Source organism: Saccoglossus kowalevskii, chromosome 3, assembly GCF_978046115.1.
Source record: "Saccoglossus kowalevskii chromosome 3, keSacKowa6.1, whole genome shotgun sequence".
Taxonomy (NCBI): domain Eukaryota; kingdom Metazoa; phylum Hemichordata; class Enteropneusta; family Harrimaniidae; genus Saccoglossus; species Saccoglossus kowalevskii.
Window position 1 is genome coordinate 42,647,995 of NC_140643.1, and position 144,179 is coordinate 42,792,173.

The 144,179-nt window shown below is 36.1% G+C and overlaps 2 protein-coding genes and 1 pseudogene across 2 annotated transcripts; 2 read left to right on the top strand and 1 right to left on the bottom strand.

The window, feature by feature from the left end:
* The first annotated feature begins 10,226 nt into the window (after window positions 1-10,226).
* LOC100373508 (glutamate receptor-interacting protein 1-like) lies at window positions 10,227-73,727 on the top strand. Its single transcript, XM_006814777.2, has 18 exons — window positions 10,227-10,409; window positions 44,127-44,216; window positions 48,272-48,343; window positions 48,782-48,991; window positions 49,385-49,547; window positions 49,657-49,802; window positions 56,436-56,583; window positions 57,847-58,019; window positions 58,987-59,121; window positions 59,381-59,567; window positions 60,500-60,639; window positions 67,898-67,975; window positions 69,282-69,351; window positions 69,506-69,651; window positions 70,371-70,512; window positions 71,266-71,434; window positions 71,854-72,678; window positions 73,194-73,727. The coding sequence occupies exons 1-18, from the start codon at window positions 10,361-10,363 to the stop codon at window positions 73,392-73,394; spliced, it is 3,144 nt and encodes a 1,047-aa protein (XP_006814840.1). The 5' UTR covers window positions 10,227-10,360; the 3' UTR covers window positions 73,395-73,727.
* Window positions 73,728-82,045: 8,318 nt separating this feature from the next.
* On the bottom strand, window positions 82,046-87,677 carry LOC144349552 (sodium-coupled monocarboxylate transporter 1-like; annotated as a pseudogene).
* A 10,326-nt stretch (window positions 87,678-98,003) lies between these two features.
* LOC100373354 (uncharacterized) lies at window positions 98,004-116,220 on the top strand. Its single transcript, XM_006814779.3, has 3 exons — window positions 98,004-98,247; window positions 105,388-105,642; window positions 110,454-116,220. Exons 2-3 carry the CDS (start codon window positions 105,402-105,404, stop codon window positions 114,545-114,547), a joined length of 4,335 nt encoding a protein of 1,444 aa, XP_006814842.2. The 5' UTR covers window positions 98,004-98,247; window positions 105,388-105,401; the 3' UTR covers window positions 114,548-116,220.
* The last annotated feature ends 27,959 nt before the right edge of the window (window positions 116,221-144,179 follow it).

Genomic DNA, 144,179 nt, shown 5'->3' on the forward strand with positions numbered 1-144,179 from the left:
TAGTACGTTGCGTGTACGGCGTATTTGTGTTTATTAACTATTAACTAATAACTCGTACGTTGCAAATACGGCGTATGTGTATTTATTAACTAATAACTAGTACGTTGCGTGTACGGCGTATTTGTATTTATTAACTATTAACTAGTACGTTGCGTGTACGGCGTATTTGTATTTATTAACTAATAACTAGTACGTTGCAAGTACGGCGTATTTATATTTATTAACTAATACTAGTACGTTGCGTATTTGTATTTATTAACTATTAACTAGTACGTTGCAAGTACGGCGTATTTATATTTATTAACTAATAACTTGTACGTTGCGTGTATGGTGTATTTATATTTATTAACTAATAACTCTACGTTGCGTGTACGATGTATTTGCATTTATTAACTAATAACGCTACGTTGCGTGTACGATGTATTTGCATTTATTAACTAATACTAGTACGTTGCAAGTACGGCGTATTTATATTTATTAACTAATAACTTGTACGTTGCGTGTACGATGTATTTGCATTTATTAACTAATACTAGTACGTTGCAAGTACGGCGTATTTATATTTATTAACTTGTACGTTGCGTGTATGGTGTATTTATATTTATTAACTAATACTAGTACGTTGCAAGTACGGCGCATTTATATTTATTAACTAATAACTAGTACGTTGCGTGTACGGCGTATTTGTATTTATTAACTAATAACTCGTACGTTGCAAGTACGGCGTATGTGTTTTTATTAACTAATAACTCGTACGTTGCAAGTACGGCGTATGTGTTTTTATTAACTAATAACTAGTACGTTGCGTGTACGGCGTATTTGCGTTTATTAACTATTAACTAATAACTCGTACGTTGCAAGTACGGCGTATGTGTATTTATTAACTAATAACTAGTACGTTGCGTGTACGGCGTATTTGTATTTATTAACTATTAACTATTAACTAGTACGTTGCGTGTACGGCGTATTTGTATTTATTAACTAATAACTAGTACGTTGCAAGTACGGCGTATTTATATTTATTAACTAATACTAGTACGTTGCGTGTACGGCGTATTTGTATTTATTAACTATTAACTAGTACGTTGCAAGTACGGCGTATTTATATTTATTAACTAATAACTTGTACGTTGCGTGTATGGTGTATTTATATTTATTAACTAATAACTCTACGTTGCGTGTACGATGTATTTGCATTTATTAACTAATAACGCTACGTTGCGTGTACGATGTATTTGCATTTATTAACTAATACTAGTACGTTGCAAGTACGGCGTATTTATATTTATTAACTAATAACTTGTACGTTGCGTGTATGGTGTATTTATATTTATTAACTAACACTAGTACGTTGCAAGTACGGCGCATTTATATTTATTAACTAATAACTAGTACGTTGCGTGTACGGCGTATTTGTATTTATTAACTAATAACTCGTACGTTGCAAGTACGGCGTATGTGTATTTATTAACTAATAACTCGTACGTTGCAAGTACGGCGTATGTGTTTTTATTAACTAATAACTAGTACGTTGCGTGTACGGCGTATTTGTGTTTATTAACTATTAACTAATAACTCGTACGTTGCAAGTACGGCGTATGTGTATTTATTAACTAATAACTAGTACGTTGCGTGTACGGCGTATTTGTATTTATTAACTATTAACTAGTACGTTGCGTGTACGGCGTATTTGTATTTATTAACTAATAACTAGTACGTTGCAAGTACGGCGTATTTATATTTATTAACTAATATTAGTACGTTGCATGTACGATGTATTTGCATTTATTAACTAATACTAGTACGTTGAAAGTACGGCGTATTTATATTTATTAACTAATAACTTGTACGTTGCGTGTATGGTGTATTTATATTTATTAACTAATAACTCTACGTTGCGTGTACGATGTATTTGCATTTATTAACTAATAACTCTACGTTGCGTGTACGATGTATTTGCATTTATTAACTAATACGAGTACGTTGCAAGTACGGCGTATTTATATTTATTAACTAATAACTTGTACGTTGCGTGTACGATGTATTTGCATTTATTCACTATTACTCGTACGTTGCAAGTACGGCGTATTTATATTTATTAACTAATAACTTGTACGTTGCGTGTATGGTGTATTTATATTTATTAACTAATACTAGTACGTTGCAAGTACGGCGTATTTATATTTATTAACTAATAACTAGTACGTTGCGTGTACGGCGTATTTTTATTTATTAACTAATAACTCGTACGTTGCAAGTACGGCGTATGTGTATTTATTAACTAATAACTCGTACGTTGCGTATACGGCGTATGTGTATTTATTAGTTGTGTTGTAAGTACGGCATATTTCTATTTATAACTAATAACTCGTACGTTGTAGGTATGGCGTATTTATATTTATTAAGTAATAATTCGTGTGTTGTAAGTACGGCATATTTCTATTTATTAACTAATAACTAGTACGTTGCAAGTACGGCATATTTCTATTTATTAACTAATAACTCGTACGTTGCAGGTATGGCGTATTTATATTTATTAAGTAATAATTCGTGTGTTGTAAGTACGGCATATTTCTATTTATTAACCAATAACTCGTACGTTGCAAGTACGGCATATTTCTATTTATTAACTATTAACTCGTACGTTGCAGGTATGGCGTATTTATATTTATTAAGTAATAATTCGTGTGTTGTAAGTACGGCATATTTCTATTTATTAACGAATAACTCGTACGTTGCAGGTATGGCGTATTTATATTTATTAAGTAATAATTCGTGTGTTGTAAGTACGGCATATTTCTATTTATTAACCAATAACTAGTACGTTGCAGGTATGGCGTATTTATATTTATTAAGTAATAATTCGTGTGTTGTAAGTACGGCATATTTCTATTTATTAACCAATAACTAGTACGTTGCAGGTATGGCGTATTTATATTTATTAAGTAATAATTCGTGTGTTGTAAGTACGGCATATTTCTATTTATTAACCAATAACTCGTACGTTCCAGGTATGGCGTATTTATATTTATTAAGTAATAATTCGTGTGTTGTAAGTACGGCATATTTCTATTTATTAACCAATAACTAGTACGTTGCAGGTATGGCGTATCTATATTTATTAAGTAATAACTCGTGTGTTGCAAGTACGCCTTATGTGTATTTATTAACTAATAACTCGCACGTTGCAAGTACGGCATATTTGTATTTATTTATTTATTTATTTATTGATTTATTTATTTATTGATTTATTTATTTATTGATTTATTTATTTATTTATTTATTTATTTATTTATTTATTTATTTATTTATTTATTTATTAACTGATAACTCGTACGTTGCAAGTATGTTGTATTTGTATTTATTAACTAATAACTCGTACGTTGCAAGTATGTCGTATTTGTATTAATTAACTAATACCTCGTAAGTTGCAAGTATTTTGTATTTGTATTATTAACTAATAACTCGTAAGTTGCAAGTGTGTCGTATTTGTATTAATTAACTAATAACTCTCAGTTGTTTGTACGGCGTATTGTATTTACTAACTAATAACTCGTACGTTGCAGGTATGGCGTATTTATATTTATTAAGTAATAATTCGTGTGTTGTAAGTACGGCATATTTCTATTTATTAACTAATAACTCGTGCGTTGCAGGTATGGCGTATTTATATTTATTAAGTAATAATTCGTGTGTTGTAAGTACGGCATATTTCTATTTATACCTAATAACTCGTACGTTGTAGGTATGGCGTATTTATATTTATTAAGTAATAATTCGTGTGTTGTAAGTACGGCATATTTCTATTTATTAACTAATAACTAGTACGTTGCAAGTACGGCATATTTCTATTTATTAACTAATAACTCGTACGTTGCAGGTATGGCGTATTTATATTTATTAAGTAATAATTCGTGTGTTGTAAGTACGGAATATTTCTATTAACTAATAACTCGTGCGTTGCAGGTATGGCGTATTTATATTTATTAAGTAATAATTCGTGTGTTGTAAGTACGGCATATTTCTATTAACTAATAACTCGTACGTTGCAGGTATGGCGTATTTATATTTATTAAGTAATAGTTCGTGTGTTGTAAGTACGGCATATTTCTATTTATTAACCAATAACTAGTACGTTGCAGGTATCGCGTATTTATATTTATTAAGTAATAATTCGTGTGTTGTAAGTACGGCGTATTTGTATTTATTTATTAACTAATAACTAGTACGTTGCAAGTACGGCGTATTTATATTTATTAACTAATACTAGTACGTTGCAAGTACGGCGTATGTGTATTTATTAACTAATACTAGTACGTTGCGTGTACGACGTATTTATATTTATTAACTAATAACTAGTACGTTGCAAGTACTGCATGCGTATTTATATTTATTAACTAATACTAGTACGTTGCAAGTACGGCGTATGTGTATTTGTAACTAATAACTAGTACGTTGCAAGTATGGCGTATTTGTATTTATTAACTAATAACTCGTATATATTTGCAAGTATGGCGTATTTGTATTTACTAACTAATACTAGAACGTTGCAAGTACGGCGTATGTGTATTTGTTAACTAATAACTAGTACGTTGCAAGTATGGCGTATTTGTATTTATTAAGTAATAACTCGTGTGTTGCAATTACGACGTATTTCTATTTATTAACTAATAACTCGTACGTTGCAAGTACGGCATATTTCTATTTATTAACTAATAACTGGTACGTTGCAGGTATGGCGTATTTATATTTATTAAGTAATAATTCGTGTGTTGTAAGTACGGCATATTTCTATTTATAACTAATAACTCGTACGTTGTAGGTATGGCGTATTTATATTTATTAAGTAATAATTCGTGTGTTGTAAGTAAGGCATATTTCTATTTATTAACTAATAACTAGTACGTTGCAAGTACGGCATATTTCTATTTATTAACTAATAACTCGTACGTTGCAGGTATGGCGTATTTATATTTATTAAGTAATAATTCGTGTGTTGTAAGTACGGCATATTTCTATTTATTAACTAATAACTCGTGCGTTGCAGGTATGGCGTATTTATATTTATTAAGTAATAATTCGTGTGTTGTAAGTACGGCATATTTCTATTAACTAATAACTCGTACGTTGCAGGTATGGCTTATTTATATTTATTAAGTAATAATTCGTGTGTTGTAAGTACGGCATATTTCTATTTATTAACCAATAACTAGTACGTTGCAGGTATGGCGTATTTATATTTATTAAGTAATAATTCGTGTGTTGTAAGTACGGAATATTTCTATTTATTAACCAATAACTAGTACGTTGCAGGTATGGCGTATTTATATTTATTAAGTAATAATTCGTGTGTTGTAAGTACGGCATATTTCTATTTATTAACCAATAACTCGTACGTTCCAGGTATGGCGTATTTATATTTATTAAGTAATAATTCGTGTGTTGTAAGTACGGCATATTTCTATTTATTAACCAATAACTAGTACGTTGCAGGTATGGCGTATCTATATTTATTAAGTAATAACTCGTGTGTTGCAAGTACGCCTTATGTGTATTTATTAACTAATAACTCGCACGTTGCAAGTACGGCATATTTGTATTTATTTATTTATTTATTGATTGATTGATTGATTTATTTATTTATTTATTTATTTATTTATTTATTTATTTATTTATTTATTTATTTATTTATTTATTTATTTATTTATTTATTTATTTATTAACTGATAACTCGTACGTTGCAAGTATGTTGTATTTGTATTTATTAACTAATAACTCGTACGTTGCAAGTATGTCGTATTTGTATTAATTAACTAATACCTCGTAAGTTGCAAGTATTTTGTATTTGTATTATTAACTAATAACTCGTACGTTGCAAGTGTGTCGTATTTGTATTAATTAACTAATAACTCTCAGTTGTTTGTACGGCGTATTGTATTTACTAACTAATAACTCGTACGTTGCAGGTATGGCGTATTTATATTTATTAAGTAATAATTCGTGTGTTGTAAGTACGGCATATTTCTATTTATTAACTAATAACTCGTGCGTTGCAGGTATGGCGTATTTATATTTATTAAGTAATAATTCGTGTGTTGTAAGTACGGCATATTTCTATTTATACCTAATAACTCGTACGTTGTAGGTATGGCGTATTTATATTTATTAAGTAATAATTCGTGTGTTGTAAGTACGGCATATTTCTATTTATTAACTAATAACTAGTACGTTGCAAGTACGGCATATTTCTATTTATTAACTAATAACTCGTACGTTGCAGGTATGGCGTATTTATATTTATTAAGTAATAATTCGTGTGTTGTAAGTACGGAATATTTCTATTAACTAATAACTCGTGCGTTGCAGGTATGGCGTATTTATATTTATTAAGTAATAATTCGTGTGTTGTAAGTACGGCATATTTCTATTAACTAATAACTCGTACGTTGCAGGTATGGCGTATTTATATTTATTAAGTAATAGTTCGTGTGTTGTAAGTACGGCATATTTCTATTTATTAACCAATAACTAGTACGTTGCAGGTATCGCGTATTTATATTTATTAAGTAATAATTCGTGTGTTGTAAGTACGGCGTATTTGTATTTATTTATTAACTAATAACTAGTACGTTGCAAGTACGGCGTATTTATATTTATTAACTAATACTAGTACGTTGCAAGTACGGCGTATGTGTATTTATTAACTAATACTAGTACGTTGCGTGTACGACGTATTTATATTTATTAACTAATAACTAGTACGTTGCAAGTACTGCATGCGTATTTATATTTATTAACTAATACTAGTACGTTGCAAGTACGGCGTATGTGTATTTGTAACTAATAACTAGTACGTTGCAAGTATGGCGTATTTGTATTTATTAACTAATAACTCGTATTTGCAAGTATGGCGTATTTGTATTTACTAACTAATACTAGAACGTTGCAAGTACGGCGTATGTGTATTTGTTAACTAATAACTAGTACGTTGCAAGTATGGCGTATTTGTATTTATTAAGTAATAACTCGTGTGTTGCAATTACGACGTATTTCTATTTATTAACTAATAACTCGTACGTTGCAAGTACGGCATATTTCTATTTATTAACTAATAACTGGTACGTTGCAGGTATGGCGTATTTATATTTATTAAGTAATAATTCGTGTGTTGTAAGTACGGCATATTTCTATTTATAACTAATAACTCGTACGTTGTAGGAATGGCGTATTTATATTTATTAAGTAATAATTCGTGTGTTGTAAGTAAGGCATATTTCTATTTATTAACTAATAACTAGTACGTTGCAAGTACGGCATATTTCTATTTATTAACTAATAACTCGTACGTTGCAGGTATGGCGTATTTATATTTATTAAGTAATAATTCGTGTGTTGTAAGTACGGCATATTTCTATTTATTAACTAATAACTCGTGCGTTGCAGGTATGGCGTATTTATATTTATTAAGTAATAATTCGTGTGTTGTAAGTACGGCATATTTCTATTAACTAATAACTCGTACGTTGCAGGTATGGCTTATTTATATTTATTAAGTAATAATTCGTGTGTTGTAAGTACGGCATATTTCTATTTATTAACCAATAACTAGTACGTTGCAGGTATGGCGTATTTATATTTATTAAGTAATAATTCGTGTGTTGTAAGTACGGCATATTTCTATTTATTAACCAATAACTAGTACGTTGCAGGTATGGCGTATTTATATTTATTAAGTAATAACTCGTGTGTTGCAAGTACGGCGTATGTGTATTTATTAACTAATAACTAGTACGTTGCAAGTACGGCATATTTGTATTTATTAACTAATAACTCGTATTTGCAGGTATGGCGTATTTGTATTTATTTATTAACTAATAACTAGTACGTTGCAAGTACTACATGCGTATTTATATTTATTAACTAATAACTCGTACGTTGCAGGTATGGCGTTTTTATATTTATTATGTAATAACTCGTGTGTTGCAAGTAAGGCGTATGCGTATTTATTAACTAATAACTAGTACGTTGCAAGTACGGCGTATTTGCAATTATTAACTAATAACTCGTATTTGCAAGTACGGCGTATGTGTATTTATTAACTAATAACTAGTACGTTGCAAGTACGGCGTATTTGCATTTATTAACTAATAACTCGTATTTGCAAGTATGGCGTATTTGTATTTACTAACTAATACTAGTACGTTGCAAGTACGGCGAATGTGTATCTGTTAACTAATAACTAGTACGTTGCAAGTATGGCGTATTTGTATTTATTAAGTAATAACTCGTGTGTTGCAATTACGGCGTATTTCTATTTATTAACTAATAACTCGTACGTTGCAAGTACGGCATATTTCTATTTATTAACTAATATATCGTACGTTGCAGGTATGGCGTATTTATATTTATTAAGTAATAATTCGTGTGTTGTAAGTACGGCATAATTCTATTTATTAACCAATAACTCGTACGTTGCAAGTACGGCATATTTCTATTTATTAACTAATAACTCGTACGTCGCAGGTATGGCGTATTTCTATTTATTAACTAATAACTCGTACGTTGCAGGTATGGCGTATTTATATTTATTAAGTAATAATTCGTGTGTTGTAAGTACGGCACATTTCTATTTATTAACTAATAACTCGTACGTTGCAGGTATGGCGTATTTATATTTATTAAGTAATAATTCGTGTGTTGTAAGTACGGCATATTTCTATTAACTAATAACTCGTACGTTGCAGGTATGGCGTATTTATATTTATTAAGTAATAATTCTTGTGTTGTAAGTACGGCATATTTCTATTTATTAACCAATAACTCGTACGTTGCAAGTACGGCATATTTCTATTTATTAACTATTAACTCGTACGTTGCAGGTATGGCGTATTTATATTTATTAAGTAATAATTCGTGTGTTGTAAGTACGGCATATTTCTATTTATTAACTAATAACTCGTACGTTGCAGGTATGGCGTATTTATATTTATTAAGTAATAATTCGTGTGTTGTAAGTACGGCATATTTCTATTTATTAACCAATAACTAGTACGTTGCAGGTATGGCGTATTTATATTTATTAAGTAATAATTCGTGTGTTGTAAGTACGGCATATTTCTATTTATTAACTAATAACTCGTATGTTGCAGGTATGGCGTATTTATATTTATTAAGTAATAATTCGTGTGTTGTAAGTACGGCATATTTCTATTTATTAACCAATAACTAGTACGTTGCAGGTATGGCGTATTTATATTTATTAAGTAATAATTCGTGTGTTGTAAGTACGGCATATTTCTATTTATTAACCAATAACTAGTACGTTGCAGGTATGGCGTATTTATATTTATTAAGTAATAATTCGTGTGTTGTAAGTACGGCATATTTCTATTTATTAACCAATAACTAGTACGTTGCAGGTATGGCGTATCTATATTTATTAAGTAATAACTCGTGTGTTGTAAGTACGGCGTATGTGTATTTATTAACTAATAACTCGTACGTTGCAAGTACGGCATATTTGTATTTATTTATTTATTTATTTATTTATTTATTTATTTATTTATTTATTTATTTATTTATTTATTTATTTATTTATTTATTTATTTATTTATTTATTTATTAACTGATAACTCGTACGTTGCAAGTATGTTGTATTTGTATTTATTAACCAATAACTCGTAAGTTGCAAGTATGTCGTATTTGTATTAATTAACTAATAACTCTCAGTTGTGTGTACGGCGTATTGTATTATTAACTAATAAGTTGCAAGTATTGTGTATTTGTATTAATTAACTAATAACTCTCAGTTGTGTGTATGGCGTATTGTATTTACTAACTAATAACTCGTACGTTGCAAGTACGGCGTATTTGTATTAACTAATAACTCGTACAACTGCTGTTGTCTCTGTAGTATATCTGTAAAAGACAAGGAAAAGATTGCAGTATTATAAATCTTAATTTTCCCCGTTTCCCCATGCCAAAGACCACAATAACCCAACCTCGACAAAATCTAAATTTTATATTAATCAGAGAACCCTTTTTTTATTTTAGTGGTAGAGAGTTTAATGCCCCGCGCTCATTCTTCATGCTATACCGCCTGAATTTTTTTTTCATCTGAAAAGTTCTCATTAAAGTAAATATACAGTAGGTCATTTCCGGATATCCCATCATGATGCACGTGATATGACTGACCAATCAACGATGGGAATTTTACCCTACTGGGAACGAGGCCGAGGCACTACTATTGAAAACTTTCAACTTAGTCTAGTAAAGTTCCTGTTGCCTTTAATTTTACTCATATACACATCTGCCAGAAACAATCAAGCTTCGGAAAAGATTGGAGACGTGGCAAAGGAGGATGCCCGTCTGGAAACCATCATGCCTCCGACAGGGTGCCGACGAGTCAGGTATGTAGAGTGTTTTAGCCTTCAGGTTACCGATTCGCTGGAAATGTTGACCCTGAATGACTGTCAGTGTCTGGTCAGAGATGGTCTCATCGTTTATAGACAGATACTCTCGTCGTGTAAACATGAGTAATATAATATATTAGTACGTGATTAGAATGCAAAGACATGGGCGATCAGTATAGCGAGCGAGACTCGTCAAATGGACTTGACATAATTGAGTGGCCACAGACTTCGAAGGGCACATCGCCATATTTTTATCGGTGAATGGTCGCACTGTATACATCTGCAGTGACACACAGTCTGCTCGTCAACATTCCACGAGTTTCATTCACATAGTGCTCAGTGTATTGATATTGACTGAATGGCCTGTCTACCTAAACGCTTCCGTTTAACTAGTAGAAAAAGAACGGACGGATCAGGTCAGGTGCCTTTTTGGCATGTTTGGAATGTTGTGTGTATCAGTCTTTCTACGTTCATGGCCAGAGAAGTGTAATGTGTGAAGTTCTCTTACAACATGGAGCTAAAAAAGATCTATTTAGCTCCATGATTACACTGACACTGAGTGTTGATGCATTGCGTTGCATATACACAAGTAAAAACAATCAAAACTGTTTACTACTAATAATAATAATATGAATAATAATACATAGTGTATAATGCTTGACTCATCAATCACACCAAACCAATTTTGAAATTGTATGATATACAAATTAAAAGAGATTTAAATATATCTGAAATACACGAATTATGTCACAAATTGGTTTATCTTAGGCCACAACAAATTGTGCACTTCTAAAGCTAAACCAGGTAGCCCCCCACCAAATATTGGATATATCAGTGTTCCTTATTTCAGTTTGAATTGTAACATTTTTAAATATTTATAAAGATGAAGGGAATGGGTTTGTTGTGCTGGGAGTAAAAGACAGTTTTAAGTGCCATGTCTAAGTTCCCAGTGGTGGTGTTTGAATACAGCAATCTAAGCGTTGTCATATATGGTAGAATATCACATAAACTTCACATATTATTTCCAAACCAGTCAAAGTTGAATACATATTGTTCATCGTTCATGTTAATTGACAGTTGCTGCACCTATTCAATATGAGCCCATTAGTGATGTACGCAACTTGTGTCATTTACATTGTTTGTTTACACAAAATTCAAACACATGTTGCATGACCACCTTCTAATTTGTTTTAATTTAGTGCTAATTCATACAGACATGAAGTTTCAAATAATTATTATATAGGTCAGTATACTTGAAATGGCATTCAACATGTTATATTCAGGTTGTACTGCAAATAAAACTCAACAAATGTTTGTCAAACCTGTACTTTAAAACTTCTTGTCAAGAAAATATATTGATATGCCTTTGACCTATATACTTTTAACTACCTTGTACTATAATACACGTACCCTGTTTGGCCCTTAAATCACATAGCTTTAAGAGTGTGTTTATTGTAGACTAGAATGCATCTTGGTTGTACCACTAATCGGACACCAATATACCTCAATTAACCTCAAATACCAAATAGCTACTGAGTGCCAAAAACCCACAACACTCACTTAGTGATCACTTCTTGTGTCATTGTGTTTACTTACTCAAATGCAATGGTTATATCAATCGAGGGAACAGTTGATGCAATAACAGGAATGAATCGTGTCTTGTGACGTTCTTGCACCTAACCAGATCTTGGCAACCATTTTCAGCTAAGATAGCTACATAATGGAGCAGCTGATGCAACATACCACTGGTCTACAGGGATGTGTGCCCCAATAATTAAGTTAGCCATAATGAATGCATACATTGTACCTATAAATTGACTGGTTTTATTTGACCTAACCCTGATTTGAAAAGAAAAAAATTCAACATGACCATTGTTTATATTTGTTTCAATGTAAAAAACAAACACTGATAAACAATATCAAAACTTATTATCAAAGTATGTGTGAAAGGACTAATTTTACAATCAAAATAGTCTAATGTTGCTATTTTTATTATATATTTTTTACTTAATACATTACTATGTTTTCTATTTACATTTAAATTTTTACATTACAATTTTTCATTTCAATTTTTCAACTTCATTGATGTACATAACCAAAAAACAAATGTAATATTTTCTTTACAGTGTCAATAAAGCACTATTCTATTCTATTCTATTCTATTCTATTCTATTCTATTCTATTCTATTCTATTCTATTTTATTCTCTAGAATTGTTGAATCTTCCGACCATTAAAAGAAAAGGTTGCACACTCTTTTGATATTATGTCTGCCTCAGGGTTAATTTTGATTGAATCACTGGGATATGGCAATATTGGTCTGTCATGAATTTAAAAAATGTTGTGATCAGTATGTTTGTATCACAAAGTGGACTAATTAGTGCAATGTATGGAACACTACACGATGTGTTACTCATGCTAATAGACATTGGTCAAACATCTGAATCTTTAATCTATATAATGCTATGAAATCAACTTAGTTAAATTTTTATTTTTTGCAATCATAGGTGTTTTGATCATAACATTAATTAATGAACATTCTGTTTGCATTGCAACACATATATAATTGATGATCAAAAATGAATGAGTAAAAAGTAGCCTTAAATTTTAAAGTTTACTGAGCACTTAACCAGTACTTTATATGTAGAATGTCAAATCATTTCCATACACACAAAAAAGACAAACTTTATCCCCAGTTGAGCAACTAATTTTTGCACCTGATGATCATTTTAAAAGTAAACCTCTGAATTTTGCAAACATTCTGTTCAGACTTTCCTCTTGTTACTGACTACCGGGTAGATTACATTCCACAGTGTTAATATATGGCAGCAAACATATACTGTATTTTCATTTGCTCCATCCCATGGTTCTGTCGCATTTTCAAGAGAGATGCTATTTCTTTCAAAAAAAATGAAGTAAGGAATTCTGGAATAAATTTACATCTCAATAAATGTTTGAAAACAAATTTGCATAATTGTAATTCAGTTTTCATCCGATGCACTGATTAGTGTCTCAAAGTCATCAATCTTAACTGGGCAAGAGTATGGTATACTCCTGATCCTACATGTACAACATTATATTAATTATAAATCAAGAAGACGTGTACATGCAGTGAAGTTTATGAATTACTGGTATACATGTATCTAAAAAATAAAGAGCAATGCTAATTTATCTGAAGAGATTTTCTGTATTTACAGAGCAAAACACAACAAAGACATAGTTTGCATCATTGGAATGGTATCTTAAATACTAGTAGTCCTGGAGATATCGCAACTAAATTGATTCGTGGGTGGCGGGAAGTGTGAGGACGAATAAACAATTTGATTTGGAATATGGTTTGTTTGGAAACTCAGTGACAGTGGCAAGATTTGACACTAAAACAAAACAATAATTCATGGTAGACACAACTAGTTTTTATGACTTTCTTTTTCGACCATTACAATTATTGTCAGTCAACTATCAATCGCTTTAAAACCCACCCACAAAAGTCTCAAATTTCTTTTCACTTTTGTTGCTATTTTTTCCATTTCAGTATCTCCTAATTGAGCTGCTGTCTTTGCAGGTCTTTCATGTTAAATTTGGTCATCCATCCATATAACAATCAACGATTTTATTTTCTCTGCAGTAAATTTAAGTCTAAAACTTGGAGCAGTCTAAGGCCGGCCTAATTTTCTGATGTGAAACCACCTAATTCGCAGTGCATGATGTGAAGGATTTCGGCACTATATAAATTATCATTATTTATATCATTTGTACATATTTGAAATTCTTAATGTGCAACTTAATGGTCTACAACTAATTAGCTAGGAATTGGTGTTTCACATTTTATGTTTCCCAAGTGCATGTCTTGTACTGTCTTCTTGTTTTCAGTGAATGATGGTGAGGCACATCATTTTGTATTCATTTATATAGTGGTTTGAGTCCTTCCATAGATCACTTTAGTATGGGTGGGTATGGGTATGGGTGTAAAATGGCCAGCTGTGTTATGTTGTAAAACAACTTCCTGCCCTCCAGTGAAAGATATGACACAATAAATCACATCCTTTCAACAAATCTAAACAAGGGTAGTGATAAATGGTATGCAGACATACTTGAGTAGTTTTCAATTGGGGTCAAGAATTGAAATGCTGATCACTATAAAATGTAGGCCTCAATTTCATTTTGGTTGTAAATACATGTACATATCTGTAAGATTGTAATAGTGTTTAATTGTATGAGGCCAGTTACAGCAAGAGATTATTTGCTCAGATAAAATAAATAATGTTGTATACAGACTTTAATTATTAGCTTGATTTTATTTTGGTTTACTATAAAATATTTTTTTAGCCTGAATTATTTTTGGCTGAAAAGACTTGTTGGGTGTTTTGTATGGAGTTTATTTTCATTTACTTTTGACGAGTTGAATGTAAAATATAGGAAAAAGGGTACATTCACTGGATTTTATTTTCACTGAAATTGATAACTGTCTGGATAATTAAAATAATATAATTATAATGATATACAGGAGTTCACTTTGATTATGAGCAGTGTGAATAAAAGCTGACAGATTGATAATATGCTAGGTTAGGGTGTCACTGTTGATAATATGCTAGGTTAGGGTGTCACTGTTGATAATATGCTAGGTTAGGGTGTCACTGTTGATAATATGCTAGTTTTTGGTGTCACTGTTGATAATATGCTAGATATGGGTGTCACTATTGATAATATGCTAGGTTAGGGTGTCACTGTTGATAATATGCTAGGTTAGGGTGTCACTGTTGATAATATGCTAGGTTAGGGTGTCACTGTTGATAATATGCTAGGTTAGGGTGTCACTGTTGATAATATGCTAGGTTAGGATGTCACTGTTGATAATATGCTAGGTTAGGGTGTCACTGTTGATAATATGCTAGGTTAGGGTGTCACTGTTGATAATATGCTAGGTTAGGGTGTCACTGTTGATAATATGCTAGTTTTTGGTGTCACTGTTGATAATATGCTAGGTTAGGGTGTCACTGTTGATAAATATGCTAGGTTAGGGTGTCACTGTTGATAATATGCTAGGTTAGGGTGTCACTGTTGATAATATGCTAGGTTAGGGTGTCACTGTTGATAATATGCTAGGTTAGGGTGTCACTGTTGATAATATGCTAGGGTAGGGTGTCACTGTTGATAATTTGCTAGGTTAGGGTGTCACTGTTGATAATATGCTAGGTTAGGGTGTCATTGTTGATAATATGCTAGGTTAGGATATCACTGTTGATAATATGCTAGGTTAGGGTGTCACTGTTGATAATATGCTAGGTTAGGGTGTCACTGTTGATAATATGGTAGGTTAGGGTGTCACTGTTGATAATATGCTAGGTTAGGGTGTCACTGTTGATAATATGCTAGGTTAGGGTGTCACTGTTGATAACATGCTAGGTTAGGGTGTCACTGTTGATAATATGCTAGGTTAGGGTGTCACTGTTGATAATATGCTAGGTTAGGATGTCACTGTTGATAATATGCTAGGTTAGGGTGTCACTGTTGATAATATGCTAGGTTAGGGTGTCACTGTTGATAATATGCTAGGTTAGGGTGTCACTGTTGATAATATGCTAGGTTAGGGTGTCACTGTTGATAATATGCTAGGTTAGGGTGTCACTGTTGATAATATGCTAGGTTAGGGTGTCACTGTTGATAATATGCTAGGTTAGGATATCACTGTTGATAATATGCTAGGTTAGGGTGTCACTGTTGATAATATGCCAGGTTAGGATGTCACTGTTGATAATATGCTAGGTAAAGGTGTCACTGTTGATAATATGCTAGGTTAGGGTGTAACTGTTGATAATATGCTAGGTTAGGGTGTCACTGTTGATAATATGCTAGGTTAGGGTGTCACTGTTGATAATATGCTAGGTTAGGGTGTCACTGTTGATAAAATGCTAGGTTAGGGTGTCACTGTTGATAATATGCTAGTTTTTGGTGTCACTTGATAATATGCTCGGTTAGGGTGTCACTGTTGATAATATGCTAGGTTAGGGTGTCACTGTTGATAATATGCTAGTTTTTGGTGTCACTGTTGATAATATGCTAGATATGGGTGTCACTATTGATAATATGCTAGGTTAGGGTGTCACTGTTGATAATATGCTAGGTTAGGGTGTCACTGTTGATAATATGCTAGGTTAGGGTGTCACTGTTGATAATATGCTAGGTTAGGGTGTCACTGTTGATAATATGCTAGGTTAGGATGTCACTGTTGATAATATGCTAGGTTAGGGTGTCACTGTTGATAATATGCTAGGTTAGGGTGTCACTGTTGATAATATGCTAGGTTAGGGTGTCACTGTTGATAATATGCTAGGTTAGGGTGTCACTGTTGATAATATGCTAGTTTTTGGTGTCACTGTTGATAATATGCTAGGTTAGGGTGTCACTGTTGATAATATGCTAGGTTAGGGTGTCACTGTTGATAATATGCTAGGTTAGGGTGTCACTGTTGATAATATGCTAGGTTAGGGTGTCACTGTTGATAATATGCTAGTTTTTGGTGTCACTGTTGATAATATGCTAGGTTAGGGTGTCACTGTTGATAATATGCTAGGTTAGGGTGTCACTGTTGATAATATGCTAGGTTAGGGTGTCACTGTTGATAATATGCTAGGTTAGGGTGTCACTGTTGATAATATGCTAGGTTAGGGTGTCACTGTTGATAATATGCTAGGTTAGGGTGTCACTGTTGATAATTTGCTAGGTTAGGGTGTCACTGTTGATAATATGCTAGGTTAGGGTGTCACTGTTGATAATATGCTAGGTTAGGGTGTCACTGTTGATAATATGCTAGGTTAGGGTGTCACTGTTGATAATATGCTAGGTTAGGGTGTCACTGTTGATAAAATGCTAGGTTAGGGTGTCACTGTTGATAATATGCTAGTTTTTGGTGTCACTTGATAATATGCTCGGTTAGGGTGTCACTGTTGATAATATGCAAGGTTAGGGTGTCACTGTTGATAATATGCTAGGTTAGGGTGTCACTGTTGATAATATGCTAGTTTTTGGTGTCACTGTTGATAATATGCTAGATATGGGTGTCACTATTGATAATATGCTAGGTTAGGGTGTCACTGTTGATAATATGCTAGGTTAGGGTGTCACTGTTGATAATATGCTAGGTTAGGGTGTCACTGTTGATAATATGCTAGGTTAGGGTGTCACTGTTGATAATATGCTAGGTTAGGATGTCACTGTTGATAATATGCTAGGTTAGGGTGTCACTGTTGATAATATGCTAGGTTAGGGTGTCACTGTTGATAATATGCTAGGTTAGGGTGTCACTGTTGATAATATGCTAGTTTTTGGTGTCACTGTTGATAATATGCTAGGTTAGGGTGTCACTGTTGATAATATGCTAGGTTAGGGTGTCACTGTTGATAATATGCTAGGTTAGGGTGTCACTGTTGATAATATGCTAGGTTAGGGTGTCACTGTTGATAATATGCTAGGTTAGGGTGTCACTGTTGATAATATGCTAGGTTAGGGTGTCACTGTTGATAATTTGCTAGGTTAGGGTGTCACTGTTGATAATATGCTAGGTTAGGGTGTCACTGTTGATAATATGCTAGGTTAGGATATCACTGTTGATAATATGCTAGGTTAGGGTGTCACTGTTGATAATATGCTAGGTTAGGGTGTCACTGTTGATAATATGCTAGGTTAGGGTGTCACTGTTGATAATATGCTAGGTTAGGGTGTCACTGTTGATAACATGCTAGGTTAGGGTGTCACTGTTGATAATATGCTAGGTTAGGGTGTCACTGTTGATAATATGCTAGGTTAGGATGTCACTGTTGATAATATGCTAGGTTAGGGTGTCACTGTTGATAATATGCTAGGTTAGGGTGTCACTGTTGATAATATGCTAGGTTAGGGTGTCACTGTTGACAATATGCTAGGTTAGGGTGTCACTGTTGATAATATGCTAGGTTAGGGTGTCACTGTTGATAGTATGCTAGGTTAGAGTGCCACTGTTGATAATATGCTAGGTTAGGATATCACTGTTGATAATATGCTAGGTTAGGATGTCACTGTTGATAATATGCTAGGTTAGGGTGTCACTGTTGATAATATGCTAGGTTAGGGTGTCACTGTTGATAGTATGCTAGGTTAGGGTGTCACTGTTGATAATATGCTAGGTTAGGGTGTCACTGTTGATAATATGCTAGGTTAGGATGTCACTGTTGATAATATGCTAGGTTAGGGTGTCACTGTTGATAATATGCTAGGTTAGGGTGTCACTGTTGATAATATGCTAGGTTAGGGTGTAACTGTTGATAATATGCTAGGTTAGGGTGTCACTGTTGATAATATGCTAGGTTAGGGTGTCACTGTTGATAATATGCTAGGTTAGGATGTCACTGTTGATAATATGCTAGGTTAGGGTGTCACTGTTGATAATATGCTAGGTTAGGGTGTCACTGTTGATAATATGCTAGGTTAGGGTGTCACTGTTGATAATATGCTAGGTTAGGGTGTCACTGTTGATAATATGCTAGTTTTTGGTGTCACTGTTGATAATATGCTAGGTGAGGGTGTCACTGTTGATAAAATGCTAGGTTAGGGTGTCACTGTTGATAATATGCTAGGTTAGGGTGTCACTGTTGATAATATGCTAGGTTAGGATGTCACTGTTGATAATATGTTAGGTTAAAGTGTCACTGTTGATAATATGCTAGGTTAGGGTGTCACTGTTGATAATACATTTGTATGCTAGGTTAGGGTGTCACTGTTGATAATATGCTAGGTTAGGGTGTCACTGTTGATAATATGCTAGGTTAGGGTGTAACTGTTGATAATATGCTAGGTTAGGGTGTCACTGTTGATAATATGCTAGGTTAGGGTGTCACTGTTGATAATATGCTACATGTAGGTTAGGGTGTCACTGTTGATAATATGCTAGGTTAGAGTGTCACTGTTGATAATATGCTAGGTTAGGGTGTCACTGTTGATAATATGCTAGGTTAGGGTGTCACTGTTGATAATATGCTAGGTTAGGGTGTCACTGTTGATAATATGCTAGGTTAGGGTGTCACTGTTGATAATATGCTACATGTAGGGTGTCACTGTTGATAATATGCTAGGTAAAGGTGTCACTGTTGATAATATGCTAGGTTAGGATGTCACTGTTGATAATATGCTATGTTAGGGTGTCACTGTTGATAATATGCTAGGTTAGGGAGTCACTGTTGATAATATGCTAGGTTAGGGTGTCACTGTTGATAATATGCTAGTTTTTGGTGTCACTGTTGATAATATGCTAGGTTAGGGTGTCACTGTTGATAAATATGCTAGGTTAGGGTGTCACTGTTGATAATATGCTAGGTTAGGGTGTCACTGTTGATAATATGCTAGGTTAGGGTGTCACTGTTGATAATATGCTTGGTTAGGGTGTCACTGTTGATAATATGCTAGGTTAGGGTGTCACTGTTGATAATTTGCTAGGTTAGGGTGTCACTGTTGATAATATGCTAGGTTAGGGTGTCACTGTTGATAATATGCTAGGTTAGGATATCACTGTTGATAGTATGCTAGGTTAGGGTGTCACTGTTGATAATATGCTAGGTTAGGGTGTCACTGTTGATAATATGCTAGGTTAGGGTGTCACTGTTGATAATATGCTAGGTTAGGGTGTCACTGTTGATAACATGCTAGGTTAGGGTGTCACTGTTGATAATATGCTAGGTTAGGGTGTCACTGTTGATAATATGCTAGGTTAGGATGTCACTGTTGATAATATGCTAGGTTAGGGTGTCACTGTTGATAATATGCTAGGTTAGGGTGTCACTGTTGATAATATGCTAGGTTAGGGTGTCACTGTTGATAATATGCTAGGTTAGGGTGTCACTGTTGATAATATGCTAGGTTAGGGTGTCACTGTTGATAATATGCTAGGTTAGGGTGTCACTGTTGATAATATGCTAGGTTAGGATATCACTGTTGATAATATGCTAGGTTAGGGTGTCACTGTTGATAATATGCCAGGTTAGGATGTCACTGTTGATAATATGCTAGGTAAAGGTGTCACTGTTGATAATATGCTAGGTTAGGGTGTAACTGTTGATAATATGCTAGGTTAGGGTGTCACTGTTGATAATATGCTAGGTTAGGGTGTCACTGTTGATAATATGCTAGGTTAGGGTGTCACTGTTGATAAAATGCTAGGTTAGGGTGTCACTGTTGATAATATGCTAGTTTTTGGTGTCACTTGATAATATGCTCGGTTAGGGTGTCACTGTTGATAATATGCTAGGTTAGGGTGTCACTGTTGATAATATGCTAGGTTAGGGTGTCACTGTTGATAATATGCTAGTTTTTGGTGTCACTGTTGATAATATGCTAGATATGGGTGTCACTATTGATAATATGCTAGGTTAGGGTGTCACTGTTGATAATATGCTAGGTTAGGGTGTCACTGTTGATAATATGCTAGGTTAGGGTGTCACTGTTGATAATATGCTAGGTTAGGGTGTCACTGTTGATAATATGCTAGGTTAGGATGTCACTGTTGATAATATGCTAGGTTAGGGTGTCACTGTTGATAATATGCTAGGTTAGGGTGTCACTGTTGATAATATGCTAGGTTAGGGTGTCACTGTTGATAATATGCTAGTTTTTGGTGTCACTGTTGATAATATGCTAGGTTAGGGTGTCACTGTTGATACTATGCTAGGTTAGGGTGTCACTGTTGATAATATGCTAGGTTAGGGTGTCACTGTTGATAATATGCTAGGTTAGGGTGTCACTGTTGATAATATGCTAGGTTAGGGTGTCACTGTTGATAATTTGCTAGGTTAGGGTGTCACTGTTGATAATATGCTAGGTTAGGGTGTCACTGTTGATAATATGCTAGGTTAGGATATCACTGTTGATAATATGCTAGGTTAGGGTGTCACTGTTGATAATATGCTAGATTAGGGTGTCACTGTTGATAATATGCTAGGTTAGGGTGTCACTGTTGATAATATGCTAGGTTAGGGTGTCACTGTTGATAACATGCTAGGTTAGGGTGTCACTGTTGATAATATGCTAGGTTAGGGTGTCACTGTTGATAATATGCTAGGTTAGGATGTCACTGTTGATAATATGCTAGGTTAGGGTGTCACTGTTGATAGTATGCTAGGTTAGGGTGTCACTGTTGATAATATGCTAGGTTAGGGTGTCACTGTTGATAATATGCTAGGTTAGGATGTCACTGTTGATAATATGCTAGGTTAGGGTGTCACTGTTGATAATATGCTAGGTTAGGGTGTAACTGTTGATAATATGCTAGGTTAGGGTGTCACTGTTGATAATATGCTAGGTTAGGGTGTCACTGTTGATAATATGCTAGGTTAGGATGTCACTGTTGATAATATGCTAGGTTAGGGTGTCACTGTTGATAATATGCTAGGTTAGGGTGTCACTGTTGATAATATGCTAGGTTAGGGTGTCACTGTTGATAATATGCTAGGTTAGGGTGTCACTGTTGATAATATGCTAGTTTTTGGTGTCACTGTTGATAATATGCTAGGTGAGGGTGTCACTGTTGATAAAATGCTAGGTTAGGGTGTCACTGTTGATAATATGCTAGGTTAGGATGTCACTGTTGATAATATGCTAGGTTAGGGTGTCACTGTTGATAATATGCTAGGTTAGGATGTCACTGTTGATAATATGTTAGGTTAAAGTGTCACTGTTGATAATATGCTAGGTTAGGGTGTCACTGTTGATAATATGTTAGGTTAAAGTGTCACTGTTGATAATATGCTAGGTTAGGATATCACTGTTGATAATATGCTAGGTTAGGATATCACTGTTGATAATATGCTAGGTTAGGGTGTCACTGTTGATAATATGCTAGGTTAGGGTGTCACTGTTGATAATATGCTACATGTAGGTTAGGGTGTCACTGTTGATAATATGCTAGGTTAGAGTGTCACTGTTGATAATATGCTAGGTTAGGGTGTCACTGTTGATAATATGCTAGGTTAGGGTGTCACTGTTGATAATATGCTAGGTTAGGGTGTCACTGTTGATAATATGCTAGGTTAGGGTGTCACTGTTGATAATATGCTACATGTAGGGTGTCACTGTTGATAATATGCTAGGTAAAGGTGTCACTGTTGATAATATGCTAGGTTAGGATGTCACTGTTGATAATATGCTAGGTTAGGGTGTCACTGTTGATAATATGCTAGGTTAGGGTGTCACTGTTGATAATATGCTAGGTTAGGGTGTCACTTTTGATAATATGCTAGGTTAGGGTGTCACTGTTGATAATATGCTAGGTTAGGGTGTCACTGTTGATAATATGCTAGGCTATGTCACTGTTGATAATATGCTAGGTTAGGGTGTCACTGTTGATAATATGCTAGGTTAGGATGTCACTGTTGATAATATGCTAGGCTATGTCACTGTATCACGTTTTTCCTATTCTTTACATTCAACTCGCCAAAAATCAGTGAAAATAAATTCTGTACAAAACACCTAAAAGGTTTTTTTCAGCGAAAAATTAATTCCAGCTAAAATAAAGTATTTAAATACAGTTCACATCATTTATGAATAAGTGGATAACAAATTTCACTAGTCCCTGTACATTAGTTTCAAAATATTCTTGAGGTTTTGCTATATTTTGTTTATTTTTAAGATAAAAATATGATGATATACAAAAATAATCAAAGCCACGCATTTAATTTATATCTTAGATAGGACGTACATTTTTGACTCCCATGTGCGAAGCACAAAATGGGAGTCTTTGCGGTTAGTGTGTCTGTATGTGTGTGTGTGTGTGTGTGTGTGTGTGTGTGTGTGTATGTGTGTCCGTCTGTTCCACTGATATCTCAAGAACCATACATCAGTTTTTGATGAAACTTGGTGCATAGATGCTCTGGGGTAATGCGCAGATTTGATTAGGTTTTGGTAAAATTTCATGCATATTAATTACCTAATTTGCATGATAAGCTAATTTTTAGCTGTTCCATTGATATCTAAAGAACTACTTATTGGATTTTGATGAAACTTGGTACATGGATGCTATGAACTAATGCTTGGAACTAATGATTAGTTTTTGGTAAAAATTACCGAATGACTAATTACCTAATTTGCATAATGATTAGTCAATTTTCAATTTTTCCACTATCTCAAGTACTAATCATCACATTTCAATGAAACTTGGTACATAGATGTCATATGACACTGCACAGACCTGATAGTTTTTAAGGTAATGTCAGTGCATATTAATTACCTAATTTGCATAATTAATTAATTTTCAGCTTTTGATGTTTCAAGTAGTAAGCATTACATTTCAATGAAACTTGGTACATAGATACTCAAGGACTATGCAGAGATTGATTGTTTTGGGATAAATATTTGTGCATATTAATTACCTAATTTGCATAATTAATTAATTTTCAGCTTTTGATGTTTCAAGTAGTAAGCATTACATTTCAATGAAATTTGGTACACAGATACTCAAGGACTATGCAGAGATTGATTGTTCTGGGATAAATATTTGTGCATATTAATTACCTAATTTGCATAATTAATTAATTTTCAGCTTTTGATGTTTCAAGTAGTAAGCATTACATTTCAATGAAACTTGGCACATAGATACTCAAGGACTATGCAGAGATTGATTGTTTTGGGATAAATATTTGTGCATATTAATTACCTAATTTGCATAATTAATTAATTTTCAGCTTTTGATGTTTCAAGTAGTAAGCATTACATTTCAATGAAACTTGGTACATAGATACTCAAGGACTATGCAGAGATTGATTGTTTTGGGATAAATAATTGTGTATATTAATTACCTAATTTGCATAATTAATTAATTTTCACTCTGGTTTCTCAAGTACTAATCATCACATTTCAATGAAACTTTTTACATGGATGCTGTAGGACAATAGACAATTGTGGGTTAAAATCTGTACATATTAATTACTAATTTACATAATTAACCACTTTTAAGCTATCACACTGATATCTAAAGTACTAATTATTCCATTTCAATGAAACTCAGTGCAAAGATGCTCTAGGACAATGTACAAACCTGATTAGTTTGGGGTTAAAATCTGTTTATATTAATTCCCTAATTAGCATAATAATTTATAATTTGTTTTGGTTCCAATCACATTTCAATAAAACTTGGTACATAGATGGTTTGTTACTTTGTGCAGACCTCATTAGTTTTCCATTAAAATCTGTTCATATTAATTTTCTGATTTGCATTATTAGTTTTCGGCTTTTCTATCACTATCGCTATCTCTGACAAGTAATTTTGAATTCTATTTAATGTGTCTCCAATACTCTCAGCACATGGGAGTTCTTTCTAAGCTTTCTTTGATTATCATTAGCACAGCTGGGAAATGTGTGCCTTACGCTGTATAACTTTCATCCATGTCCAGAACTATTTAATTGATAATGCCCCTAGCAATGGTCATTGCCATGGTAACACGATATAATCTCAGTAAGCTGATATGTTTTGTTGGAACCTAATTAAAGACAGTTTCACTTTTACTTCACGCAGTGTTCAGTTTTTCTAATCCTTACATAGTTGTCGACCTTACCTTTCTACAGTAACTGCAATAGCTGTCTTAACATTGATATTCTCCATTCGTTTGGCAACCCTGGATCTTCAGTAATAGACAGAATTTATCAGTTTTTCCATCATTTTCACTAACTTCACCTCATTAGGTAGCAGCCATCGCGCAGAAATATCCAGTATGATTTTAACCAACAGTCTAAAAGTCATACATTCAAGTTATAGTATTCAACGAACTTGGACAAAAGACAGAAATACAAATTTCACTTATTTCCAGTGCTTCAACTTCAGAATTGAGTCTGCACTCAATTTTGAGGTCCCAAGGCAGTTAGGTAGGGCATCTACATATAAGCTTTTGTGGCTTCCTTCATGTTCTGAATAGGTGTCATATTTGATACAAATATCTAGACCGTATTTATCTGAAAAATTTGCTGCAAAAACAAATAAATACCAGAAAAATTAACATGATAGTAAAAATAATTGGCATCAACAGGTTTAGGGAGAATGATAGTATGTGTATCGTCTGTTTTGAGATTTGTAGAAAGTATGCAATTCTACCAAAAAATGTCCCTCTGACAACCGAGTTACACCTAAGATAGACATAATTTAGATGCAAAAATTCAAAATTACACAACACAACACAAGAATCTATTATTATTACCCAGTATATACAATATTGAATTGATGCATGCCTCACTAATGGCATGAACTTTTAACCTTTTAAAAACTTGCAGACGACAACGACCAAAAATCTAACTTTTGCTGTCACGCACGCTAACAGTAGGTGAACAAATGACTAAAAAATATTTATTTTTAATAATACAAGTTTCAACTTTCCTTGTCCAATCGGCCTCGTGCACATAAGAAAATGTACAATGGTTGGCATAGAGCAGTTTTATTTTGCGTTACATTTGGCTGTGGTGGGTCATCAGGTTTTTTCACACACAGTGATGCATTGTCTCAAATTTATTATTTTTACTATTGCCACATATCAGTAGCGAGTGAAAGTGAAATTTTTTTTAAATTGTTGACCGTAGCAAGCTTGACAGTATCCTAAGCATACAATGTACGTGCATAACATTTGTCTCTTAGTGATAATCTTTCTAGCTGTAACTTTGTTGATCTTTGTTATAATTCTTGCTTTCTTATCGGTAGGGAGAAAAGCAGTCTTGTCCTTTGAATTTAACTCCCTGTAATACCCAAGTTCAGATCATTTGACTGTATGAACCCTGATATATGTAACAACGCATTGGTGCAAATAAACAACCAATCAGATTATTTGTACCAAAAAAGAACACAAATACTAGTAAATTTACTTCCTCTACTTAAGATGTGAGCTGAAAGCATGATCATTTTATCAGGGTTTTTAATCATGACTGAAAGTAAATTTAAACTTTAAATAGTAACATTCATCAAAATATAAACATTTACGTGTTTTAGCAAGCATCAGCATGGACTTCTTGGTGATCAGTATCGTACTCGACTGGGTTAGCGCCCAGGGTCCTCATCATATATTCGGGATTTTTTAGGGGTGGCCGCTTACCCAAGCACCCCCTCGGAAAAGAGTGCATCTGACAATTTTAATTCACTGTGTGACAGATTGAGGGGAATATTACGTCTTTGAAAGTTTGAGGGGAAATAAGATTATGAAATTAGGTGCATCGTTATTGACTCTTACACCATGGAGCTCCATGCTTACACTAAAGAATCAGAAATGGTCAAATATGCACATTTTATTACAATATTAATTACGTACCACCCGAATTTACGAGATTACAAATATTTGAGTCTGTTGGAACAGTCAAAATCTTCATCATTATCGCCACTGACGAATGTGTCGGATCGTACACAAACTCTCGATAAAAGGCACTTTCCGCCGTGATGTATTTGCATTTGACCTGCATCAACGTTCTTTGACCTAATGGGTCAAGTCTGTTAAAAACAGTTATTATCCAATCAAAATGCTGTGTGGTACCGATGCTATTCTTCGGAAATTCCCGAAGACTCAGGTAACGCAATGCGGAAGTAAATTATCGATGTTGGAATTGATTTCGGCGAATAAACGACATGGTTTTTTTTTTTAAAAATGGTAACAAGCAATTTTTATCTGTAAACTGAATACGGCATGAAATATTTACTGCATTTTACTTTTATTAACAGGTCATTGTAGAAGCGTAGTTTATGCACAGTTACTGTGGTCTATGTATTCACAACATAAATGTCACTGATTTCCTGTTTTACAACATTTTTTTTTAAATCTTGATAATAATGATTTCCTTGCTATGCCTTGATAAAAGTTGGAGCGCAAATTAATGATAATGATAAAAATTTAAACCTTTGTTTGAACACATTGAATAGAATACATTTAAATAAATATACCAACAATGACTGGTGGAAAAATGTGTTAAAGCTACAGAAAACACTAATGAATCCTGAAGTAATACCAGTACAGAAAAATGCTACCTAACATCTTAACAAAGACAAGAATGGACAGATTACCACAAAGAGGGAGAAAGGGATGGAGAGTGAAGAGAGAGTATTTACAAATTTTGATACCATTTTGGTTTGCAATAATTTGTACTACATTTTGGTTTTTATCATACTATAATATCCATCAGCTCCTAGTTCTGCTATGAAATGTGATGTTCAACAGGGATCTGTCTTAGAGTCAATATTATTTTATTTTGTACACATAATATTCATGCCCTTGATTACAATAGAATATCAGGTTCTGCTAGAGTGTATAGCGCCCCCAAGAGCCTATTGGGAATAAATAGTGAGTGTGTCAGTAGAGGGCGTACTAATAAAACCAACAGACCCATGTCAAGCACCACAGCTAGTTTGCATAACAATGCATATAATTTGCATAATTATACAGTCAGTTTCAGTACCATTCTCACTGTTGGGCAAACATTTTTGACTCCTGTGTGCGGAGCACATAATGTGAGTCTTTGCAGTTAGTGTGAACGTTTGTGGTGTCAGCGTTATGATGACTTTCATTTAACTTTACACCCACCAGTGGCGAACTGACCTACCAAGTCATTATTTTCATAATTAGTTCCCAAATTATATATCGATATCTTAAACTTGATAACTAACTGGGACCATGCTTGGCTTGCTTGCATAATAATTTATTTTGGGTAATCAACAGACATGATTAGTTTAATGTTGAAAAACATGATCATCTATTATTAGTCCATTTCTGATATTTCAAAAAATCAGATTTAAATTGAATTTGTGGTAAACCACATATTATACATGTAAATGTTGATAATGTGGATTGTTGCATCACATCACATTGTGTTTCATCTTGTTTAAAAGGCTAAACTTCTTTGATTTTATAGCTATTTTGTAGCAGTTGAGCTCCATGAGTTGTGGAAAGTGTGTTTTTTTCTGGCCAGAATGTTATTACATACATGTACACACATGTGGTTTCAACAAATTAAAACAATTATTTCATCTTTGTAACCTGTTTTTAAATTCACCGAAATGCTAACATTGTCATCTATGGAGCGCCTTTAACTACAGCTATTGCCAGAAATGCTAGTCACATTATTACTTTGATTCAATGCCTAGGCAGGTTTCACTGTAAATCATGTTGGAAGTTTCAGTGTTTAGACTTGTATATTGCTGATGACCCTGGATAAGGGCATTTTTTTCCAGTGAGTATTGGCTGTACTTAAGTTAATCTTGTTGGCATGGCAACAGTGTTGTAACTGACTGGTAGTAGTAATAATGGAGATTGCAGGAGTTTGTACTGTATATTTAATCTAGGCCACACAGAAGATAACTTCTATGCCACTATTCACATTAAATGACATGTTTTCATGCAGATACAACAAATTTTTCCTTGTACAAGTTTTGACAAAATTGACAAGATTTTAACAGACTTACTAAGTCTCTCTAGCAAATGATATTAAGTTAGCATCCAGCTGCAGTGCATCTTTGCAGTTATCTAAATTATATTTAATCATACAAAAACACAATTATTTCCCATATATTTTTTCTGAAAAATCTTAAATGTGAATAAAAACATGCCAGAATGTACCTGACAATACACAATCATAAAATACATCACCAATGTAAGAAATGTATGATTAGTAGACCAGTGACTATATCCAAGTTTGTCAACTCCTACTGGGTATGTACATTATATTTTCCACTTCAAAACAATAACCTCCCTTTTAAACCTCTACTATTTCTAATTGAAATATCGTAGAATACTTTATTTTAGCTGGAATTAATTTTGCTGAAAAGACATTTTGGGTATTTGCAAAGATTTTTGACAAGTTGAATGTAAAATATAGGAAAAAAGGTATATTCGCTGGATTTTATTTTCAATGACTCGTATTCCTTCAGCAAAAATAAATTCCAAATGAAAATAAAGTATTTTACAGTAGATAACTAAATTTATTTCTCAATTTCAACACTGCTTATAAAATCTAAAAGTTAATGATAATTACCTGTAGATGTTTTAAACATTCCCATGTACATTTATACATGTAGTAGTTGAGACATTAAGAACTCTTGAGTGCTGTCACAGTTCGTGGAAATATTCCATTAGCGTCTTTCGAAAACCTTCAAAGTTGTAGTGAATGCGCCTTTTGTTTTAGCTCCCAACATGGTTTTATGGTCCACTACCATTAGTGCGCAGGGTGTGTTCAAACAAACACATTCATACACATATAACCATGATTCCACAATCATATCAGGTGTACCTACCATGGATATTTGTTTTTGACAATTTCAGACTTATAGATTGTACATTTGTGTGGCTGAATTTTTGTGAAATTGTTTGTGTCTGTTTTCCGCTACTTACCCACTTTACAATGGTCAAACCCAGAGGAAGTTCTCAGTCTGAGGAGAGTACTGGGTTATCTGCTCTGTAATGTGTTAGTACAACTGTTCCCACAGGCACAAATTTCTCAAAAACGATATACACATGTACTTTTATAAGCTTTAAGCTAAATGGTTGACCTTCCAGTTCTGATGTCAGATTACATCCGTCTGTACAAGTCTGTCTTCTCAGTGGTATCAGTTGATTCTCTACCCCTTGCCAGATTAATTTACTTCCAGTGTTACTCGGTTTAATTAGAGCCTATCATGTCATCCTGTTTCTCTGCTCAAGAGCAGGAAAAAGGTAAGCCATTTGCATGTACAGTAATTTAACAAAACTTGTTTGTGTGGTGCCCTTATTGTCATTTGTACTCTGGTCTTACAGTATTGAATGAACAGTTGTACATGTGATCTGTCTGATGAAATATACACTGTACATGGATCACATGTCTGCATATCTAGATGGAATTATAGCATTGCTTTTGAATTCTATTTGATATCTGGTACAATGTCTTTATTTGTGTTTATATTACTGGAAATATTTGCACATTTTTTAAAAAATTTGAAATTGATTTTTAGCTCTGCTGTCGACTTTGTCGAGTGGAGCTTATCATTATGAGTAATTGTCCGTCGTCCGTGTCAACTTTTTACTTGTTCGACTTCTTCTTGAAAACTACAAATCTGAAGGCTTTGATACTTGGTTTATATGTACCTTGGGTAGACGTCTCTTACATTTGTTCATTTCATGACGATATCTTTAATTGTCTAATTTTGATGAATATTTTTGTAATTTTTGGTAAAAAGTGATATTTTCAACTTCTTGTTGAAAACCACAAGTCTGATTGCTTGATACTATATATATAGGTACTACACATGTACAGGTAGACCTCTCTTAGATTTGTTCATTTTGTGATGATATCTTTTGTTCTTTGATTGAAATGTGCATTGCTAACAGCAGAGCTACAATGTACATGTATCTCAGCCGACAGGCTCCTTGTTTTTATTTCACTAGTACGTGTAGCTTTGCGATGAGTGTCTTTAGTGTTAAATTGCTGTCGCAGTTAGTAGGGCTTTGTCGCTGTAACTGGTTCTTTCATCGGAGTTGAGAATTAATATTTTATGTCTCATTAAGGTAGCAAGAAGAGAAAGGGGACTAATAGTTTCATTGTGATTAGGACTTTGCCTGCCCTGTTATTAAGCTTGCAGTTATGTCAATGTGTATGATTTCAGAAAGCTGAGATACAGGAAAATACATACGATCGTTTATTTTTCGTGTTAGTATATCTCAGAGGATTAAGTTACAAACATTCCCAGGAACCTAAAAAAAGGGTTTTTACACAGAATGGATTGTTTCTCATTTTCTTTGACATTGCCACACCTTGATACGTATTAATATAAGTGTCAACGTCAATATGATATATTACAATTAATGAAAGGAGGACATGTTTACCCTCAACCAGGTTCATGAAAATAAATTCAAAATGATATTATGCACTAAATGCATCCCACACAGTAAATTTTGACCAACGATTTAGAAAGTATACGATATAATATTTAATATTCTGACATTTTTGAAAAATGTTTTTCCTCTATCGCTACCTTAATAAGATATTGCCCTCTTGTTTCTTGCTTTGACGAAAAAACATTTAAGGTGCCTGTGAAATGCTCACCCATTTGTGTTTCCCTAAAAATTATAATTATTGATTTTTTGGCAGAAAATTATTACTCGTATCTGAGTAAATTTGAGATACCGGTATTCATGTATTGTAGACACGCCCACCTATCCTGAAATAGTCAACTGTTTCTGGCTTTCAGACTTGAGCCTAATGTGAGAAAAAGCCATACTCTGACACAATACTTTTATAATACTGCGTCAATAAACCAAACTATTAACGATATATTTGTCAGTCTGTGTTATCTTTTTTTTTTAAACATATTTTGGGCAGAATGGTATGAGAATTTACGCGTTTCCAAACGATCCAAAGGTGTAACTTCAGTAAACGAAAGCCATAAAATCATGACCATACTACTATATTTCCAAGGCTTTATGGACCATTTTCATTCAATCTACTGGCGAACATTTTGCTTTTTGACACTACTACTTTATCTCCAAGGATTTTGAACCATTTATTTTGGATACTGTAAAATACTTTATTTTTGCTTGGAATTAATTTTCGCTATTTTCGCTGAAGGAATGATTCAGTGAAAATAAAATCCAGCGGATATACTTTTTTCCTATACTTTACATTCAACTTGTCAAAAATCAGTGAAAATATATTCCATACAAAACACCAATAAAGTCTTTTCAGCAAAAATTAATTCCAGCTGAAATAAGTATTTCACAGTACAAAAAATGTATGAATAGCATGTCCTATTTAATTTCTGACCATTTATTTCGATTTTGGAAGAGTCATTTGATCTAATTCTTGTTGGTACTAGACCAGCCAGTTATTCACTAATAATTTATTTTGGTTCGTAACTTTATTTTTGGCATGAATAAATTTTGTCAATTTCTTGCACCATGGAGCTTGCACAAAACAACTCATCATCATAAATAATTGTGTTTTATTTGAGTGATCTAAACATTGATGGTGCTGAACGTTACGTTGCAGGAACGTAAACTGCAATTGATCTCACGACAATGATGCATACATTGTGGAATATGGAAAATAAGTCTGAAGCAAGTGCTAATCACCTTTAATAAGGTTATGACGCAAGTAAATATATTTCATGAATATTATTTGAAAGTGAAATTATTAATAGAAAGCATTTAGTATTAAACACTGGAAATGTGTCTTGACCCCCACTCTGTCTATTGTAGTTATTTGAAAACTTTCTATCATACTAAACTGGTCACCAAATTTAACAACTGGTTCTGTGTTTTACACTCAATCTAAATGTGGCTAGTATCCATATCTTGGATCCTCTTTTCATCAACAATGGTGTTCCACTTTTTGTAACTGAATTCTCCATTTTCACCTCTGTGGAAAAATAAAAATCGAGCAAGTTTACAAGTCGTGTAACCGTGAATGCCATTCTTTGTCATACTAATACATGTGTTAATATACAGTTTGGTTCAACATCAACACATGTATAACTTTTATAACTATTATTATTCTTGTGCATTGAGGCCAATTTGTCTCTATTTCAACATTTGTCACTAAGTGCAGGGCTGGACTTTTTTTTTCGACCAAATATTTCCCCCTTTCATGCACACCCCCAAATTGTGCCATCATGGAGTGTCAACATCACCCTGTAGTAGTAGGACAAACAGCACACAACATATCATTTCTTATTAGCTTCATGATATCACTTCATCAACTCCATGATTACATAAGCATACCTAGAGATTGAACAAAGAAACAAAAAAAGCAGTCAAGACAACTGTTTGAATCATGCTTTCCTGTCACTTTCACATGAAAATTACACTGACATTGCTCTAATAATGCATCACAGAGTGATTTTGCGAAAGACCCGAGGAGATGTTTCATGCTTCGGTGTTATTTGCATACTGAAAACTGGTGGTCATCTTTTCTGTTTTACACCCGGAAATGTGATTTAAATACAAAATGATGATTAGGAATAATTAATGCAGTCTTTCTCAATTATATATTATTGAGTATTAATTCTCCCCTGAAAATAACACTAGTATAGTATTACCATCCAGACAATACAAAATGTAGTTCTTTGTCTTTATATTAAGGTCTCATGCCACTAATTAACCAATGGCTGCTCGTAGCCAAGCAAGAACCAATGAAATTTTTTAAATGTTTTTTTTCTCAGGTGCTCCCTGTTTGAGGGCGTAATCACCTGGGTCAGAGGTGAGACCAACATGTGGTCTTTTGTTTACTACTTAGTGGCTGTGTACCTGTGGGTTTATTCTGTGTGTATTTGGATGTTCTAATCTTGGTGTTTTTCCAGTGATTTCTCTTGGTGCAATCCAAATACAATAGGTGTGTCTTGTTTACCTGAGATTTGCAAGAGTTTGAGCTGGCCAACATGTTAGTTTTTTTCATATGGTTGATTACTGGCATGTTGATTTCCCATTTTTGAGCCATATTTTCAACTTTCCTCGTCATTTTCATATAGCAATCTCGTCATATGTTAACATTGTCGTCTATGGAAATTCAATTAGTGGTATGAACCCTTTATAGCCTGGCTTGGTATACTTGACAGTGTAGATTTCAACATGGTGGATGTGTTTCCATCAGCTAGTATCATATCTTTGTTTTGTAGCTAGTTATTCCAGCAATGTATGTGTGTTATCAGTGGATGCTGTGTAGTGCCATATGACACATATGGGTGGCATTAGTAAACTCAATGTAAAGAGTTTAGTTTATGTCTACGCTCAGTTAAGTCATAATTTGCTTCAATAATAATAATAATAATAATAATTTTATTAACACTTACACATTCCTCGAAGTGTTTGGCAATGGTTACAAATGTTTAAGAAAGAATAAATTTTGGAAAAAAAGAATAAAAAAAATAAAAAAAAAGGACTAAGCTAATACAATAAACATACTTTTTAAAAGCTGAGAAAACTGTATTGACATTTTAAGGTCGCTATACGGTATTTCTATTGGCCCTTTGGTTCCAAATAGAAAAAATATAGTATGCCATTGAATACCAGTACCAGTATTTATGCATGTATGTGACATGCACACTGTACTGTTAACTAACTTTAATATAATTAAACAGTAGACTAACATAAATCAATTATTTAATTTAAAGTTTATAAATTTTAGTGGCTTCTTTCCAGCTTCATATTTTACAATCCTGAAATAACTGTATTGCTTGCATTGATGACAGTCATTCATGTTTGTGTTCCAACCACTTACTACTGTTTGCTGCCATCATATTATGATCTCTGACCTCTCTATAATTAATGGGCTTACAGAAAAGAGACCAAAGGAGATGTCTGAAAGCACTAACAATTTATTTTTAGATTTTGTTTATCTTTTATGTGTGTGAATTGTTCAATGCTACAATTTTGCAGTCTTCTCTAACCTCTAGCCAAATTCATAAAAGTTCTCTAAAAATTCAAATGATGTGTAGCTTAAAAGTAACCAATGCAGTTATTGGTCAGTGAACTCAAAACTATGTATATACTGGAGATGTTTCCATGTAATGAGTTTATCATTTAGGGTAGTGACAAAACAGTAAATGAGGAATGTTTCCATGTAATGAGTTTGAAGTATTTTGATGGGAAAAACCTGCCTGCTAATGGACTGTGTAGGAGACTGTTAGTGTATACACAAACCACTGTCACTTATGATGGAAATCGTTTGGTTGTCATGGTGACTGGTTTTTATTGATTCCAATCTGATTAAGAGACTTGACAGAAGTGCACGTTTTCAGTGTGTGGGATCTCACTGATATTGGAGCTAAACAAAGTTGTATTGTAATAGTATCAATATCCGGTTGCTTTGAGGGGAAGCAGGCCTTGGTATTTGAGTTTATCACCATAGCTCAGCCCTTACTATTAGAGTTGCAAATCTTAGGATGTAATCTATCTGAAGATGTCCCGCTTCTGATTACTATGACTCCCGGACCCAGAGTGTATGAAATTGGTTTCTCTTTTGTCCCATTGTGAAGCACTTAGGATTATTTTCTTCCTCTTCAAATTGAGTCTGTCTGCACTGTGAGCTGTTGCATTCATGTCTGATAGAATGAGTTCATGTCCACCTGGAAGTCACCATTACCATGGAAACCAAGATTCTTGGTCTTGGGATAAATGGTTTGCTCAGTCAGAGAAGCTGTATAGTTACCAGCAACATACTGGTTAGTTCACACATTCATGTACTTGTGTATACATGCACTGACCTTGATCATGTTTAAGTTTTGTGATAATACTCTTATCATATCAAGCCCATAGCTCTAGGCTGTGCTTTGAGAAGTGACATGAATAATTTCAGTCTTGTTAAATCATGATTATTGTATTACATGTACTGGTACTAAGCTTCTGATGTACTATTCTTTCGTAACAGGATGTGTAGTTATTTAGAGTGTACAATTTCTCTGGCTGTTTCTGTAGGTTTTTGTGGCATTACTGCAGTACTGCTCGCTGAAATACAAGTTTGTCAATTGAAGGTGTTGCTAATGTGGGCAAATATTTTATCTGCAAATTTGTATTTATACAAATTTTATTGCACTTTAACTGTGTTGAATCTAGTACACATGTAAATCTATGTGCAATAGTCAAGTAACTTTGTCACTGAAAATATTTGATGTTTTTTACTCAAATAAGGCACAAAAACAAGTCTTTCTCATCACAATTTATACACTTATTGTCAGATATATTGTCAGTAATCTTATAACTCCCAATTCTATTAGTAATGTTTGGGCACTTATTCTGCTATCTATGATCTGTGGTATACATGTGTTTTAACTGTGTGTTTAGATAAGTTCTTCATATACCGGTAGTTTAAACATACAGTGATCACTTCTAAAGGTGCAGTCACACCATGACGTTCTGGCTAGCGTTCTCTGGCATTTGAGGAAACGTTCGTAGTCGCCTTAAGTCGCTGGGACAGCGCCTCGAGAACGCTAGTGAATGTCGGTAATCGTTCCTGATTGTCGGGAATCGGCGGAGAACGCTGTTCCCAAAGAAAAGTACAAATGTTCTTATTTGAGACCAGGGTTCTACAACGTTTATTTTTAAACGCTGGTAAACGTTAAATAACGTTCTTCGTTCGTTTTGCTAACGTTCGACGCATTCGACAATTGTTCGTCAGTCGTTGCTCTAGCATTACTTAGTTGTTACCAATCGCTCGCTTTGCAGTGAACAACTCACTAGCGACCTGTCAACGACTGCTGAACGTACCCCTAGCGCACATAAAGCATGCGACTAACGTCAAATTAACGACCTAACGTTAGATACACGCTCAACACGCTCACTTAGCGTTTAAAAGTCGTTCGACGCGCTCTAGTGACACATTAGCACACGTCAATGATTTCCAGGGGTATCTTACTTGGTTGCTCATTAAGCGCTCCTCGTGCGTTAGGAACACGCTAGTCATACGTTAGGGGCACTCGTTAATCGAACGCTGGATGTGTCTACCTTGTTCCAGAATGCTCGGAAATTGGACGATTGGAACGTTCAGAGAACGCTGACCAAAACGTTATGGTGTGACGGGGCTATAACCAAGTCCATGTACATGTATATGTATCATGTATTTAATGTGTTTCAAAACCAGGCTCAGAAATCTCATAATAATAATAAGTTATTACTGTAAAATCTGTATTAGAAGCTGCAACTTCTCTTCAAATGGTAAAATGCAACAGAGGGGATGTGGCTTCTTCTATTAGAGCATGTACACAAATTTTTGGTTCTCAATTATTGAAAAAGAATAGGTGCAACTTCTATTAGGGATGCGGCTTCTAAAACAGATTTTACGGTATTATGAAAATAAGTATGCATGAGAACAAAAACAAAAAAACACAAGAAGTTTGAGATTTGCAAATTGGTATGAAAATTAGGTAATTATTATATACATATTTCCACCATAAATAAATCTGGTTCACACATAACCCAAAGCACATATGCAACAAATTTTGTTGACATCCGTTGTGTGGTTCTTGAAATAGCAATGTCACAGAGACACAAACACAGTAAACTTGCACCATAGAAGAAGAAGAACATGTTAAATTGTGATCAGTATATTGAAAAAAAAAACATAATTTAGCAGTTATCGTTACCACATCTAGGCTCAAATCGAGCATCATTCAATTTATATGGTTTCCTGGAGCCAAGCCTTCATGGCCACCTGTACAAACTTGTTAAGTTGAATTGAATAATTTTATTGGGCACATCAATAATCATTCCTGTAACAACAATATTAAATTTAAACCAATGTGCCTTGGCTGGTAAAGATAACAATTAAATAAAAAATGTTGATTTTGTCAAGCTTATCATATGAGTAATTCAACTTTTTACTTCTTCGAATTCTTGAAAACTACAATTCTTATAGTATTTTTAGGGGCCCTAGCCTGTAGGGCGTGGCCCCTATTCTTATTGTCCGTTTTTTTCTTTCTTCTTTCTTTCTTTCTTTCTTCCGTAACTTTTTTCGTCAAGCCGTTTGAGAAAACCGCTGAACAGAATGATCGGATAATGCTCTATACTGATAGTCCCTAATGTGAACTGGTGCAACATGCTTTCAGAATTCGATTGGTCAATTAGTTTGGCAGCCATATTGGATTGAAATAAAACCGGAAGTGGTTGTTTGACCACTTTCTGAGGGTCTAGGCCTCTAGATTTTTTTATGGTATATAGTACAACTCATGTGTAATAAATATCGGAAATAAAAACTTTAGCGGTCATGTGACTTTTCCCGCCATTTTGTTTTTCCTAAAAACGGCAAAAAACACTTAAAAATCTTCTTCTTCAGAACCACCAAGCAGAATGCTCTCTTATATATAGTATTTGGCTTGTATTTGCTGTATGGCATTTCTATGTCAATCTCTTTCAGAAACCTAAAAAAGATTTCAGATCAATCACGTGGTTTGGCCGCCATCTTGGATTTTAAGCAAAATTGACCAAAAGTTTGAGCATTTGTTTCTCTGAGGTGATTCAACCAATCTACTAGATGTTTTTATATTTACCATGCCTGGCCTTAGCTGCATATGAGAAAAATAATATTATTTTGATCAGTCACGTGGTTTGGTCGCCATCTTGGATTTTGTGAAATTAGAAATTATGCAACTACATGTTTTGTATTAGTCTGATTTGGCTAAAATTGTATATGCGCATTCTACTCTTGAGATGCATTCTTTCAACCGAATGGCACGTGGCTGGGTTTTGTCGCCAAGCGCCTAAGGGGTGGGGGCTTCTAACCTCATTAATATGCATAACTGATATATCTCAAGCACTGTTGGAGTTAGGAAGATGAAACCTATATGTTATTATGACAACATTAAACAATTGATTTCATTAAAATAACAGATTACCATATATGGTCATGTGAACTCATTAATATGTATAACCATTATATCTTAAACACTGTTGCAGTAAGGAAGATGAATCCTGTGTTATTATGACAACAGTGAACAAGAGATTTGATTAAAATAACAGATGACCATATATGGTCATGTGACTCATTAATATGCATAACCATTATATCTTAAACACTGTTGCAGTTAGGAAGATGAATCCTGTGTTATTATGACAACAGTGAACAAGAGATTTGATTAAAATAACAGATGACCATATATGGTCATGTGAACTCATTAATATGCAAAGCAGTCATATCTAAACACTGTCGCAGAGCAGGACATGTAACTAGTGTCATTATGAAGACATTGAATGAAAGATGTAACTGACATTAAAAATGGCTATATATGATTATGTAATCTCATTATTGTGCATAAGAACATGGCTCATTATATATCCTGAAAACCATATTTCGATAACCAAACCAGGTAAATATATGGTACCAACTTCATTTTGACCTCATGTTACTAATAATTCAAGCTACCTGATTGTCTAACATGTGACCACATTAATTATGAAACAGAATCTTGTCAGCTTGGGCCCCGGTGACGCCGCTTGCGGCTTTAATTATAGTTACTTATTGCTTTGTTACATGGTGTAAATGTACTTGGGCAGACCTCTCTCAGATTTGTTCATTTCATAATAATATCTTCAATTTCAATTTTGATGTATATTTTGGTCATTTTTGGTAAAAAGTGATATTTTTAGCTCCGCTGTCGACATTGTCGAGCGGAGCTTATCATATGAGTGATTGTCCGTCGTCCGTGTCAATGTTTTACTTTTTTGACTTCTTCTTGAAAACTACAAGCCTGAATGCTTTGATACTTGGTGTATATGTACCTTGGGCAGACCGCTCTTAGGTTTGTTCATTTCATGTTGATATCTTCAATTCTCTAATTTTGGTGAATATTTTTGTCATTTTTGTTAAAAAGTGATATTTTCGACTTCTTGTTAAAAACCGCAAGTGCAATTGCTTTGATATTACATATATAGGTACTACATGTGGACCTCTCTCAGATTTGTTCATTTTGTAATGATATCTTTAATTCTCTAATTTTGGTGAATATTTTTGTAATTTTTAGTAAAAAGTGATATTTTCGACTTCTTGTTGAAAACCGCAAGTCCAATTGCTTTGATACTACATATATAGGTACTACATGTGAACCTCTCTCAGATTTGTTCATTTCGTGATGATATCTTCAATTCTCTAATTTTGGTGAATATTTTTGTAATTTTTGGTAAAAAGTGATATTTTCGACTTCTTGTTAAAAACCACAAGTCTGATTGCTTTGATATTACATATATAGGTACTACATGTGGACCTCTCTCAGATTTGTTCATTTTGTGATGATGTCTTCAATTCTCTAATTTTGGTGAATATTTTTGTAATTTTTGGTAAAACGTGATATTTTCGACTTCTTGTTAAAAACCAATAGTTCAATTGCTTTGATATTACATATTTAGATACTACATGTGGACCTCTCTCAGATTTGTTCATTTTGTGATGGTATCTTCAATTCTCTAATTTTGGTGAATATTTTTGTCATTTTTGGTAAAAAGTGATATTTTCGACTTCTTGTTAAAAACTGTAAGTCCGATTGCTTTGATACTATACATATTGTTCATTTTCTAATGATGTCTTCAGTTCTTTAATTGAAATGTGCACTGCTAACAGCGGAGCTATCTCAGCCGATAGGCTGCTTGTTTCATTTTCTAACGATATCTTCAGTTCTTTAATTGAAATGTGCATTCTCAGCCAAAAGGCTGCTTGTTTAACATTAACTGTAACAAAATAAGATTATTGTGTACCTTACAAAAATGTACATGTACTTGCATTTAAGTTACCTGAATCATTTCCTTTAGAATACTGAAATGATGTAAACAATTTTATTTCTTATTATCATCATCTTATATGTTTTAATGTACATGTAATCCCTTCCCCTTTTTAGTCCCTGTTCGGATGAAGTCCAAAAACGGGTCTCCGTCCGTCCATGCGTGCATCTGTCCTGAGTCATATTTCAGAATCCTTTGGACCGATTCGGTTCATTCTTTGCATGTGCCTAGTACTTTATGTGGGACATATGCACATGCAGTGGTTTAGTGATTTGATTCAAAATGGCCGACTGGCGGCAATCTTGTTTTTTGAAAATGTTGTATTTTGGACATGCTTTGTCAGTTTTCAATCAAATTTGGTACATAGATTATACATGCTAGGATACTAGCATGCTAGATGTCTTCCGACTGTCCGTGCATTCGTCCGTCCGTCTGCACGTCTGTCCGTCCAGAGTCATATTTCAGAATCCTTTCGCCCGATTCTGTTTATTCTTTGCATGTGCCTAGTACTTTATGTTGAAAATGGCCGACTGGCAGCCATCTTGTTTTTTGAAAATGTTGTATTTTGGACATGCTTTTTCGGTTTTCATTCAAACTTGATACATAGATTATACATGTTAGGATACATATTCATGACAATTTCTTTAGCAATGGGATCAAAGATGGCCGATCATCAGGCATCTTGTTTGTTTTTTTAAATGTGGTATCTTGGACATGCTTTGTCAGTTTTCATTCAAATTTGGAATATACAGTGGCCCCTCGCTAAGTCGCGCCTCGGTAAGTCGCGATTCGGCTAAGTCGCGGGTACTTGGATGGCTCCCAAAATTTCTATTGTGTTTTGACAGCAATTTTGAAGTACAAAGACTAATGTTTCGTGGCATAGTGTTTTTAACTAACCGTTAAAGAGACAACTTAACACCCACTGTCCGTCAATTGCTGAGACGCAATGAGCAACAGTGGCCTTACTCAAGGTGTCAACAGGGGTGTCGAGTAGTGACCGTACGTACTTCTTGGCCGGTCCCATTTTGGTATACCTCTACAAAAACTCGCTACAATGAGTTGAATTCATAGAATTCTGATCTCTATTTCTCAATTGAGCAGCATGTCAAAGCGAAAGCTATACAGCCTGTTCGTACGCCATAAACTCACGGCGATCGACCGTGTCAAACCAAGTTAAGGGTTGCACGTGTTGAGCCCACTATTCGTGGGTGGGTAAAAAATGAAAAGTAAATTTGTTTTCAAAGTTGACCAAGAGGCGGGACTGAACAGAAAAACAAGCGAAAGTGTCCTACAATGATGACACCGATAAAGCTGTTTACGTTTCTTTAAGAACAGTCTGCCGGAACTCCACTATCTGGTCCCATCACCCAATGCAAAGCATACAACTCAGATATGACAACTTTGAATTTAAGGCCAGTTCAGGGTGGTTCTTGCGATGGCAAAGAAGACACGCTATCGACACACGCAGTCTCAATCCAAGGCGAAGCTCGATCTGGGAACATTGACGCTGTCGGAACTTTTCCCGAAAAACTGAGAGAAATTATCTATGAAGGTGGTTATTTTGACGAACATGTTTATAATTGCGATGAAACTGGTTTATTTTGGAAGCTGTTACCGTCGAAGTCGCAAGCAACAGCAAGCGGCCCGCATAATATCAGACACAAACAAAATAATCAACGCAATGTTTACAGCAAACATAATCATGATTTTATTCGAATACTGCCTGACACATGTGATGATACATCAATTAACTAAACCGAGGGTTTATATGTGTTTTTTATATGTTTTTTCAATGCACGACCTCCCTCTTTCACGACGTCCCTCGGTAAGTCGCGGCCCTCGATAAGTCGCGGTTTTTGCTTGGATCCCAACACCCGCGACTTAGCGAGGGGCCACTGTACTTTATACATGTTATGATACATGTCCATGACAATTTGTTTTAAAATCGGATCAAGGATGGCCGATTGACAGCTATCTGATTTTTTGGCCTTACTGCTATATTTCCAAGATTTATGTACCATTTCCATTCGTATTTAGCACATACATCATACTTTGTTTCATAATCAGATCAAAGATGGCCGAATAATGGCTGTTTTTATTTTTGGCCATATTACTATATCTCTGTCACCCATGTATTATTTTCATTGATATTTAGCATGTCAACAATCTGTTGTATACGCCACTTGGGACTCAAGTTTCAAGGACACACTCATGACAACCCCTCCACTTTAATATGATGAGCACAAAAAGAATTTTAAAAAATTTAACATGGACTGTGTCATTTTTAGTCCCCGTTCGGATGTAGTTCGAAAACGGGGACTTATGTTTTGCCCTGTGTGCGTGCGTCCGTCCGTCCGTCCGTCCATCCGTCCGTGATCACCTGTATCTCGAACATGCATGGACCGATTAAGTTCAAACTTCACTCATACATCACACATTATATGGGACATATTCACATGCATTTTTTTCATGATCCGATTAACGATAGCCGAATAGCTGACATTTTAAGGCCGAAAATGCATCAAAATCGCATTTTTTCACCATTCCAGACCCGGATCTCAGTTATGCATGGACGGATTTCGTTCAAATTTGGTACATACATTAAACATAATAGGACCTTGATGCACGTCATTTTTTTTTTGGATCGGGTTTGAAATGGCCAACTGGCGGCCATTTTGTTTCAAAGAATTCAGTTCTGGATCCATATCCGAGACATGTCTGGATTGATCAAGTTCAAACTTCACACACACAAGGTACATCATGTCATAAATATGTATGTGCATTTGTTTCATGATCTCATTAACGATAGCCAAATGGCGGCCGCTTTAAGGCCGAAAATGCATTGAAATCACACATTTTCACCATTCCGGACCCGGATCTCAGTTATGCATGGACGGATTTTGTTCAAATTTGGTACATACATTAAACATAATAGGACCTTGATGCACATCATTTTTTTTTTCGGATCAAGTTCGAAATGGCCGACTGGCGGCCATTTTGTTTTAAAGAATTCAGTTCTGGATCCGTATCCGAGACATGTCTGGATTGATCAAGTTCAAACTTCACACACACATGGTACATTGTACATCATGTCACAAATAGATATGTGCATTTGTTTCATGATCCGCTTATCAATAGCTGAATGATGGCCATTTTAAGGCTGAAAATGCATCAAAATCACGTATTTTCACAATTCCGGAACCGGATCTCAGTCATGCATGGATGGATTTTGTTCAGATTTAGTACAATGTGTTGTACATATGCAGGTGCATTTCGGTCATGATCTGCTTTGAATGTATATGTAACTCAAATATGAACGGAACGGGGACGTGTCATTGACAATGACTTGGTTTTGTTTATTTTTTCTGATTCAACTTCTGATGAGGATCGATACAAGCACAATATAGATACAAATACATGTACTTGTTTGAAGAAGGACATGTCTTTCTTCTGATGACGGATGAACATGAACTTTACAATACTGTTTAACTTGATTGTTTGCTTTACCTTCAGAAACTGGTTCAAGTCGTAAGAAATCCAGCAGCCATGCTCCAAATGCTGAAGCAACTGAATCAGCACCTAGTAGACGTGCTAGTATAAATGGTAAGTTGTCCCATTCAGCTGAGTCAGCACTGAGTAGACGTGGTAGTATAAACGATGTGTTGTCCCATTCAGCAGAGTCAGCACTGAGTAGACGTGGTAGTATAAACGGTGTGTTGTCCCATTCAGCTGAGTCAGCACTGAATAGACGTGGTAGTATAAACGGTGTGTTGTCCCATTCAGCTGAGTCAGCACTGAGTAGACATGGTAGTATAAATGGTGTGTTGTTCCATTCAGCTGAGTCAGCACTGAGTAGACATGGTAGTATAAACGGTGTGTTGTCCCATTCAGCTGAGTCAGCACTGAGTAGACATGGTAGTATAAACGGTGTGTTGTCCCATTCAGCTGAGTCAGCACCGAGTAGACTTGGTAGTATAAACGATGTGTTGTCCCATTCAGCTGAGTCAGCACTGAGTAGACGTGGTAGTATAAACGGTGTGTTGACCCATTCAGCTGAGTCAGTATTGAGTAGACTTGGTAGTATAAACGGTGTGTTGTCCCATTCAACTGAGTCAGCACTGAGTAGACGTGGTAGTATAAACGGTGTGTTGTCCCATTCAGCTGAGTCAGCACTGAGTAGACGTGGTAGTATAAACGGTGTGTTGTCCCATTCAGCTGAGTCAGCACTGAGTAGACGTGGTTGTATAAATGATGTGTTGTCCCATTCAGCTGAGTCAGCACTGAGTAGACGTGGTAGTATAAACGATGTGTTGTCCCATTCAGCAGAGTCAGCACTGAGTAGACGTGGTAGTATAAACGGTGTGTTGTCCCATTCAGCAGAGTCAGCACTGAGTAGACGTGGTAGTATAAACGGTGTGTTGTCCCATTCAGCAGAGTCAGCACTGAGTAGACGTGGTAGTATAAATGGTGTGTTGTCCCATTCAGCTGAGTCAGCACTGAGTAGACGTGGTAGTATAAACGGTGTGTTGTCCCATTCAGCAGAGTCAGCACTGAGTAGACGTGGTAGTATGAACGGTGTGTTGTCCCATTCAGCAGAGTCAGCACTGAGTGGACGTGGTAGTATAAACGGTGTGTTGTCCCATTCAGCAGAGTCAGCACTGAGTAGACGTGGTAGTATAAACGGTGTGTTGTCACATTCAGCAGAGTCAGCACTGAGTAGACATGATAGTATAAACGGTGTGTTGTCACATTCAACTGAGTCAGCACTGAGTAGACTTGGTAGTATTAACGGTGTGTTGACCCATTCAGCTGAGTCAGCACTGAGTAGACTTGGTAGTATAAACGGTGTGTTGTCCCATTCAACTGAGTCAGCACTGAGTAGACGTGGTAGTATAAACGGTGTGTTGTCCCATTCAGCTGAGTCAGCACTGAGTAGACGTGGTAGTATAAACGGTGTGTTGTCCCATTCAGCTGAGTCAGCACTGAGTAGACGTGGTAGTATAAACGATGTGTTGTCCCATTCAGCAGAGTCAGCACTGAGTAGACGTGGTAGTATAAACGGTGTGTTGTCCCATTCAGCTGAATCAGAACTGAGTAGACTTGGTAGTATAAACGATGTTGAGTCCCATTCAGCTGAGTCAGCACTGAGTAGACATGGTAGTATAAACGGTGTGTTGTCCCATTCAGCTGAATCAGAACTGAGTAGACTTGGTAGTATAAACGATGTTGAGTCCCATTCAGCAGAGTCAGCACTGAGTAGACGTGGTAGTATAAATGGTGTGTTGTCCCATTCAGCTGAGTCAGCACTGAGTAGACGTGGTAGTATAAACCGTGTGTTGTCCCATTCAGCAGAGTCAGCACTGAGTAGACGTGGTAGTATAAATGGTGTGTTGTCCCATTCAGCTGAGTCAGCACTGAGTAGACGTGGTAGTATAAACGGTGTGTTGTCCCATTCAGCAGAGTCAGCACTGAGTAGACGTGGTAGTATAAACGGTGTGTTGTCCCATTCAGCAGAGTCAGCACTGAGTAGACGTGGTAGTATAAACGGTGTGTTGTCCCATTCAGCAGAGTCAGCACTGAGTAGACGTGGTAGTATAAACGGTGTGTTGTCACATTCAAGTGAGTCAGCACTGAGTAGACATGATAGTATAAACGGTGTGTTGTCACATTCAAGTGAGTCAGCACTGAGTAGACTTGGTAGTATTAACGGTGTGTTGACCCATTCAGCTGAGTCAGCACTGAGTAGACTTGGTAGTATAAACGGTGTGTTGACCCATTCAGCTGAGTCAGTATTGAGTAGACGTGGTAGTATAAATGGTGTGTTGTCCCATTCAGCTGAGTCAGCACTGAGTAGACATGGTAGTATAAACGGTGTGTTGTCCCATTCAGCTGAGTCAGCACTGAGTAGACGTGGTAGTATAAACGGTGTGTTGTCCCATTCAGCTGAGTCAGCACTGAGTAGACGTGGTAGTATAAACGAAGTGTTGTCCCATTCAGCTGAGTCAGCACTGAGTAGACGTGGTAGTATAAACGGTGTGTTGTCCCATTCAGCTGAGTCAGCACTGAGTAGACATGGTAGTTTAAATAGGTTGTTGTCGCATTCAGATCATCAGAACTGAGTAGACGTGGTAGTATAAACGAAGTGTTGTCCCATTCAGCTGAGTCAGCACTGAGTAGACGTGGTAGTATAAACGGTGTGTTGTCCCATTCAGCTGAGTCAGCACTGAGTAGACATGGTAGTTTAAATAGGTTGTTGTCGCATTCAGCAGAGTCAGCACTGAGTAGACGTGGTAGTATAAACGGTGTGTTGTCCCATTCAGCTGAGTCAGCACTGAGTAGACATGGTAGTTTAAATAGGTTGTTGTCGCATTCAGATCATCAGAACTGAGTAGACGTGGTAGTATAAACGAAGTGTTGTCCCATTCAGCTGAGTCAGCACTGAGTAGACGTGGTAGTATAAACGGTGTGTTGTCCCATTCAGCTGAGTCAGCACTGAGTAGACATGGTAGTTTAAATAGGTTGTTGTCGCATTCAGCTCATCAGAACTGAGTAGACGTGGTAGTATAAACGAAGTGTTGTCCCATTCAGCTGAGTCAGCACTGAGTAGACATGGTAGTATAAACGGTGTGTTGTCCCATTCAGCTGAGTCAGCACTGAGTAGACGTGGTAGTATAAACGGTGTGTTGTCCCATTCAGCTGAGTCAGCACTGAGTAGACGTGGTAGTATAAACGAAGTGTTGTCCCATTCAGCTGAGTCAGCACTGAGTAGACGTGGTAGTATAAACGGTGTGTTGTCCCATTCAGCTGAGTCAGCACTGAGTAGACATGGTAGTTTAAATAGGTTGTTGTCGCATTCAGATCATCAGAACTGAGTAGACGTGGTAGTATAAACGAAGTGTTGTCCCATTCAGCTGAGTCAGCACTGAGTAGACGTGGTAGTATAAACGGTGTGTTGTCCCATTCAGCTGAGTCAGCACTGAGTAGACATGGTAGTTTAAATAGGTTGTTGTCGCATTCAGCAGAGTCAGCACTGAGTAGACGTGGTAGTATAAACGGTGTGTTGTCCCATTCAGCTGAGTCAGCACTGAGTAGACATGGTAGTTTAAATAGGTTGTTGTCGCATTCAGATCATCAGAACTGAGTAGACGTGGTAGTATAAACGAAGTGTTGTCCCATTCAGCTGAGTCAGCACTGAGTAGACGTGGTAGTATAAACGGTGTGTTGTCCCATTCAGCTGAGTCAGCACTGAGTAGACATGGTAGTTTAAATAGGTTGTTGTCGCATTCAGCGCATCAGATCATCAGATTCATTCTTGTCTACATTTATTATATTATCTGTATATATGTTTCATAGTGAAATAAACTTCATTTATTCTTTCATTCATTTCATTGAAATTTATTCAATAGGTAAAACTTTGACTTACATTGAAATTTGAGTATGTATGAACTGTATCTGCTGTTTTCATGCACATGTCAAGTATATAATACTAGTACGGTAGCAAAAGAAAACTTTCAGTAAGCTTATTGTTAGAAAGACCTACAGCAGAGAAGACTAAGACTATTATCACATCTGACAGCCTGTTTGTTTGTTTACATTTCTTTCCCTGTATCTTGTGCTACTGTTCAAATTGAATTTGATATGTTATTTCCTGCCCTTAGAGGATCAGAAAGGTAAAGTTGTGGTGGACTTAATCAAAAGAGAAGGCTGTGGCCTTGGACTCACAATATCAGGTAACCTACTACTTGTTACATTCTAGTCTTGAAATCTATTAAATTCAAGTTTCAATAGATGTTGTGTGTAATGACCTCTCGCCTAAGGCAGCGCAATTTTTGAAAATTACTATGTACAACAATTGAGATTATAATTAGTGACACTGCACCAATCATGGTGAAAATTGTAGTTCTTGTCTTACCATATATCATAACAGTCATGGATTTGAATTTAGAGTTCATATATTTGAAGGTAAGAGTCAAATACAAATTAAATCACCAACATTTTTTTTCCCATCCAAAAGTGGAAGAAACATGCGCAGATAAAATTGGAATTCTTTTGACCTCCAGAGGGCAACGTACATACAAATGTATAATGTGTGAAGGAGTTTTACAGTACATGTATATTGCAGATAATTGTGTATCAGTTTTTAGTACATGTATCTTGTTCTATGTTAGGCGGTGTTGATAAAAACAGTAAACCATGGATATCCAGCCTCAGGACCGGTGGTATAGCACAGCGGAGTGATTCCTTATTAGTGGGTGACTTCATACTCTCAGTCAATGGTATTAGAACCACTAATCTACAACACGGTGAGGTTGTCAACTTATTGAAGAATGCAGGGGAGAGGGTAACCTTAGAAGTGGAGTTCGAACTCCCACCTTTGCGTAAGTGTTTTTTAATAATTTTTCAGGTAATACTCACCCATAGTTGTATTATGTACAATGTAGTGTTCTCACCTTGTCTGTATCATTGTAAATGAAAGACAAAGTATGTGAGGAGAAAATGTCTGTCCTCGTTGTTATTGTTGTCATAATTTTTTGTGGTTTACAAAATAGAAATTAATATTATATAAACCAGTTTGGGATCTCAACCAAATTTGATTATAGCCCCAGTTTGTATCATTACATTTCTTACATTTTCTTACGTTTTTCCACCTCAGAGATTGACACATTTTTCTTGCTGACTAAAATAGTCTAACACAATAAGCATGCTCTGGTCCTAGAATATGCTCAGCAGGGGTAGAACAGAGTTCTAACATATTGATTATTTTTCTGTAGCTTTTGAGAATGGTCTGAACGTAGTCTCCAAGACTGTTGAAATAACTTTAAGCAAAGAGAATAATAGTTTTGGTTTTGTGATAAGGGGAGGAATCTGTGACGAAAACTCCAAAACCCGGCCGCTAACGATGTGTCATATTCGACCAGGTGGACCTGCAGACAGGTCAGTGTATCCTTTCTCTGAAGTTTTAAAGAAGATATACCCCTGCTCCTTGTCTGAATGTTAAGTTCTTGAGATTAAATTTATCAAACTCTCATCAAATCATTTTTAGGGATGGTACGCTGAAAGTTTGTGATCGTTTGATATCTGTTGATGGTATATGCTTAACTGGCTCACCTTACCAAGAAGCTATAGCTGTTTTGAAGCAGAGTGGTCACAACGCTGTTATGTTGATAGAATATGATGTCTCTGTTATGGGTAAGGCACTATCAGTTTTTGTATAATTACTTTTTTTCATTTTCACATTTTGTTGTAACCTTGAAAGTTTGAGTACCTTGGACCACAAAACAAAAGTTGTCTTTCCTGTTCAATAAATATGTGGTTTGTGATCTGATGATGCTTAAACAATGTACAGAGCAAACATTGAAAAATGTACCTGTCTACATATCCCACTGTTGAAAGCTACATTTGCTGAGTAATTTATAATTTTCAGCTTTGGGAGAGAACCACTTCCACATTTTCAACCATTTAAACACTGAAGCTGCTAACAAATGTTAGAAAACATTATGGATTTAAATAAAATAAATCTAGCGATTGGTGGTTATTATATTCCTCAACATTATATAACATTTCCTATGTTTTATGACTGTATACTTCCAACCATGCCAGCCTGAAACGACATACAGCAACACACGCACACATACACACTAGCTTCTAATACATAATGTCATCAGATCATAGTTTAGTTACAATATATCCTCTTGTTAGATTATCGATTTATCAAACAAAAAATTGTCAAACCAGATAAAAATGTCTATCTGCATTAGCATGTCACAGTAATTTCGGTGAAAATTGCAGATCTCAGATGCAACATTTCAGTGTACTACCAGTCATACTAAATTTGACATCATTTGATCCCATTGGTGACCTTTGACTTTTTAGCTCCGCTGTCGACTTTGTCGAGCGGAGCTTATCATATGAGTGATTGTCCGTCGTCGTCGTCAGTGTCAATGTTTTACTTTTTCGACTTCTTCTTGAAAACTACAAGCCTGAATGCTTTGATACTTGGTGTATATGTACCTTGGGTAGACCTCTCTTAGATTTGTTCATTTCATGTTGATATCTTCAATTTTCTAATTTTGGTGAATATTTTTGTCATTTTTGGTAAAAAGTGATATTTTCGACTTCTTGTTAAAAACCGCAAGTGCAATTGCTTTGATATTACATATATAGGTACTACATGTGGACCTCTCTCAGATTTGTTCATTTTGTAATGATATCTTTAATTCTCTAATTTTGGTGAATATTTTTGTCTTTTTTGGTAAAAAGTGATATTTTCGACTTCTTGTTAAAAACCACAAGTCCAATTGCTTTGATATTACATATATAGGTACTACATGTGGACCACTCTCAGATTTGTTCATTTTGTAATGGTATCGTCAATTCTCTAGTTTTGGTGAATATTTTTGTCATTTTTGGTAAAAAGTGATATTTTTGACTTCTTGTTAAAAACCACAATCATTTATGGTGAAAAACGATATTTTTGAATTCTTGTTGAAAACAGCAAGTCCCATTGAATTGATACTATCCATATTGTTCATTTTCTAATGATATCTTCTGTTCTTTAATTGAAATGTGCATCGCTAACAGCGGAGCTATTTCAGCCGAGAGGCTGCTTGTTACTTTTTCGATTTGAAAACAGCAAGACCAATTGCTTTGATACATATACATACATGCATGCACCTTAGGTAGACCTCGCTCAGATTAGTTCATTTCATGATGATATCTTCAATTCTTTAATTTTGATAAATATTTTTGTCATTTTTGGTAAAAAAAATATTATTATATTTTTGATTTCCTGTTAAACCACAAGTCTGATTGAATTTATACAAACAGTACAGTTATCACAAAAGCTTTGGTTTTGTGGCATCATTGTCACCTACGCATGGCTACATTGTGGCCTCAGCATTGCATCATTGTGACATCAGCTTCATGTCATTAAAAATTGAAGCTGTGTTCGTCTCGCTTATTTTGTGGCATCATCATGGCCTCAGCTTCGCAGTCTCATAGCATCAACATGGCATCAGCTTCAAAATATTGTGACATGAATATGACCTCATTATTTTCACATGGAAAGGCAGTAGAGAAAAACACATGTACAGAAGTTCGATATGTAATCGATTTGAAATTCAAAGCGGTAAGGGTAATAAAATAATATGATCAAGAGTAAAATGACAGTTTTTAAAAAATATCTTGTTTAATTATTTTAGTGTTGTGAGTATTAGGCACCAAAAACTTTGTGAAGTACATTACAATCGACAAGGTGACTATAATTGTCATATTGACAGCAAGGAAAGTCGTGATAAATTTAAATCACACGATGCAATCATCGTTCAGATACAACACAACTTACTTAACTATATACGAAGTGAAATTGTTCTTGTTATAAAATTTCCTTATTTTCGTTCATTTTATTTGCTGGCAAGAGAACAGATTCAGATTTCTCATTTCAATGGTATTTTTCTGTGTTTCGTTTACAGTTTCAGCAGAGTCCAATCCCATGCCTGCACAAACTAATACATGCAAAACACATTAACGATTAACAAAACGTCATATTGGCTATACTTGTTTTGTTCAATGCAATAACACATTAACAAATAACAAAATGTCATATTGGCTATACTTGTTTTGTTCAATGCAATAACACATTAACAAATAACAAAATGTCATATTGGCTATACTTGTTTTGTTCAATGCAATAATCTTTCCAATTTTTAAAATTCCCAGTTTATGTACTTTATTCTTTTTCTCCGTGTCAATTGTAAAAGAAAAAAAAATCTCAACAAAACTTGGACTCACTGACTTCCATGAGATCAGATTCAGGCCATGCAGGTATCGGCGTTTTTATTTGATTATTTTATTTTAATTATTAATTTTTTGTGTTGTATTATAGTACTTTAAGGAGGATCGCGAGTTGTTCAAGTACTGGACGTTTCTATGTTCTATGACAGTACGCTGTTCTAAGTTCAAATCCCATGTTTGTAGGTTTGTTCACCTGTCTGATCATTTGGCAGTACCATTTTTTGGTTTTTTGCCATTCTAATTTTCGACGTACTTTTTTGACTGTGGACACTGACATCTGTAGACCAAATTCATTGGTTATTTTATAAGAAGGGTCCCTTGCTGACAACTCGCAGTCCTTTTCCAACTTATTGTCAATAAAATCTCACTGCTCCACCCTGGATTTGGTTCTTGTGTTACTGTTTCTGTAATCTTTATTTCGTCCAACCAACACTCCATCTTCTCCCTCCAATCTCTTCCTGGTGTTTACCTGCTTGATTCCAATGGCAGTCAAGAAAATAATGTGTCCCCGAACATAATCAGTCAAACTTGATATTTGGACGGGGTCATGCATGATTTAGCTTGAACCGAGCATTTAGATGAATACAGCTTGCATGTAAGACAGCAAAGAGTATCTGTGTGAATACATATATGGCTGACTATGATACTTCTCAGCATTGTTTACATATGTAAATTACTTCTTTGTTTGATGAAGCGATGCTGATGCCACATTGTCATAAGGAAGCCACAATAAAAAAAATCACTAAGACCTCTTATTTTCATAAACAAAAGTCACTGTGACCTCTATTTTCATAAACAAAAGTCACTGTGACCTCTATTTTCATAAACAAATGTCACTGTGACCTCTACTTTCATAAACAAAAATCACTGTGACTCTATTTTCATAAACAAAAGTCAATGTGACCTCTATTTCCATAATCAAAAGTCACTGTGACCTGTACTTTCATAAACAAAAATCACTGTGACCTCTTTTTTCATAAACAAAAGTCACTGTGACTCTATTTTCATAAACAAAAATCACTGTGACCTCTACTTTCATAAACAAAAGTCACTGTGACCTCTTTTTTCATAAATAAAAGTCACTGTGACTCTATTTTCATAAACAAAAGTCACTGTGACTCTTTTCATAAACAAAAATCACTGTGACCTCTATTTTCATAAACAAAAGTCAGTGTGACCTCTACTTTCATAAACAAAAGTCAGTGTGACCTCTACTTTCATAAACAAAAGTCACTGTGACCTCTACTTTCATAAACAAAAGTCACTGTGACCTCTACTTTCATAAACAAAAGTCACTGTGACCACTTTTTTTCATAAACAAGTCACTGTGACCTCTACTTTCATAAACAAAAGTCACTGTGACCACTTTTTTTCATAAACAAGTCTATGTGACCTCTACTTTCATAAACAAAAGTCACTGTGACCTCTACTTTCATAAACAAAAGTCACTGTGACCTCTATTTTCATAAACAAGTCACTGTGACCTCTATTTTCATAATCAAAAGTCACTGTGACTTCTTTTTTCATAAACAAAAGTCACTGTGACCTCTTTTTTCATAAACAAGTCACTGTGACCTCTACTTTCATAAACAAAAGTCACTGTGACCACTTTTTTTCATAAACAAGTCTATGTGACCTCTACTTTCATAAACAAAAATCACTGTGACCTCTACTTTCATAAACAAAAGTCACTGTGACCTCTTTTTTCATAAACAAGTCTATGTGACCTCTATTTTCATAAACAAGTCACTGTGACTCTATTTTCATAAACAAAAATCACTGTGACCTGTACTTTCATAAACAAGTCACTGTGACCTCTTTTTTTCATAAACAAGTCTATGTGACCTCTACTTTCATAAACAAAAGTCACTGTGACCTCTACTTTCATAAACAAAAGTCACTGTGACCTCTACTTTCATAAACAAATGTCACTGTGACCTCTTTTTTTCATAAACAAGTCTATGTGACCTGTACTTTCACAAACAAAAATTACTGTGACCTCTTTTTTCATAAACAAAAATCACTGTGACCTCTATTTTCATAAACAAGTCACTGTGACCTCTACTTTCATAAACAAAAATCACTGTGACCTCTATTTTCATAAACAAATGTCACTGTGACCTCTACTTTCATAAACAAAAGTCAATGTGACCTCTATTTTCATAAACAAGTCACTGTGACCTCTATTTTCATCTACAAAAATCACTGTGACCCCCAATTTTAAAGTGCCTGTGAAATGGCTGCTATTTTCACGCCTAAAATTATCCATTGATACATAAATATTATTAATTTTTATGTTTCTAAGCATGAATTATTTTTTTAAGTGAAAAATAAAAATATTTATTTTTGTGTATTTTAAAACGAGGCTTCTCATTAGCTTCTTATTTGCATACAGAAATTCCCCTTGTGACGTCAGAAGGGGAAGTCGCATGGCAGCTTGCATTGTCGATACGTGTAAATAAGGCAAATTTCTTGTGCAGTTTTCTCGTCTTTGACTAAATTTTTACTTATGTACTTGTTCGTCGAGGAGGAATGGACCATAATGAACACATAGTATAAATTGTTGTTGCATGGGGTTGAGTTAGATGCGAAATATGTTCGTTCTGGTGTAGCTGGTCACCGTGATCGTCACCGGCGCACGTTTGTACACTGTTGCTGGACAAATTAGGTTACTAGGCACGTCACTACACTGTTTTATTTCATCGATCGTCTGAGTAAAACTTTCAAAATTAAAATAAAAGACAACATATTTTGACATTCTAAACATTAGACTATAGTGATCACTATAAAATAATTAAAAAAATGACAAATCACAGTTACTAAATAAATGACAGCCGCGTGGAAATAAATTGAAATTTTGTTGAAATAGGTGAACGCGTTGGGTCACGACGAGGGCAAGTGCGTTAAAAGCGGCGTTTAATTGGATAACAAAAATAATCGAGATTGACACACATACAGATAAATTAGGAGTGGATTCGAGTTAGCGGTATCCATGGTGTGATTGTCATAATTATAACATCATATTAAAACTTTACTTAGTGGAAACACATTGACCAAGCCCGGATTCTTATTTCATAAATTATTACGCAGATCAAGCTGCAAGCATGGTGGTAAAAAAAGAACAGAGGTGTGAATTCGACATTCAACACCAATCACCAAACAATTCAGAAACTTTTAGCCTTCGAAAATGAAAACAATTAGCAGTGTGTAAGGGCTGTGTAATTTCATGTTTGTCCGACGCTTCGTTTTCGTGTCACTAATACGTGTCATTGCTACTCTTTACTTAACAGGGACTAAATGATCTATAAAACGATAATCAGGATCGCAAAAAAAGTCAACTCATTTGAAACACTTGCCGTCTCTCCCTCTCTCTTCTGAAATCCGCCTCGGTGATCATGGTCCGGAATCTATCTCTTTCAAAAGTGCTGCGCCAGGTTTATGTTGTCGGCGTTTCTCTTTAAACCTAGTTTTTTTTTTTCATGGACGAGGACAGTTGTTCCACAAAAAAAAACAAAAAAGAAGCTGAGGTTAAGTGGCTTTCGTCCACTGATGTCGCACTTTTGGATCAATTAGAAACGTGTGAATACTTACACTATGACTATATGTTTCAGTGCAACTGCCCATAACACAACATCTAAAAACTCTCTCTCAAAAAAAAAAAAAAATAGACAAAAAAAATGTATATCGTTTAAAAGTATACGGAATGACCAGTGTTATTACAGCTCAGGGGTATGACTTCCTTTCACATTTTGACATTTGGTGGCACACTTTCGGCGAGAGTCGAAAATCCGGAAACAGTCGACCGTTTCAAGATAGTTGGGCGTGGCTACAACACGAGAAATATCCCAAATTTACTTGGATACGAGTAATCATTTTCAGCAAAAAAATCAATAACTGCCCATTTCAGTGGGACACAGATCTAAAATGGGAAACGTGAGGGTGGGCATTGCACAAGCACTTTAAGGTGGCATATCATAAATTTATACTACCAGTATATCATACATTGAGTGTGTTTTTCTTCTCCCACAGATGCTGTTACTACTGCCACTGGTCCATTGCTAGTAGAGGTTGCTAAGACACCTGGTACCAATCTAGGAATTACTCTGAGTTCTCTACGTAATAACACACATAATGCAATTGTTATTGACAGTGTGAGGCCAGCTAGTATCGCTGACAGGTAAGTATTGTCCATGATGTTTGCCGATTTCTCACTGAAATAGTGTGTTTTTGAATGTTCTACATGTATTGTGTGGTTTGCATTTTGATAATCACACTAACAATTGTTGAAGTACAAATAAAAAAACATGGACTTATAGATTCACCTCTGGGTTTCTGTCAGTCTGCTTGTGTGTGCTTGCTTGCATTTGTCCATTCTTCTTCACCTGCAAGCATCCGCTGCTGCATGCATTGCACCTGTATCTCAGACATGCCTGAACTAACAAGTTCACGTGCATAATATTGCTTGGGATACATCCATTAATTATGCAAATTCTGTATTTTGGTCATACATTTACAGATTTCATACAAACTTTGTTTATATGTTTTTTAGTCCCCTTTCGGATGGGGACTTAAATGTATGGATTGACCTATGTGCGTCCGTTTGGACCTGTATCTTAGATATGCCTGGACCAATCACAATCAAACGTCACACATACATAATATTATAAATATGCACATCAATTTGTTTCACGATCTGATTCAAGATGGCAGAATGGTGGCCATTTTTGTGCTAAAAAATAATCAAAATCAAGCATTTATGGATGGATTTTGTTCAAACTTGGTACACACATTAGAGATTATAGGTTCCTGATGCACGTCATTTTAATTTTCTGATCTGATTCAAAATGGTTGATTGGCGGCCATTTTGTTTAAATGAATGCACTTCTAGAGCCATATCTCTGATATGCTTTGACTGACTATGTTCAAATTTTATATATTCATTTTATATCATGTTATAGATATATAGATGTAGTCAAAATGTACTCGTTTGACGATCAGATACAAGATGTCAATCATTTTAATGTTAAAAAATCATCATAATCAAGCATCATCTTCTGGATCCATACTTCTGACATGTTTATGTTTCAACTACATTACTATAAACAAAACTATATATCTTAAATTTGATAACTAACAGGGACTGTAACCATGCATGGCTTGTTGTGTTTTGTATCAATAATGGCTGACAGGTGGCCTTTTGTTATAATCAATGCTGTTCAAGTGCTATATATCAAAGATGCCTTTACAAATCATGTCAACTTTATACATCATATCACACATACGTGTATTGACATACATCTAATTCATGTTGGCCGAATGGCGATCATGTAAATATCCTGGATTATCTGTGTCTTTTTCCCCTAAATTATAACTTTTGGGCAATTAGGTAATGTCAGTCAATGGCATTGCTCATAAGTTTTTTGTATTCTTGTCTTATTAGATGTGGTGCTTTACATGTTGGTGACGAGATAAGGTCTATTGATGATATTGACACTCGCCAAATGTCTGTTGCTGAAGCGTCTCAGTTTTTACTCAACTCATCTGATCAAATCAAGCTGGAAATTCTCCCAATTAGCCAGCTTCTACCAAAGATACGAAGCACAGCAGAAAAATGTAGGCTTACATTTGGAGTTTATACAGTCTCATTTCTTCTTTGTCTGACAGTGTGTATACAGTGTATGAATAGATTTTGGCCAATTAAAACTTAAAAAGGGGGAAAACTGGAAATGGTGAACATTTCTTGGCTGTAGGAGTTTTTCTTTCTTGATTTCTAAAGTTTTCTGAATATATCTGATTAGTGCAAATGTATCATGCACTCACTGTAATACATACTAGGCAACATTTTGATTATCATGGGCCTGTAATGGGAGTCTTTGCAGTTAGTGTGTCTGAATGTGTGTGTGTGTGTGTGTGTGTGTGTGTGTGTGTGTGTGTGTGTGTGTGTGTGTCTCCCCATCTGTTCCACTGTTATCTCAGGAACCATATGTTTGTTTTTTGGGAAACTTGATGCATAGATGCTTCGGGGATAATGCACAGATTTGATTAGGTGTTCTAGGTCTATGCACAGGCATAATTAGTTTTAAATAAAAATCTGTGCATATTGTGAATGTTTAGCATGGGCTAAGGAATGCTAAGTACATGTATGGGTAAAATCTGATCCAATTTTATGACATGGTCCAGACCCTTAGCACAGGCTAACGAAGTGTGCACGAACGCTTAGCCCTGGGCTAAGCGCCCTCTGTGGTGACCTTTGGGTGTGAATATTATTCACATGAAGTTTTAGAAGGAATGTTGCTTTGTTTCATGTTTGTATAACGACTGTATAGACGACTTTCCTGGAAGTAGCGAGACTGGGATGCAAAAATACTCCTGCTTTGTCAGGCTGAAAAAACAAACGAATTTTATTTATGTAATGTTGATTGGTACACTCAGAAGCAATATTACGAACACAACATGACTGCAAGAGCCATCAGTTTATATGCCATTTCCCTTCCATTGCCAGTATATTCAGAACCTTGATTATCAGTCTAGTTACTACTAGATCACTAACAAGTACTCCTATATACTTTGTTCTTCTCAGCCCTTGTGCTTGCTAGTGTGTCTCCAGCTGCCTTCAGAGAACCAAGTGTCTACACAACTGGAACTATGCGTAGTACAATGAGTAGGAAAAAACCTACAAGACTGACATCAAAATTGGGAAGACAGAACTCCAGTGGTATGTGTCATCATTTTAACAATTTTTATTATGCTTCTGTTGATAAAACAACAATCATTGAACAATTAGCCTGTTATGTTATGAAATGAAAAAAAAAATCATTGAGCAGTCATGTAGTGAAATAAAAAACAATCATTGACCAGTTTGCCTATGATGTAATGAAATAAAAAAAATTTGAAGTGCTGTTAAAAGTCGGGATGAATCACCCATTAAGTTGAATATTTAATGGAATCATTTCCTCTACGGTATATTTATACAGCCTCAGTCAGTTCCAGTTACAACACCATGCCTGCAAACCAGGTGTGTAGAACAGAAACAACTGAAGTCATTTTACAGTCACCCAGTGCAGATTATGGTATTTCATTGCAAGGAGGAGTCTTCTCAACTGAAATTCTCAGCTCACCACCAATCATTGATTTCTTGGAGCCTGGTGGACCGGCAGAAAGGTTAGTATTTTCACGTATTGTGTGCTTGTTCTTGGTAGTGTTTATTGCATACACATTTATATGCAACATATCTAGATAGTATCTGAAAACAAAGTACATTTACTTTTGTATGAAGTACATGTATGTGTGTGGAGAATAAGAGAGCCACCAGATTGTTATGACCCCTCAAATTGTATTTTTTCCCATCATCGCGTCCACTGTTGTCCAATTACCATGGTTATTCTATTCTCTACCATCATCGCGTCCACTGTTGTCCAATTACCATGGTTATTCTATTCTCTACCATCATCGCGTCCACTGTTGTCCAATTACCATGGTTATTCTATTCTCTACCATCATCGCGTCCACTGTTGTCCAATTACCATGGTTATTCTATTCTCTACCATCATCGCGTCCACTGTTGTCCAATTACCATGGTTATTCTATTCTCTACCATCATCGCGTCCACTGTTGTCCAATTACCTTGGTTATTCTATTCTCTACCATCATCGCGCCCACTGTTGTCCAATTACCATGGTTATTCTATTCTCTACCATCATCGCGTCCACTGTTGTCCAGTTACCATGGTTATTCTATTCTCTACCATAATCGCGTCCACTGTTGTCCAATTACCATGGTTATTCTATTCTCTACCATCACTGCGTCCACTGTTGTCCAATTACCATGGTTATTCTATTCTCTACCATCATCGCGTCCACTGTTGTCCAATTACCATGGTTATTCTATTCTCTACCATCATCGCGTCCACTGTTGTCCAATTTCCATGGTTACCATAGGTTAGCTGAAAAAAGTTGATGATTGAGATTAAAACAAATTTGAGCAACAGGAACAAATGATGTGTTTCTCTTTGCAAATAAGGTGTGTTACGATCTAGTGGTTGGTAGAAATTGTGGTTACAGCATATTTGTTTTCATAATTGATTATTGTTAAAGGTGTGGAGTTATACAAGTGGGTGACAGAGTTCTTTCTGTGAATGGCAAGTGTACTGAAGATCGAACGCTAGAAGAGTCTGTGCAAGTATTTCGGGACTCTGGTACACAATGTTCCATGGAGATTGAATTTGATGTCGCTGGTGAGTAATTACTTAGCTATACCTCATGAATATACAGTACAGTTATCGCATAGGATTTGACGTTTGTGGCATTGTCGCCTACACATGGCTTCATTGTCGCCTACACATGGCTTTATTGTGACATCAGCTTTGCGTCATTGAAAATTGAAGCTGTGTTCGCCTAACTTATTTTGTTGCATCATCATGGCTTCCGCTTCGCAGTCTCATGGCATCAACATGGCATCAGCTTCAAAGTATTGTGACATCAGTATGACCTCATTACATGTAAAGAAGATTGATATGTAATCAATCCTCAAAAAAGCGAGCCCAAGATCAAGTTCTGCACGATCGGTTAGATACAGCACACCATACTAAACTCGGCACGATCATAGGTGTGATTTGTGTGTGTATGTGTACATATATCTGATATCTGTTGATTTCACAATATTTATACATGTATGTACTTGTAGCTGGTAATTTTGTAAAAAAAAATAAAAAACCTCAGCGACAACCCGATATCTAAATACATGTTGTTTAGATGATATGCGAGTAGTTTTTTAATGCAACTAACGTTACAGAAATGACTGTTTTGAACTTACATGTAGATAATATAATAACCACTTTTGTTAAGATATAAATGTCAAGTGAGGACAGAACATATTATCCATGTCCCGAGTTCAAACGAACTTCAATAGAATTTTTTTTATTTAAATCCCAGTGCGGTAACAGTGTCGGCGAGAGCTAGACGCATCAAAATAAAAATATAAAGCTGTCTAGCTGGTTGCCATGACGTAAATTTGTTATGGCATTGCCAGCCAATGGTAGCTATGGATTTACGTAACTCTGTTGTTACTTTGTACTAAACCTGGTCAAAGTAATTCACATTCGTTTTGTTTACCAGATTTAAAAAAAAAAAACATAGTATGATGCCTTTACATTTTAAAAACTTGCTGATCGAATTTTTAGAAATCAACATTCGATCTCTTCCTGGTGTCTACCTACTTGATTCCAATGGCCGTCAAGGAAACAATTCGTCGCTGAACAAAATCAGTCAAACTTGATAATTGGATGAATACAGCTTGCGTGTAAGACAGCAAAGAGTATCTGTGTGAATACATATACGGCTGACTATGATACTTCTCAGCATTGTAATAATAATAATAATAATAATTTTATTAACACTTACACATTCCCCGGAGGGATTGGCAATGGTTACAAAAGTTTAAAAAGGAATAAAAGGTTACAAAACAGAAAATAGATAATAAAAAAAACAATCTAAGCTAATACATTACAGATAATAGCTAGTATAAAATTATGATACTACGATAGATAGAAAACAAAATGCAAAACTCAAATAGTGAGAGAAGGTTGTCACTGGGGTTGCTGTCTTATTTCAAAACACTTCTTTAGGTACCTTGCTACGGGGAGTGTTAGGCCACTGTTGTTTAGCAAGGCTATGAATTGAGTCTTTAGCGGCAAATTTTTAAAGTTTTGGATTTTGGTTTTTGCTATTTCGAATAGGACATTTCTTTCGGGGGTATATCTTTTAGATGACATCATGAGGTGATACTCATCTTCTACTTCATTTTTATCACAAAGGTTGCATAATCTATTAGCAAGGGGTATTCTTTTGTGTCTGCCAGTCTCAATTTTCAAGTTATGGTCACTGAGGCGGAATTTAGTTAAATTTTCGCGCATATCAATGTTTTTCAGGGTAACAAGGTATGATTCGAAAGCAAAATTGTTTTTTAATTCTCTGTATGTTCTTAATTTATTTTTTTCATTTTGTTTTGATCGATTGTCATTATGTAATTCACTTTTCCAAGTTGATATGAATGATGTTTGTATATTTTTGTTGATTTGTCCTAATTGCCTTGCAGTTAGAGTTTCATCGCTGTCGATCAGGTAAGAATGGTTGATGTTATTTAAAAGGGAATCTATATTGGTGTACCATTTACTATTAATTTCTTTATTTTCTTGGAAAGCTAGTTTTAGTAATGGATTTGACGAGTTCTTTATACGATTAAAATATTTTATCATTTGTTTTTCGATAAAAGTCTCCAATGGGTAACGTCCAAGTTCGCCGTATAAACCCATTGTTGTAGTGTTTTTGGATGTACCCAAAAGAAAACGAAGATAATTTATATGTACATCTTCAATTGGTGATTTTAGTGAAATTTCATCTCCCCATACATCACTACCATATGTGAGAATTGGTCTGATTAGTTTATCAAACAGAGAGAGTGACAGTGGTATACTTAGATTTTTGCCTGTTTTTCCCTTTAAGGAAAATAAGGCCTTTAAAGCTTTTCTTTTTATGCTTTTTAGGCCTTCCTTGAATTTTCCATTAGCGCTTACTATTAATCCTAGGTAATTGGTTGATTTTACAGTAATTAACTCACAACCTTCAAAGAAGAAAATATCATTCTCTACAAGTCTGTTTGATCTGTTAAAGATCATAGTTTTTGTCTTTTCCGTGTTAACAGTTAGATGCCATTTTTTAGTGTATATCGATAAATTATCAAGGCAAGTTTGTAATCCTGTTTTTGATTCAGAAAGTATTACAAGATCGTCAGCATACATTATACAGTTAATAGGTGTGTTTTGTAATTTGGGTGGGTCACATCTAGGTTTATTAAGGACATCAGGTAAATCGTTTATGAAGATGTTGAATAGGGTTGGGCTTAAGTTACAGCCCTGTTTTACTCCCACCCTTGAAGTGTTCAGTTAATCCTTCTTTGCTCTTAACTTTATATTTTACCTTACTATACATATTTTTTATAATTTTATAGATTTTACCCGATATTCCAAGTTTTAACAATTTAATATACAACCCCTGATGCCAGACACTGTCGAAGGCCTTTTTTAGGTCAACAAAGCACGCATATATTTTATTTGTATTTTTACTATTATTTTTTTGTATTTTAATATTTTCTTTGTTATTGGCAGTGCTGCTATTATAAAGATATTTGTTAATAATTGTCTTAAGAATGAAGATATTGTCTGTTGTGCATCGATCTTTTCGGAATCCGAATTGCTTGTTTGAAAGTATGTTCTTTTTTTCTAAGAATGTGGTTAGTCTAATGTTTAGAATGCTTGTAAATAATTTGCCAAGGCAACTAGAAATGGCAATGCCTCTATAGTTAGATGGGTTGGATTTGGAGCCGGATTTGTGGATTGGTATAAAAAAACTGAGGTTCCAAGAATCTGGAAAGTGGTTTGAATTAAAAATTATATTAAAAAGCTTATGTATGGCTTTCAGTAAGTTGGCTTGGCTGTTTTTTAGCATTTCATTGCAAATTTTATCTTGACTCGAAGCTTTATTATTTTTCAATAGGTTAATTCCTTTTAAAATTTCATCTTTTAGAATTGGGCCGTTAAAGTCAGAATTAAGAGCCATGTGTTCTTCTTTGTTCTTTAATTCAGTAGTTAAATCATCACTGTGGGATGTGGAATTTGCATTAAATAACTTTTTAAAATATGATAGCCATTCAACTGGTTTTATATTGTTATTACACTCATTGTGCGATTCTTCATTATTCATTTCACGCAATGTTTTCCAGAATTCAGAAGAGTTTTCTTTTGAGGTTTCAAGTTGGTTTAGTAGTAGAGCTTTTTTTTGTTTTTTCTTCTCTTTGATGGTTTTTTTGAACAGTTTTCTTGTTTGGAAGAAACTACCACGTATATTTGGGTTTTGGGGAAATTTTTCCAGCAAATTTGAAAGGCTTCTCAGCTCTTTTCTGATGGACCAACAATCTTGATCAAACCAATTTTTCTTTTTTTTCTTCTTTTTTTTCTTTATTTTGGGGGTGATTTTTAGCTCCGCTGTCGACTTTGTCGAGCGGAGCTTATCATATGAGTGATTGTCCGTCGTCGTCGTCGTCGTCCGTGTCAATGTTTTACTTTTTCGACTTCTTCTTGAAAACTACAAGCCTGAATGCTTTGATACTTGGTGTATATGTACCTTGGGTAGACCTCTCTCAGATTTGTTCATTTCATGATGATATCTTCAATTCTCTAATTTTGGTGAATATTTTTGTCATTTTTAGTAAAAAGTGATATTTTCGACTTCTTGTTGAAAACCGCAAGTGCAATTGCTTTGATATTACATATATAGGTACTACATGTGGACCTCTCTCAGATTTGTTCATTTTGTAATGATATCTTTAATTCTCTAATTTTGGTGAATATTTTTGTCATTTTTGGTAAAAAGTGATATTTTCGACTTCTTGTTGAAAACCGCAAGTCCAATTGCTTTGATATTTACTTATATAGGTACTACATGTCGACCTCTCTCAGATTTGTTCATTTTGTAATGATATCTTTAATTCTCTAATTTTGGTGAATATTTTTGTAATTTTTGGTAAAAAGTGATATTTTCGACTTCTTGTTGAAAACCGCAAGTGCAATTGCTTTGATATTACATATATAGGTACTACATGTGGACCTCTCTCAGATTTGTTCATTTTGTAATGGTATCTTTAATTCTCTAATTTCGGTGAATATTTTTGTAATTTTTGGTAAAAAGTGATATTTTCGACTTCTTGTTGAAAACCGCAAGTCCAATTGCTTTGATATTACATATATAGGTACTACATGTGGACCTCTCTCAGATTTGTTCATTTCATGATGATATCTTTAATTCTCTAATTTTGATGAATATTTTTGTAATTTTTGGTAAAAAGTGATATTTTCGACTTCTTGTTAAAAACCACAAGTCCAATTGCTTTGATATATTATACATATAGGTACTATATGTGGACCTCTCTCAGATTTGTTCATTTTCTAATGATATCTTCTGTTCTTTAATTGCCATGTGCATTGCTAACAGCGGAGCTATCTCAGCCGACAGGCTGCTTGTTTTTAGACTTCTGTCGGCAATGGAGGTGATTAAATTTTCAAAGTCAATAATTGCCTTGTCTGTATCATTGTCACTATAGGATCTGTTAAGATAATATTCGATATCACTGTTATGTAATAGCTGTGATGTTTCAAAATGATGTTTTGCTTGGTTATCCCATATATATTTAGATGGCAGGGGGTCTAATATATTTGTTTTTGGTGTTTTATTTATTTTGAGAAGACTATCTTTTATTGCGTGTATGGACAATGTTATTAAACAATGGTCTGAGATTAATGAGAGACCATGTACTTTAAAGTAATTAATTTTATCAAATAATGGTTTAGAAGTAATAGCAAAGTCAATGGTACTGCTACCTCTTGGTGTGTGGCATGTGTATTTACCTATTGAATCACCCACACTTCTACCGTTTAAAATGATTAGGTTGCAGTCAATGCATAATTGAATTAGTTTCCTGCCGAATTTGTTTACACTGTATGATGAGTGGACATCCATGTTATTTCGTTTCCGAAAATTGTCATTGATATAATGAGTTGGTAAGGGGAGATGCTGGTTTTTACTGTCATCCACTACATCATCTAAGTTGCCAATTCTACTATTAAAAATCACCTAATAGGATGATGTCACCTTCAGATGAGAATTTTAAGATGTCTTTTTCTAAGAGACTAAATAGGTCAAGATCTTTGTTTTTATAAATAAAGGAATTTTCAGGGGGAATGTAAATACAACCAACAAATAGGTGTTTGTCTGAATTGAGTATTGCTTTGTTGATTTTGCACCAAATAAAGTTATTTGTACAGCCTTTAATTTCAGTGAGGTGTTTTTATACCTATTTCTAAATAAAACAGCAACCCCTCCCCTCTGTTTTTTAGGGTTTTTAACGCATTCATTTCTGTCATGGCGAATCATGTCAAAATCATCTAAACTACCTGGTAAACTAAAACTACTGCAACTGCTGAGCCATGTTTCTTGAACACACACGATGTCAAGTGACGTGATGTGTTTTCTGAAATCAATATCTTGCGATTTGTTGCTCAAGCCATTAATATTCCAACTGCCCAGCCTGATGTTAGACATTTTGTAAATAACAGTTGGAAAAAGGAAAAAAGGTAAGCTGCATATAATAAAAATAAAAAAAAAAGAAGAATAAACTGGAAATGCAGCTGATAAAAAAACAATGGTAACAAATTAAAATTTGAAGAAAAAAAAACGATTGGTAAGTACTACAGTGAATATTTAGTTAGTAACTTGGGGCAATGAAGAAAAACTTTCCTATGTATATATCTAAAAAAAGTATGATAGATGAAATACCTTGTCATGTCATTTACTTGTACATTGGCTTTCGACTTAGAATGAGTTCACAAAGTCTATAAATTTCATGAATTTTGAAAACACATTGTCGCTATCTTGACTTTCTGGAGCGATGTTTTGAAATCTTTGATAATTTGGGCGGTGAGGGCGCTCTGTCGTTGGACGAGATGGTTTGGAGCGAGGAGGTGGCCGTAAGTAAAGAGTATCTGTGTGAATACATATACAGCTGACTATGATACTTCTCAGCATTGTAAGACAGCAAAGAGTATCTGTGTGAATACATATACGGCTGACTACGATACTTCTCAGCATTGTAAGACAGCAAAGAGTATCTGTGTGAATACATATACGGCTGACTATGATACTTCTCAGCATTGTAAGACAGCAAAAAGTATCTGTGTGTATACGTATACGGCTAACTATGATACTTCTCAGCATTGTTTACATATGTAAATTACTTCTTTGTTTGATGAAGCGATGCTGATGACACATTGTTGCCATAATGAGGCCACAATGAAGAGAAGTGATAATCATCTCAACAGGTAGCAACATTGATGCGATGCTGAAGCCATAACAATGCCATAATGATGCGATGTTGAAGCGAAGCAGACAATGAAGTGAGGTCAAAACTTGCGCCTTATCTGTACTGTATGTCAAACAGTGAATGGTTTTAAAAAATGAACACAAACCATTTCTTTCTCCTTATTTTGTAAACAGTATTTGCTGGTAGGAATTTTGAAAAGTTTTGCAAAATTTGCTGACACACTCTGTGTCATGGGATCCTTTTTGAACTGAGGTCAAATGCTAAAATAATAACATTTCTTGAGTGAATAATTGTTAAAGTCTGTCACAGCACAAAATACTACTTGAGTACTTTGAATTTGGCGTTACAGTGACAGATGTGTAACGATGGTTATTATAATATTCTCTAATGCTCTTTTATTTTTATTTTGATAGTTGAAATCGACCAATGCATCCATTTCAAGACGAATGTTTAATGTTAATTATTGGGTATATGTGATTAACTGAAATGTACTAACTAATTCTTGCATATAATTCCGGTAATAAAGACAATGAAAACAATTCATTTATTTTATGTATTAATAGAATCAGTTGTTCCAAGCAGTGGTACATTCATTGTCAAGTTACCCAAGATGGAAGGTGGACTTGGTATCACAATCAGTTGTAAGTAACAAACCTAATACTGCCATTATAGTTCATCAAGAGTATTTTTTTTTTCACTTTTAGCCCCATTGTCATTGATATCAATGCAAAGCCTCATGCAGTCATTTTACCTGATTGTTCTTGGCCAGAAATTTTCATGAAAACAGTGTTCCTGCTCAAGCTTTTTTTTCTTTTAAGGTTTTAAGCCACTTTACTCATATTTTAAAGTTTTCAAAAAAGGTAATCTTGATGGTGATGTATTGAATTTGTCTGAAATTTCAGCAATTTAGAATAAGCTAAATTTAAATATGACATTCAGTGCAATTAGAAATGAAAGGGTCATCACATGTTTATCCAAGGTTATGATTGCAGACTCGAAGAGTGAGAATGATTTGTGGTTTCTTGTTCATAATAATGTGAGGTGGCTGCTAAAAAACAATTTGTCCCTAAAATTGTCTGACATACAAGCTAAAACCTGTAGAACCATGGAGCTAAACCCTGGGAAATCATCAGTCCAACTGAACCCTGGGAAATCAACAGTCCAACTGAACCCTGGGAAATCATCTGTCCAACTGAACCCTGGGAAATCATCAGTCCAACTGAACCCTGGGAAATCAACAGTCCAACTGAACCCTGGGAAATCAACAGTCCAACTGAGCCCTGAGAAATCAACAGTCCAACTGAACCCTGGGAAATCATCAGTCCAAATGAGCCCTGGGAAATCATCAGTCCAATTGAGCCCTGGGAAATCATCAGTCCAACTGAACCCCGGGAAATCATCAGTCCAACTGAACCCTGGGAAATCATCAGTCCAACTGAACCCTGGGAAATCATCAGTCCAACTGAACCCTGGGAAATCAACAGTTCAACTGAACCCTGGGAAATCATCAGTCCAACTGAACCCTGGGAAATCATCAGTCCAACTTAGCCCTGGGAAATCATCAGTCCAACTTAGCCCTGGAAAAATCATCAGTCCAACTGAACCCTGGGAAATCATCAGTCCAACTGAACCCTGGGAAATCATCAGTCCAACTGAGCCCTGAGAAATCTAAATTATAAGTCTTACAACATGATATAACACAATAGAACACAAAAAAACACACTATGGTTGTTTCTACTATGTTCGCACTTATGCATCATCATCACACTTTATTTTGAAACATTGTATGATAAGTCAGAATACTACTGAACTTGTATGAAACAAAATGAATAAAGTGATTAACAAATATTGCATGTTTCAATTACAGTGCTTCACAGATAAATGATTCAGAAATTACTCCAACAAGTCTCTCTTTGTTGTGCTTAATATACTTTGCATTTTATGTAGGTCCTAAACAGCGGAAAGCCGGTGAGCCGCTACTGATATCACATGTCAAGAAAGGCAGTGTAGCTCACAGGTAACTGCAGTCATAATGTACATGCAATAGATAATTTATACATGAACTGGTCTATGTCTTTAGCGACTCTGATGGATACATCTACTATATGATGATTTAATTGTCTGATATTATACATAAAGATGATTCACCAAATGTGTGTTGCATATTTCAGGACAGGAACACTATCACCAGGAGATAAACTACTGGCCATTGACAGTATCCCACTAGATAACTGTACAGTGGAAGATGCTGCACAGATTTTGCAACAAGCTGATGAAATAGTCAAACTGCGGATACAGAAAGATGACACATTTTCTGGTAAAATAATTTATTTTTTGTACACACTTGAACAAGACATCACTTGGAAGAGGTGCCAACCTGCATCAGATTTCTCAGTAGTGATAATCATGTCAACTTTCCAGGCCATTATTTAGAACTTATAGTTGGTATAAAATCAAATTGTCAAAAGGTCTTGTGGGTCACACTGGTAAGTTAGAAAGGTTTGAAAGCATCTTACTATTTCCCCCAAGAGATGTATTGTGACCATGACCTTTCTCCTGAAAAGTTTGAAAGCCCCTTATTTCCCCCTTGGAACTCTATTGTAATGCATACATATATACTGTGACCTTGACCTGAACGTGTAACTCAGTATGGCGATCACATGGTGAACATGAGTACCACATTTGAAGGCCCTATCAATTTCTTTTTGTATAGTTTTGCACTGAGCACGCACATAAACATTTACTATGAATTTGTCCTGAAAATGTAAGCAAAATTTGTGAGTTGCATAAGAAATATGTGTACCAAGTTTGAAGACACCAGCTATTTTACTCTTGTCTAGTTGTATTGAAAAAATATATATGATACAACATACATTACCCATATACATATACATGTATCACATCACATCACAGCTATTAGTTGATGATGTATTGCAGTTGTCAGCTTGTCTTACTGGTTGTAAATTCATGGTATTATTGAAAACATGTAATTCACCAATATTGTAATTTGATTAGGCACTATAATTTGATCTTCAGATGAACCTGGGAGTGGTGCTATAACTTACTCTGTAGAATTAATTCGTCATGGTGGTTCATTGGGCATCACTATATCAGGTACAGAGGAGCCGTTTGATCCAATCGTCATTTCAGGTCTTACAGACAATGGCCTGGCTGAAAGGTAATCTCATTTTCACGGCTGTGTACATATACATGTGTTGAATGAATATGAGAATAGAATGAGCTATAAGTACTGTAAAACATGTTGAAAATACAACATGCAATTTTAGCGAATTGTGGTAAAATGATGTAATAGCGCATTGTTGATTTAGCGAATCTCTCTTGTCATTGTTGATTTCCTGGTTTCACAATGCTTGTCTGTCACACGCCAAAACAAATGCACAGTTATCACCTCCATAAAAACAAAGAAAACTGTCAAGTGTAATTTGATTCTGTTCGCAATGACAAAAAAACTGATTCAAAAGGGATTTGAAAAAGCGGGCATCGTTGCTGCGTTACATCCAGAACATTGACCTTTTATATTGGGACTCGAAAATTACTAAGTACTACTAATTTCGGTAATAATTATCAGTATCACTTCCTTTATTTATTTTCATTGAAATAATGACCACAATGAATACGTTAATTTTTTTGTGTTAATTTACTTTTTAATAAAGTGAATCTATCATGTCATTACACTTTTGTGTGTGTGTTGTTTACAAAGTGTGTGTAGAGAAAAAAGACATTGTTTGGTGGCCATTTTAAATTTATAATAAAAATCAGCGACATCTTGAATTAGCGAATCAGTTCTCTCGTTAAATTCGCTAAAAGACAATCAAATGCTTGTGAAAAAGACATGTTTACAGTAGTTATTAAGCTTTTTTTCTTTCACTTTTGACTCATCATCAATCTGTTTATGATTATTGTTTTACAGAACTGGTGCTATTCATGTTGGGGATGTGATTCTTGCTATAAACTCTGTCCCACTCCGAGGTCAGCCACTATCTGAAGCGATTAGACTTTTACAGACTGTTGGTGATACTGTTAATCTTAAGATTTGTAAACCAAGAAATCAGAAACGTGCTGTGACTGGTGCTGCTGAGGTAGGTATGCAAAATTATTTACTATGTGTTATGGCTCTTTCATGCTTTCAAATTTTTCCCTTTTATGTTATCATATGAGTGATTGTCCGTCGTCGTTCGTGTCAATGTAGTATTAGCCAGTCAAAATAGGTAGATAAATGCAGATAAACCATTATTTGGACCATTATTTAGATGAGAAGGGGATAGATTCCTTGTAGGTGGTTGTTATTTCTGGTGACAGACAAATATAATATGCTTTTTGTGTGGCAGGACATCCTACCAATAATAGTTGGAGCTACCGGTACTTATTACTTAATACACATATCATTTGAATGAATGATGTAAGACTATGCAGTGTCATATGTCACCACAAAGGATCAAATTTTGTACTTTGGATATTCACTCTTCTCTAATCACATAATGTTTTTGTGTGTTTCAAGGCCTCTAATGCTGCTATGATGAGTGACTATGATAACTTAGAATCAAACCTGCATTTTCATAAAGATCGTCTGAGGCGTGACAGACATAGCACACCGATTACTAGCGCTGACAGTGCTGTGGATTCCTGGGATGGGTCAGGATTTGATGCAGGTTACCATAGCAACCCAACTGTAGCAGCAGCTGGGAAATACCCAATGCAGAACCAAATTTCTGAGGCATCACTGAAACAGAGGACAGGAAGGCTGACAAGACCTCAGAGGCCTAAAAAATGTAAGTCAAGGACTAAAGTTATGCATAATGAGCATGGTAGTGACGATGAAGAGGAGTGGGACCTGCAGACAAACTCGTGTAACAGTGGCAATGGATGTGGTAGCAGTGATGCACTCAGCTCAGACCAAGATGAGAAAGATGCTAATGATCTAATGAAAAACTATATCTGGACTGAAGCACTGAAAGACTTGGAAAAATGTGGACAAACAGACATACTCCGAGAATTGATGGAAGACACTACGCTAGATAGAGATACTCAACCACCAGCTACAGTGAATGGACATGCTCAGGTGGTTCCCAAAAGCAGTACCATTCCCATTGGCCGAGGACATCCTACCGATTTCAAAAACATCAATGACCAGATGAAAGATATATTTTCACCAACTCCTATTGAACTACATAAAGTCGCTCTCTGTAAGGACATGGACTATGATGACTTTGGATTTAGTGTCTCAGACGGCCTCTATGAGAGAGGGGTTTATGTGAATTGTGTCCGACCTGGTGGTCCTGCCGCCCAAACCGGAAATATCCGGCCATTTGACAGGATACTGCAGGTATGAATTTTATTTTCAGTACAGTAAAATACTATTTTAGAAAATACATTTACTATTTCTACAGTAATTTGTGTTTGGAAATAGTTAAATATTGAAGGTATACTTAGTCAGGTGAAAATAAGCCTAACACTAAATATAAAAATTGTAACAAAGTTTCAAAAACTACAGCTGAGTGGAGCTATCTATTGAATATTTACTTAGCATTATCCTGAATATCACTAAAACTGTAAAACTTAAACACAACTTTTACACTCTAAAATTTGTTTACATTTCTAAACTTAATTTGATGCCATTATTGAGTCTCTGTCACAAAAGAATTGGTACATGTATTGCTCTAAAACAAAAAAGGTCTTCATCAACATTGGTATATTAATCTTAAGTTATTATTAAATATGTTCAGGTATTAACATATACTTATGATGACAATAGACGTAGTATCGATATTTAATGTGATAACTTTTGTGATAACTCAACATTAAATGTTTATTCATTCGCATTTTAATTGTCTTTTGTAGATCAACCACACCAGAACCCGGGACTTTGACTGCTGCATGGTTGTGCCATTAATAGCAGAGGCTGGTGAAAGATTAGAAGTTGTCATCAGTAGAAACCCATTAGCACAACCTGAAATCCAGCATCAACAACACCTAGGTTACGGTTGGCAAGATGACCTAATTGTACACAGTGCTCCAAAAACTTCATCTAAAACCTTGTAATTATCATAATACCTGATACCTGATTAGATGTAGATGATCACACTAATAATTTTCATACATTGTTTTAAATTATATTAAACTATGTATTTATGAAAACCAATACTTCGCAAAACTTAAAGATAATTAGTTTTTCATGACATGAAAAACATAAACCATATAGAGATTTTGCATAACGTTCTTGTTGTTTAAATGTTGTTTTTTTTGTTTTTACTAGAATATGTTTAATATTTCATTTTGACATTTAGGTAGCCAAATCTTAAGAATAACTAGCTATTGTTTCTTTCGATAATCTCTGAAAAAAGTTAATAAATCTGCCCTCTCAATGTCTGAAAACGATACTGTAAAACAATTTATTTTAGCTGGAATATGTTTTCACTGATTTTTGCCAAATTGAATGTAAAATATAGGAAATAAGCTATATTTGCTGGATTTTATTAGTCCCCGTTCGGACGCAGTCCGAAAACGGGGACTTATGTTTTGCCCTGTGTGCGTCCGTCCGTGCGTCCGTGATCACCTGTATCTCGAACATGCATGGACCGATTGAGTTCAAACTTTACTCATACATCACACATTATATGGGACATATGCACATGCATTTTTTTCATGATCCGATTAACGATAGCCGAATAGCGGCCATTTTAAGGCCGAAAATGCATCAAAATCGCACATTTTCACCATTCCGGACCCGGATCTCAGTTATGCATGGACGGATTTTGTTCAAATTTGGTACATACATTAAACATAATAGGACCTTGATGCACGTCATTTTTTTTTTTGGATCGGGTTCGAAATGGCCGACTGGCGGCCATTTTGTTTTAAAGAATTCAGTTCTGGATCCGTATCTGAGACATGCTTGGATTGATCGAGTTCAAACTTCACACACACAAGGTACATCATGTCACAAATATGTATGTGCATTTGTTTCATGATCTCATTAACGATAGCCAAATGGCGGCCGCTTTAAGGCCGAAAATGCATTGAAATCGCACATTTTCACCATTTCGGACCCGGATCTCAGTTATGCATGGACGGATTTCATTCAAATTTGGTACATACATTAAACATAATAGGACCTTGATGCACGTCATTTTTTTTTTCGGATCAAGTTCGAAATAGCCGACTGGCGGCCATTTTGTTTTAAAGAATTCAGTTCTGGATCCGTATCCGAGACATGCTTGGATTGATCGAGTTCAAACTTCACACACACAAGGTACATCATGTCACAAATATGTATGTGCATTTGTTTCATGATCTCATTAACGATAGCCAAATGGCGGCCGCTTTAAGGCCGAAAATGCATTGAAATAGCACATTTTCACCATTCCGGACCCGTATCTCAGTTATGCATGGATTGATTTTGTTCAAATTTGGTACATACATTAAACATAATAGGACCTTGATGCACGTCTTTTTTTTTTTTGGATCAAGTTCGAAATGGCCGACTGGCGGCCATTTTGTTAAAGAATTCAGTTCTGGATCCGTATCCAAGACATGTCTGGATTGATCAAGTTCAAACTTCACACACACATGGTACATCATGTCACAAATAGATATGTGCCTTTGTTTCATGATCTGCTTAACAATAGCGAAATGATGGCCATTTTAAGGCCGAAAATACATCAAAATCACGTATTTTCACAATTCCAGAACCGGATCTCAGTCATGCATGGATGGATTTTGTTCAGATTTAGCACAATGTGTTGTACATATGCAGGTGCATTTTGGTCATGATCTGCTTTGAATGTATATGTCACTCAAATATGAACGGAACGGGGACGTGTCATTGACAATGACTTGTTTTCACTAAATCATTCCTTCAGCGAAAATAGTGAAAATTAATTCCAAGCGAAAATAAAGTATTTTGCTGTAATATACACTAATTGACATATTGATAGATGAGTAGTAGAGTTGTTACATCGATTTTTAAATGGTAATTTATAAAATGCATGTAAATTCTGTCATTATAACATTAATGTCAGTTTTAATCACTGGTATTTACAATGGAGGTCTGAAATGTTCATAGAATAATTATATATAACTATGAATATAAACATAAAATGACGATTTTGATTAAAATTTGCCCCCAAAAAAGTCCACTACATCCTCGCATCATGTCACTCCCTTCTGATCGGATTATTATTCAATTCTTATATTTTCACTTGCTAAACAAGATGACAGTACAGTAGCCAAGTTTGGGTTGTTGTAATCAAAGGTTGTTTTCTGATTAAATAAATATACAGAGAAAATTCAGAAGCCTTGATATATGTACATTTCATATTTCAAGTCAATTTTTTAGCTCCGCTGTTGACTTTGTCGAGCGGCGCTTATCATATGAGTGATTGTTCACCGTCCGTGTCAATGTTTTACCTTTTCGACTTCTTCTTGAAAACTACAAGCCTGATACTTGGTTTATATGTACCTTGGGTAGACCTTCTGTAGATTTGTTCAGTTCATGATGATATCTTCAATTCTCTAATTTTGGTGATTATTTTTGTCATTTTTGGTAAAAAGTTATATTTTTGACTTCTTGTTGAAAACCGCAAGTCCAATTGCTTTGATATTAAATGTATAGATACTACATGTGGACCTCTTTCAGATTTGTTCATTTCTTGATATTTTCAATTATCTAATTTTGATAAATATTTTTGGTGAAAAGTGATATTTTTGAATTCTTGTTGAAGTCAGATTGCTTTGATACTATACACATTGTTCATTTTCTAATGATATCTTCTGTACTTTAATTGCAATGTGCATTGCTAACAGCGGAGCTATCTCAGCCGACAGGCTGCTCGTTTTTATTGAATTTCAAATTTGTATGAAATGTTTAAGTAATTTTATCACATTCATTTGAACATCTACCTCAATATTTTTTGACATATTATATTTACACTTTCTTTTGGAAATGTGATTTTTCAAACTTGGTGCTAGAGTGCAGCTCACAGAGGCAAGAAAGAATAAAATGTATGTATGTAGTTTATGTACACTGTAGTTTATGTACACTGTAGTTTATGTACACTGTAGCTTGTATTCTATTAGTATGTAAAATCAAGCAGTAAAAATAATAATACATAGCTAAACTTTGTGAAGAGAAACATCTTCTTGATGAGTAAATCAAAGCTAGTGAGTAGTGTTGCTCAGTTGGTTACTTGTATGCTGAAAATATACTGGTTTAGTTGTTATACAAAATTCAAATTATCAAAAAATTTTTAAATGACATCATAGTTTAAAAATATTCAAAAATATACACTGCCGTAGTGTGGTACATGCTCTGAAATTATTATAATGGTTTCTTTATAAATGTAGTTTATTTTACTCACTTACAAAATGTAATTTTCCTAATATAATAAAGTATTTTAAACAATTTGACTGTTTTTGTTTTCAAAATATCCATGATATTATGGCATAAATGAATTGCTTTCTGCGTATTCAAAATCAAAAATGTCCAATCAATCAATTAATTATTATTAATTCATTAAACATTATTCTAAGAAATGTTTCTGCCAATTACATGTACAAAGTGATGCATTAGATTATTAGAAAAGTATGGTTTTCATCACTGCATTCTGTAATTCAAGATATTTAATTATTCAACCCTTGGTTGCCTAGTAAAGCATTTATTCATTTTCACTGATCATGCCAGCGTGTTGAATTTGACACAAAGTATGTTCTAGACTTTTTAGTAGTCCACCCCAAATATGAGCAGTTTTGGTTGTTTTAGCAATGTGTCCAGTCTACATGCTACGATGCAATAAAGCTTATTTCTGTTGTGAGCATCCATTTTCACCTGAATGCCTGCATTGCTTTGTCTACAGGGATATTCGCCTCAGTGGAGATAAATGAATCAGCCAGTCAAGCTTCTGCTTTCTATGGAAAAGCATTTTTGACCATAGATTAACATGGGAGTGTGTAAATGTCAAAAGCCGGGTTACATCAAAATGTACGACTGGTGGCCATTTTGTTTTAATCAATGTGGTTAAATATATCTGACATACTGGGACTGATTATTTTAAAATTTTCTATATTCATTATATACATGTCTTTGATATATAGATGTATTCAAAATGGCCAACTGGTGGCCATTGTGTTTTAATTATTGCTGTTTCTGAGCAATATCTCTCAATATGGACAAGTATTCGTTTGATGATTAGATGCAAGATGACAGAATATCAACAATTTTAATGTTGAAAAATCATCATAATCAAGCGTCAGCTTCTGGATTTATATCTTTGACATGTTTATGTTTCAACTATATTATCTTTCATTCTATTTTAGGTAAACATTTAAAAACTATCAGTCAATTGCTTTGATACTCTACAAAGACAGTGGAGCTATTTCAACTGTTAGTTTGCTCGTTTATGTTTGATAATTTATGCTGTGCTAACATTCAAATTTGTCACTGTATAATGGATGGACTATCTAGGCTATATTGGTTATAAATGTGATGGAAAATTACTTGTTGTAATGTTTTGATGTTCTATATGTAGATTTGTTTATCTTGTGTTGATACCTTCAATTCTCTAATGTTAGTGAATATTTTTTAACCGTCTGGCTGCTTGTTTCATTGTCCTGCTGTATATAGTTGTCAGTGTGGAGAGTAAAATGGAGAGAAACTCTGCTCACAACATCTGTCATGCTTGTGTACATGCCCACAGAATTTACATTATAGTATTTCCTTATCTAAGCAGATCTTTGTTTGGCAGTCTTTGTCCTTTGTGTCTCTTGTGAAAATACTAAAATGTAAATAGTCTGTAGTGCTGTATATCATCTCCTGCCTCTGAGTTTTAGTTTGTTCAGCACATGTTATACACCCATGGTTTAGAACTTGATAGATGTGAGCGAATGTGGATTAAACCCAGATTATGTCTTTATAAATGTGAGCAAATGTGGATTAAACCTAGATTATGTCTTGATAGATGTGAGCGAATGTGGATTAAACCCGGATTATGTCTTGATAGATGTGAGCGAATGTGGATTAAACCCAGATTATGTCTTGATAGATGTGAGCAAATGTGGATTAAATCCTGATTATGTCTTGATAGATGTGAGCAAATGTGGATTAAATCCTGATTATGTCTTGATAGATGTGAGCAAATGTGGATTAAACCCAGATTATGTCTTGATAGATGTGAGCAAATGTGGATTAAACCCAGATTATGTCTTGATAAATGTGAGCAAATGTGGATTAAACCCAGATTATGTCTTGATAGATGTGAGCAAATGTGGATTAAACCCGGATTATGTCTTGACAGATGTGAGGAAATGTGGATTAAACCCAGATTATGTCTTGATAGATGTGAGCGAATGTGGATTAAACCCAGATTATGTCTTGATAGATGTGAGCAAATGTGGATTAAATCCTGATTATGTCTTGATAGATGTGAGCAAATGTGGATTAAATCCTGATTATGTCTTGATAGATGTGAGCAAATGTGGATTAAACCCAGATTATGTCTTGATAAATGTGAGCAAATGTGGATTAAACCCAGATTATGTCTTGATAGATGTGAGCAAATGTGGATTAAACCCGGATTATGTCTTGACAGATGTGAGCAAATGTGGATTAAACCCAGATTATGTCTTGATAAATGTGAGCAAATGTGGATTAAACCCTGATTATGTCTTGATAGATGTGAGCAAATGTGGATTAAACCTAGATTATGTCTTGATAAATGTGAGCAAATGTGGATTAAACCCAGATTATGTCTTGATAGATGTGAACAAATGTGGATTAAACCTAGATTATGTCTTGATAAATGTGAGCAAATGTGGATTAAACCCAGATTATGTCTTGATAGATGTGAACAAATGTGGATTAAACCCAGATTATGTCTTGATAAATGTGAGCAAATGTGGATTAAACCCTGATTATGTCTTGATAGATGTGAGCAAATGTGGATTAAACCCTGATTATGTCTTGATAGATGTGAGCAAATGTGGATTAAACCCGGATTATGTCTTGATAAATGTGAGCAAATGTGGATTAAACCCAGATTATGTCTTGATAGATGTGAGCAAATGTGGATTAAACCTAGATTATGTCTTGATAAATGTGAGCAAATGTGGATTAAACCCAGATTATGTCTTGATAGATGTGAACAAATGTGGATTAAACCTAGATTATGTCTTGATAAATGTGAGCAAATGTGGATTAAACCCAGATTATGTCTTGATAGATGTGAACAAATGTGGATTAAACCCTGATTATGTCTTGATAGATGTGAGCAAATGTGGATTAAACCCTGATTATGTCTTGATAGATGTGAGCAAATGTGGATTAAACCCGGATTATGTCTTGATAAATGTGAACAAATGTGGATTAAACCCAGATTATGTCTTGATAGATGTGAGCAAATGTGGATTAAACCCAGATTATGTCTTGATAGATGTGAGCAAATGTGGATTAAACCCAGATTATGTCTTGATAGATGTGAGCAAATGTGGATTAAACCCAGATTATGTCTTGATAGATGTGAGCAAATGTGGATTAAACCCAGATTATGTCTTGATAGATGTGAACAAATGTGGATTAAACCCTGATTATGTCTTGATAGATGTGAGCGAATGTGGATTAAACCCAGATTATGTCTTGATAAATGTGAGCAAATGTGGATTAAACCCAGATTATGTTTTGATAAATGTGAGCAAATGTGGATTAAACCCGGATTATGTCTTGACAGATGTGAGCAAACGAGGATTAAACACAGATTATGTCTTGATAAATGTGAGCAAATGAGGATTAAACCCTGATTATGTTTTGCTAGATGTGAGCAAATGTGGATTAAACCAGGATTATGTTTTGATAGGTGTGAGTAAATGTGGATTAAACCCGGATTATGTCTTGATAGTTGTGAGCAAATGTGGATTGAATCCAGATTATGTCTTGATAGATGTGAGCAAATGTGGATTAAACCAAGATTATGTCTTGATAGTTGTGAGCAAATGTGGATTGAATCCAGATTATGTTTTGATAGGTGTGAGTAAATGTGGATTAAACCCGGATTATGTCTTGATAGTTGTGAGCAAATGTGGATTGAATCCAGATTATGTTTTGATAGGTGTGAGTAAATGTGGATTAAACCCGGATTATGTCTTGATAGTTGTGAGCAAATGTGGATTAAACCCAGATTATGTCTTGATAGTTGTGAGCAAATGTGGATTGAATCCAGATTATGTTTTGATAGGTGTGTGTAAATGTGGATTAAACCCAGATTATGTCTTGATAGTTGTGAGCAAATGTGGATTGAATCCAGATTATGTTTTGATAGGTGTGAGTAAATGTGGATTAAACCCGGATTATGTCTTGATAGTTGTGAGTAAATGTGGATTGAATCCAGATTATGTTTTGATAGGTGTGAGTAAATGTGGATTAAACCCGGATTATGTCTTGATAGTTGTGAGCAAATGTGGATTAAACCCAGATTATATCTTGATAGTTATTGGCTATATGTTGTTAGTTATATTTTTTTGAAATAACACATTCATGGAAAATAGTATTTTTTCCTGGTTCTTTGAATCTAACTGACTGATTTTCCTCAAATTGTATGTGCACATATTTAGGAACACTCTTTTTGCATTACTCTATACCCTAGCAATCAAGTCATTGCACATGATAACCACTCAAAAAAACAAAAACATTGCAGAATAAGTACTAAGTATAACCATACATTCTTCATGCCTAGCGATAATTTATCTCCATTTCACTTGTATATGCCTTTTGTTGAGAACTTGTTTGTTGGTGTATCTCTCATAATCATTGACATATGCATAGTAAGATGGTTTATATTTTGGCCACCCGCAAGCCGTTAGTTGCTGCTTGCAGCTATGTTTATTAACCTTTTTTGCGATCTCTCTAACTATATGACCTGTATTGTTTGTTCTGATGTGTATTGGTCGGAAGGGGGCAGTAAAACATCACAAAGTAGTTTGATAATTAGCTTTCATCCATCTGAAATATCTTATCACAGTGGCGGCGGCACGGGGGTGCCAAGATCAAGCTAAAATCTTTGTGTATTTTCACTTAAATCCAGCTATGTACGTCAGCAATATTTTCCCCTCAAAATGTAGGAAAAAGCGTTTCAGAGTGTCTAGACCACTTAAATGTGTTAACATGCCCGCCTTTCATGCAGTTTAGAACATCCAGGAAGGCAAAATATGAAAAGTAAAATTACAATATCGGTGAAGAGAGCACCACCATTCAAAAATTTAATGAAAAATATATGAAATTGAAGGATACACGGATCTGACTGCATAACGACGATGGAAGAGCTTTATCTAGTCGCATTACCGTCTACATGCAAGAACATGCTGGTCAGGGTTATGTTTAGTGCATGGATGACGTACCATTGCTGTATTGAATTAGCCAATGGCACAACATACTCAGAATACGCAACTCGTGTTAACTTACGCGTATTCACGTCGTCAATTTGACTTCCTACACTGTGACATGGTACATACTCTGATGGCAATGGGCACGTCTACAATTTGACTTCCTACATTGTGACATGGTACATTCTCTGATGACAATGGATATCTACATATAATGAATGTTGGTCACAAGATGGCGTAGTTTACATATATTTATTTTTATACACAGTCATTGATTACATACGTTTGTATTAGTATGCTTGTCTGATTATCTAGAGTATGTGTTATTAGAGACGTGTACTTTCAACTTCTTTTTTATCTTCCGAACAAACTTCTTTTTCATCGCTGTCATGCGTGACAGGGGTCCAATCCTTGGGTCTGAAAATAATTAACATAATCATGTGGATTTTCAAGAAGATTTACTAACTTAAAGGAGAGGTGAATTTAGATGAACATTATATTTGCATTGGAACAGTAACTCCAAAATTATCATGTCATTATACACTACATATGCAACGAAACCCGAATTCGCGATGAATATATATATACAACACCCGGTATTGTTTGCTTTATCAAAATTCATAGCATCAAATGAGTATCTATTAACTTGCATAAATCAAGAATGTCTTGATGTTCTTTAATAATAATTTACATAAATCAGATAGAAGGATAATAATTACCTCAAACACGTTATTAACAGTTGCGGGTCAACAACTTTCTGTCGTTCCTCTAAAAGCAGGCATCTACTTATCTCGCTACCAATAATGCCCACAATGACAGTGATGCCCAGGCCCAGTGTACTGTACCACATGACTGAAAGCTGCCAAACGAGATAGACAAAAGACATGTAAGATACGACAGTTTGATATGGGAACATTTCACGAAAACTCTGAATCTTACCCTATAGATAGGTGAGACTTATTCAATTACGTCTTTAAAGATAACGGCACCAACAGCAACCCATATAACGATTGCAAAACCAGTGATTGTACCAATAAACATTCCTCTGTGAAAAGTGTACACATATCTATGCAATTGTTACATCGGCGCGACTCGTACACAACCACCATGTTCCAAATGAATTGTTATGTATGTTTCTGACAAATACTTACATTTCATTAGCCCTCCTATACATCATACCCAAACCAAAGGCGCCTAGCATGGGCCCACCAGCAATTTGTTGTACCTACTGTAATATGTCCCATTGGAATGAATGTCCCAAAAACCGAAGCAACAAAAGCCAGCCCAATGCTTGAAGCTCCATAAAAGCAAGCTAGAAATCGAACGCAGAAATATGTAAAAGTGTGTAATTAAAATCACAGGCATAAAAACCAGCATATAAACAAACACAAGATCTGAACTAACAATTCGGAAATGCGCATTACCACTGAAAACAGACGCTCTCCCCGTAATGCATTAAATGTAACATTTAAATAAATAAAGTGTAACGAATGTACACTCACAGTGACTTAGATGTTTTAAAATGTACATACTTACTTAATATCTTTGATAACGTAGTATCTTTTCCGTCATCTTCGTGCAAACTCTGACCACTACGGCGGGTACTCCAGCGTCGAAATGGTTTTATAAAATCTTCCAAGGTGACAGCGATCAAAGCATTGAGAGATGAAGATACAGAACTAGGGAAAGACAGCAGTGATAACTGCGTTTCCTATCATTGTTCAAGTTGCATTTCTATAGGTTATTTTGCTATTGTGCTTTTACTACAATCATGAAACTCCAAACGCATGTTGTAATGAATACATGTTTGCTGAATAACAATCAATAACATCCTCGAGCTTGTTTGCGAAGTAAAAAAAGGACCCTAAACAAACACTAAATAAACTCGGAAATAAAAAAACGTATTGCAGCATTTCGTCATAAGACCAAACCTGGAAAGATTTGGAGTGATGAAGACGAATGATGTACACATATAATGTACCATACACATTCAATGAATACTTTACATACATACTCAATGAATGCTGTTCACACATTATTCATTATGTATCCTTATACACATTAATTACCTTAGGGTTCCGGCAGATATGCATGTTATAAATAGTCCCTGTATTCCAGGTATGGCTCCAAACTGTGAACTTATAAAGTACACCAATATCTGATAAATACGAAAGAAACTATAAAGTAACTTCCTATTGTATAGTCACTCGGTCACTGTAATTTATTCAGTTATCTTCAGTTTACGCTTTATGGTGGTGCAGTACTCGTAAGCAGAGTAGATGATGAATAATGTGTATTTTTTTTCTATGTGGTTTACTGATTTTAAGCGTAGTAAATATTAAGCAAATGTTAAGCATAATAAAATAAAATACAAATGTCACGTGACTAGATACGTATCACATATATTTAGGTGAGCAACCAATTTAAACCGCCCAAATCAATGCTATAATTTTGTTAATGCCTAGTTGCACCAACTTTTTCACATCCATTGTATAATAATATGCCATGTTCCATTGTGTTGAATACATTTTAGCATGCATGTCAGTTCCATCGTAAAATACTTGTACCTTTCAAACTGTCGCCCGTTTGACTAGACACCTTTATATTTACCTGATCGGGTGAGGCATAGGCTTGCATACCATGCAGACTGTCATCGGTGTCCACAACTAACGTTAGATCTGACAAAAAACAAGTTCACTAAAATAACCAAATTCTTCACAATATATTCTATTTCCGTACTATATATAGTAATACTAGTACAATATGAAATATGTCGTGTTTTCTCCCATTATGATTAACAAGTGGATTTTATTATGATGGTTCATTATCTCCCGAGTTGAGGCAGCTCTGGTTTTTATGTATCTATTTCTTGTAGAAATCCCGACCACACATTTGGTGTCGTTAAATTTACTATCTTCAAACACTTGGATTTGTACCGACACAGAAGAGCTATGCCCCCCCTACCGTAGACTTGCGTAACACAGACGTGTTATAAAAGTTGCTAAAAGTACATCATTTTCGAATTTCACGTAACAGAAACTATTCCCAATCGATGCTATGTTTATTAAACACTCACTAACTCCGAAACCATGACAACATTATTTGTTAGAGGTTGTTTTTCGCGGCAAAGAAATGTTCCATGATGTGTCTTCTTGCCAATAGTAAAACAAATGTAGGTGACTTTTACCATGCGCCATGAAGACGGCAAGCGTTGCAGTTATTATAAGTCATGGCCAACCGAGTTAAAGCGCGGTAGTCGTCGCGCTGCGCATGTGCCACATGTGTTGATAAACATTGATTTTCCCCCAATCCAATGCTCTCTTCAAATGAAAATCACAAGTATGAGGTTTCACCTGGGCGCGACCTGCACTGATTACCGCCAGTGACTCCAATAACATGAAAATTACTTAATTAAAGCTTGGAAACGTCTCAATTCGTAGTCGTTGATCTGCACAACAGTCAAAGTCGCCATCTTTGTTTATATGAGACCCATATATCTAGCACATGCGCTTTAAGTTTAATGCAAGCACGTGAAATTCCAAAGTTAGGTCGCCGTGCTAAACATGTCCCAAAAGACGTACATGATAAATCAAACTAACTTCAATTCAGTTTAATAATAAGGTAGTAGTAAAAAAGAAGCCTAAATCAGATGGTCATTAGTTCGAGTCTTGGCTATGCTATGTGCACTTGTTGTGATGTATAGGAAGCCATTGTACATGCTACATAACTATGTAGTATACTGTACAATGAATGATTGGATGTATCTTTTATCATCTAAATTTACCTGTTCAGGTATCACATCGTCCCAACGTTATCTAAACAGCTAATCCAGTTCAGAAAAATATGCGTCTAAGTAATTGGTATGAATATTATCAATCCGACCTCCACAAGAAGTCTTATTAATGAAATTCATCACACCAATATACGTATGTTTTGATATGCAATCCATAGCTGCTCACGATGGTTGAGACACAAAGGTAACTCTGATGTTGAATGATTATGTTGAGTAGTTATAAACTGGCGTACATGTTTCTGTCTTCATAATTTGTTGTAAGGAGTGTTATTATCACATTAGATAATGAAGGTCTGCCATAGCCTCTCAATGCAACTAAACTGAACAGATGTCATCGGTACATGAATGTGTTTTGTATTAAGACATTGTGCGACAAAGTAATTATTGTTCTTGACATATCAACCTTATTTAGGTATTGCCTTCACTACAACGTGAATTATTACTAATTTAAAAATATATTTGCGATAATAACACAATGAAAATTGTGCTATTCCCATTATGCTAAACATATGTAGCCGGCTTCGAGGAACGACTTCAAAATCTTGATCTTCTGCGATTGACACGCATTTGTTTATATGTGTTGTATTCTTCTCCTCAAAAATGTATCTATTGTCGATCAATTGCTCTAGATTTACTACCATATCTAAAAAAAATTGCTTCTCAATTGATGCTCTGGTTTTGGTTTCAATGGAGTATCATACTTTCAATTTGACTTTAAATGTAAACTTTCTACTGATATCTGCACCTATGGTATTAAAACATTGCTACAAATCTACAAACGTAAAAAGGTACCCGTTATGAAATGTTTCATGGTCGCTTTTAAAGTAATCAATTATGTAAATCACTGGTCTCTTTACAAAATAAACATGTAAAGATCCTTTGTATATTGTGAGACTTTTATCTGTTGATTATTGTATCTAGTTAACATAACATAACACATTACATAACACATTACATTACAAAACAAAGTGTAAGACTATCATTTTTGAAATTGGATTTACTTATTAAATCTTAAAAACATTTTTTACAAGAAGTTTTTAAAATAGACTCGAGTTCTTGACAAGTTTGTGGAGAGAAATGTCCTCTTCAACGCCTTAACTGAATTTATAAAGAATATACTCGCTGGACGATGTATTTAATAACCAACTATATTAAGTATACATGTACAGACAGAACATCGGAATTTATTCCTAATAAATAAATGAATCAATCAATTATGTAGATAAAAATGAAAATAGATCATTCACATTTGAGTGATAATTATAATGCTATTTTAGTCAAAATATACATGTACGTTGTTTATTATTTTTGAATTAATTATAGCATGTAATGTAATAATACCAAATGAACAATTCCACGTACGTATATACAAGCGATATTGGGATTGTGAATTTCAATAAGAGAAACTAAAATATAAATGCCGATGGTCAAATGCCGATGGAAGAACTGACAGAGGCGATGAACATGCACAGTATGTTCCTATTATGTGGTCTCCTGCGATGATTGCGATTCACTACTGTTTTTGTTCATGTTTCTACAAATAAATTGTGATTCGTTCATTTACCTCGTATGCACTTTTGATATTTAAGCCATGGAATACTGGTACGAACACAAATGCTACCACTGGATACATCCAAATAAAAGATACTAGGAAAAACACGTACATAATTCCATGTAGATAAACCTCTGTTGGAGTGCCAAGAATAGTGATCGGAGACATGAACGAAACCAGCAGCGACATAGCAACTGGTAATCCACTCATGTTATGATCAGCAACCAAGTACCTTCAGATAAGATGAAATGAATAAGTATAGTTATATTCTGAACAACTTTCACAGTTTCTAACCCTTAAGCTTAAGTAAACCCTTACGTAAATATCAATACCATGTTTTGTAACAACTGCGAACGATTGTGCAGCGTGTTCGTATCGAGATATAACCAATCCACAGCAACTATCGACGAGTTTTTGTCAAATCAGTTTTTTAATTAGTATGATATATAAGGTGTACTTCTACTTGCAAAATATTGTGTATACTTTACCTATAAGTAGTACGCTGACCTCCCTTGGCAAAACCATGATATATACCAGTGAAGATCGACAGAGCTAACATAGAAGCAAATATAAGGTAATCTGCAGTGTTAAATGGTTTGGCCTCGATTAACATTTTGATGGTAGAATGTTGAACTGGAAACAATTCTAAAACTAAATAAGCATTAACGTCAATAACAGATGAATGATTTAAATCGTGTAAGTCCAACCGTACTAAATAATGTGTATAATTTAACCACTCTGTGTTATTTATGATTGTGATGATAATAGTTTTACAATTAATTCAAAAACTGGGCGTGGTTTCTCAGACTGTCGCTATTCAATAAGTGCCGATGATCATGATATTATGTTGTAGCAGGAAGCCGCTTGAAAGGGCCCAAACAAGATCCATACTTAACCTTGCAAGTACAATTTGACTTACTTGGGCATGGTAATGATTGGACATTTTTTTGCTACGTTTTGTGTATTTTACACAGTACAAAGCACTCACAGGAAACAAATATTCAAAATTGTTAATTGTTTTACTTGTCTACAGTATGAAAGAGCTTAGTCTAGCTATACAAAGTTATAGCAATTAAAAAAAATTATCATTGTATCATCAGTATAAAACTACTTCCTACTTTAAAATATCGAAGATGGCGGCCAAACCACGTGACCAATCATAGCAAGCTTTGCGAATTTATAGTTAAAAATGAATCATTATTATGTGGCTTAATTCTTTGAAGTATAATATTATATAAATGTTCTTCCTAATCACACAATTGAGCGACTACACCCAGTGAAACATATGTTGGTATATTGTGGCTACATATCTATTATGTTCTACTAGTATGTTATGTCTCCCTCAATACGGACTGCGTATGAATATAGACTGGTGTGTATATGCTAGCGTGACTCTTCATAATATGTAAAATCTTTTCCTAAAAGTGCACATACTAATGATTCTTGTGAAATTATATGATGAATTAAAATTTCAGTGCCGTCCGTGTAATACCAATTGTCTCTGCCGCCCTGTGTGAATTTGCCAATATAAATGGAAGAGTCTAGCTTCCTGATGTTGTGTTACTTATTATGCAAATCATTGTTTTAACATACTGGCAGCAAATCAAATAAAGCTACCATGTGTACGTATCAGAATTGATTCAGATTTGTTTAGCTACTGACAGCGTCTCGGCAATAATAGTGTCAGTCATTTCACTCATTATTTTACATCTGTGTATATATTTTTGATAATAATAATAATTATGATTTAAACTGTACTTGTTTTGAGATTGGTACAAAAACGGAATGTCATGAGGCACTGATATTATAATACATTTGTTCGGGTAGGGGATGTTTGTTTGCTTCGTTTAATCATGGAACTATAGTTCCATGGTTTAATCATTCATTGTACTGGTCTGGAGGTCAATATGTGAGGGCTCACGTCTACCGTCCGCTGATATACTATAATTCTAACTGTGTCCCTCCAGTGTCCTTCTCCCGTTTTATTGTACACGTCCCTCTTCAAGACGAGTATAGTATTCCGAAGAGACATGTACAGTTACATTGGGGTGGAGTATTAGGGTTAGGATTTAGGTTATGAGTGGAGCCAGGCTATTCCTCTCAGATAGTTGAAACATGGAACTTACAAAATAATGTTTATGATAATAGTTTTAATTTATTTTCAAATGACGAGAGATAAGTGTGTTTGTTGACTGTGGTCCTGTGTAGTGGGTGTTAACTTGACTTGCATGTTCAGTGCTTTCAGAGGTACGCGTAAATACCTTCACGAGGAAGGTAACGTACCATCAGCCTGGGCTATAAACCTCTCCTATAAATAGACCCCAAGCCAATATTTCTTTCGTGTGTATACTCTTGACAATTCGACGTGCCAAGCAGAGCAAAGTCATAAAGCACTGACCTAATTATTTAAGACAGACCGGAAAGAAAGTCAGAAGTCTAACTGTGACACTGTGGACACATTTCCTGTGTCCAGTGGCGGCGGCACCGGAGAGGGGGGTCCCCCAAAAATGTTGCCCCCCCCAAAAGATCAATCTGAAACCCTTTATTTGTCACTTAAATCTACCGCTGTGTATGTCATCAAAATTTGTCCCTCAAAATGCAGGAAATAGCTTTAGGTAGATTGGTTATGTCTTTTAAGTACATACAAACCTAACATCATCAAACAAATCATTCACAAAAATTATGTACACCTCAAACATCAAAGCAGTCGGGCTGGTAGTTTTCAAGAAGAAATTGAACATATAATTTTGTATCAAAAATATTGGTGAATAGAAAAATATTGATACCCATCAAATATTAAAGCAATCGCACTTAAATTACTACGATTCATCAAAAATAGAAATGACAAAATTTGATCAAACGCCAACCAAGATACCCATATATAACTTATCAGAGTCAAGTAAATAGAAGAATTCGAAAATATCATTTTTACCACAAAAAATATTCGCTAAAGATAGAGAATTAACGATATCGCCATGAACAAATCTAATAAAGGTTCACCCAAGGTACACATATATCAAAGTAATTGGTAATTGGTTGGTAGTTGTCATTTTTTGCAAAAAATGACAAAAATATACGCCAAAATTAGAGAATGAAAGATATCGGCACGAAATAAACAAATCTGAAAAAAGTCAACCCAAGATTGGCGGAAGACAGACGGACGATGGACGGACCTATATGAACAGCTCCGCCCTGTTCCATTTTCTCATATCACACCATGTAACTATCACCAAGGTGAAAACCGTGACAAAAACAATCTGGTTGCTCGGTAAAATCACAAAGAGCTTTGGAGCCACAGCTGGAATACGACAAATATTTTGTTCATGTTGGTGGGGTCTATTAATCACAACGGGGCTTCTTAAAAATGATCTACTTTTAAGAACACCACAATATTTTTGCTAAAAATCTTTCGACTTAAATAGATTTGAATCAGACGTGTCCTCGAAGGACCATTTTGTCGAAAGTCAAATTGTCGATAAGTGTCGGTTAAGTGCCCAACTACCATCGGATGTAATACAAATTAATGAAATTATTATTGCCGGAGTAGAGCGTCAGAAAATCACAGCTTTTTATCAGGTCCTTGGCCGCTTCTCTTCATTGCGTCAAAAACGTGTTTGACTGGTGCTCTCAAACGCAACTCTCTCCCAATATTCTAGTAGTGGTGCGAATTAATACCATTCACAGTATATGTATTGATTTTATTAGTTAAAAATAGGAAATACAGCGTGAATGGAAATGAAGGGAACCTATAGATGTGTGAATTGTCTCTGAAATAATGCGCCATTTTTTCAGAGTCTCTAAAATCAACAAACCACGAACTATTACTAGTAAACTATTTCTTAGTTTTATTAATACAATAAATACATAGCAAAAATGATATCAATCTGTCCGGAAAAGGTCATCAACATTCATGGTCACCACGGACATATACATACCTGTATTTCTAAGGCCTATGGCACAACCTTTCAACGAATTCTCGGCGTAATTAAGTGTGAACATGGAGCTAAAGAAGCGCCATGGTGTGAACATGAAGGTAGAAGACCTCCATGGTGTGAATCAGGCGTCACCACGACCTGATAAAAAGCTGATTTTTCCTGCCTTAAGATCTCCAAAAATCGTTTTTTACACAACTGGCAATTACACGCAATATTTCCTCCTATTCTCACCATCCCTCCCTCCGAAGGTGTGACCTTACTAGAGGGTCCTGGGGCATGCTCCCCCTGACAAATATGAAATCTAGACCATCTGAAACGGTATTTCCTGCAATTTGAGAGCCAAATTTTGCTGATACAAAGGATTTCAGCTTGATTTGGGGCGGTTAGGAAACTCTCTCGGTTCTTTTGTTACAATACGTGTCTCGGTAAGCATTTAAAACAAAGGGCATACAGCTGAGGTGGCAACAGTCAGGGAAAAAAGGTGGCCGACTGTTTTTGATTCACAGACGGTATGTCAACAAACCAAACTATCGGAATTTTCATTTTTTTCGAAAACAGCAAAACCTCGAATATCACACGAAATTCGCACAGAAGTCGGTGAGGCTTCTACGTCGAACTTTCGGCTTAATTTGCTCTATTTCTTCAATTTAGTAGACACATATGGAAAGCGAACGAAGATAGCAACACAAGCGATGACGTCATAGTGGCTGGACATGCATTGAAATGACGTCAATGGGTAATTGGCATATCTAACAATAGAGTTTCCTAACCATTCTTCTAGTAACCGTGATGTTACAGAGCAGCTAAACCATTGTGTCCACTCACTTCAGTCAATTACTGTTACTCCAGCGCTATACCTCTGATAGGAGCGGGACTGCTCTGATATCGATTACTACGCATATATGTGTGTGTTTAAGCCATAAAGTCATAAAATGGGCTCACAATCTTCAAAGAATTCAGATAGACCACATCTTCTCATCGATGACGAACACAACGAAAACATACGTGCAGAATTCACCAAAATGGCAGAACAGTTAGAGTCGTCGTTTCATCTCCACGCTGGAGCTCATTACGTAAGTGCTGAATATTGGGAGCGGAAAGCGCGGTGGACATCGTATTTCACCGCCTCCGCGATGGGTGTTACGGGTGCATCAGGTGGTAGTCTCATGGCAAAAGCTGTCAGTACCAATCCAAAATTTCGTTCTCTCACTTTCGTAACTTTCGGGTGTAGTCTTTTGGCGACAGGCATTCAAGCCGTAGGTCGTTCCAACTTCAACCCGGACAAAATGTCTGACGAGCACCAGAAGGCTGCAGCTCAGTTGAAAACTCTCCGAAGACGTTTGGTAAAATGGAAACAGACACACGTATTGAATCCAACTGTACCTGTTGCGACATTGGACGAAGAGTTTGATGTCATTCTTCAAGAACGGGAACGGATTGAAGTTAATACATTGACATGCGAGTCGTGGACATATGCAAAGGCACTGAAACTACTGGACGATAGAGATAGCATGATGCGACAGCTGATTAACGATGGCGACTCAGCATTGATCTAAATGTCAAATGCGCTCCTTAGTCCTGGTTAGTCACCGTCAATTGAGCTTGATCATGTCGGCTATCGATACTACATTAACGCCCGCATTGGCAGTGGGAGATTTTTCTTCTTTTTTAACATATTCGGAATTAATTCATGTTGGTTGTTTTAAACATTTTCACCAGTTATTTTATTTATAAGTTATAGAGGCACAGTTTTGGAAATAAATCTGAATCTGTACACCAAGTTTGAGTTTCCTGATTATGACAGACTCGTTTGATACGACATGGAGATAAAAATAGATTACCCCGCTTCCATGGTGAGTTGCGTGAATAAATTAAGAACGTTAGTCGTAATGTGACAATGTGGACAGGTAGTCTGTTCATTTGTCATTTTCATTGTATTTAATAAATTAACACTAGGTATTAACACTACTTCCAATATAATTTGTACCAGGGCCGTAACGACTAATCTATTTAGAGACGTAATGTCTTTTATTTACTAGGCCGAAATCGACCAATCTGTTTAAGGCCGTAACGTTCAAACCCAGAACCGTAACGATCAATCTATTTAGGGACGTAACGACTTTTATTTACTAGCTCTGTAATTAGTCCTCGGGCCCTGACCTTGAATAACTGCACCAATCACCAATGGAGCATTTGATTTGTTACCCGTAACCACAGTCCCTCTTATAGAGAGCCTGTGTTATAACTAAGACTGGGATTATTAGTCTTTGCCTATGTGGGGGGGGGGTAATATACATACATATAGGTAAGGCATCATATATTGTTATTATATATATATAATATATTGTTATATGTTAAGTTAATATGACCCTAGCAACCAGTTCAAAGCACGACATTTCTTTAAACTGTTTGGCCCATTTACATCACAGATAAACTGCCCATATCCTGCAGTATAGTATGTTGTCGAAATAGAGAATTGAATAACCTCGATAGACTTTGTCTTCCAAATGCCCCTAGTTCAGAAATTAGGTACTCATATGCACATCCATTGGCCCGAGAGTGCTGTGGGGGGGGGGGATTGAGAATAGGGTTTCACACTTATCTCAACCCTAACGAGCGTAAAGTTCAAGGCGCGTAAAACAAGGGACTATCAATCAAAGTAACAGGAAACAAATAAACGATATGAAGAAACTGCTTTTATTACACGTCACTGGAAAAGGTTACATGTACTCACGCACTAAAACAAGTATTAAGGCGTTTTATAGCCTCGATAGGATCAGCCACTGTAACAAATTTTAGCAGGCTTGGTGCTGATTGGTTCATAGTGCTATGGGCTATGATTGGCTAAAAAGAGAATAGCATTTAAAATGGCGTCTGCTATCGTTATTTGTGCTAGTTCTCTTCGAGTTGAACATGTAATAACGACGGTTGAATTGAATAAACACAATAACAATATAAGAAAGCACTGAAACACAATTGAATAATATTGAATCAATAATACAAACGAATATCACAGAAATAATTAGGGAAATAAAAGTGGATTGTTTTCCCCCTCATCGACAGGTGCCAGTGTCCCCAAGTACTAAATAAATACCTTTCTAGAAATTTCTTTGGCGATATGTCTGTCGTACTTCCTGTGGAGCAGTTTACTTCTAAACTGTCAGTGATAGAAAGGTATTTTAGAATACTAATTTTCATCTCGAAATGTATTTTCTGGTAAGTTTGGATAGATGAAGGGTTTATTTATGTTATTTTTCTTGGGTAATCAATGTACTAATTTGATGTAATCATATCTTCTTGTTTTAATTAATCAAGGAAAGCATCTTTTTTGTTTAGTAATAATTTAGCTTTCTCAAGTAAGTATGTAAGTTTAGTGTGCACCGTTGCTGCGCGTTTTGCATACCATCTGTCCATTTGATCCCCAGTTTCTGTATACTTCCCTCAACGATATGTTGGAGAGGGCATTGAGGAACGCAGTCGCAAGGGGTTAGGGAAGGGAGAGGATACCAGTGTCCCCAAAATGCTCTTCACCATGCGTCTTATAGCGTACTAGTATTATACTAGTACACACATACAGTGACATTACGCCCTCACACTGAATAATATATAGCACATTATAATACAGTAGTACACACATACAGTGGCATGATTGGTCAACACACTACGCCCTCACACTGAATAATATGGTATAGGAATGATCATTCTATTCGTAACATATTTGTATATTTTATAACTACTTCAAGTTCAGAACTCGGCTCTTCTCGCATCGCAATAACTGGAGTGCCTTTGAATGCTGTGTAATGAGTGTGTGTGTTAACACAACAGAACTATGAACTATTAAAGTTATAGTTTATTGTCCAAAATAGAACGTTGATAGACAAGATGAGTAGATGCTCTATGTGAATTCTTCTTGTGATGAGGGTACATGGAGTAACGTCGGATTGAACAGACGATAGCTGATGTGATGCAATGATTTAAATGTTAACATTATATTATTCATGATGTGACTATTCAAATGTGAACATGAATGTTAACATTATACTGTTTGTGATGTGATGATTTAAATGTTGACATTATAGTATTCATGACGTGATGATTTAAATGTCGTTTTAAGCTGTTCGTGATGTGATGATTTAAATATTAATATTACAGTATTTATTTAAATGTTAAAATTATAATATTCATGACGTGATGATCTAAATGTTAACATAATATTCATGATGTGATGATTTAAATGTTAATATCATATTCATCATGTGACGATTTAAATGTTGCTTCAAGCTGTTCGTGATGTGATGATTTAAATATTAATATTATATTATTTATGACGTGATGATTTAAATGTTTAAATAATATTCATGATGTGATGATTTAAATGTTAACATTATACTATTCGTGATGTGATGATTTAAATATTAGTAATATAATATTCATGATGTGACGATTTAAAAGTTGACATTATAAAGTTCATGATGTGCTGATTTAAATGTGAACATTATAATAGTCATGATGCGATGATTTAAATGTTGTCATAATATTCATGATGTGATGATTTAAATGTGAACATTATAATATTCATGATGCGATGATTTAAATGTTGACATAATATTCATGATGTGATGATTTGAATGTGAACATTATAATATTCATGATGTGATGATTTAAATGTGAACATTATAATATTCATGATGCGATGATTTAAATGTTAACATAATATTCATGATGTGATGGTTTAAATGTGAACATTATAATATTCATGATGTGATGATTTAAATGTTAACATTATAATATTCATGACGTGATGATTTAAATGTTAACATTATATATATTCATGATTTGATGGTTTAAATGTTGACATTATAATATTCATGATGCGATGATTTAAATGTTAACATTATAATATGCATGATGTGATAATTTAAATGTTAACATTATAATATTCATGATCTGATGATTCTAATGTTGACATTAAATATTCATAATGTGATTTTCATGTTAAGATAATAATATTGATGCAATTTAAAACATTATGTTCGCCATGTGATGATTTACATATTAACATAATACTTATGGAATATTATTATTAAGTGCTTTGATCTAACTATTATTCATTCTTAAGAATGCTTGTCCAAATATAATTAAGAAATAATTATTAACAAATAATTAATTAATTTTATTTGTTTAATGTGAAAACAATTTTGTATTCATAATTGGACATCCTTTAACAAGCTGCACGAGTGCTAAATCTATCTTATATATGTTGAATCACACCTTTTGCCCAGTGACCTGATTATCGGTTACCGTGGATACGGGTAAATATTGTATGCTCTCCAATCTCGTTGTGCAATTAGCCAGACCGTATATTTTCTGTAACTGTGTTCCCGTCATGCATGTTGACGACACACTCTGATGTGATTGCTGGGCTATTCGTGTCTCAATTTACCAGACACATTGATTACTAATAAAATAAAATGCATGCATTCCTGTGAGCCAGAACCTGAAATATGCAACATAAAACTTACGCATGGAAAACGCGGTGCTTCCTAAAACAAGCATTTGTAGATTACAATATATCTCAGCGCCTGACAACACCTTGGGGTAGTAATAGACGCATTCGATTTAGGATAGAAAAATGTATCACGTGATCACATGTTTTGTGTTATAAAAGTGTGATGTAACTAGTATTGTTGTTGTTATTTCATAAAATATATTTAATTATTTCACAAAAAATAAATAGTATTCGTCAGAATGTTATAGTATTTCTTGACAACCAAGTGCGCGTCATATAAATTTGAAGCCTATGTGTGCCATGACATGGGTTGGTTTGTTCCATTTACTTATCACATACATAGTACATATACGTGTCTTCTTTTTTGAAACACGTTCATTGAGTTATTGATGCACGACTCCTACCGAAGACAGCGTAAATGCGAGTCGGGTGGAATTTTACGGTAACAGACTCAGACAGTAATGATCTGGGATATATTGATAGTAGACTCCTAGTCGCCGTTATAAAGTCCACATAGAGTGTTTCTAAGTGAATTAGAATATTAATTCTTCAGTGGTGCATATACCACATATGAATAACATTCGTGAATGCTTGAATACATCCCACACACCGACACAATGGGCCATATGTGGTAATTGCCATGGGAACCGTACAGTGTGCTCTTCGTCTACGTTTGAAGTTTAATGTCCGGTTGCCCATAGCGTCAGATGGTTCTGTTCACGGTACAAAAGCGCTGGTGATTTTGTGTAACGCAGGCGAGACAACCAGAGCTGATGAACGAATATATATGAACGGTGTTTGGAGTGAAATGCGACGTGACTGCGCCATTACACCTTACAATACGATATCCCACATAGCAACACTTAGCAACACATAACAACAAAATACAAATAAAAAATGGAAGCAAAATTAAAATCGGGTTCAATGTTGTTAACTATTTTGTTTTTGTTTTGTTTTCATATCGATGATGTCATGGCAGTGACGTCACTATGGCTCACGTGTTATATATTATAGTATATTCCATTAAAATAAAGTTTAAAATGTATGGCATAACCAGCAAAAGATGACTTCCCTGACAAACTCAAAATACTCACCAAGTCTACCTTTTGTCACCCAATGTTTGGGCTTGAGCTAATAAATCTTTTTATATACCACAGCCCTATCAGTCGAATCACGTTCGTACTAATCAAAAGAAAATCAAGCCGCTCAATACAGTAGCTGACCTGCGTTGACCTTTACGCGAACATTTAGGTCAGAAACGCGATCAATTTAATTCGTTGACTGTATGGGGAGTTATTTCTCAGAGAATACAGATAATATTTTAATCGGTACAAATACGGGGCAGTCATGTTATTATTATTATTATTATTATTACTGACATGAAAAAATACCATATGCACCAAAGTGAGGTTACTTGGCAGTCGAACAAAGTTCCAACGATGACGGTCCTTGGTGCTACGTGTTTTTACCTGTATGGACCATACTGCGCATGCGTGTACATAATTATTGACTCCTTTGCCAGGCGAAGCGGTACTGCGCAGTATAAGCATTTAAATGAAGCCCTCTCTTGTTGCTATTTTGAGCTGAAGCATTTTGTATTAACTATGTTATTCACGGGCGCACACTAGGGTCGATCTACCCCCTCTTGGTCCGAGGATACGGGACTCACTGTTACTGCGGGTGGAATAATAACCAAGACAGGGTCTGGCTCTCCTGACAACGCGTATTTTCGTAACAAGGTAAGAGAAGGCGATGCGATTGATATGTGTGAATGGTAACGCACTGTTAGTAATGAATGTACTGTCATTAAATTACTGTTTACGCTGTTCTTAGTGGAAATGGACGTGCGACCGCGTGAAATGTAACACCGGCACACGGACGCACTCACATCACAACCCCAGAGCACGGCAAATACGGAGGGGAATAAATGTCACCTTAAACACACGGTTATTATTAAACACATATAAGGTGAACAACCTGCAAAGAAAAGAGCTCGTTAAATCTCCAAGTGCAAAATAAACGTACATATCTGTTGTATTCATTGCCTGCACTCAAAGGATCAGTTTAGTTTTTTCGAAACGTTTATGTGAAATGGCACTGCATCGTGTTTTTGTCGTGTTTGTTTCAAACAACAGTGTGACTACTGTGGAAACGGTTTGATTTATGAGTTTTTGGTGGTGGGTTGATTGTGAATAGAGTTCATGTTTTGCTCGCTGACAATTCAAAAGTATATGAATAGCTTCTTTGCCATGGTGAATGTCATTTATATACTTGCAGAATTTAGTATGAACCACACGCTGGTAAAAACAACCGCAGCCCACCGTCACGTTGTCAAACACACTTGAATCCAAACAGCTTTGTGGTATGGTTTTGTACAAAATATATAATTAGAACAATGTCATCAGATAAACAAAAACTGTTTCGAGTATAATTACAAAAGACAAGCTATTGGTACTTGCCATGTAGTTTGAACCTTGTACCGTAGTCTATGTATACCCTGTCAGCATTCCTATCAGAGTAACGAGTTTCTCAGATCACAAACCGGTCGAAATAAGAACGAGCTTACACCCTCAATCCAAAGTTAATCCGGGGATAATCAATCTATGTTTAAACTTCATCAGACCGTAAATCAAAGTTATTTGAAATATTGTGACAGGAAATGATCTAATCATTAGATACAAATATGTTGTTTCGCTAGGTTTCAATTACTGGGTTGTTGTATCCTCATACATTTGACAGTTATTATTCTCCACCAAAATCAGGATTTATCAACTATCCATGCCAACAAGTTTTTGAATTATAAAAATATTTTATAATTTAATTTAATAAAATGCACGTATTGTCATTGTTATGTTTTGTCGTCATTTCTGTTTCTTGAACTGCTTTACAGTCGCAGTGACACGCACAGTTGATGACCGAGTAATTTGTGTCTGGTAGAACTCTAGCATTTTTAAAATTAGGACCGATAACAGTACATTAGAAATAAACTGTCGATCGACCTTCGCATGCACCTAAAAATAGAATTAATTACTCGACTGTCACGCACAAATGTACTCTACGCGACGAGTGAGCCTTCGGGAAAGGTCATAGTGAGATAATCCCTTAATTGTTAGTCGACCTCCTAAAATATGCTAAACTGCAAGCAGGGAACTTTTCACGCCGATGTCAATTGTTCTCTAATTGTTTTGAGTACTAGTGTTTTCAGATACACAATATACAATGTCTATCTCAACTGATAAATCAATGAATCGTGGCTATATAGACATGTGTACGTATATTTTATATCGTGTTTGGTTATCAAGTTTTCTGTATTTCCATATACTAGAACACACTCATAAAATTGTCTGTATGAGTAGGTTTTGATTGAGATAAACTACCAGTTTCAGGCTCTCGTCAGGTATGAATATAAAACCACTCAATCCACTGGCTGTACATGTTTGGAGTTAAGATGAGTCGAGACAATTTCATTCCATCGTTAGAAGTATTCTCAGCACTTATAAAGGACACAATTCATAATATGTAATATGTGGAAAATATGGATAATCGTTTATATTACGCAGTAGGTAGGTGAAACTCTATGATATAGGAGTCATGTTTATTTTCGCCCCATACACCCAGATGAATCAATAAGGCGAGCATATATATAATTATTCTATTCATATTGCTCAGATGTATCATTGTCATTCGTGTGAATAATACATGTAGTTAGTAATTTGACTAACTTGACATTACTGAATTATTGAGTGTACTCAAGAGTATTATGTCAGGGCCTACAGTCGCGAATAGAAGAACAAAGGCGAAGGAACGTAAGTTAATAAACGTATTCATTGTATGCGAATCCGGTCGCAGCTGCAACCTACTAAATCTTGATTTTATATATCGACCCTTAAATACAAATTTGGCATGGGAAAAATCTGAAATCATGAGTAACGGAATTCAGTTATGATCATTTCACCATTTCATTTCTCTGAATGTCTGTCTGTCTGTCTACAACGTAAACGTGTATGCGACTTCACAATTATTTTTGATAATACATTGATTTCTGAGGTTGTGGTGGACTATTCAACATAATACAACATTAGAACTTATTAGTTTATAAATTGTCCACAATTCATCTTGTTATGTGTACTACAAAAATAAAATTAATAAATACAATGATAAAATATTTAGGTCAAAGTAATATACATCGATTTCACTGTAATTAAAATTGTCGTTTTGCCCCTGAAAGCAAGAAAGCGTAGATAACGCATTATAATACTCAAAGTCGACTGCTCCGTTTCTAAGTGCCGCGGCTTCTAACATCTACATGGCTGGGTTACTGTGTTACTAACACCGACACCGTTCGATTAACACCGTGCTTAAATAGATTTCATTTATCTATTCAACATGACTGTTTTGGAAAGAAACAGTTGTAACAAAAGTGTGACATTTCGCTTTTAAATCGCACGTACACCACAGTATTCTTAATAATACACATATATACAACTACAGTCCCCCTATAGAGGAACTATGATTCAACTGGGCCTAATCCCGGCTATGCTCGTTATAGGTACTGTCAACAGGTATGTGTATGTTTGTTTCGTAGATACGGCTGGATTAAACATATTGTACATGCGTATAGGCCTCATTCATCGCCAGTTGTATAAAAAGCGACCCATTGACTGGTATTGTCCCCTTTCACGCACGACAATCGCACAAGCAGCGTCAGAAGAATAGAGGTCTTATTTTCGCGACACAATAACCGAAATGTCTCCACGTTCACCGCACCATTCTGAGAACCCCTCGAGTTGTTTTATCCGGCCACATTTTAAACAGATTACCCGATGTATAGAATGTACAATTAAGAAGTGCAGATCTTTCAATGGACTGAATCACCCCTTTGTGATATGCAATAATGATGCGAGTTCAGATTTTGGCTATGAAATCCTGGAACATTACTTTACACTGGGGCTCATAAAATAAAACAGTTAACTGTTACGGCTTTGGCAAGTTAGGAAACTATACAATTCGCACAGAGCTCTTCGAAACAGCTAACACCAGGACAGTATAACGGATATGTATTTGACGCAATACGTTCGTATCCATGCCAACCATATCCCAATCATCTCTATTGTTTATTAAGGATTATTATGATCATTAGCGCTTCCCATTACCATGGTTACGCTGAATATCGCTTTATCCCATTATACGAGACATTTACCTAACAAACTCATTTTGTTGTGCACCCATGTGAGCTGTACAGTATCATTTTTTTGGAAAATTGCTTAAACTACATTTAGAACCAGTTGCGTTGAGGCGTCTTGCTATGGCAACGAATACAATATGAGTCGGTGTAGGTTGTCCTTACGTAATATAGCTTTTTCAGTATTCGCCTATGGAGAAGATGTATTCGTGCGTTGTCAATGGCAATTTATAGTTGTTGTGTTGTACATAATAACGTCTCGCGTCTCGCCCGTCTGACCCATGTAAGGACGTTACACCAGGCTGTCCTCCTGGGCCATAGAGGGACGTTACACCAGGCTATCCGTCCCGTGCCACATAGGGACATTACACCAGGCTGCCTGTCCTGGGCCATAGGGTGACGTTAAACCAGACTGGCTGTCATGAGCCATAGAGGACCTTTCACCAGGGTGCCCGACCTGAGCCAAAGAGGGACGTTAAACCAGGCTGCCCATCATGAGACATAGAGGGACGTTAAACCAGACTACACTTCCCGAATCATATAGGGACGTTATACCAGGCCGCCCTTCCAGAGCCATATAGGGAAGTTACACCAGGCTGCCCATCCCGTGCCATAGAGAGATGTTACATCAGGCTACCCATCCTGAGCCAGAGGTATGTTACACCATGCTGCCCGTTCTTGGCCATAGACGGTCGTTACCTCAGGCTGCTCATCCCGAGCCATATAGGGACGGTACATCAGACTTTCCGACCTGTGCCCTATAGGGACGGTACACCAGACTGTCCGTCCTGAGCCATAGTTGAACGTTACACCAGGCTGTCCATCCTGAACCATAAAGAGACGTTAAACAAGGCCGCCCTTTCTGAGTCATAGAGGGACCTTACACCAGGCTGCCTGTCCTGAGCCATATAGGGACCTTACACCAGGCTGCTCATCTCGTGCCATATAGGTAAGTTACACCAGGCTGCCCATCCCGTGCCATATAGGGAAGGTACACCAAACTTCCCGTCCTAAGCCATGTAGGGACATTACACCAGACTGCCTGTCCCGTACCATATAGGGACAGTACACCAGACTGTTCGCCCTGAGCCATAGAGGGATGTTAAACCAGGCTGCCCAATCTGAGCCATAAAGGGACCTTAGACCAGGCTGTCCCTCCTGAGCCATATAGGAACATTACACCTGGCTGTCCGTCCTGAGCCACAGAGGGATGTTAAACCAGGCTGCCCGCCATGAGCCATATAGAGACATTACATCAGACTGCCCTTCTGAGCCATAGAAGGACGTTACACCAGGCTGCCTGTCCAGAGCCATATATGGAGGTTACACCTGGCTGGCTGTCCTGAGCCATAGAGGGATGTTAAACCAGGCTGCTCAACCTGAGCCATAAAGGGACCTTACACCAGGCTGCCTGTCCTGAGCCATATAGGGACCATACACCAGGCTGCCTGTCCGGAGCCATATAGGGAGGTTAAACCAGGCTGTCCGTACTGAGTCGTAGAGGAACGTTACACCAGGCTGCCCGTTCATAGCCATAGAGTAACGTTACACCAGGCTGTCCGTCCTTAGCCATAGAAGTACTTTACACCAGACTGCCTGTCACATGCCATATGTGGATGTTACACCCGATTGCCTGTTCTGGGCCATAGAGGGACGTTACACCAGACGGCAGTCCTGGGCCATAGAGGAATGTTACACCAGGCTGTCCGTCCAGTGTCATATAGGGAAGGTATACCAGGCTGCCCGACTTGAACCATAGAGGGACGTTACACCAGGCTGCCCATCCTGAGCCATATACACCAGGCTTCCGCTCGAGTTATAGGGCTGTGACACCTGGCTACCCGTTCTGAGCTCAGGGCCTGATGATTTATTCGTGTGGTTGGTTGCTGAAGTCAATCCATGGACGTCTATGTCGCGGAACGACGAAATTATAGAATAATATTCGTTTCTGTCCGACCAGTCTGCGCTATACTAATCACGAGTACCTATACTAATAATATCACTAATATACTCTACTACTACAGTGTGAACTGGTCGGACAGAAGCAATTATCCACGGTGGTGGCGGCACACTGGAAGGGGGCAGAGCCCCCCCCCCCCCCTCAAAAATCAAGCTGAAACCCTTTGTGTCAGCAAATCTTGCCCGTAAAAATGCAGGAAATAGTGTCTCAGAGGGTCTATATTTCAACGTTTTTAAGGGGAGCATGCCCCGGACTGTCTAGTAAGGTCGCGCCTTCGGTGAAGGTTGGTGAGCAGATCTTGTCCCCCCCATGCTAAATTTCGTGCCGCCGCCTCTGTATATTAGTGATTTTATGGGGTTCGAAGTGTAAATGTTTAAATCTAATTATATATACGTGCATTGTATTGCCCTGTACTGATCAAGAATATTGCCCTGTACTGACCAAGAATATTGCCCTGTACTGATCAAGAATATTGCCCTGTACTGATCAAGAATATTGCCCTGTACTGATCAAGAATATTGCCCTGTACTGATCAAGAATATTGCCCTGTACTGATCAAGAATATTGCCCTGTACTGATCAAGAATATTGCCCTGTACTGATCAAGAATATTGCCCTGTACTGACCAAGAATATTGCCCTGTACTGATCAAGAATATTGCCCTGTACTGATCAAGAATATTGCCCTGTACTGACCAAGAATATTGTCCTGTACTGATCAAGAATATTTCCCTGTACTGATCAAGAATATTGCCCTGTACTGGTCAAGAATATTGCCATGTACTGATCAAGAATATTGCCCTGTACCGGGACATAGTCATTTCGCCCCAAGGGCGTCCAATGCATTGACTTCAGCAACCAACGACACGATTGGATCGTCAGGCCCCTGTGGTCGTGATCCATATGACTTTCACACCAGGCTGCTCGTCCAGGGCAATGGGGCTGTTGTAACGAGGCTTGGCTTCTTCCGTCGGTTTTATTTATTATTATAGTGGTCGTAGATTCACCGAAACGTCCTTAACCTGTCAATATACTGTTTATCTAACACCCACAAACAGTATACACATACTATAGCTACATCGTTGAAAACATTAAAAAAACAAAGGCGATCAGTTTGTTTCCTTTATTAAACAACTCAGAGCAAATTTGTAATTCCACCTTTATTGAAATTAGCTTGGTGTGTCACATTTGACCAGGCAATGCTCGATCTAGCGTGATAAATCACCATGACAACGTCAAACGCAGCTCGCACGCTGTAAATATAGGTGTCGGTTTCACCGTTGAAGGAAATATCTAGTTCGATTTTTACTTCATGCTTAAGTTGCTCTAGTCGTGTTTATCTTTTCATTTCAATTTCTACCAAGGTGGTTAAACAATTGTCGTTTGTCAGCGTGATATGTACAAACACCATGTACACAGTGTAACGCTGGTGTGCTTTACGTGCCGTGAACGATAACATGGCTGTCTCGCTAACGAATGAATAGTAATTTGTTGCACAGATAAAGCGTTTTCAAGTGTTTTAACGTCCTTCTGCATGTGTTACGTCGTACAGTTTTATTTCTCCGCTGACAAAAACATATCTCCGTCACTATTTCAAAAAGTTTTGAGGTTTAGATAGATATCTGAAGAAAACGTTGAGCGACGACGTACTGTGAAAGAGAATTGGCGGGAAGTCACTGGGATGAACATAAGTCAAGCACAAACAAACGTATAACTTTTTGTATCTTGTAATTTAATAGGTAAAGCCTGCGAAATGGACGCAATGAGTTTTACCGGGCCAACAACCGAAGACGCGATCTCACTGGATCCAGTGGGTAGCACTACGGACATAGCCACCACTATATACGGCGGAACGGATTACTACGGCTCCACTACAGATGTCAGCGAGGTACAAAAAGAAACCAAGAGCGAGCGAGCCGTTCCTAAGTTCATTGATCACAGAGTCGCGCTAATGGGTATTAAAACCAAGAAAAAGAAAAGCAAAAGCAAAAAGGGTAAGTTGAGGAAAAAAAAAACACTCTCGAACGACGTCATAGTTACCTGTGATTCCCAAGTCGGAATCGACTAGTCAATTTTCCAGAAATTATAGGCGTAGTGTGTAAATGTTACTACATGTATGAAACTAAACGTACTCACTTCAAAATGCATATACTATTTGAGTAATACTGATATAATGCCTCAATGAGCAGGGCCTACATTCGTCGCACAACGAATGTTGCAAGTACGTGAAAAGTGTATTTAACACATGACGTGTTATATGTCGCATGGGACCCAGATCTATCAACACGCGGCGTGACGCGATTGCTGTTGGATTTTTACATGAATTGAGCAGGTAGCTGCATTATATCTCCATGGTTATATATAGCATACTAGCTAAAACTAACACAATGTAAAGAATATATAATGATTAATTGAGAAGTACGAATTATAACACTTATAATTATAGTACTGGAAATGTATGCATTTTATATTCAACTTAAAAAATGAAATTTAAAGAAATTATATAATCAGTGTGAATCAGTTAAAATAATCATGGACAATAACCTGGAGATTGGGTTTGTTTCTTGTACGACGACAAAATATGAATGAGCGTGAAAAAAAAAACGCCATGTTGGTGTATCGTGGTGTAGTCAGTACATATACCATCTGTGCTGTGATCTTCGTCATTGTACAATGTTAAGCCGTTTCATTCGCCATTAATTATGCTCCAATAAGTCGCCCACGTAGTCAGTACTTATTTCCGCCACATGTCTCAGACGTCTGTATTTAGCACAGCGTGACATACAAAATTACATGCAAGATTACGTGTATTGTTGAATGAGGGAAATTTGATAATAAACATACTCGGTAATTATTTGTATTAAATAAAACCCATATAAGTGCAAACGTATGGAGAGAAAACTGGGAATGTTGTAACAAAAAAGATATAGCGTTTACTACCATGTATGTGTACCCCGGGAAAGGCCAGGTAATGTTGCTAGGTTTATAGATTAGCTGGAAGCTATGAGGAGATGTCTAAACTAAGTTAGAGGTTTCTCGATTGCTGTACGTTGAATTGACAGTTGTGATCGACACACTACAAAGTAACTGAGTATCAATCGCCAATTGAAATCGATGTATTTTTATCACAGGAAAGCCAGTGGTTAGAAATTGAAATTTGTCTTTCTTTTACGCGGCGCAACATAAAACAATATTGATATCGCAGCGACCTGTTTTGTTTTGTTTAGTAACTATGGCAACACATTCGTGGCGTGTTGGTACGTGAATATGCCACTATTAAATCTGCCGTACAATAAAGAATGTCACTTTATATTTTAATTCAAGACTCAATAAGTGAACGTTTTCAATTTAAAAGCTTAGAGCATTTACGTTTAATCCTTTTGTGCTGATTAAATACTTCATAGATGTCACAATCATAATACTATAATCTAGTATTTTTGTGAATTAGAAAGAAATAATTATTCTATCAGTTGTTCATTATGATATTGATTGGCCGCGAGATATTTCTTGGTAATGTGCACTGTGATTGTATCACACTGTGAATGTCGCACTAAATTCTTGAAAATGTGCACTCTGATCTGATTGTGTCACAGTGCGAATGTCGCACTAAATTCTTGATATTGTGCACTGTGATTGTCACACTGTGAATGTCGCACTAAATTATCCGATATTGCCGTATTTCGTTACCGCACAGTTAAGTTTATTTAAATTCGACTTATTTGGTAGTGGGTAGTAGCGACTGTGACGGAGACGCCCAATGTTTTATACAATTCATTGTTACGTCAGATCACCCGAGCGTGTACATGCATCCATACATTGGGCGGGGGGGGGGTTAGTTCTTTTACATTTACGTTATACATCACAGCCTTTATTTATTGTATCTTACAGACGCTACAGATATGTGGACTAATTGCACCAAGATAGCCAACATAATTGAGGGGGGATCCCTCGTCTAAATCTTGCCTCACAATCTTTGCGCAATACCTTCTCTGTGGTCCATAATTAAACTTACTATGAGAAGCAGTTACAGTGTATTGCCACCTACTAGTAGTTTATATTGGAAGCCCTTGGCTTGTGACGTAATTTGTGTTAAATGTGAGATGTTTTTTTCCCATACACGAACATTGCCGAACATTTCCATACTAGTAGAGTTTTACCGTTAGGGTGTCATCATGTCCTCGAATCGGGTTCAGAATTTTCTGAACGGCAATTTCACGATGACCATCTGATAATATCAAAATTTCAAATGAAGTTACCCATTAAAGGGCAGTAGTCGTCGCGCTGCGCATGTGTGACATTTGTGTTGTGTTGTGTTGTGTTGTGTAAAGATTGATTTTCCCACAATCCAATATGCTCTTCTAAAGTATGAGGTCTGACCCGGGCGCGACTTGCACTAGTTACAGCCGGTGACTCCCTCGATACCTTACAATCACCTAAAATACACAATTAAAGTTTAGTAACGTCTCAATTTGTACTCGTTGATCTGCGCAACAGTCAAAGTCGCTATCTATATTTATATGAGACCCATATATCTCGCGCATGCGTGGCGCGACGACTACCGCCTTTTAAGATTAGTCAACATTGTCCATCTTGTTCGGTTTGTTTCCAGTATCAGCTTTCAGGACTCTATTACTCACCCAATCTTCAAGTCTCGACTGTTTTCTGTCGTTGGTGGCGTGGCTGAGGCTTCAACATCAGTCTCTGCCACAGGTGACATTTTTCCCCTCGTTCTGAGAGATTACGCGTTTTTTTTTTCAAATACGTTATAATTTGTTTATTTATTTAAAAAAAAAACATTTTCTCAAGCCAAAATTCATAAATAGCCACAGAAACGCTGCCAAACGCAAAAAATAGGCCCAATGGCGTAATGACGCTTTCCGTGGAAGGTTCAGCGAACGAAATGAATGGGATCAGCAATGTAATTTGAATAAATCGCAGAGAACGAAACATCACACAAGTTTTCTGGTTAAGTGAGGTCATAATGATCTGTTCTTCTTTCACTGTACCTGTGTGCTAAGAATACAAGAATATCCGAATTCACTTGTTACCTTGTTCAAGGGAGTCTCAACAGCTATCCCCTGTGATGATTGCCAAGCGGTGAAAATGCCCGGATGACAACCCAAGAATTTTCAAATTCACCAATGGCAGAGACTAATTCATCGCGTTAGGTCGATGCTTAGAGAATGGTTGCCACCGTGACTACGAGTGAACTTCACGAACTAACTTCCTAGGTTCAGTATGATTCGTACGCCCAAAGCATGACGGGAATTATTGTAATATTGCATATAATTACTGGGTCGTTAAACGGAGAAATATGCCAGGGATTTCAAGAAAATGTTGCCGATCATACAACATTTTTGGCGGGTACAACAACATAAAATAAAATAAAAAATGTATCGATATGGTAACCAGCTCAATAGTGTCATCTAGTACAATCCAGAGCTAATTTAAAACTAGAAATTGACAATCAACAAAATGTTAAAATGCATTGACCATTAAATCTGAAAGAAACTTTAAAAATAGGAATTTATTATAACCTGACTTGAAGGTATCAAAACTATTGCAATTTCTAATGTAGCCTGACAAGGTCGCGTGAGTTGCGCCCTCCGCGGTGCTCCTAATGTTGAGTGGTATATAAGAGCCGTACGATATGAAAAGGTTACTATACTTGACTCATAGCACATTTAAACTTCCGAAGTGACAAAACGAGTGAAAGAATAGCGTAAATACATTGCAGATATAAGAAGCTGCGAGATTGTAAACATGTTATTGCTTTTGTATATCTGGTCAGACAATTATCACAACATAAAGCCCCTAGCGAGATTACATTTCTAGCTATATGTATCACTGGATATGTACCATAGATGTGGCTCGCTTCTTTTATGTATATGACCCAGTACGGAGGTTAAATTGTATGTTACCTTCCAAGGTTCCAGTTAGCAGCCACGCAATGAAGTGCGCCACCCACCGACGTATCTAGTATCTTTAGCTGCCGGTAGAGGGCGTATTACAGTGGCTCTGTAAATCGTTGCATAAATTTCGACAGTGTGCATATATTATACGGGATACATGCTCTGACTGATCGGAGTGAATGAAAAACACGTGTATGATGTTATCGCCTGAGTGGGAAAGGATCAAGATATATTGAAGAAAATACGAGAACAATTTAATAGTATTATTGACCCTTCGTCACTATACCCGCTCTAGACCAGTACAGCTATATTAATACGAGCATGGGGCTACATAAAGATGGCGCCTTGGTTCCACTATTTATAATTTCAGCAGAAGGGAAGGCATTGTCAATTTCGACAAGATTTTGTATTTCACGCTGCGTTGTCGTGGTACATGTCGTGTGTCAACTTTGTATTCAATGACGTCCAACTAATTATGCTAGTTAATGTGTTTACCATAGAATGTAGCAATTCATGTAGATTATGAAAATCAACTTTTAATATCCGAAAATACGTTATAGTTTTTTCTTCTAAATGAGCAATACATTTTCTGACATTTCTGCGGTGAATACTATATAATATTACAATTAATTTGCCACTGCCCCAACAACACGTACACACACTATTTCTTTTTCCCGTATCAAATGTACAATGTAGTTTTAACATATATTATCTGTCGTCTTCTGAGTTATCATGGTTCGAAATTATGCAAAATTATGGGTCAATGTAATTTCTGAAATGCAGGGCGCTATAGTCATTTGTATTTTGGCCACGATTTTTAAAACTACCATTATATCGAAACGGACAATAGGGCGTCTCAGTCTTTAAATATATTTTTTTCTTGTTTCTCGTAGATGGGAAGAGCTTGCCGCTGAAAGACATCGAGAACGCCATAGCAGCGGAACTTAAAGAGCATCGCCAGACAGAGGAGGAAAGGATCGTTAAAGAGGATCAAGAGAGACCTCATCCTGAATTACATGCCGCCTATCTGAAAACGGAGACCAATTTGCTCACTTCACTTGGACGAGTCTATTTTGAACGAGCAAAGGTGACAAGGGATGGGAGAGACTATATCAAGGCAGCAGCGTTGTACAATGCAGCGCTTGTCAGGTGCCGGATTATACAAGATTTGCAGCCAAACGTTGCGAACATTGAGAAAAGGTTACATGATATAGAAAGCACGTTTCTGATTAGTGTCGGTGGGGATAGAAGTGGGAAACACCAATTAACTCAGGGAAGAGGCACCCCACGCCACTGTATCTTGCTTGAACGCTTGAGAAAAGAGAGCGAGAAAGAACTGGATAGCTTAGAGGCCAACTGTGATCCATCAACTGCTGGTGGTGATGACGAATTACAACATTTGCAGAAAATGAAAAGGGTTCGCACGACACGGTGTCTTTACCGGGATATCTCGTATAAAATTCGGAATGTTATAAAGGCGCTTGTTGAGCAATGTGTATCGCAGCTGGGAGTGCCACCGTGCACGTATGCTGTTATCGGTCTGGGACCGATGGCCAGGCACGAAATCACGCCGTATTCTGAGATCGAGTTTGCTATACTGTTGGAGGAAGGAGTGGACAGTGAACAGATTAAAAAATATTTCCGGAACTTGACGTATTTAATGCACTTGAAAATATTAGAGTTGGGGGAGACGTCCCTGCACAACGTTGCAATAAAATCAATGAATGATCTTCTGAGTCCATACGGTGATTGGTATTACGATACGACCACTCCTAGAGGAATAGCATTTGACAGTGCCATGCCTTGGGCATCCAGGACGCCACTCGGCAGAGAAAAGATTGGAAAGCGGCGGGCAGTCGAGTTGATCCAGACACCCGAAAGCTTAGCTATGTTGCTCACCGAAGCATCTAATGATGTTGAGGGAAATTCGTTGGCGAACAGTCTAAGTCGTGTCTGTTTCATCACGGGGGAAAAGTCCCTAGACATCGACTATCGTAGCCGAAGGTCAATATTGTTAGAATCGTCAAGGACCACTATGAAAACTGAACTTGAAAGTAACAGTAATTTCACTTTCCCAACGATTGCCAGTGAGAGGGCGCGGTCTGTACTCCTTAAATTAGTTACCAATTATGCACTAGGAATCGAGGGAGATAAGAAACGATACGTCGTGGGTAAAGATATGCGAAAATTCATAGACATTGTGTACGCGTTAGCCGATTACTTTGGCGTCTCTTACAACAGTCCTTGGAGTGCCGTCGACGAACTTCGTCGAAGGAAAATCCTCACATCCGAGGCTATGAACAACCTACACGTGGCGATTTCATTTATCATGGAACGGCGATTACGTCATTTTATCCAGCTACACGACGCAGAGAAAATGGGTGATCCCTCCAAGCTACTCGACACGTTCACCGAAGTCACGTCACTAGTTCGTTTCTTCAACGTCATGATTCCACTATGCGATGCAGTACAGCGCATAGTTCTGCAAAATGGTCCGGATGAGCCAGTAAATCAAGCCGCTTTGATAGGCAACCCACTATTTGACAATTCATTAAAGACACGGGTACAAATACATTTACGACTGAAGCAATTCGTTGAAGCTGAGATATGCCTCAGACAGTTACTAGAGGAAAATCCTGACGACCACGCCCATTTGGTCAGCGTTATTTGCGTCATCTTTAAGACTGGTAAATTGAACAAAACAGATGAAAAACCCGAAGGAACAGCTTCTGACAGTGACCGATCGCTGAAAGATGTAATTCGAAAACCATTAAAAAAGAACATCTCTCCCAGGTCTCGAATAATTAAAAACGCCAAGTTCAATGTGGGCAAAAACTTCTCTCCTCGATCTATTATTCCCAAGGAAAAAATCGAGGAAAAACCTTTGGATGTAACGGCACTCAATGTTCAATCGTTACATCTGAGTCCGCATCATGACGAGAATAAGAACCCGACGAGGGTTTTACTCAAACGACTAGAAACATTCGATGGGCTTAAAGTGCTGTTGAAACAAGCCGAAAACACAATTACTGGATTCATCGATTCCAATCGAAGAGCTAATGCGAACCCCGAACTGGCTGTACTTGTCAACAATCTGGCGGTGGCGTGGTACCATTTCGGAGATCCCAGGAAAACGCTTATGTATTTTCAACGATCACTGCAGTTATGGAAGGAAGTTTATACAGAAAGTCCGGTACACAGTAATATCACTGATATCCTCAACAAGATAGGTATGATGCAGTATGAGCTTGGCAAATCAGAGACGTCTCTTGACTTCCACATGAAAGCGTTAGAGCTTCTTGTCAAGCTGTCAGGTGGTAACAAGGTGGACCCCGAAATCGCGCAGACGTTGAATTTACTTGGCCGGGCCTATCGAAGTATGAGCGCTCCTCATAAAGCCGTGGCATGTCATGATGAAGCGATACACATTTTTCGACGTATCCATAGAAACCAAGTTGCACACCCCGACGTGGCGCAGACAATTGATCATCTCGGCTGTACGTGGAATAATTTTGGCGATATGGAGAAATCGCGATCTTATCACGAAATGGCGCTAGACATGTATAGCAACAGCCAAAGTGACATTTCTCTAATCCAAATTGCCGATTGCATGAGCCATATCGGAGATTGCTACCGTGGCACCGGCGATTTCAAAGAAGCAGTCACACATTATGCCCGTGGTCTAAACTTGTACGAGTACATCTTTGGGAAACAAATCCCGAATTCTCGAGTTGCAAAAATGCGTACTAACATCGGAAAAGTATGGGAATCTCTGGGCGAACATAAAGATGCAATCAGTTATTATGACCAGGCATTGGACTTGTATAAGAAAGTATATGCAGACGACTTCCCACACCCCGCCATTGCGGCATGTTACGGTGAGCTTGGCAACTCTTTTGATTCAATGGGCGAGTATACCAAAGCCATCAGTTATCACGAGAAAGCATTAAGTGTGTACCGACGTCTTTATGGCAGTGATGGTGTAAACCTGAATGTTGCCAAGACTCTCAGTGATCTTGGCAACGCGGCATTTGCCATGGGGGACAGTCACAATTCGATCAGTTACCATGAACGCGCTTTGAAAATGTGCAAGAAAATTTTTGGCGAGAAAACTGCGCATCCACATGTCGCCTCTTCATTGGTCAACCTCGGTTCGGCATGGGGCACTCTCGGTGAATATCCGAAAACGGTCGACTATTTGGAACAGGCCTTAGATATGTATCGGCGAATATTTGGGCAGGCGCGCCCGATGCACCCAGACGTATCAGCATCGCTCAGTAACCTTGGTAACGCATGGGACGCCCTAGGAGATCCAAAGAAAGCCGTCGAGTATCACGAAGACGCGTTGCTGATGAAGAAACAAATTTATGGGGAAGACGTTGATCACCGTGATGTAGCTTGGTCGCTAAATAATTTAGGAAATGCCTACGATTCGTTACGTGATTACAGTAAATCAGAACACTATTATCGACTTGCTCTGGACATGAAGGTAAGACTATTCGGGGGTGACAACCCTAACCCCGATGTTGCCCGCTCTATGCACAATATTGGTAATATATTAGATAAAAAAGGCGACGCCAAAGAGGCACTCAAGTATGTGGAAGCCGCCCTTGGCATGTACAGCCACATATTACCATACGGAGCAGTACATCCAGACGTGGCCCAATCGTTGCATAGCATGGGGCTGATTCAATCGCACCTGGGAAACCCTGAGAGGGCGATACTTTATCACAAGGAATCCCTAATCATGAAGAGATTGATTTACGGCGAGAACACAGCGCACGGTGACATCGCTTACTCGTTGGCCGAACTAGCGATACTTTATTACAACCTCGGTGATGTCGACAAAGGACTTGCGTATTTTAACGAAGCCATTGAAATGGCCAAATTCGTGTTCGGGGAGGAGCATCCTGAATATTTGAAAGTGAAAATAATGCATGACAACTGCTTGGCAACTGTCATCAGAAATCGGACAAGGAGCACATGAAAATTCTGACGAAACTTCAAAAGTTCGCGATTTTATTTGGTATGGTCGAATTATTTAGAAACCTTTTTGAATACATAATTACTGTGACTGACAAATATTGAGACGTCGTGATGGCACAAGGATTTACATGATTATCGGGGGGGGGGGTCATGAAACAGCAGCGTCCCAAAATAGCAATATTATGTGGCTATTCGGGGATGTATTACTAATGTCTGACAGGAGAGAGGACGCCGTCACAATCATATCAGAATTTTACATACAGTTTGCGGGTATTTTTACGACATTTTGCATTTAATCTTTTTACTATATTTGAGATTACGTATCTATACACCAAATATTCTCTATTTTAAGCAATATGCGTTTTTTTTTCTGAAAATCCATTTACACTTACCACGCGCTACTATAAATCCAATTGATGCAAAACAGAGAATATTTTTCGAATAAAAAAAATCGCTATATATAGCAGTGAAAATACACTTTTCGTTAAGTGCCGCATTCTTGCGAAAACGTCTTTCTGTGACGTCAAACTGACTCAGAGTTGTAACATAATATTTTTATTCGCAAGTTTAAAAGGCAATTAACATTGCATTAAAGCGGGAGGGTCGTCACCTGCGCACGCGCGGGAATTGATTCCCAAACGACGATAACAACGCACGCTAAAAACGCAAAGGCTCATGGGTACACGCTTGTTTGTAAACAATGACACGCTATGGCCATCTGACGCATGCGCAGGTGACAACTCCCCCACTGTTTAAAGATATGTACACAAAATAAATGAAAACATTTCTTGAAAGAAGCGAAAAACTAAAAATTGAGAGTCTTTGGTAGCGATTCACATCGTATACATTTCAAGTTCAATTACGAGAAAAGACTTCTTAACTACAGTACGTAATTAAAATTGACTTTGTTAGAGTTATTATAAGCAAATGCTTCAACTTATTCATCAACATCATTCCTGTGTTAACCATCATCTCCATGAAGCATGTAGTCCGGGTACTCTAGTAGTTGTCCTGCAACAGTGGATATGGCATCTTTGATGCACCAAAGCGATATAAAGTTATTCAGAGAACGAGTCACCATGTTGTAGTTGTATTCATTTCTCAACCTTTGCTTGATTCTGGTTTTGAAGAGTTCTTTCATCTTATTGACCCTGGTCACGTGGATAGCTGCTTTCATGGTGGTGATGGTATAGCATAAGAGACTCTGACCTGGAGTTGCTCGCTTACTTGGTGGACATAGTACTGTATGTATCAGAATAGTTGAACTTTGTCAATGTCAAGTAGTCTGCGGATGATTATTTTGAAAAGTGATGTCAATCTTGGACACTCGATGAAAATGTGAGTGGGTCATCAGTTTCATGACAAAAGAGACATGCATCTGTGTTACTTAATTTGGACTTAATCAAAAATCTTTTGTGATCGGAGCGAGGTAGCAGTCTTTGAAATTGGGGATGTATCTCCATGGTTGAAAGATAAAATATCCTTGCTTGCGTCCTGAATTTTTGCTTTGTTACGATAAATTTGTAAATATCTTTCTTCTCAAATTTGTATATTTGTATAGTTTTCCATTTTGCCTGTACAATGATTATGTATGTACAATGTTGAGGGCGATTGCCAGCAATCTTTTCGAATAAATAGAAACGGATCCATGTAATGCTGCAACATTCAACCAAATCTCCAATTTTTGTCAATCTGGATTCACGAAAGTGCAACAGATTTAGTGCTTCGTGCTGCAATGGGTGCAAAGTCAGATTGTTGAAAAACAACGGATCTTCACATACTCCTTGATAAGTATGTGGTTCACCAGGTTTTCAATATCGCACTGTTGGGTAAGTAAAAGAAGCTGATACCATCAGCTTAGGCGGTGAGATTCACGTGTTCTCCACCAGAGTAATTTACTTCAACACCATTTATATCGCTTTTGGTTCTTATTTTATGCAGAAGTGGTTTTATTGCAATAGTATAAAGTTGACCGGAGAGTGAACAACCTTGGCGTATGCCACGTAAAATCGGTATGGGCTTGTAAGGGTATTATTGATGAGTACAAGATTATGTGTGCCAGTATATATCAGTTTCATTTATTTTAAAAACTGATTGCCAAAACCAAAGGCTTCGAGTGTTTAAACAGATAACACTGATTCATTGGGTCAAAAGCTTTCTCTTGATCTAGTGCGACAATACGTAATTACGTCGTGCGCGAGGTTTGCCTTCCAGGTATGGAATAGGTTTGATCAACATGAATGATGTTACCAATTGCGGATCTTAGCCTAATTGAGAGTGCTTTCAATAAAATCTTGTAGTCCGCACATCAAAGACTCACTGGTCTCCAGTTCTGCAATAAGCAGTTGTTGCCCTTATTAGGAAAAGGAACCTTACCGTCCTCAAGGGAAGCAGTGATTACTTGGTGGGGGTCGGGAACCAGAAGAGAACAGAAGTGCCTGTAAAACCCACCGGGGTAATACATCCATGCCTGGAGTTCTACCTTTAGACAACAGAAAGCTCACCATATGACAAAATGGCATCACAATCCTCTTTCAGGGCGTTTTTTTAAGTTGAGGAGGATCTTCTAAAATGATATTTTGAGACTCAACTGACACCGGACCAGCAGAAAAGAGGTCGGTATAAAATTGTTTAGTTAGCAGGCGTATTTCGGCCTGGGAGTCAGTGGTTGTATCGTCTGGCTTTCGTAGTTGGGTCATAATCTTTTTGCTGCCAATGTGTTTTTCAATGTTAAAGAAAAAGGCAGTTGGTGTGTCATTTTCGTTCAGGATTTTGTGGCGATCCCTTATAGCTGTCCCTTTGCATTCGTTGTTTATCAAGTCACCAAGTAGCGTCTTTTTTCATTTAGTTGTGCAGCGAGTAAGTTACCGGCTTCATGTTCTTGTTCTAGTTCATCGATTTCTTTACAGAGAGTGTGCTTGATTTGTAACTATGAGTGAGCTTTGCACTACATGTATATTGTTTAGTTAGCTCTTATATTTTATGTTTACCGACATCCAGACACATTTGAGTCAAAACGCGTTTTTTTGTATACGCCATGACAACCAGTAATCATTGAAGGGGAACCGCTCAATCCCATGGATTGCACCAAAGAATCATGGGACACTATTGTTTATGTTGTTTACAATGTTAATCTATCTGTTGTTATCCATTGTTATTTAATCCAGAAAGTAAATTTGTTGTGAGATTAGGCTTAACTGGAAGGTGCCCCTTTAAGTTTTGGCGGTATTCGTCGTCCTGTAGCAGGTTTAAATTAAAGCACCATATCGGGTTATGGTTGCTGAGCGGTGGTCGTCGCGCTGCGCATGTGCGACATAGGTGTTGATTCCTCAGCTCCTGAGAGCGAGGTTATTTGTAGATATGCTGGCGATAGCCTCTGTGTTTCCGGAAGTACTATGGGGATTGCATGATGGGAGTGGAAAGTCTTTTGACTCCTCAGCTCCTGAGAGCAAGGTTATTTGTAGATATGTTGGCGATCGCCGATGTGTCTGGGGAAGTACTATGGGAGATTGCATGATGGGAGTGAAAAGTCTTTTGATCAGTAAAATAATTTTAGAAAAGTGAAAATTAAAGTGACTGTGAAATAAAGGTGGGTTTTAAATATTAAATATCATGACATTTGGATGTAATAATGTAATGTAATAGCCGGAACGCAAGGTCAGAATCTGGGGTCAAAATACGTCACAATACATCCATCAAGGCGGTTGCAAAGTGTCAACAACTATGGATGAGGTGAAAGACTTGGAAATACATTAACCATGGTCAATAATCATACACAAAAATGTACAATAACACGAAATACAGATATAAGAAAAAAAACAAACAGATAACACTATCAACTATAAGGTAAAATTATGTTGATAAACTTTCCTAAACTGTTGGCAATGAATCTTTTATTCCCATAATATGCTCAAACATATCTTCTTTTGGTAATTTTAAAATATTATCATTGTACAATGATAGAGTATTCCAAAAGTTGCTACGTGCCTTTACAATTTCATCCAGTTTGCAGTCAAAAGGAGCATGCATTTCATCACCAACAGACTGATCAGAACACAGTGTGCAAAATCTTTGCTCTGAGGGTATTTTTTGGTATCTTAATTTTTCAATTGGTAATATATATATTTAGTTTATATACTGATCGCGTCAATCATAAATTGTCTTATGTTGTTTACGTCATTTATTATTGTTCTGAGTAATCAGATGAGTAATATAAGATGGGAGCGTAAAGAGAGCGTGTACATTTCTGAAATGAACATATAACCAATAATAAAAAACAAGAGCTACTTGGCGCGTGACTCTGATTTCTCAGCTCCTGAGAGCGAGGTTATTTGTAGATATGTTGGGAGATTGCATGATGGGAGTGAAAAGTCTTTTGATCAGTAAAATAATTTTAGAAAAGTGAAAACTAAAGTGACTGTGAAATAAAGGTTGGTTTTAAATATTAAATATCATGACATTTGGATGTAATAATGAAAGGAAATTGAACTGGTATGAAAGGGCAGTACATGTGGCCGGAACGCAAGGTCAGGATCCGGGGTCAAAATACGTCACAATACATCCATCAAGGCAGTTGCAAAGTGTCAACAACTATGGATGAGGTAAAAGACTTTGTTTGCAGTTTGCGTGAATGGCCGGGAGGAAAATTCATGCAAATTCTGTGCTTCAGTAACAGTGTTTGCTACTTCTTTTTTTTGTGCAATGGAAATTAATACAAGAAATGCTGCCAATAAACATGCCCTTCTAGTACACAAAACAACCCTGGGACGTTTATCTTGAGAAATTGGGAAGACGAAAATCCCCTGGGACAGTCGTTGTGAAACAATAGACATGCTTCGCCAGGGTATCAAGTTTATTTTGATTATTTGAAGATGGAAACTGCTGCTTTATGGAAGAGCAAAGTTCAATGTCATTGGCACAGTAATGACGTTTTTAGAGGGGTGACTCGCTAGAGAGTATTCGCCGTGACTTCAGACTTCTCATTTGGGTTCTGTCACCAAACTGTACGTTTTGACGACACTTCAGGGACTTGTAATAATTTTCTGGAAACTGCATAGCAAATCACATATTTTCCTTATTAACTGTTCATAGTTTTTATTTTCAGTTTTATTGTTCATAATTATTTACAGTAATAACATATTTTTCCGATTGTGTGCATGACAGCTTTGCCCACACACAATAAGACAGGATGATATGTACGGATATGTGTGAGTATATTTCATGGATTAATAGGTCACTCCTTTGCTTCAATTCCAACTACATCTCTGGAATATGACTTGCTGTTTATCATCCATATTTTGATATCTCACAATGTGTCGATTGCGTATCTGGAAATTCTAACTACTATTTCGCAGAATTTGACCAGCCTTGCTTTTACCAGTCATTTAAGTCAACTCCCATATTGTCCTTCACAGTGAAGGTTAATGCAGATATATTGTAAATTACACAGAGGTAACATTACAATACATTTCCCTTCACATTCCCCTGCATTACATAACAATCTTTGAGCTGAGGCAGTTATGGTTCTACAACCATCACCAGTTCTCTTGTAAACATTGATTTTCCCGCAATCCAATGCGCTTCTCTAATGGCAATCACAAGCATGAGGTTTGACCTGGGCGCGACTAGTACTAATTACCGCCAGTGACTCCTTCGATACCTTCCAATCACCTAAAAATACCTAATTAAAGCTTGGTAACTTCCCAGTGTGTTATCAGGGGGAAATCCTCTTTCTCTCAGGGTTCTCCACACTTGTCAGGGGGAAAACTCGTCTCGTCTCTCTATCTCGTCCCCTTGAGGTACGGGATCGGGAAAGTCACTTTAACTTTACAGTCAAATAAGGCACACACAACGAAATACGTTTCAGCTCTCGTCTTAGTCGATCTATCGAGCACTCTATCAGACACAGCGCCCTGGGGAAAAAATCCCCAAGACTCTCGCAAGGCTGACCCAAGACTATCCCAAGACTGGACTGCGTCAAGGCTCGCCCCTGGACTCTCTCGGACTCAGACTGCGTCTGTCGTGGAGTATTCGCCAAGACCAACTCAAACTCTCTTTATTCATTTTCAAAACTCTAACCAATTACAAAGCAGTAAAAAGACTCTAAGGCGTAACCTTCAATCATAAAGCCAATCACACTAAGTACTGAATACGTCATATCTTTTGATTAATCGTTCACTACATTAATAACTACGGATACCAACTGTCAGAATGAGTAGTCTAAAAAGCGGCGGCTATCTGGTAATTAGTTCCAAATCACTGAGCCAAGTTCCGTCCAAAACTTCAAATAGGCCTACACGATGACAGACATAACACAGCAATTCGCTAATAATCAACTAATTAAGTCGGTTAACAGATACGCGAAAACAAATTCATGACAGTGTACTCGTTGAACTGCAGTGCGCAACAGTCAAAGTCGTCATCTTTGTTTATATGACACCCATATATCTCGCGAAACGTGGCGCGGCGACTGCCGCCTTTTAAATGACAGACGAACCTTGATGAGGTGATGAGGCTGAATAGATGCAATTTTAATTTTGGTAGCAAGAGATTTAGATAAAAAGAAAGTGTCAATACGGGATTTACTTTGATTTCTTGACCATGTGTATTACCGTGATGTGGTATTTGATAAACAATTAGCGGATCATGGAGGATGTGGTTCGTGGCTGTCTAATTTGTTTATAACAGGGTTTGCAGTGCAGTTATAGTCTCCTCCTATAATGCCTTGATCTTGATTTAGATCGTTTGGAAATTGTTTTAAAACCTTAAAAAAAGCAAGCCGTTCCACCCCATCGGTTGGAGCGTAAACGTTTATCAGATCGAGAGGAGAGCCCTCAACGTTCATGTGAATATGTAATAACTGGCCAGGAACTACATCGCTACGGCTCAGCACAATCATTGTTTTTAAAGCGCGGTAGTCGTCGCGCTGCGCATGTGCGACATTTGTGTTGATAAACATTGATTTTCCCACAATCCAATGCGTTCTTCAAATGGAAATCACAAGTATGAGGTTTGACCTGGGCGCTATTTGCACTGATTACCGACGGTAACTCCTCGGACATCTTCCAATCACATGAAAATTGCCTAATTAAAGCTTGGAAACGTCTCAGATCGTACTCGTTGATCTGCGCAACAGTCAAAGTCGCCATCTTTGTTTATATGATACCCATATATCTCGCACATGCGCAGCGCGACGATTACCGCGCTTTAAGATTGATTAATATGGCGATACCAGCGGATGTGTAGTCCCATGAGAAAAGAACGTGGGACCCCTCCACACAACCTGCCACTGTGGCTCATCTGAGGCAATGGTGTGGGTTTCTTGAAGCAGATAAAAATCACTTAAAAGTTCAACTTGAGGAATCCAAAAAGTCGGTAACGCTTCGTTGAGTCGCGACAGCCGTGTACATTCCATCTCAGACTAGTATACTAGTACAAGAGATTCCATGTAACCGCTGAGATGTTCGCCATAAGTAAATATAATAAACACCAGTCAGCAATTTGTTTTGCGCGTTGTGTCATTCTTAGCATGTGATTTTTCATTTGCATATTCAGTGTACTATGTTGGCGGAAAAATAAATACAACCCCGTGTTTTAGTCCACATTATAGTATTCATATACTCATTTGGGGCTTTAGCTCTATGGAATATAGTCAAACTAGCTAGTCAGCTGGCGTACAAGTGATAATACAATATGTACAAGCACCTCATTAGACCCGTGATTTACATCCTTTTTTCTGAGTATTTGAAACTAAAATTATCCTCTAACCCAGAAGCCAATCTCTTCTGTGTCCATTAAGTTGTTCATATGCAAGGTTTTTTCCACGCAAAAAACACCGATTGTAGTTGAATTTCGTTAGCGGGTGGCCTAAAGTTACCTCAGCCGGATTGTTTGAGATTTTTTCACTGTTTTGCAGGAATTTAAATCTGCTATTTATTGCCAAGCGACAGTTCTGGACATTGAATTTTCTCATCTTCCCATCATTGTTGAATTATGGCAGTTTGAAGCGCTATCCTGGCGCCAACCAGGCCACGGTCAGCTGGCGCACACGTGATAATAAAAAAATGCGATTTTTACTATATGGTGGCCGCCATCTTGAATGCGGCATAAAACTAAATAACAGGGACAAGTTGTGAAACGCGTTTTTCAGATTCCTACAAATTAGGACAAAAATACCAATCTTTCACAGAAATACTATCCATTGGGGGTAATGTTAAGCCAACCAATAACAAAATTCGGCCGAATTCGCCGTTTTTGTGTGGAAAAATCCTATAAATTACACGAAGAACATGGAACACTTTCCCGGAGTATTTGAAACCGAAATTGTCATCTAACTGTAAGGCAGTCGTTGATTGGCTGCTCAGCTGGAATGACAGTTTTTGGTTTCAAATACCCCAGTAAAGTGTTCTATGTTCTTTGTGTAATTAGGTGTTAGTATTTTAGGGATTTTCAACCATTTATTTATATGATAGTCGGTGTTTAATATTTAAGGTATAGATGCGGGTTCGTAGACACTTGGGAGAGAATTTTTTTGCTTTTTATTATCCAAACAGTCTTGGCTATATACTGTTAAAATTTCGCAGCATTGTGAATAGTGGAACATACTCAAAAGACGATTTTAAAATATAGAAAGCAGGTACAAACATTCTCACTTTTGAATGCTTAGAAAGATTCAGCAAGTCTGTACATAAATAATAAAAAAGAAACATGTTGAAAAAAATTAATGACGGATTCCCATATTATGCACTATACTAGTATTTAACTTTTTACAAATAGGTTTAAATTTGGGGCTGTTACAGCCATTTTAATTATGAGCATTAGCAACTGGTTATGCAAATTATCCATTATCTCCACTTGTGTTTTTTCAGTTTACCAGGGAAGTTCAAATTTAAACTTTCACACAACATTTGTCAGTTGTTTATTAACAAATGGGCATCCAGGTGTATATATAGTATATTTTGTTTTCATATTACAAAGTGGTAAAGCAGGATGTGTGCCGTATAGTCAATCCCGGTCAGTATTTCACATTTCGAATGTCATTGTCCGAGAATGCAAAGCTTTAAAAATAAGCCCAGACGTCCCTTTGTTCGTAGAGACGTTGTCAAGATAGTGTGAAAATTTCAAGACAAACTGACAAAAACTGTGGGAGCTAATTAATTTTCAATCTCTTCGACCAACCAGAAAACACGAACGGAGATAATGCCCGTTTTAGGAAAGTGACGTTAATCGCCCACAAAAATGGATATTGCATCACGACGACATGACAAAATCCATCATACACCGACGCTTGCAGATGTTCAATCGTCAGATACAAAAATAAAATAAAAATATTTACAATTCGAGGGAAACGGTCGTAAGTGAAAACTGTCATGGCGTCGTGTTATCTTTTCTACTGAGAGAGGAGCACAATGGATTACGTAAAGCCGAATACGGTTATATAAACCAAAGACATTAAAAAGAAATGTTTATTGTCTTTGTATAAGCATAGCGATCGCCATTGGGTGGGTTGAGTCTAAATTTACCTTTCTCCAAACCTTTAAAAAAATACTTTGTGCGAAGCAGTTTATCACGATCCCCAGTGAAATGGACCGTGCGAAGCACAGTCAGCTGGCGCACACATGATAATAAAATAATCACGATATTTGCTATATGGGGCCATCTTGAATGCAGCATAAAACCACAGTCCCTCAACACCTGTTGAGGGACTGTGATAAAACTAAATAACAGATTGTGAAACGCGTTTTTCAGATTCCTACAAATCTTTCACAACAATACGATCCGTTGGGGTTATATTAAGCCAACCGATAACAAAATTCAGCCGAATTCGGCGTTTTTGTTTCCAGTTTTGTTTTGTTTTAATTAACCGAGCATTTTTCGTTTGTGTATTTTGCCACTGAAAAGTTAGTTATCGATGACAGCACAGCAATGGTGTTTATCCATTGAATCGTAATGATATTAGTGCGAAACGAAAAATGTATACTTCAATTTTAAAAGGCCTAAAATGCGTGAAAAAAATAAATATTTAACTGTATACCACTGGAAGCTGCCAGACTCGAAGTTGTTGACATGTTGCGAGAAGACGACTGGGGGCGTGATTTCGGGCCGATAGTTTGGCCCGATGCCCAGGCCTATCAGAGTTCAACCCTGAGGGATTATTGGAGCCGAACTTGGCTCGAGCTGAACGCGTATACACGGCCATTTTTGCTGGCTCGAGCCGTAAGGCTCTGATAAAATGCTGTCGTGTACAGAGCCAGCCGCACGAAATTTTACATGCGGGTGAGATCTGAAATCTAGACCCTCTGAAACGCTATTTCCTGCATTTTGAGGGGTAAATTTTGCTGGCACGAAGGGTTTCAGCTTGCTTGCCCAACATTTTTTCGGGTGGGCGACCGCCCCGTGCCGCCGCCACTGGTGTAAACGTAGCAATGATTACCCAACAGTGACTAGCGTATAAATTATCGTAGATGGCGTGAATGTTAATCAAGTTTAGATTTCTAAACAGAAGAACGTATCATATAAACAACGCCAACAGTGTGTCGGTGCCAGAGTATTAGTCGCTGTTCTCTCGCTGTGAACGCTGCTGCTTCCCAGACCCAATGCCATGGCAACATTAAGAGTCACCGGAACCGTGAGATGCTTTATTTTCACCTACCTCATTGCTTTGTCAGTATTGGGGCAGGCCAAAGACAGTACAAGTAAGTGAGTGAGTGAGTGATGACATTGTTATTGTAGTATCGACAGCCAAAAGATCGCTTCCCATTCTTCATGTGTGGGCAAGACGTCAAATATATACATACGTTACGACCAGATTACCGCCAACTTTCGTTTGGTCTGGGTGATGCCTCTGCGCACACCATTTTCCATCTTTAATTTAACTGCCGATGTGGATGTGTTACTGGATGTAATAGTATTTTTTAATGGAGTCATTTGTTCGCTGTAAATATTATTGCGAACGCCATGGTGCATGTTTCCACGAACTAGTATTTACTGGTATCCACTACCGTGACAGCCCCCATTTCAAGGAAAATGGTATATTTCATATATAAATAGTCAGGCATTCCACAATTGCTGTAAATTGAATACTTCCTCTGTACCCCTTTACGTATGGAGTATGTTTTATTTCAAAAGCCATGTATATTTGATTTATACTTATGTTATTGTATTTAGTACATTGTACTTGCACTGTCAACGAGATTCGCGAAATCTCACAAAATGCGTGAGTTTCAACTGCGAGATTACCGACGAGACGTCTATAAAAGCTTCAGAATGGGATACCCTAAAGTGTGTTCCGCGTTCCAAAAATTGTCTATTTTAAATAACCACTTATTTAGTATTTACTAATAACTTGTATGTTACAAGCACGTCCTATGTATTGTTTGTTCACGTGTGGGCTGGGCTGCCAATCAATTGCCTGCGTTACTCAATTTAAACCGTTTGTTTTCCCATATTCAATCACTTAATACATAATCGTAAATAACAATAAAACTGTCTCAAGGACGGGCAGGAACGGATTGAACGAACGAACAAACATAGATCGTGGAACGAGAAACACACTTTAGGCTATATATCCCTTTCAGAACCGATTCTTATTAGAAGGCTAGATGGCAGCCGACACTGCTGACACTGTTGTGTGTTAAGAAATAAATAGAGAAACATCTTGGCAGCAGGCAGAGCACTTCCTGTTGTCCAGCCACTTTAATCCGTATAACAACTTACGTTTTGATCATACACAAATTTTAGAGCATTTTCATATCCATAAGCAATGGAATATTTTCATAGATATTATAATAGAAAAGTTTTGGTAAATTTGATTATCTACCCAGAATTACAAGACAAAAACTAAAATTTGACAAAGCTTGATGGGTAAAATCCAGACTAGACTAAGACCTGGTTTGTTTGCTTACAAGCTGGATGTCTGCTACATTAAGACCAAACGTAAACAATCTTAAGGTCTAACACCTCAACACCCAAAACAGACTTTTGTTGATTTTCCTTTTGAGTCAACATACTCAAGTCACAAACTACACTCTCTATTGTTGCATTTCAATAATTTACATTGGTACACAGTCCCTCTATCCCCGGTCTGGAAACGACTAGCGTTCTTTTGTCTCGAGCCGCGCTGCGGGTAAACAAACCGTTCACACCCGGGCCGAGGGAGTCAGGAAGTCAGACACATTACAATACCGTCAGAATATTCATTAAAATCGGTAAATTTACCGTCATGCAAAGCGATACCTCATTGTATGACTTCACTTTGACTTCAAATTTGGGCAACTACAACATAAACAAAACATGTAAACAAAATTATCACTATGAAATTTGGGGGTTTTAAACCATGATGCGTATCAAAACCAGCCTACCAACTCATAAACATCCAGTTCTTGAAATGTAAAGATTAATATCGGGAATTATCTAGTTTTAATAGGGAAAAAACTTCGCGTGCCAGCATGCTGGCATCGCTAAACTAATCTTGTCAAATTGGCGTCGTTCATGTTAATGTAGTTGATCGGAAAACATGTGATATTTCTGATTCTTGGGGGTTCATAACAGTTCAAGTCAACTATACAACAACTAATGACTTTATTCGATACACCAGTATAAAACAATGCTTCAATGTTTGTATATAAATGAGTTTTTAGTACAAAATAACGTACATTGTCATTTCAAAACGTCGCCATTTGCATCTCACGATCGAAAAAGTATCCATATAAATCGCCCAATAGAGGATAGAGGGACTGTGATTGGTACCTTAAAATTCGATGAGAAATGGAAGAAAAAAACGTCAATTTTCTGATTTATCACCTTAGATTGTAAATTGTACACAAAACAAAGAGACGCAATGTTTTACACTATCAACAGTGTAAATGCAAATTTTCTGAATTTGGATAGAGAAAAGTAGTTAAAGGCCCAGGTATACTATAAATACGCTCCTAAACAATAGGGATTATTTCCGTGCTTGTCACGCTGTAGTAAACAGCTCCAGCCAAGCTCGGTAAAAACGCGTTTTCTCGAACTTACAAGTCTATTATGTCGTGCCAAAGTGGATGCATGTGACTATGAATATCACAGCAGTGATTGTGTGTAGTATTATGACAATAAATAGTGTACGAGCTGAGATTTTGGCGGATAAAAGTAAAAAACATGAACCGGGGAAAGGGACGCGCGACTAATCTTGAATAATTACTACTGTCAATCAAAGTCACGTGATGTTGGACTGCTGAAACAGGATGCGTCATAGGCTATGCAAGTGATTAACAACACTCATTAGCGTAGCCACACCTCCAATTCACACTTGCCCGGGGCAAGTGAATTGGGCCTTTAAGGTCGTATTATAGGTACGACCATGAGGGCGCTGTTCATACTCGGATGCGATGACGTCATACGGGGAGGGATGACGTCACAATGGGAGGCCGTGCATAGCTTAGCATAAATAATGACGTCACAATGGGAATTCGTGCATAAATTAGCATAAATGAGCGTCCATGGCCGTAAAGGGGATAATTTGAATGAGGATGACGTCACAATGGGATATTTTAATACATTTGCATAAATTACCATCAATTTTTTTTAATTATTTTTTTTAATTATTTTTAATTATTTTTTAATTATTTTTTAATTGGACAGGCGTGGACGAAAGATTTTTCATGAGGATGACGTCACAATGGGATATTGCGAATACATTTGCATACATAAAATTGATGTGAATACGAGGTCGTGTCGAGGTCATCGTGAATACATTTGCATAAATTACCATCATTTTTAATTATTTTTTTTTAATTATTTTTAATTATTTTTAATTATTTTTAATTGGACAGGCGTGGACGAAAGATTTTTCAGAATGTGTCATAGAGGGCGCTCTCTCTCACACACACACACTAATAAATACACGGCATTTTTGAAAACTAACGGAGTTTAGGGCTAATCTGCACTGGCTCGGAAGGTTGTAAATGATTAGCTAGTTTGAATTTCTAATTTGCATAACATTACTGAGAATGAACGTGCATTCAACGCCACAAGTCTTTTGTTTTTTTAGCCAATCAGAATTCATCTTCCGAGCCAGTGCAGATCAGCAGGGAGTTTATTGCACAAAAAAAGTAAACAAGAATGAAATATTGACATGGAGTATACATTCATGGCGTGGTTGAGTATTTTTTTTTAACGCCACGAAAAAAACATACGATGTGAGTAAGGAAAATAGTTGCGTAGCGTATAAATGTTTAGCATGATTAAATATTTCTTAACACCTCGAAAAATACATGTAAATGTGCGGCGTGGTTAAATTCATTTTTCACGTCACGAGAAATACGAGTACATAAACGATTCGATTAAATACACGGAAGAGTGAAAAGTCAATAATTATACAGTAAACAGTGAACAATAAAAATAATTCATTCTATATATACATATGTTGTTCATCGTTTATATTTTCTTACCTCATATTTGCTTTGTTTTGTTTGAGTAAATTATTTTTAACGACACGAAAAAATACGAGTACATAAACGATTCGATTAAAAACACATAAAAGGGAAACGTCAATAATAGTAAACAGTGAACAATAAATAATAATTCATTCTATATATACATGTTCATTTTTACATTTCTTACATCCTTTCAATGAGTCAAGCAGTCTGTACATTTTTTTTATTCCATCGTTCCAATCAGAATCGCTCATCTGTCGTAGAAGAAAAAAAGAGAGAGAGAGAGAATAATATTAAAAACCAATAGTCACCCCATAAAACTGCGGTAATAAACCCCGCTAAAATGCAAAGTATGCAAAATCGGTTGATCGACGTACAGTTTGTTTTTTTCAAAAATGGTGGACTACGCTACGATGAGTTAAAATATATAATTACCTGATCGTTTCACAGAGTAACGTTTGACATACATAATCATCACACGGAATGAGTTTACGGTGTAACGTAGCGATTTTCGTTTTTCCCTTGGCGAAGAAGATATGTCCTCGCCTTCTTGCCGAAGATTCAAAGGCGGTAGACCAAGTTTGACCTTCTGTGAAAGGTCATCTCATGGATATCTACACAACGAGTCATACACGACGTATTGGCTACACATTGCTTGAAATCAAAGTATTTGATGATTGTAGATCCACGTACGAGAAATCTCTTAAATTATGTGACATGACTACCGTACGAGTCAAAATAATCTTCGTGGTAAGGTATTTCAGACAGAAAGTGGCCCAATGCGTTCCACCCGCGAACATCAACGGTGTTTGATACGAGCGATGTGTATTATTCCGAAGCACTGTCCGTGAATGCCAGTTTGAACTCAATCACAAGATTAAGTGTGAGCGCATAGGATTATTTATAAATCGTTTGTCATAAGTGTTCCTAATGTGAAATAGACCTCCCACGTAGATGATAAACAACAGATGTTGGTGTATTTGTATATTCATGTTATCTAAAACATGAACACTCGCAAACAGCCTGAGGGATAGGGTTTCAAGTTGAAAGCATTACCCCTATACCTGCGTGTATGGGATAATGATAACAGGACGGGAAACACGGGGTCAACTTGATTCGGTCAACGTGAATCAGTATGGTTCTTGTCCATCACCAATTCACTTTTCTGAAAAGGCACACCCCCACAGAGTGTAATGGCATTCCACAGCTACCATCCAAGTGCTACAATTGATTTACTCATTACAGTAGCGTTAATTTGGATTAGCGTTAATTTGGATTAGCGCTTCCTTCTCATCACTTTTCTCATCACAGTGACGTCTTGCGTAGTTATATAGTGTCTTCACATACGCGCTAAAGATTCCTGACCTGACACCATTCAGTTACTCTGATCGTTTTTGTATCATTTTTGAAGGTTTATTTTACAACGACTGGAAAACCGACTGAAAATTCTAGAAGAGGCAAGAACGAACGTTACATTTGAATGGTCAAATGACAAAGGGCTGACCCCGCTTGAATGCGCAAGAGAATGTATTAAATACAACCATATTCAATATTTCGCTTTTTTAGTGTTGACCCATTTAAACGACAGAACCAGTCTCGAAACACTGAAAGCCATAGCGGATGCTTCAAAAAACGAATTTCTCTTCCAATGGCTCGAAACCAAATTAAATGAAGCACCATGATTCTTCACAAATTACGATGACATCCTTCACAGCCTGGCAAAAGAAATCACTCAACTAACCTCACCACCAGATTCGAATTTCCACGATCAACGATCAACGACGAAAAAAATTAACCATTGAGGTAACAGGCTTCGCTACAGAGAAACAATGGAAGTTACTAGCTCGCCAAATTGAATACTTTGAAACGGGACATCTAGCCGATCATCATCGAGACATCGACTCAGAGACTGTACGCCTCAGCAAAACAACCGATTGATGAATTCGTGGACTCAAATTCTAACAAGAACAATTCTGACATAATACTTAAACTACGCTCCTTGCAAGAACATGTGGACATGAACACGACATTTCTACCCACAAGATGAAGGACATAATTTTAGTATATCTGTTAATTACTTTACGATTGGAAACTGTCGATAGAACACATTTTTATGAATGAATTGGTTTTCCGATTTGAAAATCATTGAGTAGGTATTCATGCATTAATTAATTAATAATGATCAGTCCATTGAATTTGTGTCTCACCCCAAAAAAAAAATCAGAACAGCATTACTAGACATCTCCATATTATCCAAATTTCGAAATTATACATATTTTAATATTAAATTTACTATTTTTTTACCATCAAACTACTGAATCACTGTACATATAATATACTATACGTATACCATTGACAAATTCAGACTCCGCTTATAAATTATACTCGATTATGTTTTTACCAATCATTACCCCGCCCATCATTCATGATTCGATTGACCACGTTCTGAATAATTCGTACACACAGATAAACGGATTTTTGCGATATACATGACTTCTTGTTTTCACTCCAAAACTTACTGCTTATTTGATCCCTCAATCAAAAGCTGTTTTACTTGGGATTGACCAAGAGTGTATTTCCACGTTAAACTGATGTGACGACATGTCGGTCATCAACGATTTCATAAAGGGTGACTGTCGAAAAGTGGGACACCAATAATTTAAAATAATTAGTTATACTGGAGAGAATAGATGACATTGTTTAATATTATAGAGATGTTGCGTAGTTCGTTCTTTGACGGTAAGCACGTACGCATACCATACACGTTGTATGCTAATTCATGTTAAATACAATGCGCTAAGTTTTGATTATTCCCAAGATGTACAGAGAGCACTCGCTTATCCATTAGACAGATTCCACTATACAATTACATGTATAATATCCTGACCGCATTGTTTACACTCTCGTAAATCGACTGTTTGACGTGACTGGGGCACCGGTGGACGAGGAATGCGTGCGTGCACATTACATTTCGTCAACACTTTCATTCATAATAGTATCACTTGCAATATGGCGTAATATCAATCGACGATCCTCAAAATACTGTATGTATGTATGCACGTTGTAGTTCGAATGATTAGATATTTCTTTTATTTTGCCATTTTTGTCGATTCTTTCATTATGAACAGTGTTGACTTGCTCTCGAAATAAATACTTTTACACCGATGTTACCGTTTGTAATGTTTATAAGTGTATACGTGAAAGATATTCGCCTTTGAAATAATAATTGAAGACACAACTATATAGTGTTCAAATCAGCTGGGTGTTATTATTGAAGTAACGCACGACGCGTGATATTGTTGTAATGGGGTCTGATCGCGTTCCATAACTCCTGAATAATGCCATGAATCAAATTGTCCTAACAACATGGTAAACACGGGTCAGCAATAAGTAGCTATTTTATCGGTGAGGAAAGATCTGCTTCTTGATTGCGATTATGATTATGTCTAATATAATGTATAATAATCTATTACTCTACGTACACAACTTGAAGTGGGCTTTTCAATTCAACTCACTGCGGCCGTACACAACATGGCTAGTTCCCCCTTCGAAAGAGTGCGTGCGTGTGTTGCAACGCTATCTGTGACCACTGAGCTTTTCAAATATTTACAAAGCACGATGTGATAACTGAGGTGGTAAACTGACCATGATGTCAATATCCAACCATCTAATTTGCACAATAACAATTAAAATTGAAACCGTTTTCATGCGTGGGATCTTGGTTGGAAATACAACGAAGTAACAAAAAACCAGCAAAGTGTAACAATAATAAAATCACAAACAAGTGAATGTAAAGCAAAACAAAAAAAAAAATATTTGGTGTTTGGTTTAGGCATTTGGCATTTTAGGATTTTTTTTTCTTATCGTGCCCTGAATCAGATGTGGACGAATGTTCCTAGCTCAATGATTGTTTTGTCATTTTAACTTTTTAGTATACCTGTTAGGTGTTCATCATCTGTCCTAAAGTTGATTTTATTGTATTTAATATTTTAATCATGATTTTTTTTTGTTTCTTATTGTATAGATTACAATTGAGAAGATATTTTTTTTCGTTCTCAATTTTCTAGTTGTCACAAACTGAGCAAATTCAGTCTTCAGCTATAAGATTATATACAATAAAGTAACAAAAATAAGCAATGTGTAACAATAATAAAATCACAAACATTTGAATGTAAAGAAAAACAAAATTATTTTGTGGTTGGTTTAGGCATCTGGTATTTTAGTTTTTTTCTTGTCGTAACCTGAAACAGATGTAGACGAATTTTCCTAGCTCAATGATTATTTTGTCATTTTAACTTCTTAGTATATCTGTTAGGTGTTCATCGTCCGTCCTAAAGTTGATTTTATTGTATTTAATATTTTAATCATGATTATTTCGTTCCTCCAAGTATAGATTACAATTGAGAAGTTGTTTTTCGTTCTCAATTTTCTAGTTGTCACAAACTGGGCAAATTTAGTCTTCAGCTATAAAGTTATTATATCTACCCCCTTTCCATTTGAAGGGTATGAGCCTTTATTCCGAGTTTCGCCTTAGCGCAGCACTATGTTTTAGATTTTTTATTGTGGTGAGATATTTTTTTATATGCAAATTCTGTTTTAATTTTCTGTAGGTTCGTAACTTGTTTTTATGATGTGTACTTTTATTTGCATCATGTAATGTTTCTGTGCTATGAATTTCTAAAGGATTGTTCGAATTACCTGTCAATGTTTCAATGATTTTCTTTTTTGTCATCCTGAGATTTATGTGTATTCCAAAATATTTTTTTTCCATAGTCAAATTGTCTAAAATCTGATTCATGTCTTTTACAAGGATATTTTCTCAACTCTAACAGGCTTGCCAAATTTCTTGGTTTGCTATTTACTTTGATTCATGTCTTTTACCCAGTTGTCTTTTCCCTTTTCGTCAATATGTATTCCAAGTTTGTGAGCTTCGTGAACTAGCGAGTTCGAGTTAGAATTATTTATTTTGATCCAATATTTCAATCTAGTTGCTATGGGGGAGGATATTTTCCCAACTCTAGCAGGCTAGCGAAATTTCTTGCTTTGCTATTTAATTTTAGAAGGTATTTGCAGTAATGTATTTTCATTTTTTTTTTCCATTGGTCTTTTGATTGGAAAAACAAAACAAAAACAAAATGTATACTTTCTATATACTCAATTTCAATTACTCAGTTTTTAATCTATTCTTTTTGATTATTTACTCATTAGTAGATTTCCCCTTCTTTGTGTAATAAACTCCGTTAGTTTTCAAAATGACGTGTATTTATTAGAGTGTGCGTGTGTGTGTGTGTGTGTGTGAGCGCCCTCTACGATGCATTCTGAAAATCTTTCGTCCACGCCTGTCCAATTAAAAATAATTAAAACATCCAATTAAAAAAAAATGATGGTAATTTATGCACGCCTGTCCAATTAAAAAATAATTAAAACATCCAATTAAAAAATAATAAAAAAAAAAAAATTGATGGTAATTTATGCAAATGTATTCACGATGACCTCGACACGACCTCGTATTCACATCAATTTTATGTATGCAAATGTATTCACAATATCCCATTGTGACGTCATCCTCATTTAAATGAACTCTTCACATCCATTTATGCTAATTTATGCACGAAATCCTATTGTGACGTCATCATTTACGCTAATCTATGCTTACATCCATTTATGCTAATTTATGTACGAAATCCTATTGTGACGTCATCATTTATGCTAATATATGCTTCCAAGTATGACGTCATCGCATCCCAATATGAACAGCGCCCTCATGGTCGTACCGAGGTGGAAGCATGAAGCGTGGAAGCGTGAATACATTTGCATAAATTACCATCAATTTTTTTTTTTTTATTATTTTTTAATTGGATGTTTTAATTATTTTTTAATTGGACAGGCGTGCATAAATTACCATCATTTTTTTTTAATTGGATGTTTTAATTATTTTTAATTGGACAGGCGTGGACGAAAGATTTTCAGAATGCATCGTAGAGGGCGCTCACACACACACACACACACACACGCACACTCTAATAAATACACGTCATTTTGAAAACTAACGGAGTTTATTACACAAAGAAGGGGAAATCTACTAATGAGTAAATAATCAAAAAGAATAGATTAAAAACTGAGTAATTGAAATTGAGTATATAGAAAGTATACATTTTGTTTTTGTTTTGTTTTTCCAATCAAAAGACCAATGGAAAAAAAAAATGAAAATACATTACTGCAAATACCTTCTAAAATTAAATAGCAAAGCAAGAAATTTCGCTAGCCTGCTAGAGTTGGGAAAATATCCTCCCCCATAGCAACTAGATTGAAATATTGGATCAAAATAAATAATTCTAACTCGAACTCGCTAGTTCACGAAGCTCACAAACTTGGAATACATATTGACGAAAAGGGAAAAGACAACTGGGTAAAAGACATGAATCAAAGTAAATAGCAAACCAAGAAATTTGGCAAGCCTGTTAGAGTTGAGAAAATATCCTTGTAAAAGACATGAATCAGATTTTAGACAATTTGACTATGGAAAAAAAATATTTTGGAATACACATAAATCTCAGGATGACAAAAAAGAAAATCATTGAAACATTGACAGGTAATTCGAACAATCCTTTAGAAATTCATAGCACAGAAACATTACATGATGCAAATAAAAGTACACATCATAAAAACAAGTTACGAACCTACAGAAAATTAAAACAGAATTTGCATATAAAAAAATATCTCACCACAATAAAAAATCTAAAACATAGTGCTGCGCTAAGGCGAAACTCGGAATAAAGGCTCATACCCTTCAAATGGAAAGGGGTAGATATAATAACTTTATAGCTGAAGACTAAATTTGCCCAGTTTGTGACAACTAGAAAATTGAGAACGAAAAACAACTTCTCAATTGTAATCTATACTTGGAGGAACGAAATAATCATGATTAAAATATTAAATACAATAAAATCAACTTTAGGACGGACGATGAACACCTAACAGATATACTAAGAAGTTAAAATGACAAAATAATCATTGAGCTAGGAAAATTCGTCTACATCTGTTTCAGGTTACGACAAGAAAAAAACTAAAATACCAGATGCCTAAACCAACCACAAAATAATTTTGTTTTTCTTTACATTCAAATGTTTGTGATTTTATTATTGTTACACATTGCTTATTTTTGTTACTTTATTGTATATAATCTTATAGCTGAAGACTAAATTTGCTCAGTTTGTGACAACTAGAAAATTGAGAACGAAAAAAAATATCTTCTCAATTGTAATCTATACAATAAGAAACAAAAAAAAATCATGATTAAAATATTAAATACAATAAAATCAACTTTAGGACAGATGATGAACACCTAACAGGTATACTAAAAAGTTAAAATGACAAAACAATCATTGAGCTAGGAACATTCGTCCACATCTGATTCAGGGCACGATAAGAAAAAAAAATCCTAAAATGCCAAATGCCTAAACCAAACACCAAATATTTTTTTTTTTTTTTTGCTTTACATTCACTTGTTTGTGATTTTATTATTGTTACACTTTGCTGGTTTTTTGTTACTTCGTTGTATTTCCAACCAAGATCCCACGCATGAAAACGGTTTCAATTTTAATTGTTATTGTGCAAATTAGATGGTTGGATATTGACATCATGGTCAGTTTACCACCTCAGTTATCACATCGTGCTTTGTAAATATTTGAAAAGCTCAGTGGTCACAGATAGCGTTGCAACACACGCACGCACTCTTTCGAAGGGGGAACTAGCCATGTTGTGTACGGCCGCAGTGAGTTGAATTGAAAAGCCCACTTCAAGTTGTGTACGTAGAGTAATAGATTATTATACATTATATTAGACATAATCATAATCGCAATCAAGAAGCAGATCTTTCCTCACCGATAAAATAGCTACTTATTGCTGACCCGTGTTTACCATGTTGTTAGGACAATTTGATTCATGGCATTATTCAGGAGTTATGGAACGCGATCAGACCCCATTACAACAATATCACGCGTCGTGCGTTACTTCAATAATAACACCCAGCTGATTTGAACACTATATAGTTGTGTCTTCAATTATTATTTCAAAGGCGAATATCTTTCACGTATACACTTATAAACATTACAAACGGTAACATCGGTGTAAAAGTATTTATTTCGAGAGCAAGTCAACACTGTTCATAATGAAAGAATCGACAAAAATGGCAAAATAAAAGAAATATCTAATCATTCGAACTACAACGTGCATACATACATACAGTATTTTGAGGATCGTCGATTGATATTACGCCATATTGCAAGTGATACTATTATGAATGAAAGTGTTGACGAAATGTAATGTGCACGCACGCATTCCTCGTCCACCGGTGCCCCAGTCACGTCAAACAGTCGATTTACGAGAGTGTAAACAATGCGGTCAGGATATTATACATGTAATTGTATAGTGGAATCTGTCTAATGGATAAGCGAGTGCTCTCTGTACATCTTGGGAATAATCAAAACTTAGCGCATTGTATTTAACATGAATTAGCATACAACGTGTATGGTATGCGTACGTGCTTACCGTCAAAGAACGAACTACGCAACATCTCTATAATATTAAACAATGTCATCTATTCTCTCCAGTATAACTAATTATTTTAAATTATTGGTGTCCCACTTTTCGACAGTCACCCTTTATGAAATCGTTGATGACCGACATGTCGTCACATCAGTTTAACGTGGAAATACACTCTTGGTCAATCCCAAGTAAAACAGCTTTTGATTGAGGGATCAAATAAGCAGTAAGTTTTGGAGTGAAAACAAGAAGTCATGTATATCGCAAAAATCCGTTTATCTGTGTGTACGAATTATTCAGAACGTGGTCAATCGAATCATGAATGATGGGCGGGGTAATGATTGGTAAAAACATAATCGAGTATAATTTATAAGCGGAGTCTGAATTTGTCAATGGTATACGTATAGTATATTATATGTACAGTGATTCAGTAGTTTGATGGTAAAAAAATAGTAAATTTAATATTAAAATATGTATAATTTCGAAATTTGGATAATATGGAGATGTCTAGTAATGCTGTTCTGATTTTTTTTTTGGGGTGAGACACAAATTCAATGGACTGATCATTATTAATTAATTAATGCATGAATACCTACTCAATGATTTTCAAATCGGAAAACCAATTCATTCATAAAAATGTGTTCTATCGACAGTTTCCAATCGTAAAGTAATTAACAGATATACTAAAATTATGTCCTTCATCTTGTGGGTAGAAATGTCGTGTTCATGTCCACATGTTCTTGCAAGGAGCGTAGTTTAAGTATTATGTCAGAATTGTTCTTGTTAGAATTTGAGTCCACGAATTCATCAATCGGTTGTTTTGCTGAGGCGTACAGTCTCTGAGTCGATGTCTCGATGATGATCGGCTAGATGTCCCGTTTCAAAGTATTCAATTTGGCGAGCTAGTAACTTCCATTGTTTCTCTGTAGCGAAGCCTGTTACCTCAATGGTTAATTTTTTTCGTCGTTGATCGTTGATCGTGGAAATTCGAATCTGGTGGTGAGGTTAGTTGAGTGATTTCTTTTGCCAGGCTGTGAAGGATGTCATCGTAATTTGTGAAGAATCATAGTGCTTCATTTAATTTGGTTTCGAGCCATTGGAAGAGAAATTCGTTTTTTGAAGCATCCGCTATGGCTTTCAGTGTTTCGAGACTGGTTCTGTCGTTTAAATGGGTCAACACTAAAAAAGCGAAATATTGAATATGGTTGTATTTAATACATTCTCTTGCGCATTCAAGCGGGGTCAGCCCCTTGTCATTTGACCATTCAAATGTAACGTTCGTTCTTGCCTCTTCTAGAATTTTCAGTCGGTTTTCCAGTCGTTGTAAAATAAACCTTCAAAAATGATACAAAAACGATCAGAGTAACTGAATGGTGTCAGGTCAGGAATCTTTAGCGCGTATGTGAAGACACTATATAACTACGCAAGACGTCACTGTGATGAGAAAAGTGATGAGAAGGAAGCGCTAATCCAAATTAACGCTAATCCAAATTAACGCTACTGTAATGAGTAAATCAATTGTAGCACTTGGATGGTAGCTGTGGAATGCCATTACACTCTGTGGGGGTGTGCCTTTTCAGAAAAGTGAATTGGTGATGGACAAGAACCATACTGATTCACGTTGACCGAATCAAGTTGACCCCGTGTTTCCCGTCCTGTTATCATTATCCCATACACGCAGGTATAGGGGTAATGCTTTCAACTTGAAACCCTATCCCTCAGGCTGTTTGCGAGTGTTCATGTTTTAGATAACATGAATATACAAATACACCAACATCTGTTGTTTATCATCTACGTGGGAGGTCTATTTCACATTAGGAACACTTATGACAAACGATTTATAAATAATCCTATGCGCTCACACTTAATCTTGTGATTGAGTTCAAACTGGCATTCACGGACAGTGCTTCGGAATAATACACATCGCTCGTATCAAACACCGTTGATGTTCGCGGGTGGAACGCATTGGGCCACTTTCTGTCTGAAATACCTTACCACGAAGATTATTTTGACTCGTACGGTAGTCATGTCACATAATTTAAGAGATTTCTCGTACGTGGATCTACAATCATCAAATACTTTGATTTCAAGCAATGTGTAGCCAATACGTCGTGTATGACTCGTTGTGTAGATATCCATGAGATGACCTTTCACAGAAGGTCAAACTTGGTCTACCGCCTTTGAATCTTCGGCAAGAAGGCGAGGACATATCTTCTTCGCCAAGGGAAAAACGAAAATCGCTACGTTACACCGTAAACTCATTCCGTGTGATGATTATGTATGTCAAACGTTACTCTGTGAAACGATCAGGTAATTATATATTTTAACTCATCGTAGCGTAGTCCACCATTTTTGAAAAAAACAAACTGTACGTCGATCAACCGATTTTGCATACTTTGCATTTTAGCGGGGTTTATTACCGCAGTTTTATGGGGTGACTATTGGTTTTTAATATTATTCTCTCTCTCTCTCTCTCTTTTTTTCTTCTACGACAGATGAGCGATTCTGATTGGAACGATGGAATAAAAAAAATGTACAGACTGCTTGACTCATTGAAAGGATGTAAGAAATGTAAAAATGAACATGTATATATAGAATGAATTATTATTTATTGTTCACTGTTTACTATTATTGACGTTTCCCTTTTATGTGTTTTTAATCGAATCGTTTATGTACTCGTATTTTTTCGTGTCGTTAAAAATAATTTACTCAAACAAAACAAAGCAAATATGAGGTAAGAAAATATAAACGATGAACAACATATGTATATATAGAATGAATTATTTTTATTGTTCACTGTTTACTGTATAATTATTGACTTTTCACTCTTCCGTGTATTTAATCGAATCGTTTATGTACTCGTATTTCTCGTGACGTGAAAAATGAATTTAACCACGCCGCACATTTACATGTATTTTTCGAGGTGTTAAGAAATATTTAATCATGCTAAACATTTATACGCTACGCAACTATTTTCCTTACTCACATCGTATGTTTTTTTCGTGGCGTTAAAAAAAAATACTCAACCACGCCATGAATGTATACTCCATGTCAATATTTCATTCTTGTTTACTTTTTTTGTGCAATAAACTCCCTGCTGATCTGCACTGGCTCGGAAGATGAATTCTGATTGGCTAAAAAAACAAAAGACTTGTGGCGTTGAATGCACGTTCATTCTCAGTAATGTTATGCAAATTAGAAATTCAAACTAGCTAATCATTTACAACCTTCCGAGCCAGTGCAGATTAGCCCTAAACTCCGTTAGTTTTCAAAAATGCCGTGTATTTATTAGTGTGTGTGTGTGAGAGAGAGAGCGCCCTCTATGACACATTCTGAAAAATCTTTCGTCCACGCCTGTCCAATTAAAAATAATTAAAAATAATTAAAAATAATTAAAAAAAAATAATTAAAAAAATGATGGTAATTTATGCAAATGTATTCACGATGACCTCGACACGACCTCGTATTCACATCAATTTTATGTATGCAAATGTATTCGCAATATCCCATTGTGACGTCATCCTCATGAAAAATCTTTCGTCCACGCCTGTCCAATTAAAAAATAATTAAAAAATAATTAAAAATAATTAAAAAAAATAATTAAAAAAAATTGATGGTAATTTATGCAAATGTATTAAAATATCCCATTGTGACGTCATCCTCATTCAAATTATCCCCTTTACGGCCATGGACGCTCATTTATGCTAATTTATGCACGAATTCCCATTGTGACGTCATTATTTATGCTAAGCTATGCACGGCCTCCCATTGTGACGTCATCCCTCCCCGTATGACGTCATCGCATCCGAGTATGAACAGCGCCCTCATGGTCGTACCTATAATACGACCTTAACTACTGAGAAACACAATTTAAACATAACTTACAATCAAAAGATAAAGATACTATTATAGCCCTTTATGTGTACTCGAGTAACAGTAAATGAACAAACAAATACATTCATTTAACTTTTTATTCACTCAACTGTCGCCTACTTACTTTTTTAGTTATTCATTATCAACTTTATTACATTTTAAACACCAAATTAGAAATGTAATTTTTTTAAACGGTTGTAATAAAGCTGTTATCTATCTATCTATCTTAGATTGTTCAAACATAAACAACCCGTGTCTAATAGACAAAACATATCTCAAAGCACACCAAAATTATAAATATCATAATAATAAATTAACAGAAAGGCAAATACGGTATTGTACTTCATATATATTGTTGTGTCATTTGTGCATTTAGTAGTTGGACGGGAAACGATAAAGTTTTTAAGAAAACATGTACCGAAAATGATTGACAGCAGAGACCACAACATGCCTTGCGGATTATATATTTTACCGTTTTTTGTCGTGAAACAATCATTTCTATGTATTTTGTTTCACTACTGGGTGTTCATGAATAGAATCTCCAGTCCCCGACAGCACTTTATCGGAGCCCTACGCCTCGAGCCAGCAAAAATGGCCGTGTATACGCTTTCGTCTCGAGCCAAGTTCAGCTCCAATACACCCCCGGGGTTGAACATCGTGTGTAAGCATCGGGGCCCGGATTGTCGGAGAAAGTTACTCCGAGTTATATGAAATTCAAGGACAAGCGACTCCACACCCGTTTCATGTAGTACCAGCTGTGATACTAATAGTTTATATATCAGCCTTTTATATTAGCCAGCCGGATTCTAAAAGTAAATCCTCTTGTTAATTACGTGTGTTTAATTAGTCTTGTTACCATGGTATTTATAGAGCCAATCACGACATAGTATTTTCATAGACATGGCCAATCACTGATCGTAAGTTTGTCCTTCAAGCTTTCCCGCCTTTTTTTCACTCTGTTTTTGTGGGCTATGTTTCCTATGACGTTCGATTTAAGGGTATATAAGAATGAAACACACGCTTCTCGATATGTATTTCTTCAGTTTGTAACTCATTACTATGTTCCAGCATTCGCTGTTGAATAAACCATTAGTTTATTAGTTTCTTAGACGAATTGCTGTCTCCGTGTCTGACATTTGTATACCCCCGCTCAAGGAGTCCGGTTTTTAACTGCATTCCCCCACACGGATGTTGTCTTAAGCGCCAACAACTTGCGTGCCGGAACTTCTCGAACTATGGGAGCCCAAATCACGCCCTCAGTTGTCTTCTTCAAGTAATCTCTCATTTCAATTATGGCGGAGACAACATCGTTGGTAATTTCACGTAATTTCCGGCTTGACGAATAAGTACGCACCCTAATATATATTTGGCAGAGTAAAAAATACTGCGTTAGATTGATAGCTTAACGGGAAATAGAAAAATGGCGTTCGAAATTATGCAACAAAAACTTGTAAGAACGAGTCGACTGAACAGATCCAATGGAAATTGAGGAATATTTTTAAAGACATCAAAAATAAAAATCGTAGAAGCGATCACGGTACGGTGACGTGTTCCTAGTAGGATTAGTGGGATATGTTTGTTACACATATCACATCAATTGAACAATTACAAAATGGTAATTTTGCATGACAATAGACTGTAACACATTTTAGCTGCCGTGTTTCTTGTTTATTCAAGATTCTAGTTGTTCTACCAGCTCAACACCATCGTGTCATGTAAAGAAACAACACAAGCACGACACCAACATCGTTTTCAGCAATGTTTTCTTTATACTAATTATTGCACATAATTACTAATTACTAATAAATGCAGATAATTACTAATTATCAGCAGATGGATGGGGTTAGGTTGGGGCCTCCAGGATATTAGTTTCATTTCAGTGTCATGTTTGTTCGACCACGAAGCAGCATGCAATGATTACAGACAACTCTGGTCTTCATTCATTTCCAAACTCAATACGTTTTTCCGCAGTTCTATGGTGTGTCTATTCTATCCACTGTCTATTTGCGTGTACACCTAAATATGCATACGTAGTTAGTATACTTCGATGACAGATATTCAGTCTCTTACCGTGTTCACACGTTACGCCGACGGCAAGGGAGTTAACTATGGCGGAGTGTAAACCCCATGGAAGGGGACTGAGTATCAGCATGGTTCATTTTTTCCACTATGAAATAGAAAATAATAAAACATAAATTAGAATAAAATAATGAGTTGATATCGGATACACTTATCTATTTCTATGATTCCTACAAGGTTCCTCGAAAAATCCAATATAGAAATCGAGTTAACACATTTCTTTCCTATAGGACAGTTGTCAAAAAGAACATGGTTGAGTCATGGAGGTAATTACCTCCATGGTTGAGTTTACGTCTTTTCGAAGGGGGTATCAGCAACAAAGTTACTATTACGTAATAATCATGCCAGTTAAAAATATGTGTGAACAGATTATAACAACCCAAAAAAAGGGCGAACAACACTGGATCATTTACACTTGCATACAGTCTCTTGCTTTGGTGTTGTTTTCAACAAAATATATAAATGGTGAAAGCTATGTTACCGCGAAATAAACAAGAGACTTGCGACTCCCTTGCTATTAATATTCATGGGCATTTCGATAACATCACAAATTTGATGGCCAGCGCATGCATATTTACGTATAAGTTTACAAGCGATCGCTACACGCCGACAAAAACAAATTTCACGACTGCCGTCACGGTGTCAATGAGAACTCGGGATTGCATTATAGTATTGAATTTATTGCATCCTTAGAAATAATTTCCATTGGTTGAACAGCAA

What these genes read in the sequence shown, in the direction of transcription:
- LOC100373508 (XM_006814777.2), top strand. Translation starts at nt 10,361, where the DNA reads ATGCCCGTCTGGAAACCATCATGCCTCCGACAGGGTGCCGACGAGTCA. An exon ending in GTTCGAACTCCCACCTTTGC is followed by an intron (nt 48,992 to 49,384) that starts GTAAGTGTTTTT and finishes ATTTTTCTGTAG; the next exon opens with CTTTTGAGAATGGTCTGAAC. An exon ending in AAAGGCAGTGTAGCTCACAG is followed by an intron (nt 69,352 to 69,505) that starts GTAACTGCAGTC and finishes TGCATATTTCAG; the next exon opens with GACAGGAACACTATCACCAG.
- LOC100373354 (XM_006814779.3), top strand. Translation starts at nt 105,402, where the DNA reads ATGGACGCAATGAGTTTTACCGGGCCAACAACCGAAGACGCGATCTCA. An exon ending in GAAAAGCAAAAGCAAAAAGG is followed by an intron (nt 105,643 to 110,453) that starts GTAAGTTGAGGA and finishes TGTTTCTCGTAG; the next exon opens with ATGGGAAGAGCTTGCCGCTG.